This window comes from Chenopodium quinoa, unplaced genomic scaffold, assembly GCF_001683475.1.
Source record: "Chenopodium quinoa cultivar QQ74 unplaced genomic scaffold, ASM168347v1, whole genome shotgun sequence".
In the NCBI taxonomy this organism is placed as follows: Eukaryota; Viridiplantae; Streptophyta; class Magnoliopsida; order Caryophyllales; family Amaranthaceae; genus Chenopodium; species Chenopodium quinoa.
Window position 1 is genome coordinate 946,061 of NW_018742861.1, and position 114,985 is coordinate 1,061,045.

The 114,985-nt window shown below is 34.8% G+C and overlaps 6 protein-coding genes and 3 long non-coding RNA genes across 13 annotated transcripts; 2 read left to right on the forward strand and 7 right to left on the reverse strand.

Moving 5' to 3' along the window:
* Positions 1-58,661: 58,661 nt before the first annotated feature.
* On the reverse strand, positions 58,662-59,566 carry LOC110726065. Its single transcript, XR_002512306.1, has 3 exons — positions 59,309-59,566; positions 59,109-59,229; positions 58,662-58,818 (listed from the first exon to the last, which is right to left on the reverse strand). It is a non-coding gene; the product is annotated as an uncharacterized LOC110726065 (long non-coding RNA).
* A 1,774-nt stretch (positions 59,567-61,340) lies between these two features.
* Positions 61,341-61,759, reverse strand: LOC110726067. The gene is made up of 2 exons (XR_002512308.1): positions 61,658-61,759; positions 61,341-61,472 (listed from the first exon to the last, which is right to left on the reverse strand). It is a non-coding gene; the product is annotated as an uncharacterized LOC110726067 (long non-coding RNA).
* A 478-nt stretch (positions 61,760-62,237) lies between these two features.
* On the reverse strand, positions 62,238-62,611 carry LOC110726066. The gene is made up of 3 exons (XR_002512307.1): positions 62,582-62,611; positions 62,399-62,485; positions 62,238-62,319 (listed from the first exon to the last, which is right to left on the reverse strand). It is a non-coding gene; the product is annotated as an uncharacterized LOC110726066 (long non-coding RNA).
* Positions 62,612-62,625: 14 nt separating this feature from the next.
* On the reverse strand, positions 62,626-65,397 carry LOC110726142 (ATP-dependent DNA helicase PIF1-like). Its single transcript, XM_021905608.1, has 4 exons — positions 65,148-65,397; positions 63,593-65,079; positions 62,718-63,532; positions 62,626-62,662 (listed from the first exon to the last, which is right to left on the reverse strand). The coding sequence occupies exons 1-4, from the start codon at positions 65,395-65,397 to the stop codon at positions 62,626-62,628; spliced, it is 2,589 nt and encodes an 862-aa protein (XP_021761300.1).
* A 52-nt stretch (positions 65,398-65,449) lies between these two features.
* On the reverse strand, positions 65,450-66,921 carry LOC110726143. The gene is made up of 2 exons (XM_021905609.1): positions 66,005-66,921; positions 65,450-65,927 (listed from the first exon to the last, which is right to left on the reverse strand). Exons 1-2 carry the CDS (start codon positions 66,919-66,921, stop codon positions 65,450-65,452), a joined length of 1,395 nt encoding a protein of 464 aa, XP_021761301.1.
* A 1,072-nt stretch (positions 66,922-67,993) lies between these two features.
* LOC110726110 lies at positions 67,994-70,723 on the reverse strand. 3 transcript variants are annotated; one of them, XR_002512318.1, is made up of 3 exons: positions 70,286-70,723; positions 69,379-69,431; positions 67,995-69,234 (listed from the first exon to the last, which is right to left on the reverse strand). XR_002512318.1 is itself a non-coding variant. In XM_021905570.1 (2 exons), exons 1-2 carry the CDS (start codon positions 70,346-70,348, stop codon positions 68,875-68,877), a joined length of 423 nt encoding a protein of 140 aa, XP_021761262.1. In that variant the 5' UTR covers positions 70,349-70,723; the 3' UTR covers positions 67,994-68,874. The 3 variants fall into 3 exon arrangements, 2 of the variants coding, with proteins under 2 accessions (XP_021761262.1, XP_021761263.1); XM_021905570.1 differs by lacking the exon at positions 69,379-69,431 and having other exon boundaries at positions 67,994-69,234; XM_021905571.1 differs by lacking the exon at positions 70,286-70,723 and having other exon boundaries at positions 69,379-69,510.
* Positions 70,724-70,822: 99 nt separating this feature from the next.
* On the forward strand, positions 70,823-80,645 carry LOC110726111 (DNA mismatch repair protein MSH2-like). The gene is made up of 13 exons (XM_021905572.1): positions 70,823-71,813; positions 71,977-72,026; positions 72,118-72,150; positions 73,067-74,140; positions 74,418-74,969; positions 75,046-75,156; positions 75,251-75,340; positions 75,423-75,494; positions 75,837-75,947; positions 76,856-76,982; positions 78,357-78,559; positions 78,805-78,957; positions 80,059-80,645. Exons 1-13 carry the CDS (start codon positions 71,759-71,761, stop codon positions 80,257-80,259), a joined length of 2,832 nt encoding a protein of 943 aa, XP_021761264.1. The 5' UTR covers positions 70,823-71,758; the 3' UTR covers positions 80,260-80,645.
* An 8,136-nt stretch (positions 80,646-88,781) lies between these two features.
* LOC110726112 lies at positions 88,782-100,113 on the forward strand. 3 transcript variants are annotated; one of them, XM_021905573.1, is made up of 15 exons: positions 88,782-89,194; positions 91,146-91,236; positions 91,356-91,440; positions 91,706-91,790; positions 93,158-93,227; positions 93,735-93,804; positions 95,330-95,374; positions 96,215-96,260; positions 96,850-97,057; positions 97,192-97,397; positions 97,504-97,578; positions 98,650-98,719; positions 98,854-98,934; positions 99,551-99,630; positions 99,745-100,113. In XM_021905573.1, the coding sequence occupies exons 1-15, from the start codon at positions 89,058-89,060 to the stop codon at positions 99,821-99,823; spliced, it is 1,428 nt and encodes a 475-aa protein (XP_021761265.1). In that variant the 5' UTR covers positions 88,782-89,057; the 3' UTR covers positions 99,824-100,113. The 3 variants fall into 3 exon arrangements, 2 of the variants coding, with proteins under 2 accessions (XP_021761265.1, XP_021761266.1); XM_021905574.1 differs by lacking the exon at positions 95,330-95,374; XR_002512319.1 differs by lacking the exons at positions 98,854-98,934; positions 99,551-99,630; positions 99,745-100,113 and adding an exon at positions 97,888-98,074.
* Positions 100,114-107,206: 7,093 nt separating this feature from the next.
* Positions 107,207-111,642, reverse strand: LOC110726068 (leucoanthocyanidin reductase-like). Its single transcript, XM_021905527.1, has 5 exons — positions 111,181-111,642; positions 110,512-110,652; positions 109,930-110,167; positions 107,853-108,056; positions 107,207-107,756 (listed from the first exon to the last, which is right to left on the reverse strand). The coding sequence occupies exons 1-5, from the start codon at positions 111,394-111,396 to the stop codon at positions 107,479-107,481; spliced, it is 1,077 nt and encodes a 358-aa protein (XP_021761219.1). The 5' UTR covers positions 111,397-111,642; the 3' UTR covers positions 107,207-107,478.
* Positions 111,643-114,985: the final 3,343 nt, after the last annotated feature.

A 114,985-nucleotide genomic window follows, 5' to 3' on the forward strand; every position in this document is an offset into this window, starting at 1 on the left:
GATTTACCCTGCACAGAAACATTAGAAGGGTTAGTATCTGTTTGTAGCCCTGCAGGGTTAGCAGGATTAGCGTTTGGTATAGAGGAATCTAGATCAGGAACTGGTCCATCTTCCTTCGACATAGGAGGTCCATCATAATGTGAACCACTCCTTAGAGTGATTGCATTGGCATGATCTGTAGGATGGATAGGTTGTGATGGTAGAGCTCCCTGCTGACGGGATTGTAGGGTAGATGAAAGTTGTGCAATTTGATTATCCATAATTTTATTGTGAGCTAAAATAGAATCAATTTGCGCATCCCTACTCTCCATCTGCTTTTGCATATTAGTAAGCATTGCTCTAATTTCTGTCATGGCATGGTCAGAAGATGATGAGGATTGTACTTGGCTTTTCTGGCTAGAATTAGGATGGTAATAATCCTACTGTGGAGGGGGTTGCTGTTGTGGTTTTTGTGGAGGTGGAGGGTTTTGTAGATTGGTGCTCCGGTATGAAAGATATGGATGGTTCCGGTAGCCAGGATTAAAAGAGTTGGAATATGGGTTATTTTGCCTATAGGTTTGGAAGGTATTAACTTGTTCCATGGAATTCCTACAACCTTGCTCCCAATGCCCTACAATTCCACAAATTTCACAAAAAGCTTCATTGTTAGCAACAGCAGAAACATTAGCTACAGAGTTAGGAGTAGTAGTAAGATTTTCTAAATTTTGACAAATAGACGTTAATTGAGCTTACAAAAAGGATACAGAATCGACATTATGTTTTCCTTTATTTGCAAACCCTCTCGGATTCCCGTATTGGGAATTGTGTATTGCCCTATCTTCGATAACCTGTCCTGCATCGTCCACATTTAAATTCATGAATCTCCCACTGGCTACAGAATCTAGAATTGATCTAGATGAATTTTCAAGTCCATTGTAGAAAGCTTGGATCAATTGCCATTGTGCTAGATTGTGGTGGGGGCATTCTCTCTGTAGATCCTTGAACCTCTCCCAAGCCTCATATAAAGTTTCATCGGCCTCTTAAGCGAAGTTCTGAATAGCACTCCTTAGAACCGCTGTTCTCTCTACAGGATAATATTTATTATAGAAATTCAAAGCAAGAGTTTCCCAGTCAGTAATACCAAGTGCAGTTCTATTCAAAACATTAAACCATAATTTAGCTTTTCCACATAATGAAAAGGGAAAAAGAATCTCCCTGATTTGGTCCTGCGTAACCCTGGCTTGTCTAATGGTGTTACAATACTGGCAGAAATCTGCAATGTGAAGATTAGGATCTTCACCCTTAGCTCCACTGAATTGCTTCCTATCTATCATAGTGATAAATTGTGGCTTGATCTCAAATTGAACTCCATCTAGAGCCAGAGTGGGAGTAAGGTGCGGGAAATCTGTGAGCTTCGGTTGCGAGTAGTCACTGAGTTTCTTTTGGGTTGTTGTAGGGAATAAATTTCAAGCGTTAATCCCCTTGCTTGAACCCCACTGTGATCATACACTAAAGTACGGTGGCATCCAAAAGGGAAGAAGATAGAGAAAAAGAGTCGCCAACAAGTTTTAGGAACTTGTAAATCGTTCACAGGGTGAAGGTTACACCCCTTAACGATCCAAGAGATCGTCAACTCCATAAGGTCTAGAACCAAATAAGGGTTCGGGGATGAAGGTACAAATCCAACCTAAAAGAGATTGAACCTGCCCTAATAATAGGCCTCTACTTTATTCTGATCGTATTCATGTGCGCTTTTTAATTAACATACAATCAATAGGAATAACCCTAAACCTGTTTAATCTATGTTGGTTGAATATTAATGCACAAATAAATCTATTATTGGCGATCACTTGAAATTATAATCAAATTAACCCTAACAAGATTATTAAATATCTTATTAAGCGTGATTACAAGTACTAATTCCCTTTAAACATGAATAAAAGGTGTGATCAAGCAATAACAATATATATCAAGCAACATAATAATATTAAATATCATGACAATAAAATTATAATCATCATCAAGATAATAATAATCATAAAAATAATAATCATAATAATCGTCATAAATAAAATAATAATAATCAAAATAATAATAATAATATTCATAATCATCATAAATTATAACAATTATAATCATAATCATGCTCATGTTAATATTAAAGCATAATAATAGCAAGATCCTAGGCATGATACTAACAAGATTAATAACAAATCCTAGCATGTCACTAAGCAATAAAAATCAAATCTTTAGACCTAACATGATACTAACAACCATAAATATTAGGAAGAACATAGGAGGCAACATAGAAATCATATTTAATATTAAAATTACCCTAGACATGATACTAGGAATATCATAATAACAATCTAAACATGATTTCTACATCATAACATCAATAAAATCAATTAAAGTACTTACTTTGATGCCTCGTACGTCTTTCTAATAACAAAATACACACGTTAGTAACTTCAAGGAAAAAATAATAAACAAACAATCAAATTAAATAATTGAAAGAGAGATTTGGGACCAAACCCTCAAAAATTATGTTGGGGTTTGGTGAGACCCAAGGAACCACTCGTAATTAATAAAACCATAAAGCATAAATAAATAAACACAAGAAAAGGAAGAAAGAATCATACCCTTGAAGCGAGCTTCGGCCTCTCAAAACGGGCTCTTACTTGAAAGTCTTGAGCACCGCAAATGTCGTGCCTCCAATGGTATCCACCCACAAAGGACGAACACGACTTTTTAGTTCCGCTACCTTGGAGTTAGCAAGGTCCGACCAAAACCCAAGTGTTAATGGAGTTTAAGAGTTTTTCCCAAAATATGGAATGCTCTATCTAACTCCCACTCAAGCACTTTACTCCAAATCCCAAAGTTGGTATTTATAGAGGAAAGTATGAGTGGGAATTTCTATCCCATCAATGTGAAATCATGAAATTCCACAAATTAATTTAAAGCTAAATTAAATTAAAATTGCAAACTAATAATAAATATACAAGTCACATTACCATGTGAAATGGGTTGGTGAGGACCACATGGAGAGTAGGGGACCATACTTGCTCCCCACTCAATACTCTCCTTGTGCCACATGTCCTTACCCACTTGCTCCCATATTCCTCAAGCTTCCCCATAATGACCGGCCCTATGACCCAGCCACAAGCCCAGCCACGAGCCTAGCCCGAGCACAGCCCCGCACCAAGATGCGGGTTGCTGCTGTGCGCGCAAGCCACGCACTTGGAGCGGGCTTGCTGCTGTGCGTGGCTGCTAGTGCGTGCGCTGCTAGCACGCCTAGCTTGCGGCAGCTAGCTGCTGCACGCACCACGTGCACCCGGCTGCTAGCTGCTTCTGTGCGTGGCTGCTAGCACGGTGCGCTAGCACACACCTAGCCAGCCATGCTAGGCTCGGCTTGGTGCGCTTGCTAGCCACCTATGCTTGGACATTTTTGCCCCTAGCATTCGGATGCTCGGGGCACTCCGATGCTAGGGGTATTTTGGGAATATGGTCTATTTATTATTATTTTGCGCGTCACGTCTTTTTATTATTTTTGACTCGACTTCCGACGATCGGTTTTGACGCTCCAAGCTCGAATTACCGATGTCTATATATTTAACACTCGGGCGACGAATTAATTTCTTCTGAATTAATTCGTTGAGTCGGTTCGTATATTTTGCTTGGGTGTGACCCGAAGGGTTCAGTCAAGATTAAGCTGTAATATTAATTATATTAATATTACTGATCGGAAGCGGCCTCCACCCAGGTATTCCGATCACTTGACCTTACCGAATATATTAGCTTTCTAATAATTCTGAACCCGCTATCAGAATAATACACTTGTTCGAAGGACACCATTCCTTTCAAAATCCCACTTGTCCTTCCGGACAAGTGTGCATTTAGTGTATAGCCCCTTTCCTATGTCTCTTCATGTCTCTTCATGAACTACAGAGTAAGATTATCGTCATCACTGTTACGTCCAGAAGTGTTTCTCGTAATCCGAGTTTGACTGTCAATAAGCAGATGATTTCTAAAATCCATCTGAGTACGGCCATGCATTTTCACAGTCTCGCTCTTCGAGAGGCCTTGTAAACAACAAGACATGTTCCCTATTGTTAGTAGGGGGACATTTCCATTCTTGTAATGTAGCTTTTCTTACTAAGAGGACCTAGCCGCCCGATATCTGTCGTTATAATCCCCAGTTACGGCAGACGTTTGGCGGATATCAAAGCGGACTAGTACTTAAAAAAGAGACCTCCCACTACTCATGGTCAAGGATAAGAGTTCTAATAGTAATAATGAGAAAAATACTTATGACGATTTTAAATCTCTTAAAGTATTCTCATGGGTCGATCCAGTATGGTTCTAAACCAATACCTGTGCAAATGATTGATATCCTCATAGCACAAGAAACGGTGCTATAAATCATACTACACACTAATCTCTAATGGTCATTAATCGACCATAAAAAATATGACCTAATTAGGGATAATTTTCGATTAAAATATTCAATGTTCACTTAATAGGTGTTTCTTTATCCAAGCCATTGACTTGATACCCTATTTTGAATATTTATTAAAATTAAATGGACTCATTATTTAATTCTAAACCACAATTAAATAGAGACGGAGTGAATTTAATTGCATGAAAAATCTAATTACTCCAAAAACTGAATGGTTCATCATAGTTCTTTACATTAACATTGTCCAAAATTTAATTAAAACACTATAATATGGAAATCAAAGCCAGTTCGCGACATGCTTGATTCCCATTGCCTCAATGTGTTTGTTGTGCTTCACTTGATACAAATGTTTAGTAAGTGGATCGGCTATAATGTCATTCGTTCCCACTTTGCAAATTCTGATTTCACCCTCTGTCTTCCATTCTCGAATCATGTGAAATTGCCTCTTGACATGTTTGACCTTCTGATGTTCTCGTGGCTCTCTAGCCTGAGCAATAGCTCCATTGTTGTCACAATGGAGGTTTATTGGACCCTTGATGGAGGGTACAACACCAAGTTCATCAATGAAATTGCGAATCCAAACTGCCTCCTTGGCTGCCTCAGACGCTGCCAAGTACTCGACTTCAGTTGTAGAATCAGCGGTTGTGCTTTGCTTTTCACTCTTCCAACTAAACGCTCCTCCATTGAGACAGAATATGTATCCGGATTGTGACTTGGAGTCATCTCTGTCTGTCTGGAAGCTTGCGTCGGTATATCCCTCAACAACCAATTCATCTTTACCGCCATAGACCAGGAATTTATCCTTGTTCCTTTTCAGGTACTTCAAAATATTCTTGGCCGCAGTCTAATGCGCCTCTCCTGAGTTTGATTGGTATCGGCTCGTAGCACTCAAGGCATACGATACATCCGGCCTAGTACATATCATGGCATACATGATCGATCCAATAAGCGAAGCATATGGAATACGACTCATCCTTTCTCGCTCATCAGGTGTCTTTGGACACTGCTTCTTGCTTAAGGTTATGCCATGTGACATGGGTAGGTGCCCTCTCTTGGCTCCTTCCATTTGGAATCGAGCTAGTACCTTATCGATGTAAGTACTTTGACTCATTCCTATCATCCTCTTTGATCTATCCCTATAGATCTTGATGCCTAGTATGTACTGAGCCTCTCCCAAGTCTTTCATTGAAAAACATTTCCCGAGCCAAGCCTTTACAGACTCTAACAACGGAATGCTATTTCCAATGAGCAACATGTCATCGACATATAAGACTAGAAAGGCGATGTCACTCCCACTGACCTTCTTGTAAACACAAGACTCATCTGGATTCTTGATAAAACCAAACTTACTGATGGCTTCATCAAATCGCAGATTCCAACTTCTGCTTGCTTGCTTTAATCCATAAATGGACTTCTTAAGCTTGCATACCTTCTTAGGATTGTTCTGGTCGACAAAACCTTCAGGCTGTGTCATGTCCACAGTTTCTTACAAAATTCCATTGAGGAAGGCGATTTTGACGTCCATCTTCCATATTTCATAATTGTAATATGCAGCAATCGCTATAAGAATTCGAACGGGCTTAAGCATAGCTACTGGAGAAAAGGTTTCATCATAATCAACGCCGTGAATTTGCCTGTAACCTTTTGCTACCAGCCTTGCTTTGTAAATGAATACATTTCCATCTTTGTCGGTATTCATCTTGAAAATCCATTTACATCCGATAGGTGTGTAACCTACGGGTAAATCAACCAAGTCCCATACTTGATTTTCAAACATGGAGTCCATTTCGGATTTCATGGCCTCTTGCCATTTTGCAGAGTCGGGGCTCGTCATAGCTTGCTTGTAGGTTTCCGGCTCATCTCCATCCACTATTAGGATGTCCTGATCTTCGGTTAATACAACACCGAGATATCTGTCAGGTTAAGATCTTGGTCGAGTTGACCTACGTTGGGTAATGGACTGAGCATTTGCATTATCGGTTTGACTTTGCATATTTTGACTTTGACCAATGTCAACAGATGCTTCGTGAGCACTTTGATTGTCAACTTGTCCTTGTTGCACGTCCTCTCGAACTTCGTCGAGTTCGATTTTCCTCCCACTTGTCATTTTGGAGAGATTCTCCTTCTCCTAAAAGACACCATCACAAGCAACAAACACTTTGTTCTCGAATTTGTTGTAGAAGTAATACCCTTTGGTTTCTTTTGGATAACCCACAAAGTAAACCTTGTCAGATTTCGGATGAATTTTGTCAGAAATGAGTTTCTTGACATATGCTTCGCATCCCCAAATCTTGAGAAAAGACAACCTTGGAAGTTTATTTGTCCATAATTCATATGGAGTCTTTTCCACTGCTTTTGACGGAGCACGATTCAGTGTAAGTGCCGCAGTTAAAAGTGCATGTCCCCAAAAAGAGATTGGAAGTTCACTAAGACCCATAGTCGATCGGACCATGTCTAACAGGGTTCGATTCCTCCTTTCAGATACTCCATTCCATTGAGGAGTTCCCGGAGGTGTCAACTCTGAAAGTATTCCATGTTCTTTCAGAATGGTCATCGAATTCTTGGCTCAAATATTCGCCACCTCGATCCGATCGAAGAGCTTTGATTTTCTTGCCGAGTTGGTTTTCAACTTCGTTCTGAAATTCCTTGAATTTATCAAACAATTTAGATTTGTGCGACATTAGATAGACATAACCATATCTACTATAGTCGTCCGTTAAGGTTATGAGATACCGATAACCACTCCTTGCGGGTGTACTCATTGGCCCACATACATCGGTGTGTATTAGTCCCGACAAGTCACCGACCCTTTCTCCCAACTTGGAGAATGATTGCTTTATCATCTTGCCTAATAAACATCCTTCGCAATTTTTCAAAGGATTCTAAATCAAATGAGTCAAGAATACCTTCTTGAAGAAGCTTCTTGATGCGTTTGATGTTAATGTGGCCAAGACGACAATGCCACAAGTAAGTTTGACTAGACGGCGTAGTCTTAGCTTTCTTTTCATTGGTATCAAAAATTTTGTCTAAAAACACGTGAAAGTGTCATTCCATAAATATATTCAAGACATCAAAACAAAAGTCTTGGTTGATGAAAACGACGTCCAACGTCGGAAATACATCAAAAGTATGGTTCATAAAACTAAATAAGTTCTACTTCTTTAGATAAAACATGAGATTACAAGTTTTCTTGGATAGATCACCTTCATCCTACTTGTGTACTCATTTCCACATGAAAAAGCACCGCTCACTTGGTTCCTGAAAAAGGAGTGTATTGTGAGTCAATTTTCCGGTATCTTATACCTTTTAAAATTGCTTATATTCAAGTGTTTAAGATGATACCTGAGGTTGAGGTTACTTTTCCTTTCGCCTCATCATCCAGATACTTGCTGCATTCTCTTTTGTAGTGTCCGGGGTTACCACAATAGAAGCAGCGCATCTTCCTCTTGTCTTTGAACTCCTTCTTCCTTGGTCTAAGGGCAAAGTTAGCCTTCTTGCAAGAATAGGTCTTTTGGAGCTCTTGGATGACTTCGTAATTCCCTTAAGGACAGTGTATCCCTATTGGCGGTGAGACGCATTTTAAGCCCCACATATCCCGAGTGAAGAAAGCTAAGAAGCATGTGAGTCGCTTGCTCGTCTTCCACTGGCTTGCCAATTAGCTTCAGATGGTTGAATAACCTTGTCATGTTAATTACATGAGCTTGAATTGGCATTCCGGGCCTAAGTCTCGCATTGTAGACTTTTCCCCACACCTCTTGTCTTTCTTTCAAGAGACAACCATCTTGCGATGGCTTGATCCTCATTTTGGAGAGTGACCTAGTCACATCCTCCACGTGACCATCATAATTGCCCCTAGCACTTTTGACGAGCCTCAAATTGACTACATCCTCAAGAGCTTTGAGCATCATGTCCGGAAAATAGCCGGAGAAAATCTCCTTCCATTGAACCGGGATGGAGTTTGCCATGAGTTTCGAAACTCTTTTGCAATCCATGCTCCATTCTTCATGAGCTTCATCACTCATGATCCCTTTCGAGTAGAAACTGGGGATCGGAGTGTCCAAGATATGCTCTAGGTAGCAATTTCTGAGTGTCTTTCGGATTTCATCTACCCATTCCTTAAAGTTCACCAAATTGAGCAAAAATGGTAACTTTTCGGGAAGTTCCGGGTACATAAGGTCGCTGTCATTAGTTGAAGACATGATTCTACAATTGAAAGAATTTTAATGAAATACCATTCAAAATTACTTAAATAATATTGAATTTTATTCATGCAAATTTTCAATACTTACTTAGCGTCTTATTTACACGTAAAATTATCCCTATTTTGTGAAAATAAGGCGATTCCAAGATCCGAAGAAACAAAGAGTGGTTAAGCATGCTTTGACTTGTCTTAACACTCAATCTTCTAGGGTAAGCATTTCCTTGCTAATGGCTCTAAGCCACTCTTGGTTAGACAATCGTCGCATCTAATGCATCTTTGACGATGTATCTCTTTTGCCACGGTATGTGAGGACTCCTCACTCATACTGATGAGTTAAACCAAAACCAGCGTGCACACCCGGTGTGCCTTATGAGCCTTGGAGAAGTGATGGCACCTCGCTTTGGCGTAGCCTACCATCACCCTCGTTCGGTTGGTAAGTGTTGTTTTGGAAAGGCAAGTTTGACTCAATATTATTAGGGACCTAGGATTTCTATGTTGGTTGATTTAAGTGAACTTAACTAATCATCGCAACATAAAGAAAACCTAAACATGCATCTAACGAATAATTCACATGTATATAAGCATAAAATATAAAGCGAAATTATAGATGCATATTGGCAACTAGCATGACCCCTTGAATTATTCAAATCTTCAAAAGGTCTTCATTTGCAATTCAAGGCTTTGTCTTCCAAGATACGTCGTCTTCAAGACTTAACCAAACTATGCAAATACTAGTGTCTACGACTAGGAATAATCTAAATATTAAGGTACAAAAATACTTAACGGTGCGTAGACCGTATTTAGATTTACAAAAATACATAACGGCACGTAGTCCGTATTTTCTATCCTAATCGGGTCCCACTAGTTGCCATTTCATAAAACCTGTGAGAGAGAATATATATTCCATTCATCCATTCACTATTTGTGAATGGTCCATGCAATTTACAATATCAAACAAGTAAAATGCATTTAAACAACGTGCGCACTAGTAACTAATCTAGGTGGTTAATCCGATTAACACGCCTAATTAAAACTAGTCAAAGTTGTTTAACCGATTATGTAATTTGACGTCATTAATTAATGAAGCTCCCACTAAATTCCGCATTTCCCTTAATTAATCCAATTAATTAAGTCGGTAGCACCCAATCTTGTCAAAATAAAATTTTGCCAATGCCGCTCAAAACCGAGGCCTAGCCTCCCAAAATTTTAATTAAAATAAACAAAATTAATTAAAATAAATAAAACGGAAAAATAAGCAATATTAAGCCAACCGCATTTCAAGTGGCTTTCGCTTTAAGCGTTTTGCCAAGGAAACTCGAATAATCGCGGCTCATGCAAACCAAGCATACTACGACTATTCACCTCACCCCGCCAAGCATATGCACACACAAAAAAACTCCGCACACGGCCCGCGGCAAGCAGCCATGGGCTACTGCCACTGCCGCACGCACGCGCACGCACAACCATGGCTGCTGGTGCGTGGCTGCTGCCGCGCGTGTGGCCGTACGCAAGGCGGGGCAGCCACATGCGGGCTGCTATGCAGCCCGACTAGAAAGGGTGGTTCTTTGCCTCGTTTTGCGTGCCATGGCCTCGGGATTTGATCCCATTTCGCGAGACATAATTTATTAATTCTAAATTAATTTTAGAACTAACTCAATGAGCAAAAAAAAATAAAATTTTAAACAAGTCTAACTTAATAAAATTTCAAAGTGCAAATAACAAAAATAATTCCAAGAACCATTCTTAATTAAATTGGTTTAGCTTGGTGAAATAACAAAGTTGAGGCAATTTCTCACTTTTAACTTAATCAATTTAAATTAAACTTGAGAATTTGACAAAGTAAGGGGAAGTTGGAAAAATATGAACTTTAATGTTCAAATGAAATTCCAACATCTAAATTTTGTGAATCCTTGAAAATTATATCTTCCAACATGAGGATAACAAAATTTCTATCACAAAAATTGAAACTTTATGTTTCAAATCAACTCTAAATGATTAAAACAACAAAGTTTAACACAAAATAACATGGAACTTAGTAGTTTTTAAAGTTTTAATCACTTATCACAAATAAAGATTGAATCTTTAACACTTAGGAAGCCTCAAAACAATAAATTTCACACTAAAAAGCAATTAGTTTGCAATTATGTGAAAATAAATCAACCTTTAAGCATCAAATACTACCAAGTAAGTGTGCTTTAAGGGGACTTAAAAATGCAGAAAATAATGCAAATAATCAACCACATAATCAACAAGTTATGCCATTAATTTCAAGGTTAGAAAAGACTTAAAATTTTTCGTCAAAAACGAAAAATCCCTCGAAAAAGGCATTTCTGGTAAGAATTTGGCTAAAATCACAGCCTCATAGGGATAAAAACCTTTCCAGAACACCTTTTCCACCCAAAATTCACTATTTTTGGGCGAAAATCTGGGTTTTGGGCCAAATTCGACATTAAAAACGGGATTAAAATAAATATAACCGAGCTACTAATCTAATTAGCAACTTAAACCAGAAAAATAAGCCAAAACAAACCTTGAAAAACATGATTATAAAAATAAACGAGCAGGGCTCCGATACCGCTGTTGGGGTTTGGTGAGTCCGACTCACCGCGGAAACAACCCCGACCCAAGGAACCAGTCGTAATTAATAAAACCATAAAGCATAAATAAATAAACACAAGAAAAGGAAGAACGAATCATACCCTTGAAGCGAGCTTCGCCCTCTCAAAACGGGCTCTTACTTGAAAGCCTTGAGCACCGCAAATGCCATGCCTCCAACGGTATCCACCCACAAAGGACGAACACGACTTTTTAGGTCCGCTACCTTGGAGTTAGCAAGGTGTGACCAAAACCCAAGTGTTAATGGAGTTTAAGAGTTTTTTCCCAAAATATGGAATGCTCTTTCTAACTCCCACTCAAGCACTTTACTCCAAATCCCAAGGTTGGTAGTTATAGAGGAAAGTATGAGTGGGAATTTCTATCCCATCAATGTGGAATCATGAAATTCCACAAATTAATTTAAAGCTAAATTAAATTAAAATTGCAAACTAATAATAAATATACAAGTGACATTACCATGTGAAATGGGTTGGTGAGGACCACATGGAGAGTAGGGGACCATACTTGCTCCCCACTCAATACTCTCCTTGTGCCACATGTCCTTACCCACTTGCTCCCATATTCCTCAAGCTTCCCCATAATGACCAGCCCTACGGCCCAGCCACGAGCCCAGCCCGAGCCCATCCCCGCACCAAGATGCGGGCTGCTGCTGTGCGCGCAACCACGCACTTGGTGCGGGCTTGCTGCTAGTGCGTGCGCTGCTAGCACGCCTAGCTTGCAGCAGCTAGCTGCTGCACGCACCACGTGCACGCGTCTGCTAGCTGCTGCTGTGCGTGGCTGCTAGCACGGTGCGCTAGCACGCACCTAGCCAGCCATGCTAGGCTCGGCTTGGTGCGCTTGCTAGCCACCTATGCTTGGACATTTTTGCCCCTAGCATTCGGATGCTCGGGGCACTCCGATGCTAGGGGTATTTTGGGAATATGGTCGATTTATTATTATTTTGCGCATCTCATATTTTTATTATTTTTTACTCGACTTCCAACGATCGGTTTCGATGCTCCAAGCTCGAATTATCGACGTCTAAATATTTAACACTCGGGCAACGAATTAATTTCTTCCAAATTAATTAATCGAGTCGGTTCATATATTTTGCTTGGGTGTGACCCGAGGGGTTCAGTCAAGATTAAGCTGTAATATTAATTTCATTAATATTACTGATCGGAAGCGGCCTCCACCCAGGCATTCCGATCACTTGACCTTACTGAATATATTAGCTTTCTAATAATTCTGAACCCGCTATCAGAATAATACACTTGTTCGAAGGAAACCATTCCTTTCAAATTAAACCTTTCACGTCTAGGGCCAAGGAAACTTCGAATATGGCTAGGTGTTTTTAAATCTTGCGAATGCGGAATTTTGTATGTAAAAGCAAGTTTAAAGAAAGAAAGAGAAAGATGAATGAATGAATTAGATGAGAATGAGAGTTGAAAACTGATTGTAAGTGAATATAATTGAAAACTGATTGTTAATGAGAATTGGTGAATGAAAACGGAGTTTTTAATACGTTATTTATAGAGAAAATCAGCCAAAAAGATAAAATTAACAAAACAGAGTCTGGCGCACGCAAAAAAGAGCTGGCGCCAGGCGCCAGGTCCTAGTGCCTGGCGTCAGGCGCTAGTCCTGTTTTTGACGCATTTTCGAAAATCAGATAAATTTGCCGTACTGGAGGATAAAATCGTATATTTTCCTCGAAAATGCTCTTTGATTTTAATTAAAACTCTGAAAAGTCAACAAAAGTCAATTTATCAATGCTAATTGAATTAGGAATGAAAAGAACCTTCTAGAAGAATCTAGAAGACTAAAACCATTCCTAATTGCATTAGGAATGATAAAACATATTAGGCCCTCCTCTAGATCATTGGGTCGTATATAAGGCTCAAACCGGGCCTAGTTTAGTAAATTGGCCATAACTTCCTCAATATTCATCGGAATTGGGCTTATAATATATCGTTGGAAAGCTCTTGTCAAGCCCCATCCAACTACACCACTATTGGACCTATATCATGAAACAACCAAACTGGATTGGCTCTTTTCTTAAAATAAGTTTTCAAAAACAGAGAGAAGAGAAAATAAATTAAAACTATCTGCAACACTAGACTTTCCACACTTTCGGTTCATTTGATTATGATTCGACGTGAAAGGTACTCATCACTGGGTTTTGTTTTGGGGAGACACAAATGGGTGTCTACAGAAGTCCCCACTTTGACTGAGTTTGGAGAAACGCGAGTTTTGAAAACAAAAGTCAAAGTATCGATAGGGACGGAGAATGATTCAGAACGTTCTGCGATCCTAAACCACTCTTGTAACGCCGATACCTGCAAAACTAGCGTTAGTTAAACAGATAAAAGAGTTAAGAAACGCGTATCTTGCACCGTCGAGCACACGTCTCTGAAAGTAACCAATTGTTTTGATGACCTCCTGTAAGCTAGAGAATGACATCCCGCCTGAAAAACGCTAAGCCCGTAACTGCTTCCAAATTAGGAGATTGCTTCGCCTGAAACGATCCTCCTCCGCTTTGATAATATTTCACGTCCAAGGGAATACCATCGAAGATTGCTTCTCTTGAAACAATCCTCAGTTGTTTGTGACAACTCTCCACAATCTAGGGAACGCCACCTTGTTATTTCGATGTTCACTCGTCTCTGAACAAAGAGATTCTTTTTGATATGTTCACGCGCCTCTGAACAAAAGAGCTTTGATAATATGCCCACGCGTCTCTGGAGCAAAGAGCTTTGATGGAGATGTTCACGCGTCTTTGAACAAAAGAGCTTGAATAATATGCCCACGCGTCTCTGGAGCAAAGAGCTTGAAAGAAATGTTCACGCGTCTCTGAAAAAGAGCTTTGATGATATGTCCACGCGTCTCCAAACAAAAGAGCTTTTAAATGATATGCCCACGCGTCTCTGAAGCAAAAGAGCTTGCTGAAAATGTTCGCGCGTCTCTGAAAAAGAGCTTTGATGATATGTCCACGTGTCTCTGAACAATAGAGCTTGAATGCTATGCCCACGCGTCTCTGAACAAAAGAGCTTGATGGAAATGTTCACACGTCTCTGAACAAAAGAGCTTTGATGATATGCCCATGCGTCTCTGGACAATAGAGCTTCGGTACTTGAACGTTTGTTGCGATAATATTCTGCAGAAGAATTTCCGAAGACCAACGTTTGTCGATCTCTAAAGCTCGTCTGAACTTTGTTTCCGCTAAAACTAGTATGTCGGTGTTTTCGTGATGATCCAATTCTTAGGCGCTTTGAGCTAAGTGAGACGATCTTTCATCAGGTCGACCACTTATTGTGATTGTAATCAAACAGACTACTTAATCATGTCAAATTGCTTATAGAGGCTAACTGGCGTACCAAGGAACCCGAAATTGTTGTATGAGGTTGAAATCACCTTTCGGAGAGGCTTCGAGCTCTGTCGCTGCTGAAATATCTCTGGCGCCAAGAATTGACTCTGTCGCTAGACGCTGTGATCTAGCACCAAGCGCTGAAAGCTATTGCCAGACGCTAAATGTTTTCGTCCGGCGCTGGAGTAGGGTCTTCCCTATTCTGCTGCAACTGTATTTATTTTTTACAATAGAACTTTGCCAATCTCTTTAATTATCTTAGGGTTGACCTAAGGTTTAACGTTGCTTGACTTATTGACTTGACACGACTCAAGGCATAAACTTGACTCGCTGTGATCGACTGACTCGAGGTTGACTCGACTCGAAGTGAAATAACACATGTGACTCATGACCCGTGTGTGCATGTAATGTGATCGTGCGACTCAAAAATGCAAAAAAGCAAAAATGCAAAATTTTTTTGTCATTTTGTGGAGGGTACCGACTTTCTCCCAAAAAAGAAAGACGCGAAAAAAGAACCGAAGTTTTCGAATGCATGTGTGAATGAGCTTAGTCAAATGTTGTGCAAAGATTAATTCATCCTAGGCTTTCTCAATTGTTGACTCCATGATGAAAGTATTTGGGTAACTTAGGCACGGAGGCTAAGTACTTCATACTTCGATGTAGTGATGAGTGATGTGACAAGGCATGCTTCAGCGTTATGTTAAGATTTCATGACAAAAGGGTTCCTAAGGGAAGTATATTTGGTCATGTATCTGTGCAGTGTGTGAAAGTGACACTAAAGCTAGTCCACAAGAGCTAAGTGTGTGGAAAGAATGTTATTTGTTAAAAGAGTCAAATGGTGATGGCTCTTAGGCTAGGTAAGCTAATGATGTAGGGATCAAGCCCCCAAGTCTAGCTCTAAGTGAAAAGGGATGAGCATAGGAGATCCCTTGATATGATCATGGTGTAAGTGTGTGAATGTGAATATGAATGCATGTTTATTACGGCCGCACCTCGATGTGAGGTTGCCTACATATCCGTTAGGAATCAGGCCGAACGTTGCTCTAGCCGAACCTCGCACAAGTGTGTATACCTCAAAAAGGTCTTTTAAGGTTTGTAACGTGGTTAGGCTAAAGGCTGAAAAAGGGATAAAGGCTCAAGACCCTTGATAAGCCCCCAAGGTGTGCAACCTCGCTTTTGAATCTTTATACCTTTATGCTTGAGTTTCTACTCTTTTTTTTAGCTCTTTCTTTTTTGCTTTATCATTTATTTTATTTTTGCAATTAAGTGTGGGAAATCCCGATCATGCGGTCTATCACTCACTTGGCATTCATGTTTCTCAGGCACGGTACCGAGCACTCGATAAGAGACGCAATCTGAGACGTGTTCTTATCGAAGATATTTTCATATCAAAGACATTGGAACACTTGCTCTTTTGTACACTTATTTTCATTTTTTATTTTTGCTTATTTTTGCTATTTTAATCTTTTGAATTTGCTCAAGCTTTCTTTAGAATTTCATAAGTTGCACACTGTCCCATCCCAAGGTTAGGTAGATGTAGGTTGAAAAAATAAAGGTTTATCGTTAGACGAGGCTCAAAGTGGTTTATGACGAAAGGATTGTAAATTTGAAAGGTGAAAGGTAATATGATGTGGCTACAAGGGGTGCCTCAAATCATTGGTATACCTTGTGCTTAATTCAACATGGATTTTTTTTTTTAATGCAATATAATGAAATGATCATATGTAAGGAAATAAATGCTCATTTTTATTAAAAGAAAAAATAATGATCCTACAAAATAAATCTAAGGAGAATAAAAATGTGCCCATGCTAGAGTTATTGGGGAAAGGGTAAATAAAATAGAAATAGAAAAAAGAGGTCACAAAATCTTGTCGTTGAAGCTCGCCTCTTGTCTTGCGTTGTTTCCTTTATCATCACTCGCTCTTCTTGTTAACTGGAGGCATGGAAAGCTTGTTGTTATCAATCAAATGTTAGATAGCCTCATTTAGCTTCCAACAACTCTCAGTAGCATGACCCCTACCTTGATGGTACTTGCAGTGTTCGTCTGGATTCTAAATAGGCGATCTCTTCTCAAGTGGGGGATCTAAAATAGGTCCAATGGGAGTAATGAGTCCTTTGGCATGGAGTCGATCGAAAGCATTATCGTAGCTAATTCCAATAGGGGTGAAATCCTTTCTCAGTTGCTTTCGATTACCCATGGCTAGGATCTCACTAAGGTCGAAAGTACCAACACTGTTGCTAGAGTAGGTGTTTTCGGAAGAAGAAGGATAGTCGTTCTTCTTCCCTTTACAGCCACTGTTACTATTGTTACTAATCTTGGCCTTCTTGTCGCGCGGAGGAACATGAAGGAGATTTGGATCATTGAGATCTTGAACACGATCCTTGAGAGCGAGGCACTTTTCAGTAGTGTGAACGCGACCTCTATGGTATCGACAATAGGAATTTGGATCCCAATTGGGAAAACGTTTTTCAGATGGAGGGTCTTGATTGGGACCAATGGAGCGAATATGACCTTGATCGTGTAAACAGTCAAAAGCTTCATTGTAAGTCATTCCTATTGGTACGGTGTGTATTCTTCAATGGTCCGTTTTGCCTGTAGCTTAGGAGCATTGAGTTCTTCATTAAACTCTTGGTGAGAATTTTGTTCGATGGCCATCACCTGATTTGGTAATCCTTCTACCACATTCAAGAGCATGGCAATGACATCTTGCAGTTTTCGAACGTCCTTTTTTAGACTTGACGGGTCTTCCCTGGTATTATCTAAGAAAAGACTTTCATCTTCTTCAATCATGGCCACTTCATCGAGAGAGGTTATATAAGCTGTCTCGATCACGGGTTCTCCTACAGGTGTGATAAGAAGTGATGGATCGAAGGATGCTTGGTCATCTTCGATGGCTAGAATCTCGAAAGTTTCATTGTTATCGATCATATCTTGAATAGCTTCTTTGAGTTTCCAACACTCCTTAGTGTCATGACCCTTTCCTTGGTGATATTTGCAGTGCTTATTAGGGTCCCACTTAGGTGGCTTGGCTTCTGGAACTGGATCTTTGATGGGCACTATGGGCATGACTAGTCCTTTGTGGTGTAACTTCTCGAAAGTTGTTTCATAACTCATGAAAAGTGGAGTGAACACCCTTTTTGATCTTTGGATTCGTGGTTTAGAGGCGTTCGTGGCATGTATCTTATTAATGGGAGAGGAAGAAGAAGGATGGTCGTTCTTCTTTCCTCTTGCAACATTATCTTTCAGAAGGTCGTCTTCAATATTAATGCCTATATTATAGACAGCCTTGAAAGTATTTAAATTGTGTTTGTACTTTAAGTGCTTTGAATACTTCCCTTGGAGATTCTTGATAAACATCCTCACAGATTCTTTTTCGGTAGGAGCCTTGACCATATTAGCGGAATTTTCCCTCTATTTATTGAAGAAAGACGTGAACCCTTCGTTTTCTTTTTGTTTTAACATCTCAAGTTGTCTACAGTCTGTTTTTGTCTTAGATGTTGCACTTATATCTATCTATGAAAGCGTTTGTTATCGACTCCCAAGAAGAGGTTTTCTCTTTCTCGAGGGAAAAGAACCATTGTTGACAAACAATTTCGAGAGATAGTGGGAACAGAGAGGGGAAAACCTTCTTATTGATACCCTTAATACTCATTATAGTTTCAAAAGCTCTTAGATGGAAGTAAGGGTTATCTGTTGCCTTGAATTTAGGGATGTTAGTGGAGTTGAACTTATGCGAAAGAAGTTCCTTGTCCAGTGAGACCCCTTGCGAACTCATGCCCTGAAATTTATAGTCACTAGATAGCTTGCTCAAGCTTTCTTGCATGAGGTTCATTTGTTGTTGCTTCACGGGATCATCGATCTTGAGTGTGAGTAGCTTCAGTGTCTCAGTCACGGTAACCAATTGGTTCCTAAGCTCATTGACTTCCTCTTCAGTTGCCATTATCTTCTTAGCCTTCCTCCTTTGTCGAATCAATTTATCAAAAAGTGAGACCTGAATAAATAGGTTGTCCTTGATTAATCGCCCTTCTCTCCTCGACCAAGTACTGTGGAAAAGGAATTTGGGGATACTCATTATTAATTATTTGACTCAAACTTTATTCAACACGCAATGGATGGAGGAAATGAAGAAAGATTGGAATAGGATGTGAAAGAAGAATGATGTATATGGAGGGATATGAAGAATTAGGAGTAGAATGTACTCCCCAACTCAAATGATAGAAAAAACCGACTAATGCATGAACCTAAAACATGGTCATGGTGATAGGTGTACTCAAAGTGTGTGCTAAGACTAGTGAGTGTAGGTGGTATGTTAAGACTCGTGTCATGACCATGTGGCTAGACTATGTGACTAGACTCAATTAATGACTCGACAAGGTGTTATAGACAGCGAAAATTAACAAAATTAATTAGCAAACTGGTTAATTAGACTCTGGGTGATGACTCAATCAATAATCCGAATTGTCGGCTAAACGACAGGACTGGCGTCACACTGTGTAGCTTGGCGCCAGACGACAGAGCTGTCGCCAGGCGCCACACTCCATAGTGTGGCGCTACAGCTCAGACTTTGGCGCCAACATTGGAGCTTCGGTCTGGTACTGTTTTCGGTGTTATTAATCAACTGGGGTATGCCTAAAGTCGTACTAGGTCAATTTCGATTAAAATATTAGACTTTATTGACTCAAATTAATTAATTAATTAGGAAAAGTTCTTTAAGTCATTAATTTATTTAATCTCAACACAAGTCAAACAAACGGTTAAGAAAACATAGAAAATATGCACAACAAATAATGCACAATTAGTCAAGTAGGCACAATATGATGCAATGAGTTTGCAACCTAACCATGGCTCTAGTTCTCTAAAGTTCGGGATATGGTTTAGTCAATAGAGGGTCCATGGTTAATTGTCCAGATGCACCGCGCGAAAGCCTAACCGTGAAGGGCTGGCGCGAGTGGATGGGACACCGCGAGCTTTAGAAAAAACTCGCTTCCATGGTTTGGTGAATTCAACATTTTGAATGTACCCTTTGTTGCACAGAGCGTTCAATCAGGTAGATGGAGCATAAATTCCTAGAGGGTTATTTCCATATGTAGAACACATATGGGTTTCAGAAAAGTGAGAAAAAATTCAATCAGGAAGTAGGATCGAGCAAACAATACGAAAAACCGGTCGAAATTAGAACGCATATTTCTGGCTCGGTATTGGGGGAAGTTGGCGCCAGCAATCAGAGACTGGCGCCATTTTATAACTGTAGCGCTTGGCACCAATGCTGGCGTCTGGCGCTACGGCTAAAAGTCTGGCGCCAAGCTCTGGCCCTTAGCGCTACTTCCCACATGCCTCAGCAGCTTTCTATGCTCGATAAAATTTTCCAGTTTTGCGCGGTGTTATTTCGGTCCTAGTTGTGAAAGATATTTCTCAGATTTCCTACGTGTAAAATCCTATGTTTTTAACTCATTACTGATGGTCTTTCCAATGAGATCTTTTTATGCATATGACAATAATGTTAATCAAAATTACGCACATGAAATACTTAGAATGTTTCGAGTCTCATCCACTCATTCTAAATCATTGCCGAAATAAATTTCAGGAATTAAAATAGAAATCCTCCCCAGTGGAGTCGCCAAAAACTGTAGGGAATAAATTTCAAGCGTTAATCCCCTTGCTTGAACCCCACTGTGATCATACACTAAAGTACGGTGGCGTCCAAAAGGGAAGAATATAGCAAAAGATTTGCCAACAAGTTTTAGGAACTTGTAAACCGTTCACAGGGTGAAGGTTACACCCCTTAACGATCCAAGAGATCGTTAACTCCATAAGGTCTAGAACCAAATAAGGGTTCGGGGATGAAGGTACAAATCCAACCTAAAAGAGATTGAACCTGCCCTAATAATAGGCCTCTACTTTATTCTGATCGTATTCATGTGCGCTTTTTAATTAACATACAATCAATAGGATTAACCCTAAACCTGTATAATCTATGTTGGTTGAATATTAATGCACAAATAAATTTATTATTGGCGATCACTTGAAATTATAATCAAATTAACCCTAACAAGATTATTAAATATCTTATTAAGCGTGATTACAAGTACTAATTCCCTTTAAACATGAATAAAAGGTGTGATCAAGCAATAACAATAAATATCAAGCAACATAATAATAATAAATATCATGACAATAAAATTATAATCATCATCAAGATAATAATAATCATAATAATAATCGTCATAAATAAAATAATAATAATCAAAATAATAATAATAATATTCATAATCATCATAAATTATAACAATTATAATCATAATCGTGTTCATGTTAATATTAAAGCATAATAATAGCAAGATCCTAGGCATGATACTAACAAGATTAATAACAAATCCTAACATGTCACTAAGCAATAAAAATCAAATCTTTAGCCCTAACATGATACTAACAACCATAAATATTAGGAAGAACATAGGAGGCATCATAGCAATCATATTTAATATTAAAATTACCCTAGACATGATACTAGGAATATCATAATAACAATCTAAACATGATTTCTACATCATAACATCAATAAAATCAATTAAAGTACTTACTTTGATGCCTCGTACCTCTTTCTAATAACAAAATACACACGTTAGTAACTTCAAGGAAAATAATAAATAAACAATCAAATTAAATAATTGAAAGAGAGATTTGGGACCAAACCCTCAGAAATTAAACCTTTCACGTCTAGCGCGAAGGCAACTTCGAATATGGCTAGGTGTTTCTAAATCTTGCGAATGCGGAATTTTGTATGTAAAAGCAAGTTTAAAGAAAGAAAGAAAAAAATGAATGAGTGAATTAGAAGTGAATGAGAGTTGAAAACTGATTGTAGGTGAATATAATTGAAAACTGATTGTTGATGAGAATTGGTGAATGAAAACGGAGTTTTTAATACGTTATTTATAGAGAAAATCAGCTAAAAAGATAAAATTAACAAAACAGAGTTTGGCGCACGCAAAACAGAGCTGGCGCCAGGCGCCAACACTAGCGCCAGGCGCCAATGCCAGCGCCAGGCGCTAGTCCTGTTTTTGACGCGTTTTCGAAAATCAGATAAATTTGCCGTACTGGAGGATAAAATCGTATATTTTCCTCGAAAATGCTCTTTGATTTTAATTAAAACTCTAAAAAGTCAACAAAAGTCAATTTATCAATGCTAATTGAATTAGGAATGAAAAGAACCTTCTAGAAGAATCTAGAAGACTAAAACCATTCCTAATTGCATTAGGAATGATAAATCATATTAGGCCCCCCCTAGATCATTGGGTCGTATATAAGGCTCAAACCGGGCCCAGTTTAGTAAATTGGCCATAACTTCCTCAATATTCATCGGAATTGGACTTATAATATATCGTTGGAAAGCTCTTGTCAAGCTTCATCCAACTACACCACTATTGGACCCATATCATAGACCAACCAAACTGGATTGGCTGTTTTCTTAAAATAAGTTTTCAAAAACAGAGAGAAGAGAAAAGAAATTAAAACTATCCGCAACACTAGACTTTCCACACTTTCGCTTCATTCGATTATGATTCGACGTGAAAGGTACTCATCACTGGGTTTGGTTTTGGGGAGACACAAATGGGTGTCTTTAGCCGTCATCTCTGATTCTGAGTCTGAAGGAATTTCTGCATCGCTAGAATTAGAGGGAGGGTCTCTTCGATTGTTATCTTCCTCAGAACCCGCCAGAATTTGTCTATAAATTTTCCTTTGCCTATGGAACGAGCGCTCGATCTCAGGATCGAATGGAATGTAACCTGATCTGGAACACCTGGGCATAAAGAAGGAACTAAAAGACAAATATGAGAATTGCCTCAAAGAACTAACGTTCTCTGAGACTAGAGGGGATAATCTAGACTATAAAAAATAATTAGAAAATAAAAATAAAACCGTTTCCCCGGCAACGGCGCCAAAATTTTGACAGGCTCAAGTCGTATTCACCTAATAAAAAATAAACCTAAATCCACTAACTATGTAGATAGGGAAGAAGGGTTGAACCACACGGAAACAAGTCAATTTATTCCTAATTAATTAAATGCAATCTAAATTATCAAGTAACAATTTATTGTAAAAAGGTAATTAAATACTAAAAGTAAGAGTAGGGGAGGAATAAAAAGCGTATAAATCAACGAAGGAAAACCTAGGGCATAGGTTCACTAATAAACAATATTCCAAGGCAAATCATATTAAACAATCATCAAGCATCAATTAATCAGATTATAAAGGGATTTCGCTACGTATTATAATCACAGAGTTAAGTTACAGGTATTAAATCTCATCTGTCAAATCTCGACTTAACCATTTATAAAGTAGTCCGCCTATTTAAACTAAGCCTAAACATCAATTCTCATCTGTCGAATCTCGAATTAATATTGCTAAACTCATACAATTAAATCTAGCCAAACCTAATTGCATAGCATTAAATCAATCAATAGGAAATTAATCAAGCATTGATAATCAACAATCACAAATTTACCCCTTCATATTATTTATTAGATCTCCATAAACCCTAGAAATAAAACTACTCAAGCATAATTAAATCTAAACTAATCAAATCAATAAAGCAAGACATAATGAAGGAATTAAATAAAATAACTAAAATTAAAAGAGAAGAAATTGTTACCAAAAGAAATCTGGATTAAGGAATGGAATTAAGAACAAAGTTGAGAAAATTTAAGAGAGAGAAAATATTCTAAGTAGAGAGAGAAAATCTAAAAAAGAAGGTAATCCAAAATTACGTACAAAAATCGTACTTAAACATCCCTAAAACAAATCCTTAAACGAAAACTAATCAGGTCTCTAAAAAACACGCGCCCGATCGGGCGAAGGGCCACCCGATCGGGCCCGCCTTTTTTTCTATGCCCTTGATGGTGCGCCGCGCCCGATCGAGCCTAAGATCACCCGATCGAGCGTGCCTTTCTTCTTGGTGCTGCTTTGTGCGCGCCCGCCCGATCGGGCGTATGCTTGCCCGATCGGGCCCGGCTTCTTCTTCGAGGCTTGAATTTCGATTGGGCTCGATTCTTTGGCCCAATCCGCATTTCCTCTTCGGGTCTTGAATATTCGATCCATATGCCTTGGTATCACATACCGAGCCCTTAGTCACCAGCTCTCACCGGTTCTGGGCTTCAAAAACGGTCATGTCCTCCTAATGCTCGTAGTTGCTTCGTGGAAAACCCGAAAAACGCTCCAAGTGTGTAATTTCCTATAAAACCCAAGAAAAACTACAAAAACACTAGAAAACACAAATTAGTAATAAAAGTGGCTCTAAAGAGCCAAAAAAACCACTAATTATGACCATGGGACAAAGGTAAAACACTATATAAATTGGACATATCAGAAGACGTTCTTGACTCTTTCGATTTAGAATCGTTTGAGAATTGTGAAGGATGTTTATTAGGCAAGATGATTAAACAACTATTCTCCAAGTTGGGAAAAAGGGCGGGAGACTTGTTGGCTTTAATACAAACCGATGTATGTGGACCAATGAGCTCCGCCACAAGGAATGAACATCGATATTTTATCACCTTCAAAGACGACTATAGTAGATATGGCTATGTCTACCTCATGTCGCATAAATCTGAATCATTTGAAAAGTTCAAAGAATTTCAGAGTGAAGTTGAAAATCAGCTTGGCAAGAAAATCAAAGCCCTTCCATCGGATCGAGGTGGTGAATACTTGAGCCAAGAATTCGATGACCATCTGAAAGAAAAGGGTATACTTTCAAAATTGACACCTCCATGAACTCCACAATGGAACGGAGTATCCGAAAGGAGAAATCGAACCTTGTTAGACATGGTACGATCTACAATGGGTCTTAGTGATCTTCCTATAGTTTTTTTAGGACACGCACTTCTAACTACGACACTAACATTGAACCGTGCTCCGTCAAAAGCTGTAGAAAAGAATTTATACAAGTTATGGACGAAGAAACCTCCTAGGTAGTCTTTTCTAAAGATATAGAGATGCAAAGCATATGTCAAGAAATTTATTTCTGACAAACTTCATCCCAAATCTGACAAGGTTTACTTTGTGGGCTACCTAAACGAAACCAAAGGGTATTACTTATGCAATAAATTCGAGAACAAAGTGTTTGTTGCTCGTGATGGTGTCTTTTTGGAGAAGGAGCACCTTTCCAAAATGACAAGTGGGAGGAAAATCAAACTCGACAAAGTTTGAGAGGATGAGAAACAAAATCAAAATGATGCATTTGTTGACGCAAGTCAAAATGATGAAAATGTGCAAAGTCAAACCGAAAATGCAAATGCTCATCCATTACCTTACGTAGGTCTCAAAGGCCGAGATCTCAACCTAATAGATATCTTGGTATAGTATTAACCGAGAATCAGGACATCCTGATTATGGATGGAGATAAACCGGCAACCTACAAGCAAGTGATGGCAAGCACCGACTCTGCTAAATGGCAAGAGGCCATGAGATTCGAAATGGATTCCATGTTTGAAAATCAATTCTAGGACTTGGTTGACTAACTCGAAGTTTACACACCTATCAAATGTAAGTGGATTTTCAAGTTGAAAACCGACAAAGATGGAAATGTATTCATTTACAAAGCTAGATTGGTAACAAAAGGTTACACGCAAGTTCATGGTATTGATTACGATGAAACCTTTTCTCCAATCGCAATGCATAAATTTGTTCGGATCCTCCTAGTGATTGCTGCATATTACAATTATGAAATATGGCAGATGGACGTCAAAACCGTCTTCCTCAATGGTATTTTGGAAGAAATTGTGTATGACATAGCCTGAAGGTTTTATCAACAAAACAATGCTGGGAAAGTTTGTAAGCTTAAAAAGTCCATTTATGGGTTAAAGCAAGCTAGCAGGAGTTGGAATCTGCGATTCAATAAATCCATCTGTAAGTTTAGTTTTATCAAAAATCCAGATGAATCTTATGTTTACAAGAAGGTCAGTGGGAGTGACATCGTGCAGGGAATATTTTAAGCATTACCCCAATCTTGAACCCCAATGTGATCATACACTAAAGCATGGTGGCGTCCAAAGGGAAAGAAGCTAGAGCAAAAGAGTCGCCAACAAGTTTTAGAAACTTGTAAACCGTTCACAGGGTGAAGGTTACACCCCTTAACTATTCAGGAGATCGTTAACTCCAATAGGTCTGGAACCAAGACTAGAAGTTAGGGGATGAAGGTACAAATCCAACCTAAAAGAGATTGAACCTGCCCTAATAATAGGCCTCTACTTTATTCTGATCGTATCCACATGCGCTTTCTGACTAACATGCAATCAATATGTTTACCCTAAACCTGTTTAATCTATGTCGGTTGAATATTAATGCACAAATAAAACTATTATTGGCGATCACTTGAATTATAATCATATTAACCCTAAACAAGATTATTAATTATCTTATTAAGCGTGATTACAAGTACCAATTCCCTTTAAACATGCATAAAAGATGTGATCAAGCAATAACAATAAATATAATCAAGCAACATAATAATCATCATAACAATAATAATAAATCATAATAACAATCATAAGCATAATCATGTTAAAGCATAATGTTAATCTCAAGATCCTAGGCATGATACCAACAAGATTAATAACTAACCCTAGCATGTCACTAAGCAATAAAAATTAAAGCTTTAGCCATAACATGATACTAACATGATATTAGGAAAGAAAATAGGAAGCATTCTTTTAATCATACTTGATATTAGGAATTTTTAGTTGTTACCCTAAACATGATACTAGGAAGCAATAAAACATCCTAACATGATACTAGGAATCAAAATAACAATCTAAGCATGATTTCTATATCATAATATCAATAAAGCAATTAAAGCACTTACTTGGATGCCTTGTACCTCTTTCTAATAACAAAATACACACCTTTGTAACTTTAAGGAAAATAATAAAATGAAACAATTAAATTAAATAATTGAAAGAGAGATTTGGGACCAAACCCTCAGAAATATCAAACCTTTCAAGTCTAGGGCGAAGGCAACTTCGAATTTGGCTAGGTGTTTCTAGATCTTGTGAATGCAGAATTTTGTTTGCAAAAGGCTAGTTTAGAAAAGAGATAGAGAGAGAATAAGCTTTAGCTTAGAGAGATAAGGGAATTAGAGAATTGTTGATGATAATTCGTGATTGAAAACGGAGGTTTTAGGAGGCTATTTATAGAAAAACATCAGCCGGATATGATAAAAAACGAATCAGAGTTTCGAAAAGAATAAAACACGATCGCAGCGCCAACCATGCGCCTGTCGCCAAACGCTGGAGTGTAGCGCCAAACGCCAGGTCTGGCGTCAGACGCTGGTCCTGTCGCCAGATGCTGGAAATAAATTTCCACGCGTTTTCTTATTTTGATAAAATTTAACCGTACGAGAGGGTAAAATCATATTTTCCTTAAAAACACTTCTTTTATTCTGATTAAAACTCTTAAAAGTCAATTAAAGTCAATTTATCAATGCTAATTAAATTAGGATTCAAAAGAACCTTCTAGAAAAATCTAGAAGACTATAATCAATTCTAATTGCATTAGGAATGATAAATCAATATAGGCCCTCCTTTAGATCATTGGGCCGCACATAAAGATCAAACCGGGCCCAGTTTAGTAATTTGGTCATAACTTCCTCATTATTCATCGGAATTGGGCGTATAATATATCGTTGGAAAGCTCTCTTTTCGAACCCGACCCAACTACACCATTATTGGACCCTTGCCATGGACCAAACTAAACTGGACTGGCTGTTTTCTTAAAATAGGTTTTCAAAAACAAAGAGAAAGAAAAGAAATAAAAACTATCCGCAACACTAGCCTTTCCACTCTCACTTCATTCGATTATAATTTGACGTGAAAGGTACTCATCACTGGGTTTGGTTTTGGGGAGACACACATGGGTGTCTACACATCGCGTTCTGATATGTCCATTTTATATAGTGTTTTACCCCCTTCCCTTGGTCGTTATTAGTAGTGTTTTTGGCTCTTTCGGGCCACTTTTATTACTAATTTATGTGTTTTAGTGTTTTCGTAGTTTTAGTTATATTTTACAGGAAATTGCACTCTTAGAGCATTTTCCCGGGCTTTATTGACCAACTACGGAAGCTAGAAGGACACGACCACTTTAGGAGCCCAGGATCGGTGAGAGCCGATGATTAAGGGCTCGGTAATCGGGATCCCGAGGCATTTGGACCGAGTGATCGAGACCCTAAGTGGACATCCTGATTGTGCCGAAGAAATAAGCCCAATCGAAGTTCCAAGCCTCGAGGTGAAGCAAGGGCCCGATCAGGCAAGCTTAGCTCGATCGGGAAAGGCGCACAAGAATATGCTGGTGCGTGGCCAAAGGCGCGCCCGATCGGGTGAGCTGCTAGCTCGATCGGGCGCGGCTGTTGAGAAGAGCAGTGCGAGCTAAAGGCGCGCCCGATCGGGCGGCCTCTAGCCCGATCGGGCACGTGTTTCTGGAAGAGCTCTTTTGTCGAGAAATTAGTTTCTAATTAGGAAGTTGTTTTAGTTTTGTTTAAGTACGCGGGAGGACGGTGAATTTCACTTATCTTCTTCCTTAGATTTTCTCTCTCTACTTAGGATCTTTTCTCTCTCTTAACTCTTCTCTCAACTCTTGTTCTTGATTATTTCCATTAATACAGATTAGTTTGGTAACGATTTCTTTTCTCTTAATCTTATTTCCCTTCATCATGACTTATTTTATTGCTTTGATTTGTTTAGTTTTTAATATGTGTGAGTAGTTTTATTTCTAGGGTTTATGGGGATCCATAAATAATATGAAGGGGTAATTTGTTGTTGTTCATTATCAATGCTAGATTAATTTCCTATTGATTGATTTAATGCTCTGTGACTAGATTTGCGCAGATCTTTTATGCATGAGTTTGACAACATTGATTCGAGATTCGACATATGAGAATTAATGTTTAGGCCTAGTTTTAATAGGCAGATTAATTTATAAATGGTTAAGTTAAGATTCGACAGATGAGATTTAATACCGGTAAATTAATTGTGTGATTGTAATATGTAGCAAAAGCCCTTTACAATCTGGTCAATTAATGCATTGATGATTGACTATTATTGATTATTGGTATTGCATGATAATTTTTTATTGAATTGTTTTAACGTTTTACAATTGCGGCTTGTAAAAGTATAGCAATATTGAATTGATGAATTGAGCAGATGTTAATTTGATATTAAAGGCTATTTTCAATAAGAACTTAGATCTAGTAAATTGCGAGAGCCTGTTAGATCTATGGTGATTAGTAAACTGCGAGAGCCTATTAATCATTTTATTTATGCAATGTCAATGATTGATTACTATGTTTTACCCTGGAGTATTATTTATTGGTGAACCTATACCCTAGATCCTTTCATATATTGTTTTCTCTCTATTCTCAATCTTAGTAGTTTAGTTTCTTATTCGAATATAAATATTGGTTACTTAGCCTATTAATCTCACATTTGCTTCTAGTTTTTGTTTATACCCAGGTGTTCCAGATCAGGTTACATCCCATTCGATCCTGAGATCGAACGTTCCTTCCATAGACAGAAAAATCTCTACAAGCAAATCCTGGCGGATTCTGGTGATAATAACAATAATCACCGAAATCCTCCATCTGGTTCTAGCGATTCAGAGACATCATTAGACGCGGAATCAGATATGACGGCTCTAAAGAAGCTTAGTGATTATTCACAACCAAAGCTTACGGATTTTCCACATCTCACCCCTACTCCGGCTCTTGATGGGGTTCAATTTGAAATTAAACCTCAATTTATAACGATGATAGAGAGGAAGCAATTCAGTGGAGCCAAGGGTGAAGACCCGAATCTTCACATTGCCGACTACTGTCAATAATGCAACACCATCAGGCAAGCCGGGGTCACTCAAGACCAAATCAGGGAGATTCTCTTTCCTTTCTCTTTAACTGAAAAAGCTAAATTGTGGTTTAATGTCTTAAATAGAATTACACTTGGTATAACTGACTGGGAAACTCTTGTTTTGAATTTCTATAACAAGTATTATCCTGCAGAGAGAACAGCAGTACTACAGAGTGCGATCCAGAACTTTGCCCAAGAAGCCGATGAATCTTTATATGAGGCTTGGGAAAGGTTCAAGGACTTACAAAGAGAATTCCCTCACCATAATTTAGCGCAATGGAATTTAATCCAAGCCTTTTATAACGGCATTGGAAATTCCTCTAGAATAATTTTAGACTCTGCAGCTAGTGGGAATTTATGAATCTTAATGTTGATGATGTAGGTCAGGTTATTGAAGATATGGCGATACACAATTCCCAATATGGGAATCCCAGAGGATTTGCTAACAAGGGGAAGCATAGTGTCGACTCTGTATCCTTTTTGCAAGCTCAACTAACCTCTATTTGCCAAAAATTAGATAATCTGAGCACTGCTAATGTAGCCAATGTTTCTGCGATTAATAATAATTCTAATGAGGCCTTCTGTGAAAATTGTGGTATTGTAGGTCATTGGGAGCAAGATTGCAGGAGTTCCATGGAGCAAGTTAATGCCTTCCAATCTTATAGGCAGAACAACCCATACTCCAACACCTACAATCCTGGGTATCGGAATCATCCGTACCTTTCCTACCGGAGCACTAATGTTCAAAATCCACTACCACAAGAACCACAGGCGCCACAGCAGCAGAAATATTATCATCCCAATGCTAGCCAGAAGAACCAACCACAACAAACCCCCTCATCTTCCGACCCTTCTCTGGCAGAAATTAGAGCAATGATGGTTAATATGCAAAAGCACATGGAGAGTAGGGATGCGACAATTGATCAAATTCTAGCGCATGACAAAATTGTAGATAATCAAATTGCGCAACTCTCCGCTACTCTACAAGCCCGCCAACAGGGAGCTTTGCCGGCGCAGCCAACCTGACCTACAGATCAAGCATTTGCAATTACTCTAAGGAGTGGTTCAAACTATGAAGGGCCCTCTATGCCCAGAGTTGATGAACCTGTTTTATTAAATAATGCTAATCTTGATTCCGTTAACCAAATAATGTAGTTGATAGCCCTGCAGGGCTAAAGGATAGTACTAACATATCTAATTCTAGATTGCAGGGTACAACTCCAGAGAAGGTGGCTACTCCAGACAAGAGTAATAATGCTCCAAAGCCAATTATCAAACTTCCATTCCCCAATCGTCAATTGAAGACAAACTTGGATAAGCAGTTTGGTAAGTTCCTGGAGGTGGTAAAAGATTTGAAGGTAACAGTTCCCTTTACTAAATTGATCACACAAATCCCCTCATATGAAAAATTTATGAAAGAAATATTGACGAGAAAAAGGTCTATTAGTGAGGTAGAGACGGTAGCTTTCACTGCAGAATGTAGTGCCGTACTTCAAAATAAGTCTCCACCTAAATTAAAATATCCGGGTAGTTTTTCTATCCCTTGTCATATTGGCAATCTCCTGATTGATAATGCATTATGTGATTTGGGTGCTAGTGTTAGCGTCATGCCATTATCTGTGTGTTCTAAGTTGAATATGGGTAAATTAAAAGCTACCAATATAACTCTACAAATGGCCGACCGTTCTTTCAAATACCCCTTAGGTGTTTTAGAGGATGTCCCCGTTAGAGTAGGTAAATTTTATATACTATAGATTTTGTTATCCTTGATATGGCTGAGGATATGCAAACCCCAATTATTTTGGGTAGACCATTACTTAACACTGCGGGAGCAGTCATAGATGTAAGAAGTGGTAATTTAACACTATCAGTAGGGGATGATAAAGTTGTTTTTAATCTGAATAATTCCCCTAAAAGCTCCATGACTGAGGAGAAATGTTTCAGTGTTAATGTGGTTGAAGATTATTCTAACATGCCCCAAGCTCTTGAAAAAGATCCCTTGGAGGCGGTATCTTGTGTTGCATCCTTTTCAGATGAGATAGACAAATGGCAGAAGGAAGTCGATGCAATAGAAAGAGCACTCTACAATGTTGGTCTTGGTTTCAAGGATGAACAGGTGGAACCGATCGAGCAAGTTGTGCGAATCGAGCCTACGGTAAGTGTTCTGCCAGATCGAGTTGCAAGTGTTGAACGCAATGACAATTTGAAGCAACCTTCGATCGAAGAAGGATTTTTAGTGCGTAGCATTGAGGATCCCCCAGTCCAAGTCAAGGAGGATCCACCAGATAAGGTGATTTGGCGTCCTACAGGGTATGTCAGGAAGCCGCATCGCAACCAGAACACCGCTAGACCGGGTGAGAAACCACCCGATCAAGTGTTAGGCCAAGGGGCCTAGACATTGTACTTGGTAAGAGGGCCGTGCGGGACCTAGATAAACCAGCGCTTTGCGGGAGGCAACCCGTATTTCTTGCTTTCTAGACTAGTTTTCCTTTTTATTTATTTTTATTTTTATTTTAGAGAGGCGAGGAGAGTGAAATTTTACCGTTTATAAGTGTTTTTGTACAGGTATAGGTTAAGAGGTCAAAAGACTTAGAAGAATTTGAAGACGAAGAAAAGCAAAGGAAACCGACTGGGCACGGGCCCGATCGAGCAGAGCTCGCCCGATCGGGCACGAAAGGAAGGTGCAATTTCAGCCTTAAATTCGCCCGATCGGGCGAGGTTGCCCGATCGGGCGCGAAAGGAGAGTTAGAAACTCGAGCGAATTTTGCCCGATCGGGCGCAAATCGAGTGAAGAAAAAGATATGTCGTGCGAAGCTCGCCCGATCGGGCGAGCCATAGGGCAAAATTTTCGTTCGTATTCGCGCCCGATCAGGCGGAGCTCGCCCGATCAGGCGGAGCTCGCCCGATCAGGGCGCACAACTATGATTCTGGAATTTGAGATTATCCGCCCGATCGGGCGAGGCTTGCCCGATCGGGCGCGCCTATTTTTGGCCGTCCCCTTATATTTTTCCTCTTCTTTCTTTCCTCATTTTCTTATTATTTCATCTTCTTCTCCATTATTTTCTCTCTCTAAAACCTCCATTTTTACACCTTCAAACTCACTTATTTTTCAAGATCTTCTCCGATCCTTCCATCAAAACTCAAAATTTTTTACATATTTCTAATCCTTTCATCTTTCTCTACAATCTACACCCAATTTCTACCATTTTCTCTCAACTTTCTCTAAACCCTAAGAGAGAGAAACCATTCAATTCCTACACTTTCTAATCTCAATGACTTTCAAGAGATCAAGAACGGTAAGGGGGGAAGGCTCAAGGCAACAAGAGGCGAGAATCGACCCGGATTTGCAAATTCCGGGATGGGAGAGGGTGGTCATCACCACCCAAGAGCAAAAACAGAGGATGCTTAACCTCATCACGAGGCAGGTAATTCCCACTTGTTTCATTCATCACCCTACCCTTATTAGACTAGGAATTGATAAGCATGTAGAAAAATTATTCAAAGGAGTTGGCATGAGCGGTTTCTTTAACATGAATTACGATACTTATGATTATTTAACCTTAGAATTTGTTTCTAGTTTTAATGTCATAAAATCAAATGCTATAATTTCTCATGTTCAATTTCGATTATTCAATAATGATATTAGATTGACATTGAAAGAATTTGGTAAAATTTTTGAGTTGAAATCGGATAGGCCCCTTGAACCGCCCCAAGAAAATATTGTCATTGTCTATCAATCCCTTACGGGGGATCCCAATTTGAACCTCCAACATGCTAAAGGCACTTGGATACAACATCACGTGCCAAAGATTTGGCAACGGTTTGTTGGCCTTACCATATTTGGAAGGCATGAACCCGCCAATGTTAGGCAGGATGAGCTTGAATTACTAGGGTCATACATGATCCCTAGGAGTGAAAATCTCACTATAGTCCATAAAATGGCCAACCACTTCCAAAGGGTGGCCAATGCGGCCGAGGCGGGTAGGTCTAGGGTACCCATTTATCACGGTCAAACACCTTAGTTTTGTCCCTAACGATGACGGTAAGGTAGCCGGCCCAACTATTATGGACCTACCCTATCTAGGTGGCCTTACTTGGGTTAATGTCATGGGAGGGGAGACTTGGTGGGTGATTCAACGGGAATCGGGTAGGAGGGATAATGCTTTCACTTTACCCTACCCCACCTTGACCAAATTTGAGAAGGGGAAGCCTTCTTACACTTTCGAGCTTAACGGTCAAGGTGAGGTGAAACCACCTCACCCTTCACCTCAACCCCATCACTCTCCCATTGACCACTCACCTCCTCACCATTCACCACATTATCCACCACCTCAACCCTTTACATACGATATTCCCACTTCCTCTACCAACTATAACATAGACCCCAACGCCCCTTATGACTTCTCGGCTTTTAGGAGCCAATTAGATAGGATTGAGATGGGCCAAGGGAGAGTTGAGGGATTGGTTAGAGATTTAGATACTAGAGTAGGGTCTCTAGATCGAAGGGTAGGTTATGAGGAGAGGAACCTAGGGAGGGGTTTATACCCCATGTATGATGACTACGCCCGTCGGGGGGCTATTCCCCCCGATTCACTTGTCCCTGATTAGTTCCAATGTCCGCAAGGTGGATATACGAACCCAAGTGCCTTTGGTACCTACGTTGACTACTCATCGGTCCATGGTTATGGGACCGATGTACCTTTTGGTGGGCTTGGGGGAATGTGGACCCTAACTACTTTGCAGGTGGTTCGGGTTATGGGGGTGGTGGCTCTAGCCAAAGAGGTGGTGGTTCTAGCCACGGAGGGGGTTATTCGAGGATGGATGAGGAGTAGGCTACTCTCCCAAGTCAATGAGGGCATTGCTTGATTTGGCTTGGGGGGTGTTCTTTCGCTTGGTAATTCTCTTCCTTTTCTCTCTTTATTTTCTTTCTAGTATAGTTTTTATTTGCTTTCTAGTGTAGTTTTTATTGCTTTCTTATATATGAAAAATACAAAAAAAAATTAAAAAATAAAAAAATTCAAAAATACGTTCCAATGAATCATGAATCATACTTCCCTGTGCCCCATACTTGAGAAAATTGTTTTGATTCTTGGTATTTGATGATAGGCATTGTGGATTAGTTGATCATAATTTGATGTTTGATTGCCTTGAAACCTTTACATGCGTCAATTTTGTCCAACTACTTGTGGATATAGTGCTTGACTAGTTGATTTGGTAAGGAATGTGTGATAGTTCTATAGTTCCTGGTATGTCAATGAATTTGAGTATTGGTTTGCAACTATTAGTAATGTTTATATGATTCATTATTATGCACATTGTGGAGGACGAAGGCATTTGTTCTTTTAGGTAGCCTCCAGACATTGTAGATACATTTGTTCCCTTCTTGCTACCCATGTTGTTGCCTTGACCTTTCATTGTTCATTAGCCGCATTACAAGCCTATTTTGCCCCATTGGTTACTAGTCCCAAGCTTGGCTTGGGGGAGCTATTAGTGAGTGAGGTGAGGGAGTTTGTAGTGTGCTTATTATTTGCACAATTTGGGTGGGTTTTGAGAAGTTATTTTGTTGTTGATCATGTTTATTTTTGATGAGTTGGAGAGTTATATTTTCTAGAAAAAATAAAGCATGATATTATGAAAAAAAAAAAAGTTCAAGAAAAAAAAATGTGAAAAAAAAAAGTGAACTTCAAAAGAAAAAAAAAAAGTGTTCAAATGTTCTAGTTTGAGGTTGATCAAAGAAAAATAATTTAGAGCTTCAATGAAAATTCAAGTTTGGAAAACAAAGTTTGTTTATTCACTCTACTTCTTCATTAATATATCTTATAAGTGAAAATGTAAGTGTTGGGATTGTTTATGTTGTTTGGAGTATATTTGGTTGATGTTAGAATTGGTTATGTAGGAGATGTTGGTCATTATTTTGATCATGGGTTTTGATAGGATTTAGCTCCCTTAAGCATAGCTTTTCTCTCACTTGTTCCCAAATGATTCCTACCCTTTACCCTAGCCTTACATTATAAGCTTTGAAGACCTTCCGACCTTTGTGCGTAGAATTGTATGAATGTGAAAGTGTTGTTTATCAATGCAAGTTATGATTTGGCATATTTCGAGTCGACTAGTAGGATTGAGCGTTCATTGTTTTATACACACGAGAGTGTGAGTTGGGAGGGCATTGTTCACATAAAGGGGTTGGATGGAGAGCGATCGAGTACATCTTTTACTCGCCACAAAAATGAGGGTAGAGTGCGTGAGCACTAGTCTTGAATTCTATATGCTCTTGTGGTTTGCTCTATTTGACAATTGTTAGGGAAGATTGGTAATTAGATGGATTTGATTGGTTGATTTTGAAACATGTTTATTTGATTTACCCTGGATCGTTATGATTGATTTTTATTATTGGGGTGAAGTATGTTTTATATGTTCATTGATGAGCTCTTTGCTTAGGGACAAGCAAAGGCTTGGCTTGGGCGAGTTTGATATGTCCATTTTATAGTGTTTACCCCCGTCCCTTGGTCGTTATTAGTAGTGTTTTTGGCTCTTTCGGGCCACTTTTATTACTAATTTGTGTGTTCTAGTGTTTTCGTAGTTTTAGTTATATTTTACAGGAAATTGCACTCTCAGAGCATTTTCCCGCGCTTTATGGACCAACTACGGAAGCTAGAAGGACACGACCACTTTAGGAGCCCAGGATCGGTGAGAGCCGATGATTAAGGGCTCGGTAATCGGGATCCCGAGGCATTTGGACCGAGTGATCGAGACCCTAAGTAGACATCCGGATTGGGCCGAAGAAATAAGCCCAATCGAAGTTCCAAGCCTCGAGGTGAAGCAAGGGCCCGATCAGGCAAGCTTAGCTCGATCGGGCAAGGCGCGCACGAATATGCTGGTGCGTGGCCAAAGGCGCGCCCGATTGGGTGAGCTGCTAGCTCGATCGGGCGCGGATGTTGAGAAGAGCAGTGCGAGCTAAAGGCGCGCCCGATCGGGCGGCCTCTAGCCCGATCGGGCACGTGTTTCTGGAAGAGCTCTTTTGACGAGCAATTAGTTTCTAATTAGGAAGTTGTTTTAGTTTTGTTTAAGTACGCGGGAGGACGATGAATTTCACTTCTCTTCTTCCTTAGATTTTCTCTCTCTACTTAGGATCTTTTTTCTCTCTTAACTCTTCTCTCAACTCTTGTTCTTGATTATTTCCATTATACAGATTAGTTTGGTAACGATTTCTCTTCTCTTAATCTTATTTCCCTTCATCATGACTTATTTTATTGCTTTGATTTGTTTAGTTTTTAATATGTGTGAGTAGTTTTACTTCTAGGGTTTATGGGGATCCATAATTAATATGAAGGGGTAATTTGTTGTTGTTAATTATCAATGCTAGATTAATTTCCTATTGATTGATTTAATACTCTGTGACTATATTTGCGCAGATCTTTTATGCATGAGTTTGACAACATTGATTCGAGATTCGACAGATGAGAATTAATGTTTAGGTCTAGTTTCAATAGGCAGATTAATTTATAAATGGTTAAGTTGAGATTCGACAGATGAGATTTAATACCGGTAAATTAATTGTGTGATTGTAATACGTAGCGAAAACCCTTTACAATCTGGTTAATTGATGCATTGATGATTGACTATTATTGATTATTGGTATTGCATGATAATTTCTTATTGAATTGTTTTAACGTTTTACAATTGCGGCTTGTAAAAGTATAGCCATATTGAATTGATGAATCGAGAAGATGTTAATTTGATATTAAAGGCTATTTTCAATAAGAACTTAGATCTAGTAAATTGCGAGAGCCTGTTAGATCTATGGTGATTAGTAAATTACGAGAGCCTGTTAATCATGTTATTTATGCAATGTCAATGATTGATTACTATGTTTTACCCTGGAGTATTATTTATTGGTGAACCTATACCCTAGATCCTTTCATATATTGTTTTCTCTCTATTCTCAATCTTAGTAGTTTAGTTTCTTATTCGAATATAAATATTGGTTACTTAGATAATTTAGATTATAATAATTAATTAGGAGTAAAAAGACTTGTTTCCCTGTGGAGATCGACCCTACTTCCCTATCTACTTTAGTTAGAGGACTTAGGTATTTACTTTTGATTAGGGGATAGGACTTTACCCTGTCACCTTCCTACTCTTATATGTCAATGACATATTGCTCATTGGAAACAGCATTCCATTGTTAGAGTATGTAAAGTCCTGGCTCGGAAATTGTTTTTCAATTAAAGACTTGGGAAAGGCTTAGTACATACTAGGCAACAAGATCTATAGGGATAGATCGAAAAGGATGATTGGATTGAGCCAAGGTACTTATATTGATAAGGTACTAGCTCGATTCGGCATGGAGGAGGCCAAGAGTGGTCACCTACCCATGTCACATGGCATAACCCTAAGCAAGAAGCAGTGTCTACAGACACCTGATGAGCGAGAAAGGATGAATCAGATTCCATATGCTTCGCTTATTGGATCGATCATGTATGCCATGATATGTACTAGGCTAGATGAATCGTATGCCTTGAGTGCTACAAGTCGTTACCAATCAGACCCAGGAGAGGCCCATTGGAGTTTTGGACTGTGGCCAAGAATATCCTAAAGTATGTACCTGAAGAGGAATAAGGATAAATTCCTGGTGTATGGTGGTTTAGAGGAATTAGTTGTTAAAGGTTAGATCGACGCGAGCTTCCATACAAACATAGAGGATTTCAAATTGCAATATGATATGTGTTTTGTCTAAATGAAGGAGCGTTTAGTTGGAAGAGTGTCAAGTAGAGCACAATTGCAGATTCTAAAACTGAAGCCGAATACTTGGCAGCTGCTGAAGCGGCTAAGGAGGCTATTTGGATTCGTAAGTTCGTTAGTGAACTTGATGTTGTACCCTCAATCAAGGGTCTAATAGCCCTCTATTGTGACAACTATGGAGCTATTTCTCAGACCAGAAAGCCAAGGGAACATCAGAAGGTCAAACATGTTAAACGGTGATTTCACATGATTCGAGAATGGAAATCAGAAGGTGAAATCAAAATTTGCAAAGTTGGAACGGATGATAAAGTAGCTGATCCACTTACTAAACCTTTGCCTCAAGTGAAGCATAACAAGCACGTTGAGGCAATGGAAATTAGGCATGTTGGAGACTGACTTTGATTTCCTTGTTTAGTGTTTTAGTTAATTTTTGAACATTTAATGTAAGATACTAAGAAAAACCATTCAAGTTTTGGAGTAATTTAAATTTCATGCAATATTTTATCACTCCGTTTGCTATTTAATTGTGGTTTAGGATTAAATAATGAGTCAATTCGATTATGAGAATATTCGAAATAAGGTATCAAGACCAGTCTTAATAAGGAAACACCTATTAAGTGAACATTGAATATTATAATCGAGAATTATCCCTAATCAAGGTCATTTAAACGATAGATGATTAATGACCACTCCAGATTAGTGTGTAGTTTGATTTATAGCACCGTTTCTTGTGCTACAAGGACGTGATTGTTATAAATCATTTGTACAGGTATTGGTTTGGAACCATATAGGATCGACCTATGAGAATATCTTAAGAGATTAAAAATCGTCATAAGTATACTTCTCATTATGGCTATCGGAACCTATTTCCTCGACCATGGGTATTGTGAGTTCTCTTATTTGAGTACTAGTCCGCTTTGATATTGACAAAAAATTGTCGTAAAAGGGGATTATAACGGCAACACTCGGGCGGCTAGGTCCTCTCAGTAAGAAAAGCTACATTACAAGACTGGGAATGTCCCCCTACTAAAAATAGGGAAGATGTCTTTGTTGTTTACAAGGCCTCTCGAAGAAGGAGACTGTAAAATGCATGGTCATGCTCGGATGGATTTTAGAAATCATTTGTTTATTGAAAATCGAACTCGGGATCGAGAAACACTTCAGGACGTAATAAGGATGACGAACAAATCTTACCTTATAGTTCATGAAAAGACAATAAGTGACATAGGAAAAAGGCTATACACTAAATGCACAAGTTTATTATTCTGATAGAGGGTTTGGAATTATTCAAAAACTAATTATTCAGTGAGGTGAAGTGATCCGAATGCATGGGTGGAGGCCGCTTCCGATTAGTAATATCATGTATAATTAATATTACAGCTTAATCTTGACTGAACCCTTCGGGTCACACCTAAGCAACTAACGAATCGACGTGATGAATTAATTAGATTGGAAGGAATTAATGAGTCACCCAAGTAATTAATATTTAGACGTCAGAAATTCGATCTTGGAGCGTCAAAATCGAGCGTCAGAAGTCGAGTCGAAAATAATAAAAGACGAGACGAAAAAATTACTAATAAATCAACAAAATTACCAAAATACCCCTAGCATCGGAATGCCCCGAGCAAACCGAGTGCTAGGGGCATATGGCCTAGAAAGGTGGCTAGCAATGCGTGATAGCGCACCTTGGCTAGCAAGGCCAGCTAGCAGCCCGCACCATGTACGAGGCATGCTAGCAGCTGGCCAAGGCTGGCAGCCCGCACCAAGTGCATGTCATGCTAGTAAGTCGAGGCTAGCAACCCGCACCAAGTGCGAGGCCTGCTAGCAAGCTACATCTAGCAGCCGGCACCAAGTGCGAGGCATGCTAGCAGGCTACAACTAGAAGCTCGCACAAGGTGTGTGGCATGCTAGTAGCAGGCCTTGGCCAAGCAGCTCGCACACTTGGTGCGTGGCCTGCTGAGCCAAAGGGCATAGCACCGGCTGGCAGCCCACAATTGGGTGCCTTGGTGCCTAAGTGTGGGGGTTCCACATGGCACGCTTTGATTGGCTTAAGGAAATGTGTTAGCCTGCTATGGGAGAGGAGTAAGGAGCAAGTTTGGTCCCCCCCCCCCTCCTTCTCCAAATGGTCCTCACCAAACCTCTCTTATGAGCATGCCACTTGTTGATTTATTTGTAGCTTGATCATTAATTTTATTTTTCATTTAAAATAAAATGGAAAAATAAAATCTCCCACATTGATGGGAGAGCTTTTCTCACTCTTGCCTTTCCCTATAAATACCTAACTTGAGATATTGGGAAAAGCACTCGAGTAAGTGTTGAAAAAGGCATCACCGTTGTGAAAAACTTTTAACACAATTAATTACTCGAATTTAGGTCGAGCTTAGATAACTCCTGAGCAATAGACCATTTTTGGTGCTCGGGTCGCGGGTGGACTTCGTTGGAGGTCCTCGTGTGAGCGAGGCTTAGTGTTTTCAAATTAAGATCTCTATTAGTGAGCGAAGCACGCGCTAAAGGTATTAATCTCTTTCTTAATCTAGCTTGTTGTTGGTTATAATTATTGTGAGTGTGGTCTTGGCTCAGGTTTCCTTCCGCGGCGAGTCGGATTCACAGAAATCCAACAAATGGTCCTAAACCTCAAATGACAAGGCTAACCAGTTACTGAAATGATGTGCTGCAATAATGTTGATTTTTTTTAATAAAAAAATGAGACAAAATCTTATCCCATATTGGCGGTTGGCGTGGCGAGAAAGAAAAAAAATAAGAGAATGTGATTCTCGTGGTTGAGAAAGAAAGAAGGAAATAAAAGGCGGTGGTCATGGTAGCTTTACAAGCTAGGGTGGTGGATGGTTTAAGATCATGAGAGAAAAGGATAGAATGAGATGATTTGATTGTGGTCAAGGGGTGTATGGGAGGCAATTGGAATTGAGGGTGGCTTAGTAGGCTTAGTGGTGAAAAAGGGTGAAGGTGGGTAGACATAAGGTACGTACTCTTTTTAGAAAAGGGAAAATTCAGGAAACTTTTCAACATTTCACCTTACTCGATAATCAATGACGTGAAAAGTACTCATCACTAGGTTTGGTTTTTGGGGAGACACAATTAGGTGTCTACAATCACCATTTCAGTGTTACAGAAGTTGTGGGTCAACGTTGAGAATTTCCCTTATTTAAAATACCAGTTTGCTTTGATTGACTCTATCATATGGTATTCTATATTTCATTTTCGCAAATACGTAAAGTAACAAAAAAACATATTTCACTTCAATTGTCCACATTAAATTTAAACAATTTTTTTATTTTAATAATTAAATATAGATAAAAAAAATTTATATGGTGCGTGGTACAAAACTTAAACTAGTTTTGAACAATGTTGATGATAGAAATACATGGCTAAGTCATGCTCATCAAGAGTATATCCGATTCTATATTCATCTCCCTCATTAGATTGTTACCAAATATATTCAAATTAAATTTTGCTCTAGCATATCCTAAGCAAATTAATTCCATTTTTGTAGATGAAATCCAAAAATGATAAAAGATCAGATAAATCCTTGTAGAGTAGTTAAACTGGAAAGCAATGCAACATTAATAACCTCATCCAAACTAAAAATTCACTTAGTTATAGCAAAGCTCATTATCGTTCCGTCGTTGTCAAGGAAGAAATTTTTTATAAATACACAACCGCGTCTATCAACAATAGAGATAGATTAGTCAAAGATGTTCCGGTGTCAAACACCATATATAGTCGTAGGGAGACTTTATTATGTACCACCAAAAGTCGTTTATTTGACACATATATGTTAGTTAGGATACCTCGTAGTTTGTTGATCTCTTATTTTAGGTGAAGATAGGGAGGGTTTGAGAATGTGACAAAGTAGCTCTAGAAAAGGTAAGGAAGATGAGGAAGGGGAGAGAGGGCGAAGTCGTGAGTTACATTTGAGATTATTTTTATGTGTATATATATAATTTGGAGCAATAAATGTTTGGTATATAGATTACAAAGCTAAGTATACAATATTGCAAACAACATATAGGACCACTTCACACACACACACACACACAAAAACCCTCTTTCTGCATAGTATCATGTATCTTATTATACACACTAAGAGTCCTATATATATTTTTAATCATAAAATGTTAAACAAATTTATATTATATATTAAATTCATATGTCATATATTATATATTATATTACATATAAATATTAAGTGTAAATATATCTGACATATATAAGTATGTGTAATTTAAAGTGGTAGTTTTATTTTTTATTTTTAATTATGCAATGCAACAGGGTTCTACAACCGCGCTTGAAGCCTTCTACTCCGACGAAGATTCAAAGAAAGAGTTGGGGACGTACCTACATCAAGGGGTACTAACTCCATGAATTCTAACCCAAACAAAGACGATGATAAGTTAAAGAAAAAAAAATTCATTGATCCTTATAAATATGACACCGCTCATGCTACATTGATCAAGATATTCTATATAGTAGGAACAAGGAGGCCAATTTAACTCTTATAAAAACCATGACTTGGCACAACATCGAGTAGAAACATCACTTAGTGTTGTTCCAAATGTCACTTCTTTGGCAATAAACATGATTAAAGGATTGGGAAGCAAAGCGATTATAGTATGGGATGGAAGTCACCTAGATCAAATCAAGAGTTACAAGGAAGAGCTTTGGAGCTAAGGAAGGCTACTACTGGTGTCAACTAAGAGTTTAGTTGTGAGCATGTATGGGTGAAAATGTGTTGTTTCTACCTACTCCTACCACCATCACTAGTGAGTGATGGGAGATTGGGTATACATCAAGATGGATTTTTGGGGAAAAATATGTTGAAATTTATACATATAATTTGGAACCATAAATGGTTGATACTTAGATTACAAAGCTAAGTATACAATATTTCAAAAAACATCTAGGACCACTTCACACAAAAAAAAAAGAAGACTTTTGGTGTGGTGTGTATAATATCGCGTAACTTATACACACCAGGAGTCTTGTATATTTTTAATCATAGAATAATTTATATTATATATTATATAACATGTAAATATTATGTCTATATATATTTGACACATATAGATGTGTGTAATTCAAACCGATACATTTTTTTGAATCATGCAGCGCAACGAGGTTACATAACCGCGCTTGAAGCCTGCTACTCTAGGAGGAGATCCAATGAAGGAGTTGGAGACATACCTACACCAAAGGGTATGAGCTCTATGAATTCTAACCCAAACAAAGACATTGACGAGTCAGAGAAATAAAACTTCATTAATTCTATATAGGAAATTTTGATTTTTAACACCATAAAAAAACGCAAAAATGGTTTTTAACACTACAAAAAAAAAATGTTTAAACACCACCAAAAACCTCCAAATTTTGTTTTTACCACCACTTAACAGATTTTAGGATGAAATTCGTTAAGTGGGGCCACAATGCCACGTGTCTCAATATAGTTGGCTAAAAAAGAAAAGAAAATAGAAAAAATAATAATTAAAAAAAAGGCCCAGCCACCCCATCACCCCCATAGGAAGCCTTTCCCCCACCCAACCAGCGCAGCCCCCACCCCCGACCCCACCTCCGGCGAACCCCCTTCCTAGGTCGACCTCCGATAACCTTCCCCCGACCCTTTTCCCGCAACCCTAGCCTGACCGACACCCCTATAACCCATCCAAACGGCCGGCCTTCAACTCCCTAAAAGAGGCCACGAAATCAACCACTAATGACCGAAATCGGCCAGTTTAGGGTTGAAAACAACCACTCAACCCCCAAATTGGCTGATTTCGGCCGTTAGTGGCCGATTTCATAGCCGGTTTGGGTAGTGCGACCGTTTTGGGGATATAATGGGTGTCGGCCTGGTTGCGGGAGGTGGTTCACGGTACGCCGGAGGTAAGGTTGGGGGCGGGGCTGCGCAGATAGCGTGGGGAAGAGGGTGCCTGTGGTAGTGAGTGTTGGTGGTGGTGGGGTGTCGGTGGTGGACTTGGTGGTGGTAGGGTGGTTGTATTAGTTTTAGGGTTTGTTTTATTTTTAAAAAAATATTCTTTTTTTAGCTAACACAATTGTGACAAGTGTACTTTATGAGACCTACCTAATGGATTTCATCCAAAGATGGGTTAATTGGTGGTAATTTCCAATTTTGTGATTTTTTTTGTGGTGTTAAAATAAAAACTTTTTTTTGTAGTGTTAAAAATCATTTTTGTGTTTTTTTTTTTGTGGTGTTAAAAATCAAAATTTCCTTTGTATATATGATACCTCTCATGCTACATTGATCAAGATATTCAACATAATAGGAACAAGTAGGTCAGGTTAACTCTCATGAAAACCATGACTTGGAACCACATTGAGCAGAAGCATTAGCTATAAAATAACAAATATGCAAAGTAATAGAAAAATAATTTTATTTTAGTAAAAATAAAATGAAGAGAACAAGCACTAACTATAGTACTTCTTCTGTTTTTTTAGTTTCATCCCTTTACAAATTATAGACATTTAGGCCGTTTTTGGAAATGAGAGAGATTTTTTTTTTAATTATAGAGATAATGAGAGTTTATCAATATATACTAAAAGACACACCAGCAATGACATATGTCAATTTCTAGTGTGTCCTTAATATATTTTTTAATAATTAATTACTATGTTTTTTTAAGTAAGTTATGTACAAAAAAGTTTTTTTTATCAACTATATAAACAGTATAAAAATTTTATATTGTACACGCGTACCCTTCTCTTAGCTTGTGTAATATAAAGTGGGAGTAGAAAAATTATTTATACATATCGGTTTATTTTGAAGAACCATTTTCATCCATATTTTCCTTTATCATTTTTGGCAGGTTGAATATCATACAATCTAATCATTCTAAGATTTCTAACATTTATTTGAAGCAGGATTTAAATAATGGAAAGGAGCATGTGAATCTGACATTCTGCAATATAAAATAAATAATTTATATTAGTTTACATAAATTAGGAATGAGGTTTATCCTAAAACATTATCCTAATTGTAATCACAAAATATAATATCAGGCTTTTAGAAATTTAAAATCATCATTTTTTTAATTATCATCAAACAAACCATAAAACCCGTGGATTAATGTCAGATAAATTTATTTTTAAAATTAGAAGTAAAAAAAGATTATTCACATTTTTGAAGATAATGTCACTCGAAAAATAATCGAATGTTCGTGATTTTGTATTATTTGTTGAGTCTGATTTAGTCAACCAACCAAAAAGTCAATAATTCCTTAAAATTCAACTAATTTACCTTTTTGAAAATAATGTCACTCGAAAAAAAAAGCAAATGTTCGTGATTTTGTGTTCTTGGTTGAGTCTGATGTAGTCAACCAATCAATAATTCCTACAAATTCAACTAATACCATCATCATCATAATCGAAATAGTAAAAATAATCAAATTAACCTAATATAAATGTATACTTGAAAAAAAAGATGGTTTCTTGAAAGTGACAATTGACTTATATGGTTTATAATTAAACGAAATAATGAATTTTGGGGTTAACCTAAGGTTTTTCTAGAAACGTTAATGAGGCCAATATAATTAAGAAGTACATATGATATTATAGATTTTGAGGATTGAAGCTTATGAGATTTGTTTAGAGGAAAAAAAAATTGGGTAACATGCATATTTTAGCAGTTAGCATATAAGCTTGATGAGATTTTTCTTTTTTTTTTTAAAAAAAAAAAATTGAAAAGAATAACGGATTGTTTAACGTGGAAGAGTATATGATAGAGCAGTTTTTTTTAATAGAGCAGTATTTTTCTGTTTGATGTGGAATAGAGCAGTTTTTTCTTTTTTTTAAAAAAAAAAACCAGTGATAGAATAGTTTTTCTTATTTAAAATAAAATTTAATTTTTTATTTATAAATTGAAAAAATGAAAGGTAATTTTGTAAATTGAGAAGGGCAATTTGGGGATAGTGAAATTTATCACCTAAGATGCCATTTGTCTTTATATATATTATTACTATAGATGAGCAATAATATTTACCAATTTATTTAATGTAAATATGAAATTAATTATGGAATAATAAGGAAATATATAATCTTTTTCAAAAATATGTAATTTTGGTGGAATATTTTTTAAGAATTTGTTCTATCTTTATCAAATATTCCATGTTACTTCAATTTTGTTCAAGATATTTAACAATCTTTATAATTTACGCTATAAATAACTTAATTTGTCAAATGAAAATATGGGTAATTAAAACAATCGTGCATAGCACGGGATCTAATGATCTAATATTCTAATCTAGTTAACTAAAAAGTAAAGTGATGCAAATAATTTAAAACTTCCGTCATATGAATCTAATATACTCCTTCTGTGTTTTAATAAGTGTTACACTTACTTTTTTTGGCAAAGAGCTACCTTTAAATAATACTTCGTACTTCATATATCCTTCTCCTCTCATGGTCCTCACCCAAACCCACTACTACTTTATTATTATTATTATTATTATTATTATTATTATTATTATTATTATAATTATTATTATTATTATTATTATTATTATTATTATTAATATTATTGTTATTATTAGGAAATTTTGATTTTTACCACCTTCAAATAACGACTTTATTGAATATACCACTTCAAAAAAAAAAAAGATTTACTTAATTACCACCTCATAAAAAAATAAAACATTAGTTTTACCACCTAAGCCTAACTCCGGTGACGGAAACCGCCAGTGGGGCCCACCGTAACAGCTAGTTTTTTAAATTATCCCCATATTCTCTCGATTTCCCTTTGATTTAAACCTAACGTCTTCATTTCTACATCTATTTTGTGAAGATTGAAGTTTTTTTTTTTTGCCATTTTCTTTTCAAATTCTGATTTTGGGTGATCCTTAACTATCCCACATCCTCAAACTATCAAATTATTGAAGATTGTACTCGGCCCTGAATCAATCGACTATTCGACGACCAATAGCGAAAAGGTAAGCAATTTTCATGAATTCTGTTGTAATTTTTTGCAATTGTTTGCGTGATTATGTTGCAATTGCTAAGTATAATTGAAATTGCATGTTTTCTGTTATTAATTCAACCCCAATTTCATATTGTAAATAATTAGGGTTCATGTAAGTGTAAATTAATTTGGGGGTTTTTGATATTTCAATTAGGCAGTAAAATTAGGGTTAGATTATGGTAATTGTGTTCAAATACAATTAGTTTCAATGAAAAATTGGCAGTAGAAATGACAATACTACCTCTGAATTACGAGTACAAATTTTTTCTAGAAGTCGGATCTATTCTTCGTCGCCGTCTGTTTTCTGAAACCTCTGTCATATAACATTCAGGTTTAGGAAACAGAAATTGAAGCAGCTTAGGTATGAGTAATTGTTGTTGCTCATCCATTCGGTATTTATAAGATCAAACATGTTTTTTGTTTGCAATCCTTAAGCCATTAAGGATACAAATCAGACCAAAAACCAAGCTACAAGCAAATTATAACTTTATAAGATGAACTTTGGCTCATTTACTACCCAAATTAAGGATTTGTGAAGAAAATCGCAAAAAAAAAAAAAAAAAAAAAAAAAAAAAAAAAAACTTCAATCTTCAACAATTTGATGTAGAAATGAAGAAGGTTAGTTTAAATAGAAGGGAAATCGAAAGAATTTGGGGATAATTTCAAAGGCTAGCTATTATGGTGGCCCCACTGGCAGTTTTCGCCACCGGAGTAAGGCTTAGGTGGTAAAACTGATGTTTTATTTTTTTATGAGGTGGTAAAGTAAATCTTTTTTTTTTTGGAGGTGGTAAATTCAATGAAGTCGTTATTTGAAGGTGGTAAAAATCAAAATTTCCTTATTATTATTATTATTATTATTATTATTATTATTATTATTATTATTATTTTATTATTATTATTATTATTATTATTATTATTATTATATATTTCCTCTCATTCATTACTTTTCAGTAAACTATTAACCCCACTATCTTTCTTTTACAATTTTTAATACTAAAACTACTCCACTTACCTAAAACTATGTGCCGATCAAACTGTAACACTTATTAAGGGCCTGTTCACATTTAATTAACTAGTTGTTGGCCCGCGCGCTACGCGCGCGGTCCCCCAACGCTATTTTGCCGTCGTGATTAGTGTGTAATTAGTAGTAGTTTTTGTGTTAATGTAATTTAATTTTATTAATTGATAGGTTAGGTGTATGTTAAATTTTAAAAGGGTAGGAGTTAGTAATATTTTGTCAATGTCTATAAATATTTTTGTTGCTTAATACGAACGTCTTCTATAATAGATTAATTTGGTATAATAAAAACTCCCGTAGTTTAGTGTTGTTAATTTGTTATAAGTGTCGTCTATCCTCTAATGTAATTTGCTATATTTTGATTGGTTGTGATATGTTTTGATTGATTATTTAAATTTGGTTATGCTATATGAGATGACTTTAGTTTTTTTTATACTAATGTAAATTGGAAAGTAATCATTAAAATATCTTGATGTTTAATATAATTTTTTATTGTAGGAGTTGAATTTTTAGGATATTTTAGATTTTAACACCACACAAAAACCCGAAAATGGTTTTTAACACCTCCAAAAAACAAAAAATTGATTTTAACACCACACAAACTAACAAAAAATTGGTATTACCACCACTTAACGGATTCCGTCCAAAATTTCAGTTAAGTGGGGTGCTCAGTGACACGTGTCATCATTTTAGTTGTTTAAAAAAATTTTAAAAAATTAAAAAAAAATAATAATAAACCCTAAAACTACCCCAGCCACCCCAGCCCCACCACCGCGCAACCACCGCCAACCACAAACCTACTCCTTCCCTCCCCCAAACCACCACCGGCCGCGACGCCTTCACACCCCCAATCCAGATGAACCCTCCCCCTCCCTTTCCCGCAACCGCTTTGCCCCCAAAAACGACCAAATCCAAAATCTCCTTCCCCAATACGGTCGCGATTCCGGCCATAATTGGACAAAATCGGCTGGTTTTGGGGTTGAGTTGCCTTAATCGGCCGATTTCGACCATTTTTGGCCGGAATCGTGACCGTATTAGGGTAGGAGGGTTTTGGGTTAGGTGGTTTTTGGGGGCGAAGCGGTTGCGGGAAAGGGAAGGGGAGGTTTCAGCTAGGTTGGATGAGCGAAGGCGTCGCTGGTGGTGGTTTTTGGGAGGGCAGGGGTCGGTGGGTGGTTAGGCGGTGGTGGCGCGGTGGCTGGGTAGTTTTAGGTCTTTTGATTTTTTTTTAATTTTTTTTTATTTTTTTGGCCAATAAGAAAGCGACACGTGGCACTTAACTGATTCCGTTTAGGAATCCGTTTAGTGGTGGTAATACCAATTTTTTGTTAGTTTGTGTGGTGTTAAAATCAATTATTTTTTTTGAGGTGTTAAAAACCATTTTCGAGTTTTTGTGTGGTGTTAAAATCTAAAATATCCGAATTTTTATGGTATGACTAATATTTGACCTTTTGTGATAAGGCCAATACATTAGGTCTAAACTATTAGACTTAAACTTAGAAACTAAATTGCAACACATAGTTTGATTGCATGGGAATTCAATATCATAATTTATAGTATTTCTTAAATGGAAACTGATAACATAAAACTAAATTACAAGCATACAACAATACGGCTTAAGAATAAATTTTTGTGCAAGTGGATGGAGGTATGTAGTTGTGTTAGTACTAAATTATTTGTATAAAATTTCCACTACTAAATACTAAGTAGGTTGCTTTTGTACAACAATAAGAATTAAGAATTGTCTACAAGTGTGTTTAGATGATCATTGATTAAGATACCAAATCAAAAAAAGCCTAGGAATATATATTTATTGGCTATTATTTGTTGATTATTGTTGTGCAGGTGATCCCAAATATGAGCATTTGAAACAGCTGGACAAAGCATCAGAGAAGTTGAAGCTTTTTAAGGCAGATTTACTTTATTATGATTTGGTTGCTGCTGAGAAGATCCCTTCAACTTTACTATAGTACTATGTAGTGATAAAATAGACAACATTACTCTTAAGCCGTATTCTTAATCTAGCAACCATTATAACCAACATATTTGTGCATATTGTATATCATTTAAAGAATCAATTAGAGTCTTTGTATGATCCTAGCATTAGAATCAATTTAAGTTCGGTAACTTGCAAAATACGATAATTGAATGTAAAGAATTGTCTTTGTAAAAAGAATTACAAGGTAATATTGTAATTTTACACTATTTAATCTTAAGATACAATTTCTTCTAATGATATGTAAAACTTTTTTCGCTATTAGCCATCCAACGTGCAAAATCCTCCAAAATTAAGTTGGTCGGTAGGAGATGATCTACTTTTATGGAATATTATTCCATTTCTTTGATGTAGACACCAACACCATTGGCTTTACCGGCCAATTTGGTTTTTATTTAGGTGTTTAGTTGTCAATTTTTAAGTTATTTTATTTATTGACAACCCACCTAAATAAATATATATGTGTGTACGTATTATGGAAAATCTCTAAAATTATAGATTTTCTCATATTCGCACACTTCTCCCAAGTTTATTTGTTGGAGTTGGATTCATCTGATGAAAATTAATTCCATTTCTTTCATATAAACACCCACTTCATTTGCTTCAATGCATAACTTGGGATTTATTTATACACTTTAATATTAATATGTTACTTCTGCAGTGAATTTAACCACCGGTAACATAATTATATTAAAGTGCATTTTAAGGGAATACATTACCACCAACTTTGGTGTTGATTCCCTGTTTTACCACGAACTTTGCTGCTGATTGTGTTTTTATGTATAGATGGAATGGTATTTTTATGAATGCTGAAATTGTTTTTTGGTTTATAATAGGAAGGTGAAGTTGATATTTTTTGGTAATTATTGTTTGAGGCATTTTGTAAGTTAGGATGATAAGGAATTTGTGTTTTTCTTTTTGTAGAGAAGTTTTGGTTTCTATTTGTTTTTCAATGTGTCGGAATGAAGTATTTTGCATTTTTTCATTCACATGTTGAGTCCTAGTAAGAAAATGCTTTTTTTAAAAAATAATAATAATAATTTTTGTTTTTGTTTTGTAGTGCTTTTATTTGTGCTTTTTCAAATGCTCTTTATTAGATTGTATTTATGGTGGTTAAGTAGTTTTGTCTATCTGATTTTGATATGAACTAAAGAAGACTTTTTATTCTAATTATTATTTTAATTTAAGCTATATTAGTTTAATTAGAATTATAATTAGAACTTCCTTTATTACTTGTTGATTTTTTAAACTAAATATTGTAACCTTTTTTATGATTTAAAAGGAAAAATAAATAAAACTATTTGTTAAGCATAATTAATATTTTTTAGACTAAATATTGTCCGTATTCAACTTCAAGTTCCATGAGATATATATGTGTTATTAGGATTAGTTAGATTTAAGCTCGCTAATGATTAAGTGTATATTATGTTAAAATAATGTTTTATTATTGTCTTGCTTGGTAAATTAAGGTGAAAAAAATTAGTAATCTGGCAGTAATGGCACTTGTTATCTAAATTAGTGATGGCGCTTGTTACTAAATTAGTAATGGCACTTGTTACTCTAACTATTAAAAGGTATTGGTTGTTTGAAATCAAATGCTTGGTATTGTTGCTTTGATTTTTTCTGTTTAAGGTGCACATGGCAACAACTTTAAATGTATGGTGGAAGATAAATTGCAATGGTTGTCTTCTCTGAATAAGTGCCATGCATGCTTCTTTCTTGCGCTGCAGCATGTGTTTAAAGCAATGAAATGGAATCTTTGTTGTAGCTTTGTTGATAAAATTCTGTAAAGTTGATCCTTATCAACAAATTAACAATAATAATTCATTCTCTATTGTAGCAGGACATTCATAATCGGATTAGATGATGTTCATTGCAATCATTCACCTAAGTAGGTTGTCCAACATATGAAAACTAATTAGTGTTACAATAGATGATAATTAGTGCTACAATAGATGATAATTAGATGATGTAGCATTAACCTGTAGCACTAAATTCAGCTTATAATCTATAGTAGGTTAGTAGCTTGACAGACTACTGTTGAATTTATTTACAGTTACTGCTGAATTTGCTTGCTTTATCCATATGCTGGAACGCTTTATATATTGCTGATGATGCTGCTTTGATATGTCAGCTACTTTTGTAGTGGCTGAATTTATATTGCTTGGCTTTATATAGAGTGGTAGATCTATGTTATAGTAAAATTGGTTAAGTAACATCAATGTTTTAATTTGAGTATTTATCTTGTATTTATTTTTCAGTTTGTACTTTGACAAATTCCAAAGGAGTTATTGTATTTGTGTTTTGATTAATAAGTATATAAGTTTGAAATTGACTGAGCAATTTTCATATATGTTACATGAATAGTTAAGTTTTCTATTATCTATCTTCAATGCATTCAATTTATAGTCATTATGAAAGTCTTATTCTTGATGTAGTTATACATGTGTTTAATATATAGTTAATAAGCTATTATAAATGTGGTCAATATTTATCAATATTATCTTTAATTGGAATTACTGTCAATGAGATGTTTTTCATACACAATTTACTAACTGATGTACTATATATGTTCAGAATTATTTAGTTCTGTATTAGTTTTTATGCAGTTTCTATTGTAATGTGCAAGTAATTGAAGGAAAGTTTTGTGATAAGGTGTTTGAAAGGCTTGATTATTTTATATTTTTTGTATTTTACTATGTTTTTTGATGCAAATTTTTACAAAGTAATTCATTGAGATTGAAATTGGCTGAAATTTCTTAGATTTTGTTTCTGTAAATGTTAAATAACAACTTCATTCTATTTGATATATATGCTTGCATTCTAATTATGAATTAATTCTTTTGATTACAGGAATTATGATTCTATACACAAATTTACCTTCTCATTTGCTGTTTTTCAAAGATGAATATCGTAAAGAGTTGGTATGAAAAAAACGATTTGTTTAAAATGTTTTTGTTTCCTGTTCTTGGATATTTATCAACGATAATTTTGTTTTTCCTAGGTGTTTTTATTTCTTGGATTTAGATTTCAATAGAATTTTTAAAATTTATTTTAAAATTTATTTTGTAGGAGTTAGCGGAGAGTTGGACATCTATGTTAACTGGTGTATCTAGTCCAGTGGAAGTCATTCGTGGCAGCAATAGTCGTGTATGGACTGTTCAGTTGCTGAAAGTGACAGAGCATAGTAAGGAATTTATGCTATTAGACTTTGGCTGGGAAGGGTTTGTCAATGATAATCGAATTTGTGAAGGTGAAATCCTTATCGTATATTATGGTGGGAATAGGAGATTTTATGTAAGAATATTTTCATCGTCGATGGTGGAAAGGTTTGGTTCTCTGGAACCTTTACATAGGTCTATGTCAAGTGGTGGAATTGGTTCTTCTAATGTTGATTTTCTTGCTGCCCTAGGAATTGGGAATCAGCCACGGTTCCCTTGGGTGAATACACCAACATGCTATGAAGAAGATACTTTGGTTAGTATCTTTTTATATTTATTTAAGTTATGATTATAAAATTTTAAATAAGTGATTTTATTGTACATAATGCATTTTATGTGTTACATGTGCAGGAAATTCCAGTAGCCTTTGGTAATCTGATCATGTCAATATGCGGACTGAAATTCAAATGCGATTTGGAGATAGAAGATGGGATTCTGTCGTCGAAATTTGTTCCCGATTGAATGGAAACATTCATAGTAGGATAATGAGTGGAATTTCGCAAGTGATTGCAGATGGTCAGTTAGAATATGGGAAAATCGGAATTGTATTTTTGCAGAGCAATGATCCGATTGTGCTTGAGATTATGTTTCTTTAGATGTTGATTTAGTGATAGGTTATTGTAATGCTTGAGAAATGGGGCTGTAATAATAAATGAAGATTCGAGATCTTCTACAATGTAATGTTTTTTATGATAATAATCTATGCAGAGGGTTATTTTGAGCTCCCTAATTAACTTAATCTGTGAAATCAGTTTTATTCAAATATCATTATTTATGTTCTACATTTGTTGAAGATTTGTGAATAATAATTTATACTACTGTTAAACAGATTTGTCCTCTTATTGCATTATGTTTGTTGTTTTAGCTTTTATCATGCCATTAAAACTTTTACAGCATATCAACTCTTATTTATTTTTATTTTTTTTAACAATTTCACATGGCTACAGGTTTATAAGATGTTGACACTTTAATGACATACTGAATTTGGCAGAATTGGTAATTTGTGTAATTGAACCGTGTCGTAAGTTTTCACTTTAAAAATCAATCAATGTAAGCAAATCTGATTCAATTACAGTAGTTGCTAATTTGTAAAGGTAGAAGAAGTGGAATTTTTAATATAGCTTTATAAAATAGCTAATGGCATCTTGTTTATTAGTTGAATGTAATTAAAATGTAACTTTTTTATTGTTTTCTTTTATATGTTATATGTATAGTACTCAAGGTACAAAGTTGGATTCTATAAGTAATCACTGTTTTTTACTTTTATTTTTGTGTTGCCTATAAGATGGTTATGTTTAGTTATTTATTTATTATATATAGAGGTGCAATATGCTTGGAAATTTTAGCCTAGTTGTTGTCGTAGAATTCCCGAGCTAGGAATAATGGTATTGGATCTAAAGGTTTCTATATCTTCTAAATTAGGTTTATATTTATTTATGTTTGTTGTATTTAATTGGAATTTATTTTTGGTTTTAGGATTGATATTATCCCTTAATAGAGTGGGTTTTAAAAGTGGAAGAAGAACATCTAGTAGTTGCGGTATAATTCTACTTTTTAAGAGATGAATGATAGAAGAATATTTATTTCTTAGACTTGTTTACAGCTGCTGATTGTTTGTTTTTGTATATGAGATTCCCTCTTTGTTTTATCATATTTTAGCACATCGGTGTAGAGGCTTTCGAATTTATCGGGGCAATAATGGAGTCTCATGGAACATAGTTATTTATAAAACTAGCATTGACAATCAGATTATTGGTATGTATATTGATGCAGGGTGGAAGGAATTTATGTCAGATAATGATATCGTAGTAGGAGATATTTTGGTAATCTATTTTATGAGTGATTTTGTTTTTCACTCTAAAATTTATACTTGTGATGGAGTGGAGAAGACTCATGTAAACATCCCCTACTGCTGTTACTATTCCTATTCGAAGAAGGCTTCCCCTTACTATTGGGCAAATGGATGCACATTTAACTCAAATGCAGGCAGAATGTCCTGAACCATCGTTTAAGTATGTATTTGATCGTCAATCTATTCAGCAAGGCATAATTATAAGTACTGTGTTGATTTTTAAGTTTGTTGAGAGTATTTTGTGCTTAAAAAGTATGACATTCTTATTTATTTGTGCAGCTTGTTCCTGTGCCTTTTTCTAGGGTTCATTTTCATGATATGGATTCGTGTATTATGGCTTTATTATGCCATAGAAAGAAACAGTGGCATGTTGAGCTTCAGTTAATGAAGGAGAACAATTTGATTACTTATAGTTTATTGAAGAACGGTGTAAATTGGTTCTATGAAGACCAGGCTATTGTTGATGGAGTTGGGGCCATAATTGTTTATCGACATGGGAACCCTATTTTGTTTGATTTGATGCTTGGACCAGTTTAGGCATTGATGTATCTATTTTATATAGTATTTTACTCCCGTCCCTTGGTCATAATTAGTAGTGTTTTTGGCTCTTTAGAGCCACTTTTATTACTAATTGGTGTTTTCTAGTGTTTTCGTAGATTTGGTTGACTTTTGCAGGGATTTATATTTTTGGAGTATTTTCCCGAGATATTTTGGACCAATCACGAACATTGGAGAAGCACGACCAGATTTTATAGCCCAGGGCCGGTTAGAGCCATCGAACCGGTGATTAAGGGCTCGGTATAGGTGATACTGGGGCATTTGGACCGAGTATTCAAGACCGGAAGAAGAAAACCAGATTGGCCCGAAGAATTGGAGCCCAATCATAGTCCAAATAGTGGCCCAAGTGAGCCGCCCGGCCAAAGAGGCTGGCGCCCGGAGGCGCGCCCAGCCGGGCGGGAGAAGCTAAGGTTGGCGCCCGGTGAAGCGCCCAGCCAGGCGCGAGATTAGTATTAAGGATAAAAAGGCGTGCCCGATCGGGCGGTGCCTCGCCCGATCGGGCGCGTGTATTTATTAGTTGACGATTAGAGTCGTTTTAGTTTGTTTTAGTTTAGGATTTATACGGAGTATAAATACTCCTCCATAATACGATTTTAGGGGTTCTCTTTCCTCTCTCTCTTTTTACTCTTTCTTTTACTCTCTTAATTGTTCTCTTAGATTTCTTTCTCCTAAACCTTTGTTCTTAATTCTACTCTTAACTCCAGCTTTATTTTGGTAACGATTTCTCTTCTCTTAATCTTAGTTGTTTATTTTATTCCTTTAATCATGTTTTACTTTATTGCTTTGATTAGTTTAGTTTTTAATATGTGTGAGTAGTTTTAATTCTAGGGTTTAAGGGGATCCATAAATAATATGAAGGGGTAATTTGTTGTTGTTGATTGATTTAATGCTCTGTGACTAGATTAGGCCTATCTTTTATGCATGAGTTTGACAACATTGATTCGAGATTCGAGAGATGAGAGTTGATGTCTAGGTCTAGTTTCAATAGGCAAATTAATTTATAAATGGTTAAGTCGAGATTCGAGAGATGAGATTTAATACCGGTAAATTAATTGTGTGATTGTAATACGTAGCGAAAGCCCTTTACAATCTGGTTAATTGATGCATTGATGATTGACTATTATTGGTTCTTGATATTGCATGATAATGTCTTATTGAATTGTTTTAACGCTTTACAATTACGGCTTGTAAAAGTATAGCAATACTGAATTGATGAATCGAGCAGATGTTAATTCGATATTAAAGGCTATTTTCAATAGGAACTTAGATCTAGTAAATTGCGAGAGCCTGTTAGATCTATGTTGATTAATAAATTGCGAGAGCCTATTAATCATGTTATTTATGCAATGTCAATGATTGATTACTATGTTTTACCCTGGAGTATTATTTATTGGTGAACCTATGCCCTAGATCCTTTTATATATTGTTTTCTCCCTATTCTCAATCTTAGTAGTTTAGTTTCTTATTCAAATATAAATATTGGTTACTTCATAATCTAGTTTATTTTAGTTAATTAGGAATAGAAAGACTTGTTTCCCTGTGGAGATCGACCCTACTTCCCTATCTGCTTTAGTTAGAGGACTTAGGAATTATTTTTGATTAGGGGATACGACTTTACCCTGTCAGGCATTTAGGTTTAATATGTTTATTTAGGATGTAAAATATCTAATAATTTTCTAATGTTAATGGCTTCTCTTTATCCGTTGTTTTGACTTATTATATAAAAAGTTCTTTGATTGAATGTGAAAGTTAAAAGTTTTAATATATTTTGAGATTCCTTTTGTGTTCTTTGTAGCTTTTGTATTTTATATCTTGAGCAGGATAATATCATGAAGGTAAAATGTATATGAATAGCAATACATTTCTACATTTTCTAATAGATTTATTATAAATATTTTCATATATATATATATATATATATATATATATATATATATATATAAATGTACATATTAGCACAGCAGTACATAATAACATAATTTAAGTTGGGTGTTTGCCTGGAACACTTACTATTGTTAGTGTTCCTGGGAAAACCCTCAAAATATATTTGTCTGCAGCATCTAATTCCTATATACATGAGATTCTAGACATAAAGCAGAGATTTAATTTTATGCGATGCTGGAGTTCTACATAAGATATTTGGGCAACTATGTGTTGTACTGATAAATATTTTTATACGCAGTCTCAACAGAAGCAAAATGTTAATAGCTGCCCATATACTTATAGCCAAGCAAAAGGTTTAATATTCAAAAGAGGTGCAGATAGTGCACCTTAGGTAGATGATGTTCAATGCTTCAGTAATTTACTACATATTTCTTTAGTCTTTGAACTACTAAGTCTCCTTGGTTGAAGTGTCTGATGGTGTTTTCTTCACCTTCTCTGTCTTCACTATCACAGGTGTGTCTAGCTTTTGTTGAGGCTGCGGAATCTGAAGTACATCATCGATACCTTCTTTTCCTAGAGAAATTCCAGGGTTTTGACCTCTGGTGTGCTTTTTCTGGGTCATTCCTCCAAAGCAAAGTTTTTTCTTGGCACCGGTTTGTGATGTCTGCAGTTCCAAATCGGTTTCCTGATCTCCGGATTCCGTAGGGCTTTTCCCTAATGACTTTTTGCGCTTAAGAGTTTCAGCACTTTCCTGAGGTGATGTAGCTATTTCAGTGTAAATGCTTCCCTCAGTTTGTTCCTCTGAAGATTTCTTCATTTTTGGAGTTGGAATAAATGGCTCAGATGGCCAGATACAATGGTATTTTATGAATGCTTCTCCATTGAATCTTTTCCTTGATCAAAATTGGTTACAGTGTCTTGAATGTTCTGTTCTATGTCAAGACTTTCTTTGAGCTCAATTGTTTTAAGAGTCCACTCTAGCACATTATTTTGACCTAAGTGTTGAGTAGGCCCTACTTTAATATAGAATGGAGTGCTGCTCAACATGTCTTGAATAGCTCTGAAAGCGTCTTGATCATCCTGTATTGATATTTTAGAATGGTTAGTAACAGAATGTACTCAAAATAGTATTCTTTTTCTTCTTTCTATTTTCTGTTCTTGTTTTTTTTTCCCTTTTTATTCTGGTTCATCTATAAAGTTTTGATGCACAAATTTGTTTTGTATCAAAATCATTATAATCGATTAATGTATGGTTTAATTGGTTTAAGAATATGTTTATTTTGAATTATAATTAGTGTGAATCTTATGTTCTGGTGCAGTAGTTGTAAGTTATAGTGCATGTGTAAGTTTGACTAAAAGATTCAACTCACCGCTTCTTTTATGGCGTAGATTGTAGCTGCTGTTTTTCTGAACAACCTTTCTGTGTCATCATTGAATGTTGTGAAGGCCATTGTTCCTGTGTCATCTCTAGCTTCAAATTTGAAAGTTATCCTGATATAATTTTAAATAATATCTGTTAGTAGTAGCAGCTAGAAATGAAGCTCGATGTAAATGTTTGCTAATATTATACCTCTCAGTACTGATGCATTCCTTATTTGAACATGCAGCACAAGAATAGCGTTTCTGCAAAGGAAGGTTGGTGCGTTTCCAGCAGTTTGAACATCCAGTATAAGCATTCACCTTTTCTAGTTCTGCGTTTTCAATGGTTACTTCGATCCAGAGGACTTCTTCTTGTAAGGTGTTGCTAGGCTACATTTACAATATAATTGATGATGGTTTTGGTAGTGTCACAATATTAGATTAACTGTGAAGTTATTGAAATAGATTATAGTGCATGAATTTTTACCTTTTTCTGCTTGAGTTCAGCAATGGATAGTATTTTCCTGTTTTCACTTGGATATCTGATTTCTAATACCCTTGCTTGTCTATCCACTACCCTTTGATAGAAAAGGTTAGCCCTTGCAAAATAGTAGTAGCAAAGAAGAAAAGATTAGGCTTGGTAAAATAGTAGTAGTAAAGAAGATTATTTATGTATAGAGCAGTTTTTTTAATAGGTTTAGTTTAAGAAATTACCAGTCAGACAGAACAGTTGCTCGATTTCCCTTTGGTTCATATACTATTCGAGTGGACATACCAGAATTCATTGAAAAGCCTATTTGCAGCATACAGTAGTTAATTATTGATAGCAATGAATCATTTACGTAGCTAAACTATAATAATTATTGTCTTACCGCGGCGAGTATTTGGCTTCAGAGCCCTGAAACCAATAACCTTAAATGTTTCTGCCCAATTTGATAGCTTATCAAAATATTTTGGATCTGTAAGGTCATTCCACATTGAGATGGTAAGTGGTTGATCACAGCTGTTACAAAAACATGTATTTGATAAGGACTCTAATATACAGCTTTTATAAAGAAATGTATATGGTGTTTACTCCTAAACAATTAGTTTAATGAGAATGAACCTTTCATCAGTGATTACTATTTCGCGGACCAAGCTCTCTCACTTTCCCTCCCTGGGTTCAATTTTTCTTGGTTCTTCTTCTACAAATAATACGACACCCACTACACCTGCCATTTACAAAAAATTCTATTAGTGGTTCTATTTTTTATTTCTAAAAGCACATTGTTAATTTAGAATATTATACCGTATTTTTCATCAGGATCTATTGCACGAGGTATACTTGCTAGTGGCTTATAGTCAGGTAGAACTGGTCCAAGTTCTGGATGAATAGGCTGAATAACAGTTCTACTACCAAAAGTCATTTGGTAAGGAAACTGATCGATCTCAGTTCTCCATTTTTCATCTATGAACCTAATTGGTGCAGCAGAAATGTCGTATTCTCCTATATATTGTAATGCATCTTCAAAAGCTTCAATTTGATCACCAAATAAAGTACCACGCATCCTATTACCCTACAATATGCATAACATTAAACAATTTCAATGTGCACATTTCTGATAATACAATGGTAGGTCGAAGGTGGTAAGTATATATACCCTAATTTTAAGTAAGGAGAATAAAATCTGTTATTTTTTCCGTCTAAGGTAGTGTTAATTTTGCGAGGCAATGTCTGTACTTGTAAACAATAAAGTGATAAAAAGATTGTTTGTAAAGATTCTAACACTATTAATTCATGATTATCATCATTGTAAGAAGAAGTCTTTAACAAGATGCTTATAATTAATTTCTGTTTTTTTTCTTGTATCATCAGTACCTATTTATTTTCTATTTAAAAAAAACCTTGCTTGAAGATGTTTGAAATATAGCATGAAATATATTATGGGCTGTAAAATTCTAATTATGCATGCAGATGTATTTTTGTTTTAATTATAATATTCAACTATTTAAATGACTTAAACAGAATTAAGTTGCTTTATAGTATTTCTAAGTAATTTACTATACAGTTCATAATTTTTTTTATATAGGTTAGATTACAGCTAGTCATGCTTTAAAATATAAATAATGTAACAATATGAATCTTTTTTACAGTAAATTCTTTCAATTTCAATATGAAAATTGCAGATCTAGGATACAATGATATCTAAAGCAATAAATATATACCTTTTCATCTTTAAGAAGTAAAGTTTGGAATCAAGCTGTTTTTTTGGAAGATAGTATGTCCCTTCCCTTCTCAGCAACAACCACTCTTACTATATAAGCTTTGCTTGCTGCATTTAATTGATTCAAGTACACATATTCTGGCTTTTGTCTGACTGCTTTGTATTTGTGTTCTGTTGAAATAAATGTTTCCAGAGAAATTTGTTTAGAACTAACAGGTAATGTAAGTGTATAATTTTAGAACAAACAATAGTTAGTCTAAATAGAAAATCATATTTCAAAGAATTTCAGTTAGAAAAAAAGGCAACAAGCTAATAAAAATATAAAGCAGACAACAATTTGACATAAAGAACTATACCTTCCATGGCTAATGTGCTTGCTGTAAGTTTGATCTTTTGAGTGAAAAAAACGAATGTTAGGATTGCATTTAGTTTGACATTACTTAGGACAGAATATAAGAATAAAAATGCAAAACAGTGATGCAAATAATCAGCAGACTAAGGAAAAGCTTTTTTTTCAACTTTACTGTTTACACTGTGCAACCCATACTTGTGAAAAAGAAGTGCAACCCATACCTTTAAGGTACTCTATGTACCTGAAATAATTTTTAAAACCTTGTAGAAAGTAATTTTTCATTTAAATAATAGAGTAATGGTAGATATATTTTTTTTATGCAGTACATATGAATTTATCACAGCCACAATCAGGCAAAAGAATGGGGAACAATATTGCTATTTTAAGGAATTGGATTTTATACATTGGTAAAAGCTAAAATCGAATTACAGATATTGCATAGGTTTTAACAATTTCTTATCTTTTTTATTTTTGAAAAAGAAAAAAAGTCATACAAGTCATTTTAATATTCTGATTTTTAAGTATAATACATATAACTTACAAAAATTTGAAAAAGCATACTGTTTTTTTTTTTTTTGTTTGTTTTAACTTAAACCTAAACAATTTGTTGCTTTGGCCACATCTAATATTTGCCAAATACATGTTTTTGTCTTCATTAAATGCTACCTGAAATATTAATGAAATGAATTTTCAGCATAAAGACAATTTCAAATTCTACTTAGTGCATATAAGATATGTAATTTACCTTAATAAAGTCATGTCTTGGTATGTGCTTTTTATAGGTGGCTTCCTAATAAGGCAGAAACGTAACTTCATCTCCAAAAGTTGTTTTCTGCATCATAAAAACGATAAACTACCAATTAAATTATCAACTGACTACGAATAAGTAATGTAATGAAAATTGATATATAATAAGAGCTGAACTTACTTATTCTAGCTACTGCGTAGTAATCTAAAGTACTCCTGCCAATTTTAGCACGGTATAGGAGACAATGTTTTTAACATAGTTCTTTGGACATTGGCCAATAGGAGCAACTGATATAACTTTCACTTTGCTGGCTGACCGTGCTCGTGATAGAGCAACATACAATTGACCATGTGAGAAACATGATCGAGGGAGATAAATTAACACTTGATCTAAGGTCTGCCCTTGTGACTTGTTAATGGTCATTGCAAAGCTTAGTTTGATTGGAAATTGGCTTCTTTGAAACTGAAAAGGATACTTCTGGGAACTTGATGGCCTGAGTTTAATTCTTGGTATAAAAACATGCTCTCCTTGATGTTGGCCAATGGAAATGACACACTCAATTAAATTAGGAAAAAAACGCTTGCATATAAGGCGTGTTCCATTGCATAGACCAGAAGAAGGCAAAAGGTTTCTGAGCAATATTACTAGGCAGTTTTCTTTTAACACAAGGTTGTGAGGACTGAGTCCTCCTTGGCACAATTTATTTAGAAATTCTGTAGGATATACACTGCCAGTATCATCCAAAATACTATCATAGCTTGTATAAGTTACAGCTTGTCCCGGGAATCTTTCAATCATGAAAGAATTGATGTTATCAACATCTTCATTTATCGGTGTCAAAACAGCTCTTCTAGAAAAGATTTGATGATCTAAAGCACTTGAATCAAGCTCTGGAAAAGAATGCTCAAGCACCAGAAGCATTGGATTATCATCAGGCTCAAAAGTATACACTATCTGCGCTGGTAACTCAACAAAGTCACTTTCTTTATTTTGCATTTCACCATTTCCTAATGCAAGTAAAAACTGAGAAAATGAAGGATCTTCTCTAGGTCTTAAGTTTTCTGTTAACCTGAATCTTCTCAAGTGGTGCCATATATGAGAACTGACAACGCTTGCTTCAACTGCTTCTTTCTGAGTCTTATTAGGAACAACGGGCAACAGTTGTCAGAAGTCTCCACCAAAAACAATTACTTTCCAACCAAACAAAACATCATTATCACATATATCCCGTAAGAGAAGGTCTAGAGACTCTATATTCTGTTTGTTAGCCATTGATGCTTCGTCCCATATTATAAGAGTTGTTTCTTGTATCAATGCAGCCAGGCTACTTTGCTTAGAAACACTACATGCCAATGAATCATCACTATCTACCGGAATTTTAAATCTCGAATGTGCTGTTCTGCCAGATGGAATATTTGCAGCCGCTATTCCAGATGTAGCTGTTGGCAAAACAATTTTATTCATAATACGGATCTCAGCATACAACGCATTATATAGGAATGTTTTACCCGTTCCACCAGGACCATCTACAAAGAAGGCCCCTGGTTTTCCTTCGACAATATGCTTCATTATAGAAGTAAATATTTCCCTTTGTGCTGAATTTAATAAGCTGCAACAGTCTATGCATGCTTGAGGAATTGCAGCATCCAATGCGTTCAGAATATCTTTTTTTATATCTATTTCTGTATCATTGTTGTTTATTAAAACATCTAGACCACACTCACCTAACGATTTCCCCATGGCCTCTAGATGTTGCTCCACTGACCTGACTGTTAGTTTCTTAATTTTTCTTTCTGCACCAGAATACTTTCTTGCTAAATCTTCTGACAATGCAAAATAGTACTTGTACCATAATTTTTCAGCATTGCTCGGTTGACAAAATATGAGAACAGTTGCAAATAAACGACGCAAGGCCACCGGTAGCTGAATTTCAGTAGGTTTAGCTAAACAAATACTTGCAGCATCATCTTTTTCCAGAATACCCGCTGCAAGACAAGCTTCTTTGAAACGTGCATACACATAACCTTTAACTATACGAAGATCTGGAAAAGACTTTGGACTGTTCACATGTAACAGGAGCAATCGAAGGTAAAAGCGCTCACCTTCAGAAGGGGCCACAAAAGCTAATCGGCCAATCATTGGCTTTTTAGACTGTCGCTTATACCATGCTTTTTTAGAGGCATACCACTTGTAGTGCTCTGGAAATTCCCCGTATAAGTATCTTAACCCATTCTCAGTAGCTGCATTCATACGAAAGAACTCTGTTAAAGGAGTCTTAGCATACGCACCACTTGCAATGCCAACATCTAAACGTTCATAGGGGCGTACACAAACTGTGTTCATGTCTGAAATATGAACAGAAAGAGGCAAGATCGGTGGATACATCTCAAATAAATCAAACCCAAAAATTCTCCAGGCTGCTTCACAAGGTGAGACCCATCTTCCTGACTGAAATTGAGCAATTTCATCACCACAATTTGCATCCTCAGCTGACACGTTAAAGGCCCCCTGATCATGTCCCTTGTAAACATATTTATAAAGATACTTTACTGCTTTTATAGTTGAACATACTTCGACATTTAGATGACAGTCAAAGAGAGTTGTGAGATAAGGATTATATGGCACAACCCATCGGTTTTCTAATTGAGCATTTCTGACCTTCACTTTTTCTCCAGTATCTGTTCTTTGATAACAAGGATTACCATCCTTATTTGTCGTAGTCTGTGCAGTGTATTGCTTCGGATACCCATTTTTACAAGAAATGACATTGTCTCTCTTTCCATACAAGGGTACTCTGGATTTATCTCGCCACATGGTCCATGCATCATATGCCTTAAAACAATTGCACGTAATTCAGGCTGAGTCACAGGAGGTATCTCTGCACAAACATACTTGTCATAATCAGCAGGACACTTCATCTTATATTGCTGCTGCAAAATCAACAGGAAATGAGCATGTGGCAATCCTCTCTTCTGAAACTCTACAACATATATCATTGCTGCCACTTCACCGAAGACCTTGTCTTTCTTGATTTTTTTTTTAGAGTAATCAACTTTGTTCGGAAAATTCGAGAACTAAATCTGGTCGATCTTGTGCAGTCTCACCAAGCTCTAATTCCGCTTTTATTTCTGCCCAATTAGCCTTACATGTCATGGTGACAAAGAGATCAGGCTTCCCATACTTCTGCACAAGGGCCATTGTATTTAAGTATCTCCTTTTCATATCATGAGGCCCTCCAATAAAAGATGGTGGCAAAATGAACTTATGTCCAACATTGGCTGCACTTGTCTCTCCACTTTGTACAGTGTCAAGAATACCTTTGTAGAGATCATCTCTTATTGTATCCTGATTTTGTCGGAAAAAATCTAATCTTGTGTTTTCAACTTTGATGTACTTATCTGTTATATATTGCAAAAATGCACGACTTGCTCTTAAAAGCATGTTTCCTACTCTAATCTGCAGCTTATAAGCATAATATTCTCTAGCAGAGATATATCTATCAGCTTTTGTTTTTCTTCTACGAGCTCTTACAAACATTAACAGAGATAAATAACTAAGAGGCACCATATATATAAAAAACAACGGTTATAAAATAAATTGCACGATACATCAGAAAGTTGCAAGTATTTACGAGTTTCTTCTGCATCAAGAAAATCTTCCGTGATGTGCACCGCACATGATTGAATAGGATCAAGTTCACTTGCTATTTGTCTGTCTCCACCATGAGAGATTTTCTTTAAACCCTGATTCCATCCACATTCGCCTTTAGGAAATAGCAAAGGGTACTGTAAAGGGTCATAGCACCCATAATAATGGGCAATGCGATGCGACTTTGCAGATTTTGCCGTCACAAGAATGTGTGGCCATGAACTATGACTTGATGAAACACTATCAGGCCAAATGACAGCAACTTCAACTGATATAGGAGCGTTGTACACTCTCTGATCTGGAACAGTGTTTGAATTAATTATGATATTAGTAGTTTCATTGACATTTACTTCTTTCAAAGATCGAAAAAATCTAGCATATGGATTATTCTCAGTTACTCGCATCAATATGTCAATAACATCTTGTCTTAACTCAGAGAAACAGTTTATTCTATGTTCAAGTTCAATTTGACCATCATAAAAATATAATTGCAAATATTTCGGGCCATTTTCATCAGGTAATAAATCTGGCACAGAGTGATATATTTGGCCATGTAATTTAAAAACATATATGCCTTTGTAAGTTTCTCTATCAGTTTTACCACCAATTGAACTAAATGCAAATAAGTTATTGTACAATCTAGCGTATTTTCTAAAATTCACTGCATCTTCATCTTTTGCAGTAAAAAGTCTTACTAATTCAGGAGGATATTCATTAGCAACAATGCTAATATCACCATTATCGCAACAAAAATGTAAAGATTCGAAGGAGAATTTCTTCGCCCCACATTCATTACAATAAGTAGGTGGAGATAATAGCAGTGGTTGTGTAGGCATTGGCTTTCCTATAGTGGCTGCTAGTATTTCTGTCATATATTACAAAAGAAAATCTAAGGAATTTCTAATTTGTAAAATCACATACATGTATATGACTTTTATGAACTGAAATTACACTGTGATATAGCTTTTGCTGCATTTCTAAGCTGTTTAGAAGTTTGTGCAGCTGCTGATGGAACTCTAGCAGTCACAAATTTATCTGTAACAGAGCATCCCAAAAATGAAGGCAGACTATAAATCACCTAAAAGCACATCTACAGATTGAATATAAACTTAAATCGAGAGAAAATATTTACTTGGAATCACAGAATATTTTGAAGGTCTTGATCTAGGCTTTTTAGATTTGGATTGTTCTCCTTTGCTGCGGGGAAAAACAAACAATTTACAGGCTTCTTTGACAAGGATAAAAAATCACCATATAAAATTACTCATTCTACCTAATGCAATCACCCGTAGATAATACACTTCTTGTTCTCTTTGATTTCCATCTCTGAGTTGATGGTCTTTTAAAATTATCTCAGCTATAAAAAAACATATAGAACAATGGATCAGTAACTTGATTTTCATATAATATAATACATCATCATAGCAATTAGTATAAATACCAAAATCCATCTCTAATAACATATCATTTATATAGCTCACCCATATAATGTTGCTGCAGTCAAAGCTAGTTCAACAACCTGCAACACGTATCAACTATATCTCTTTGTACCTGATTAAAAATAACTATGCATTACTAACAATACATGTAGTTTAATATGTAATAGAGTTATTAAAGCACTCATACTGCCATACTACTATCTCCCGTGATTCTAATCGTATTCTGTAACACTCTGTTACCTTTTTTTTATTCATCACACTAATATATATTATAAATAATTGTATTTAGGTGCCTAATTCTATTGCCTAATCCCATAGTCACACCACATTTAAAATTTTTCACATTCCAAAATTCTTTTTAATTAAAGATTTCTCTTCCACACTACTAAGAAAGCAATACCCCAAGAAGAATCCAAGAACAGTAGGCTACTATAAGTATATATCATTTCTCTAATTACAACACTGATACAAGCACACCCAAAAATCTAAAAACATTGTTTAAATGAAAAAATAAACAATCAATGACCAAGTTATAAGATTTTCCTGAATAATTATATTCAAAATAGAATTACATTACATTATATTGAAAATACGCATTACAATGTATTTCAGCTCAACATACAAGGATAGTTTGTTGCTGAAATACTTCTACAAGCACTACAAACAGACCTAACTTAAAAACCAAAAGAAGAAATAACATCCTAGATAATAACAGGCATTTGTCCATAGTAAACCTAGATCAGGTAATTCAATAAAGGTCATGCCGTCCAAAATATTAGATGAAGACTACAAACAAGCTAAACAAACTTTGCACGCTTCCAAACAGTCTCTAATTCAGGTATCCCATAAACCAAAGGCTCAGTGCGAGAAGAAGATGCAGCACTTAATGGTGTTGTTGAGCGTCTTCTGATTGGAGCAGCTGGAGGCAAACTAATCTTGGGTATCTGATTTCTTTTAGAATTAGGAGTCAAACATTCATCATCAGCAAACATTTCTTCCCTCGCAGCTAAGCACCTCTTTAATTGATAAAATCTTTCTTTTAAAGCACTACAAGCAGCGCTCTTCTCCAAAGAAACACCGTAATTAGCATCAACAATTTCTAGGTTGTATCTAGTCACCAAGTAATGTATAGCTCTCTTAGCAGCCTTCTGCATAGCACTATTTATTTCAGGACAAGCATCACTATATATGCACTCCAATTCACCTCTACTATGCAGACAAGTCACTGTTAACCAAGCTACAAAGCCCAAGCCTTTCACCCAAATAGTCTCTAATGGACTTACATCTGCACCTGTTTGTGTAACAATAACACCTAAGAAACCTACAAAGTCAATCGTTACATGAAGAACTTCATCAGAAGATTTCTTGCCTAAATTGCTCTGTGAATTAGCTAGGCACTTCTAATCCTTTCTCAGAACATAACTCAGCAACCTTATGTTTATAAAGCTTGCTGCATAGCTGATACATTCTTGCTCTATCAGAGGTAAAATCACTCACTCGCACCCCAAAATGGCTCATCAATTTCTGCACAGCTTTTTGAGCTGCCCTTTCTTGTGACTCATGAACTGCATTGGCTTCCCCACCAAAGAACACAAATTCAGATTTGCCATTCTCAGTCTTAACACGAACACAGGCATTGTTCCTAGCCTTGTCTATGAAATCATAAACAGGTTCAGAAAAATCAACCATTTGACCTAAAAGAGGTCGAAATGGAATGGCAATTCTGTTGGACTGAATAGCCATAACCTGTAACCGGCAAAAATAAAATTAAACAAACAAACATATCCTCTAAACTAAAACAACTATTAAACTATAACAGCTAGCATAACATATTTAAAAAAACTCAAGCATTATATTAATTCTAATCCAAATTTTACTAAATATACTTACCAATAATAGAAGTAAGTAATTGTAACAGCACAAATAGCTCCAGTTGCAAAAACCTACAATTTTTTATTATAATACATTTTTTTCCCCCACAACCCCAAAACAAAAAACAAAAACAAAAACAAAAAAAAAAAAAAAAACAAACCCCCACATAAAAAAAAAAAAAAACACAGAAAATGAAGATGTTAGCTAGCTGACTAAATCCAAAATAGCACAAAGATATTAAGGTAAGGAAAAATAGAGCCAACAGTCCATCAATGAAAAACTGTAAACTATTTAAGTAATGTAGAACTGCAAGTTTAGTAATCTCAGATCTACTATAGTTCCGGTAAGTTTAAGCAATACTGTATTTCATAAATCATTAAGCCAGTATTCATTTCTGTCTGTACAATTCCACCATTATTAGAAAAATACATATTCATAGAACCAACCTTTACAGTGACAGGATAATAAGGAGAGGAAGAAACTAAAAATAAACCACACTAAAGGCAAGATACAATATATATATACATACATTATTTAATTATATATTATTATTATCAAAAAAGAAAAAATAAATTAAAGGACATATCCAGCATATCTTAACCATCTAAAAAATCTACACCACATAAAAGGACACATTCTACATATTTTATTTAGAGAAAAACATATGCCATATAAATTATTCCAATTTGAAGATTGAATTTTAAAACTGACCAAATGAAAGGACAAAGAGTACACATTTCATCAATTTTAAAATTCATCCCACACTATGCTTCAACAGTGTAAATTACTAACCCACTTTTGCATATTAACAATGAATTAATTGCCTAATTAATTTGTTAAATCACACAATTCACACTGTTACTCATCAAACACAACAATAACTAAAATAATTTTCAATAACAAGCAAAGTAATAATTAGACAAACCTCACACTGTGAAACAACCAAATCCAAAGCTGCGACCAAAGAAACTCCATCAAACCACTCCATGAATAACAGCTGCAAAAACCAAAGAAGTTATAAGGAAAACAACAACAACAAAAAAAGGAAAGAAAAAAAAGCCTAAAGCAAAGACAATACCTAACAAAGAACGAAAGGAAGAAGATTAAAATGAAATGAAGAAGATGAAAGGCAAAGATGCTAATAGCAGGGGAGACAAGGACACGCGTCAGCCGACATATGACAGATAGCATGCTAATACACAAAGACTAAAATAGCCCTGGAAATTTAGGCAATCCAGTTCAGGGGCTAAGGGCAAGGGCGTCAATCCGTTGTTCCTAAGGAACAATAAAACTCACTACAGTCCTGGTGCTTGGGACTTTTTAAGGGGTAAAGATTTCATTTCAGTTCAGTTCAGCTCTTAATTTTCCCCTCTCATAAAATATTCAGTTCAGCTCCAATCAGTTCAGTTCAGTTCAACTCAGTTCAGTAAATGTGAACAGAACCTAAAACACGGAGGGAGTAACTAAAAAATGTGATTTATAAAAAAAGAATCCATAAAGAAAGAATCCATGAGGTGGTAGTGAGTACACTAGCCTCTCTTTACTCTCTTCTCAATCTAAAACCCTAGTCTTCATTGTTGAATTTTGGAGGGGCTTCCATTGATTTTTATCGGTGGAAAGCCCCAATTGTTTGTTTTTGTGTGCTTTTTATATTGTTTTAGGTTTATAATAATTCTTCCTCTTCTAGGAGGAATATTTCTCACTCGAAAGACAGGGTTTTTTTTTTCTTTAGGAAGATTTAGGTTTATAATAATTCTTCCTTTTCAATTGTTTTAGGTTACTAATAAATCTTCCTTTTCTATTGTTTTAGGAAGAATTGGCTCCTTTGAAAGACCGGGTTTTTTTCTCTCTTTTGAGGGAGGATTTGCTTTTTTATTTTATGGATTGCTATAGAGTTGTTTCATGGATAAAATTTTGTGCGAGATCGAAAAAGAGGTAAATATTTCAATTACAATTTAGCGAATCAGACGGAAATTTTCTGCACGGCTACAACAAATCGATAGACCCCCTCGCCAATGAAAGGTATAAATCATAACGATATGAAAGAGGGTATGAAGAATGTACAATTTGCAACAACGATCGTAGCTTTGCTTACGGAATGTTTTTATTTGATTCGATTATTATGTATTTATTAGATCCGAATCTCTTTGTAAATGTCGTATGAATTTATTTATGAATCAATTTTATTTCAAAAAAAAAAAAACCATTTGGTAGTGTGTTACGCTCCCGCCCGCGAAAACACACCGTTTCTTTTCCCGCCAATACGAAAAAAGACCCATTTCTCCATAAAAACTTTTGCTTCTTCCACTAAAATCAATTTCCAAAATTCAACCCTCCATTTTCAGACTTTTTTCGCCATTTTCTCCCTTCTGCTAAATTAACCTACTGAGAACCATCAATGGACGACGATTTGCATTTTCTCGATCAAAATAAACTCCCTGAACTTAAGCTCGGTAAAACCCTAATTCTGTTTTTGTTCTTCCCCTTTTTTTAAAATTGTTTTACATTCTTAATTTTCTGGGTTTTGTACTGTGTAATATATGCTATTTTGATTTTTAATTGAATGATTTCTGAATGAATTATTTCACTTGATGTAATTTTTTATATCAATTTTAGATGCAAAGCAGGCTCAAGGGTTTCTATCATTTTTCAAAACCCTACCTCAGGTGAGCCTTATTTTGTCTAATTATTTCGATTTCTTCTAAATTATGTATTTTTTTTAGTGTTTTTATGAAGGTTAATCTGTTTTGCTTCCAGGATTCTCGAGCTGTTCGGTTTTTTGATCGTCGGGTTAGTTCTATGTTTTTACTATCTCCAGAATTGTTAGGGTTTTACACTGATTGTCACTAGTTTGTGCTATTTTAGGTTTTCCATAAAGAATATAGGTGTTATTATTATTCATTTGATTATTTTTACTCCTTGTACATTATTTTTTTTTTAGTAAGATGATCCTTATGACTTTTGAACACAATCAAACTCATTATAACCCAATTGCAAAAATTCCCAATTTCACTTAAATGGCCGTTATAGAAATGCCGATTAAGTATTGTTTTTTCGTTGATTGTTGGTGACTTAGTTATCTAACAACAGATTTGAGTGCAAACTAACGACATTCTCAATTATCATCTTTTGTATAATTGGTCCTTCACTTAATGGTTTCGATTTTAGTCATAATAAGTGGGGTTTCTAATTATCAGTTAGTCATTGAATCTATTCTTTATAAATTATCAAGGGATACTTATTTATTTAGTCGAAGTGCTTTGTGTTCTACAAAATTTAGACGGATACTTATTTCAAGTGCTGATTTTTCCAAAACTTCTATCTAAAGCTGTGAAGGAAAAATATTCAAGCTGTATTTCCTGTATACTCTTGCAAAGTCTGGGATCATAATTAGAGCAAAATCCATCCTTACACACCATTATGCTTTTAACAGTGCTTGCATTTTGGATGTAGGAACTTGTAGATGCATTTACCTCTACCTTGCTTGGTCATGCATGTAAAGTAAATAGTATTAAATGATAAGCATGTTAAATTTGTAATCCGTGAACATTAAAAGCATGACCCTCTCATCTTTGCTTCATACACCAATACTCCTGAAGTTGATTTTCATTCTTAAAGTCTTTTTTTTTTTCTTGGTACATTGTAAATGACTGTTAGGATTGGTCTATTATCAACCTTGGACTAAGAAATTCTGCACTTGAAACAGGATTATTTTACTGCCCATGGAGAAAATGCAGCTTTTGTCGCAAAAACTTATTACCACACTACCACTGCCCTTAGACAATTAGGTAATGGTTCTGATAGCTTATCCAGCGTAACTGTAAGTAAAAGCATGTTCGAAACAATTGCTCGTGATTTACTCTTAGAAAGGACAGACCGCACAATTGAGCTTTATGAGGGTAGTGGCTCTAACTGTAGGCTTGTGAAGAGTGGGAGTCCAGGAAACTTAGGAAGTTTTGAAGACATTCTATTTGCAAATAATGAAATGCAAGATTCTCCTGCAACTGTTGCATTGTTACCGAACTTCAGGGAAAATGGTTGTACTATTGGATTGGGTTACATTGACCTTACCAAGAGAGTGGTTGGTTTGGCTGAATTTCTTGATGATAGCCAATTCACAAATGTGGAATCAGCTCTGGTAGGGCTTGGTTGCAGAGAATGCCTTCTCCCAGTGGATGTTGCGAAGTCTACTGAAGGAAGGGGGTTGCTTGATGCATTATCAAGATGTGGTGTGATGGTAACTGAAAGGAAAAAAAATGAGTTCAAGGCAAGGGATTTGGTGCCAGATCTTGGAAGGCTTGTAAAAGGTTCGATTGAGCCTGTTCGTGATCTAGTTTCAGGACTTGAAATTGCTCCTGCTGCTTTGGAAGCCTTATTATCTTATGCAGAAATGCTTTCAGATGAAACCAATTATGGAAATTTTACTATTAAGCCGTATAATCTTGACAGTTGCATGAGGTTAGACTCTGCTGCTATGAGAGCATTAAATGTTATGGAGAGCAAAAATGATGCTAACAAAAATTTTAGCTTATTTGGTCTGATGAATAGAACCTGTACTGCCGGAATGGGAAAACGATTGCTTCACATGTGGCTGAAACAGCCTTTATTGGATGTTAATGAAATAAATGATCGGCTGAACTTGGTACAAGCTTTTGTGGAGGATATAGAACTTTGTCAGGAGCTTAGACAACATCTAAAAAGAATATCTGATATAGATAGATTAACACGCAATCTTCAGAAGAAAAAAGCTGGTTTACATCATGTTGTAAAACTTTATCAGGTTGGCAAATTCTTATTTTATTTTCATTGTCTTGCAATATTTGTTGGCACAGTTCATTACTTTTATTTGAACATTTTAACTTTTGCTTGTTTTGTATTTAAATTATTAAAATTTAACATCATTGTATTGAAAGAGCCTAAAATTTGTTTAGATTAGATTACTGCTATTTGTAATTTATGAGGGCCTTTTTCATTTATATTTATACTTGCAATTCCTATAATTGCTTTCTTGCATATAGATCTTTGTATTTATATGTCTTTTTGTTTGTGCTTTCCAGTCAAGCATAAGACTTCCATACATAAAAAGTGCTCTTGAGAAATATGAAGGGCAATTCTCCCCCCTGATCAAGGAAAGGTTTTTCGAGCCCCTTGGAATATGTAGTGATGATGATCACCTAAACAAGTTTGTGGCCCTTGTTGAGACTTCTGTTGACCTTGATCAACTTGAGAATGGTGAATATATGATCTCATCTGGTTATGATTCAAGGCTTCTTGAACTGAAAGAGGAACAAGAGTCACTTGAGAGCAATATAGATAGTCTTCATAAAAAAGCTGCTGATGATCTTGATCTCACTGATAAAGTTCTAAAGCTAGAAAAGGGTACACAATTTGGACATGTATTTAGGATAACAAAGAAGGAGGAACCAAAAATTAGAAAAAAGCTTACTACACAGTTTATTGTACTAGAAACACGAAAGGATGGTGTCAAATTTACAAATTCAAAACTCAAAAAATTAGGGGATCAGTATCAAAGGATACTTGAAGAGTACAAAAATTGCCAAAAGGAACTAGTACAGCGAGTGGTTCAGACTGCCGCTACATTTTCTGAGGTATGGCATGATCTATTTATCTGTTTTCCTCTTTCTTAGGATAGATCTATGCATTAAAGATGTTTTGAATATGCAGGTATTTGAGTCTTTAGCCGCATTGCTAGCTGAACTCGATGTTTTGCTTGGTTTTGCTGACTTGGCTACAAGCTGTCCTACTCCCTATACTAGGCCAGACATAACTCCATCAGTAAGCGTGCATTCATTTTTTTTTTTTTTTTTTTTGTGATGTTTAGAAAGTGTAGGAGCAATTCATTATGCTTTTTTCATGTTGGCTACCACAGGATGTTGGAGATATTATATTAGAAGGAAGTAGACACCCCTGTGTTGAGGCACAAGATTGGGTGAATTTCATACCAAATGACTGTAAACTTGTGAGTGTTGTTCTTGCCAGTCTGCTAGTTTAAGTTATGAAGCATATGTTTAGCTAATGTATTAAATTTCCTTATGTAACAGGTCAGAGGACAAAGCTGGTTCCAAATCATCACTGGGCCGAATATGGGTGGAAAGTCCACTTTCATTAGACAGGTGATCATGATTTTGCAGGCTGATTGATTCTTACAACTTTATTACTTCTATATAGTGTCCACCTGTACAATACAGCTTTGAAAAAGTAAATTGATACTCTTGTTTTTTAAGGCAAGTAAATTGGTACTTCTACACAAGTTTAGATCCTGTCAATTCTCAAGTTTTCATGAATTTCATATTTTTTTTTTCTTTTTTTTTTTTTCCTTTTTTTTCCCTTTCCTGTATTGCCTAATGAATGTCACTTGGTTTCTCTTGGAATTTGAAACTTTTTCAGTTGATTGTGATATTATGTCTCTGAGCTCAGGTGTTGATCTTTTATTTTATTATATATATTTGCTTCAGGTTGGTGTAAATATTTTAATGGCACAAGTGGGATCATTTGTTCCTTGTGACAGAGCCACCATTTCTGTTCGTGATTGCATATTTGCTCGTGTTGGTGCTGGCGATTGTCAAGTGAGTTTTATACGAGTTTAAATTATATGCATTTTATCATCCAGAATGTTGGGAGTACTTGAATTATATAGTTTATAGTTTATTGTACTTGAAACACGAAAGGATGAGTTTAAATTATATGAAACAAAGGATAGCACTTAAAGTTTACTTGCTCACATTAGTCCCATGACTGAATGTCTTTGTGTTCTGAAATGTCAAAGTTAATACTTTCTCCCTTCACTCCATGTTATTTACCACTAAACTAATTTCTTTTATATCTCAGCTTTTAGTTATTTTATATATCAGTGGAGTATGAATTGTCTGTTCCAAATACAAACTTTCTAACTAACAGCACCTTAATCTGACTTAACTGGCGTATAGACTAATGTTGTATAATAGGTTCATCCCTTTCCCCACCTACCCTCGCTGCCTTCTCTTCCAAACAACCATTTGGAACATGTGAATTGGTAACATGGTGTATTATACACTGGTAAACTAGTGGACTTGTCTAACAAAGCTAGATTGTGAACAATGTCCTTAACATGTTCCATGTACTAGAACATAGCGCACTCTTGGTAATTCTGGCATAACCTTTTAAGACACTTAATTTTGAATGAACAATCATAAATATTAAAATTTCCTTTTTGTCATAATTGTTTCAGTTTGACAAGAATAAATGAAATACTTTGTCAGAAAGAACAAAAATACAAAATCAATCAATATTGTGGAAGAAATAAATCTCGATGTAAAGACATCTTGTGGGAATGAGTCTAAGTGAAACTGGAACATTCATGTGTTTGGAAAGAGGAAAAACAATGCAATGCACGCCAATATGTAGTGTTGGACCATTAATTTAGGGCAAATAGCAGAAGATAAAGTGTTTTAATGCCATGCCGGACATCGTAATCTTATTCTCTTCTTTCTTTTAGTTGCGAGGAGTGTCCACTTTTATGCAAGAAATGCTTGAGACAGCATCAATTTTGAAGGGAGCCACTGACAAGTCCCTGATAATTATTGATGAGCTGGGCCGAGGGACATCTACTTATGATGGATTTGGTTAGTCTTATCTATTTGTGATTCATTTTATCATGATAAAGTTTATATTGCATATTGTTGATAGATTTGCTTGATCTTATTTTGTGCATTTTGATCTCACCAACCATATCACTAAGCCAATGTTTTGTAACTTGATAGGTTTGTATGTGGAATGCTTCTTTCACAGCTTGCACACCTGTAAACTAGTAATTGTTAATTTTGTCATAAAAACTGGTGTAGTTAATTTTCACAGTACTTGCTTGCAGAAAAAAATTGGCTGTAAATTGCTGCGGTTCTAGATCTGCTGAATTTCAGCATGATTTTGCTGTGAAATTATGTGAGGGGGAGGGGCATGTTAAGTAGACTAATATACTTTAGTTAGTAGTGTCTTGAAGAGGAAGATAAGTGAGTTTGATAGAGTGTTACTATAAAAAAGAGAAGGATTGCCATGTTGACTATAGTGATGAGTGATTAACTGTGATGAGTTATTAGTTTGTAGCTTTGGGAGAGTGCCATTCCTCTCGAAAGATTGGCAAGGCTGCATCTAGCTTATTCACAGTCATCTTTTTTCCCTCGATGCATCACTTTTATTCAAAAGTCCTCTGTTTTGATGCTTAAGTCAATGAATTCATTACAAGACTACAGATGTTAGTGAATAGGTTGCGGATTGGGAGTTCCCTATGAGGCCATGATGTTGCATGGATGACTTTGAATGATAGAGATACATGATTGCTGTAGTATGATTTTCTCTTTTTAACCAGTTCACTTTTTGCCTTTGTAATATGATAGAATGTTGTTTGCAATCTTTTTTGTTTTTGTTTTTTTTTTTTTTGAGGCCTGGGGGGTTACACTTTTGTGTAATGTTCCCTCCTGCCAGTTGTAATTCTAGACTCTAGACCAGGCTCTTGGCAGTTTGCATAATTGATTCTTCATTCTGGCAGGAAAATTGGAGAAGAGTAAAGAAAATTGAATTCTTAATTTATGATTCTTTGTTTATGAGCTTGGTAGGCCATAATTTGTACTCCCTTCGTCCCTTAATACAATGCTTCTTTCTCTTTATTATGTGAGGAATAAATGCTCAAAAGAGGCATTGTATTAAGGGACGGAGGGAGTAGTTATGAAGTATTCCTGAGTTATTTTGTTTTTCCTCTGTATCTTCTAAAATATTATACAAATTATGTGTTGTAAATACAATTATAATTGATTGTTAAACAGCAATCAGATATTCTAGCTTTTAAACCAATGCTCGTGGTTGTTTTCTTATCTTTTGGATCTTTACCCAGTCACAGTCACATATCATTCTCAATCGCTGAACTCTACACTTATCTTGCTCTATGAGCCAACTTGAGCAGATATATGCTGTGTCATTTGAACATAATTATTTTGCTTGTGCAGGCCTAGCTTGGGCAATTTGTGAGCACATTGTTGATGTCATCAAGGCACCTACTTTGTTTGCTACCCACTTCCATGAACTCACAGCATTAGCACATGATAACAGAGAGGGTGAACCTTCAAATAAAAAGATTATTGGTGTAGCAAATTACCATGTTAGTGCACACATAGATTCTTCAAGTCGTAAGCTGACCATGCTCTACAAGGTATTGCTCTATTGTTTTGCCTTTGTTCATTGTTCTATTTTGATTTCCCGTGTGTTGTTATTTTCACTATCACTGTAAATATATTGACTCAAATTGTGTTTGAATTGGTATTAATAAAATTAAAATGCCTATTTTTTTGTAGTTCATTTCAAATTTTCAACTATAAGTTTGTCATTAGTCTATTACTTATTTATTTTAAATGACATGAACTCAGAGCCATATATTTCATCTTTTGCTATCATCAGGTTGAACCAGGGGCTTGTGATCAAAGTTTTGGCATTCATGTTGCTGAATTTGCCAATTTTCCTGAATCGGTTGTATCCCTAGCAAGAGAAAAGGCTGCTGAGCTGGAAGACTTCTCCCCTGCCACAATAAATGCTGTTGATCTTTCGAAACAGGTTGAGTATAAAAATTTCTCAGTTTTCTTCACAATTAAAATTATTGTCTTAATCAACAAATGAGTCAATCTCCTTCGTTATTCCTTACATGAAAATCATTTGTTTCTTTATGACGATATACAGAACATTTGGTTAATCTTCCTTCTTTTGACTAGTAACGACCATGCATGAATTCAAAAACACTAAATTATGAAGAATGTGTATTGTTCACATGGAAAATAAAAGTTGTTCATTCTCCAACAATGAAGTTATTTGAACATGAGAAGATTCAAGTAATTCTATGATATAGAGAGATATAGATCATAAAGACAATGTACAAATTGAAAATTTGGAGATACAAGGGAGAAGACGTGGAAAATCAAAAGTTTGAGATGCCGAAGACATAAAGAGTGTTTGACATTCTGGGTTTGTGGATTGAAATAATTTGTAGTTAGAGGAAGATTTACGAGGTTCTATATTATATTAATTGGGTAGAATATGTAGAAGTGAGAATTTGGAAATAATAGGCAGAAATTGCGAAATATCTAAAGTTTGAGATGCCAAAGAGAAATAAAGTGTTTGAGATTCTGGATTAAAATAATTTATTAGTTAGAGGAAGATTCATGAGGTTTTCTCTATTAAAGTAATTGTGCAAGATATGTCGAAGTTGAGTAGATTGAGTAGATAACTTTGGTCTGATGAGATTTTGGAATGTGTGGGAGATTTATGAATTCGAGGTGTATGCATCAACCAAACACGACCAAGGCACCAAGATATGGTGAAGAAGTGGAGGGAGGAGGTTTGTTAGGATTATATGTGCAGTTTGCAAGTAAAGATTTTGTAATGTTTTTTTTATTTGTAATGTTGAGTTGGTGGAGCATACAACTAAATAAGTAAATATTAGAAATAGGCAATATTTGAGCATGTACATTTAATATATATATTTCAATTATCATTGGATTATTTCTGTGGCGTAGTCTTATGATTTATGTACCACGTGTCTTGAAGTTTACTCGGACATACCAGATAGTGGTCACTTCAAGTATTTCTGTGATGATGTTTGACATTACCCAGTATCTGTTAAAAAAGTATGTTATTCAACTTGTTTGATGCACATTTCAGGCGGGACAAAAACGGAAAAGGGAATTTGATCCCGATGCTGTCTCTCAGGGTGCAGCAAGGGCTCACCAGTTTTTGAAAGAGTTTGCTGAGCTTCCATTAGAACAGATGGATATGAAGCAAGCATTGGATCATGTCAACAAAATGAAGAGTGACTTAGAGAAGGATTCAGAGAACTGTCATTGGTTGAAGCAGTTTCTTTAGTTTTCTCAACTCAGACAGTCACAGCATCTCCAGAATTTTGTTCATATCTGGAAGCTGCATATTAGGATTAGTTGGCGATCTTGGATTAGGAAGCCTAGGTGAACCTATCACACTTTTCCCATCTTTGAAGCATTAAATTCAGCCCAGTCAAGCTAGAAAATGCAGGTTCTTCGAGATGCTCCTATTTTCCTGTTAATAGAGGTGGGTGGGAATATGAGGTGTAATGAGGATAATGAAATGGATATATGTTTCATGATCTTTTGCCTTTGTAGATGATAAGGGTGGCGTAATGAATCTTTAAGTTCCGAAGATGTAAATGATGCAAATACTGTTATGTTGTAAGAAAGGAGTTCATTGATCTACAAGAGTTCCTTGTTTTGTATGTGCATGAAATGAGTACTTATATTATTTTGGTTGAAGTTGTTGAAATGTGGATCCTCAGATAGCGGAACTGGAAGAACTGCTGATTAGTGCTTCCATAATCTTTACTTTGAAACTCTGTAAATACTTAGGTTAAAACAATTAAAAGTAGGGTTTCTAACTCACATAATCTTAACAAAAAGTAATATCAGATTGATATTTTCTGTAATCAACCTTCTAACTGAGGAATTCTTGGACTCTAACTGTTAGAGTCATGGTTGACTCTAAGGGCATAATCGTCCTTTTATTGTGTACCCACTTGTAAAAAAAAAAAAAAAAAAAAAAAAAAAAAAAAAAAAAAAAAAAAAAAAAAAAACTAAGGTTGGGAAAAGGACAACTCATGGTATTAAAGAAATCAAAAAGGGGGAAATGACAGCAGTAAAAAAAAATTCATAACTCATTTTTCTCTCTAAAATTATACCCTCCTCTCTAAGTTTTTGCAAGCTCTATCTCTAAATTGGTTAATTATATCCAACGACTTTCCTATTAAAGACAATCGTTTTCCGGCCAAAATTAAAGCTCAATTCCATACATTACAGCCTACAGGTAACAACTCGTCAAGCTTTGATATCTTTGCAAATTCGGTCCAAATTTCGAACAACCATAGAAGGAAATGGCGAAATGGACTTGGTAATTTAAAAATACAACAAAATACCAACTTCATCATCATTTCATCAAATACTATTGAATTTAACTGTTAATGGCGGCGTTGTTGGATTTGAACATCGCGATTCCGGACTGCAATGATGGTGAAATCCCAATTCTACACTTGATGGTATTCTCCATAATTTTTTATGGTGTTCTTTCAAATACCAACGGTCCTTGATGGTATTTGGTGTTGTTCTTGTTCTATCTTTTGCTGTTGGTGGTACTTTTTACGATACCAACAACTTCTTGATGATATTTTTTTATTTACCAACAATCCTTGTTGGTATTCTCCAACAATTTTTGATGGCATTCTTTTAGATACTAACAACCCTGGATGGTATTCCTTTTTTCAATTTGCCATTGATGGTATTCTTTAGATATTAAGTATAATAACCTTTGATTTTGATTTGTTGGATATATAAATTAGGGAACCTCTGTTTATTCGTCAATACTCAATAGCAATGTTGTAATTAATGTGGTAATTTGCTATGTTCTTCAATTACCCATAAAATTCTAACACTTGCATGGAGAAGAAAGACTTGTCCTTTTCAACTCATTTCCCCGGCCTTACTTTACGTCCTATTCTACTTTACTGTCTTTTTCCTTTTTTTTTTTTTTTCTAAGTGGATACACAGTAAAAGGATGATTATGCCCTTATTAGAGTCCAAGAGTTCCTCCTTCTGACAATAAACTTTGGTTGCAATCTATGAGATTACTATGTTTTACATGATAACATTGGATTTAATAACACTAATTGAGTTTGTACTATAAGTTGGATATGCTTTGCGTCATTGTTAATTTTACTGAATTTCGGTTCATAGAGCAACATAGGATTGTGGACTTGTGGTGGTGCAGCCATGCAGGTGGTCTGTTGGCTGAGTTTAGGCCCCTATTTTCTAAGAAGAAAAAATTGAAGCAAGCTAATAACGACTAAGAACTAAGAAATGAAAAGGGTTGCTTTCAGCCAATATTAGTCCACTTTACAAAAGTCATATCAATTGGTTTTGATTTAGTTAAAAAAAAAAAAAGGCTTCAATCCGTAAAATTAAATTGGCAAAAGTTAGTATCTCCATATTGTAAAAAGTACAATTGAATTACTAAAAATCACTCTAGATCATGTAATAGTATGTCAATTTGTAAAAATAGATCAATTATAATTGTACAACCAAGCCAAATTTTTAATGTTACTTGTTTTTTTTGGAAGAGGTTTAGGGCATGTTCTCATTGACTGAACTAGATTGAAAATGAAATAAACTGAATTGAACTGAACTTATTAGATCTAAACTGAACGGAATTGAATATCTTATGAGAGAAGGAAATTAGGAGATGAATTGAACTGAAATGAAAATAACCTGATGAGAACAAGGCCTTAAGCACGGCAAATGAGTAAAGAAAACGAGTGAGGTTATATCATGTACATTGTACAACATAGAACTAATTATATAATGAATATCATAAAGTTAGCAAAATTCGTTTTTATCATTTTTTTTATTTGACAAATTCTTTAATATTTTTAAGACGTTTATTAAATAGGTTGGTGAAATATTTAGGTTTGGGTGCTGATAAAATGTACTTTAAATCTTGCATTTATATGTTTTTCTATTTTGAGCTTTACAATTGTTAGGCCTACCGTCTATCCGAAATAAAAATTGTAAAACAATAACATTATATTACAAGATTTGATTCCTTGGACAAGATTTGCATAAAAGTATAATACCAAAAACAAAACAAAAAATCAAATAATTCATCCTACCCACTACTCAAAATTGTTAGGCCAAATTCACAAACGAAAAGATTAAAAAATATATATATGAAGTATGTCAACTTCCATGTATTAACTACATATAGGAGTAATAGGACTAAACCAACATTATACTTTTTCATTGAGATTCGTTAATCAAGTTAAAGTGTTACGCATCTATCAAATAATATTTAATAAGATTCCTATACAGTTGAAATTCTCTGGTGGGTTTTGATAATTAGTCGAGTTATGTTTTTAAATCATATTTTTTCATAATAAAAAATAAAGAAATTTTTAGTTTAGAATCAATTTTTACTTATTGAAAATATCTTTTACTATATTCAAGTAAAATTTTAGGTTTCCTTCTGTTTTTTCTATTAGTAGTGTGTGCGGTCTTTGGGTCTTTTTTTTCTTTGTTTGTGTGTGTGGTTTATTTGGGTTTGTTATTTTTTCTTTTTGTGTGGTGCGTTTGTGTGCTATGGGGAGTGCAGATCGGTGTGCCGATCTTCTGGTGCAGGATTTGAGCCGGGTTTTTTGGCTTTGGGCTTTGGTTTGATCTTCTTTTGGTTTGGGCTGAAGGGTTATGCTTCCAAGCCGAAATCCGTGTTTGAATCGGAGATTGTTTTGTCAATGATAAATTGTACGACACCAAATTTGAATTCAGGTCGAGGAGTACAGGCTTCTGAGTCAATTAAGGTTCACGTCAGAAACTACAACTTATTGCCAGACCCCCTTGCAAGAGGCTGCATAGAACAGCGTTATATGAGACAAGGGTATTTCAGGAAGTCGATTTACGCGTGCAATTGTAGTTTATTTTATTTCAAACTTGTAATTGGTTCAATTGTCTTAGTAATGTTCGATTACGATTTCTTATGTAAGTGCCGTATGGCTTATTATTAATGATTTTTAATCTTGCCCCTCAAAAAAAAAATATTCAAGTAATAATTTTGTATTTTAATGATTTCCTAGTGCCCTTAGTAGTTGTTTTATAAGGTTACTTTCGTTGATTAAAACTTATTTTCATTACATAAAATAATTTCACTATATTATACTTCTTTCGTTTCTTTTTAGTTGACATGCTTCTTTAGTCACTATTGTCAATGCGCAATTTTTAGGCATGTTCTGATTTACCAAACTGAGTTGAACTGAATTGTTTATGAGAAAAGGAAATTAGGAACTGAAGTAATCTAAACTAAACTGATTGGAACTGAACTGAACTGAAATTAAGCTGAAGAGAACATACCCTTAACCATTATATCTGTAATTACCCATAAGCAAAAATTATTAAAATTTGATATATTAAAAATATATATCGTGAAGAATCTAATAAGATCTCACATAGTCACATGAATATATTTTTCACTACGTATAAAGTATAAAACACAGTTAAAGGAGATGTATAAATAGTGCTAAAATCAAAACATGTCAATAGGGATGTCAGTGGGGCGGGTCAAGTAAGAGACCCGCAACATCCCCGCCCCAGTAGGGCGGGGATGGCGGGATGGGTCTTGGTTTGGTGGGTGGTGGGACGGGGATGGGGATAAAAATCATACTCACCGTGGGTGATGGGGCGAGGGTGGATTTTACATTGTACCCAAAAATCATACCCACCATGGGTGATGGGGCGGGGGTGGATTTTACATTGTACCCGTCCCATCCCCGCCCCGCTCCACCCGCCCCACTTCGTACCCGCCTTATCCCCACCTCACACCCACTTCTATATATTTTATAAAACAAAATTATATACTTTTATACTATTTTATATATAAAAAAATATGTAAAGTAAAATAGTAGATATAATAATTTGTAATACACTAATTTTATAACTAAAAAAAGTGCGTAATAATATAATAATAATTTTATTTGTTGTAATTTATACGTAGTATTAAATATGTTGGATTGTGTACTGGGAGGTGGAGATTAGGCGGGTCTTAGGTCGGTAGGGATTAAGTGGGGATGGATATCCAAGTAGGGGGTGGGGTGAGGATGGTTTTGGAATTGTACTCGCCGGAGCGGGGATGGGGATGAATTTTGGACCCACCGTGGGGATGGGGACAAGGATGGGGATGAAAATTTTAGATGGGGATGGGAAGGCCAACATCCGCCCCGACCCGCCCCATTGACATCCCTACGTGTCAACTAAAAAATAAAAAAAACGGAGGTAGTAACCTTTTTTTTTCGAGAAAAGGTAGTAACTTCCTTTCAATGAAAAATGTGAATATTATTTTTGTAAGGTGAATATGGTCTAATAAGTATTCTAATTAATTTTTTTATTTTTATTTTTTTATTTTTGAGAATTTGCCTTTTTCTTATTGCAAAGAAACTTATTATTGCTAAAAAAATCAAATATGTTAACTTAATTCTGCTTAAATCTTATTCTCTACACCTTCAAACAATATTCAAGAAAAATTATTTAAGCTTAGAAAATATAACTATATTTTAGAGAAAATATGTTAAGTTTAACAAAAAAAAGCTAAATTTAGTAAATAAAGTTATCATCTTATAAAAATCAATAGATTCAAAGAAAAACATATGATACTATGTAGTGAATAAAAAAAAAAAAACAAAAATAAGTTATATTCAGCGAATTTAGTTTTAGCAAAAATCTAAATAAAGTATATATAAAACACAGTTAAAGGGGAGTAAGATACATGGATTTTTAACAAATGAAATTATTTCTTGCAATGGTCAATTATTTTATCTTCTCTTTCTCACATATTTAAGTTGAATAAAAATATTTGATTATTCATTAAAATTAAAGGAAGGTAGAAGCTTTAAAATTATGGTATATAATATGAAATGTATATTTAAATTCTAACTAAGAAGTGGTGGAACATGAATAATGGATTTTCTGGCCGTTTTTAATACGCGTCGCTTTTGCCGGGGAGTACAAAATCGTAACTAGTCTTGAGACCATCTAATACTAATTGATTTTTAGGCCGAACCAAAATAATACTCCACTAAAAAGGAAATTTTAGGTTGCCTAAAATGAAAAAATAGAATCGGACCAGGACGAATCGACCTTGGATTTTGGGCTCAAAATTTTTGCCTTGCCCCAAACAATTTTCAGATTGGGTTAGCTAGCAGGTCAGTTTTGATAAACTCTTTGTTAACTTACATATCATATCTAAATGGAAAATTTAACATCTGTGGACTAACCTTTAGCCGGTTCTCCAATAATAGACTAACCTTTAAATCTTCCAGTTTTGGACACAAGTTTGCATAATTTCGCCAAAAATAGACTGAGGTAACCTGGAACCGGTTAACGAAGTCAACCTTAGACTTCTTGACCCTTGGAAGTTCGTTTCCCTCCAACTGAGAGTGAAGCGCCATTAACTATCAACTAACAATTTCTTGTCCGCCATTAATGCTGGTAAATACGGTCATCTCCTCCCCTATTACCCATAGTACTCTGCTTCCCCTTTCATTTACAATCCGTACACTGCAAATTGTTGGTCCCAAAGATTTTTTTTCCCTAAATTGCTTTTGCGATTGAACTGGTTTGTTAGAAGCGTTGAAGCGAAATTAAAGCTACTGGGAAAACCATTGAAGTCTGAAAATTGGCGCAGTAGAGGTATGCACTTCTTAGAACCCTAAAGCGTAGTTTTTTCGATGTAAATTGCAAAATTGTTATCGTAATTTGTTGATTTTATGGTCTGAAATTGCCCAGTAAAATTGCGAATTGTTGCTATGTTAAGTTGTTAATTGAGTTGAAGTTAATTGAATTGTAGTTAAATTTATGGGGAGATTTCAGGTAGGTGAGGGTGGATTTATTGGGGTCAGGGTGGATTTTTGTTGGGTGGAGGTGGCTAATCAATGGTAAGGGTTTTTCGAGAAGGTGGAGCCGTGGAGGTGAATTTAAGGGGGCGAGTAGATCTTTCAGGAGGGTGGAGGTGAACTTATGAGGGGTGGGTGGGGTTTCCGGTTGGGTAGGTGAATGTCATGGTGATGGTGGTTTTTGGGTGAGTTTTGAAGTTAAGGGCAGTGAGGCGGTGATGATTTGGGTGGAGGTGGTGGCAGTGCAATGGTGGTGTGGTGTGTCTTTGGTGAGTCTTCGGCGGTTTCGGGTCAGGGAAAGGGTTAAACCCAACGGTAAGTTCCACGTCACCAAGTAAACTGGTTACAACAGGTAACGTAACCTGCTCAGTCTATTTTTGGCGAAATTATGCAAACTTGTGTCCAAAACTGGAAGATTTAAAGGTTAGTTTATTATTGGAGAACCGGCTAAAGGTTAGTCCAATGATGTTAAATTTTCCTATCTAAATTTATTTACAATTTGGAAAAAGGCGCATGATGAATTTTAATGTAAATGATTATTGCGTAAGTTATTCATTTTTATATTTCCCTTTCTCTTATGTAAGCTCAAGAAATAATTGTCATTTGTCAATGAGAAGGGTAAGAACTCTGTAATTAGGTTATGTAAAATAGTTAAATATCAACTAAAGAAATTGTTGAAAATTGAATGGATGTTATGGAGCTGCCGTAAATTTTCACCTTCTTAGACAAAAAATAATTCAAATAAAAGGAGATAATTTTGTTTGGTTAGTATATTGAAAATAAAGTAATAAGTTATATGTAGTGTATAAATTCTCAATTTACGTGCTAAGTGACATGCCAAATTAAATTATTTAAGCTACGACTTGTTGATAGCTCTGAAATTAAAGTATGAATAAAACTAAAAATCCATACGTTTTATTAATTGCAATGGTCATTTTTTTAATCTTTCTTTCTCACGTAAAAGAGGGTAAATGCAATAATAACCTTGACATGCCACATTAACTTTTAAGCTGATTGTCATTTTAGCTAGTTTAAACTTCAATGGCTAGCTAATTAACTCAGAGTTGATAAAAACTAGCATGGCCCGTTGGCCCAACCTGATTTTGGGCAGGTTTGAGCAGCATTTCTCTGTCCAAAATCAGGTCGAGCCCAGCTCGGCCCGATTTTAAATTTTTTTAGACGGCCTTTGGAATACATTTTTACGCTATTTAAGTTCTTTTTTTGGTCCATCCAGAAAAGCCCACACGACCCGGCCATTTTGGGCAGGTTTTGGCATGGGAAATTTGGCCCAAAGCTAGGCCCGACTCAAGAAATGGACAAATTTTTTATGCCATGGTACGGCCTGTCCATTGATTAGGTTGAAAAAGTGAGAAGATTATTTTGAAACAAAAGGAGTTTATTTATCTGCTCAGTTTTTTGTTTGTTCTAGTTGCTTTTTGCACATGTACCAACAATGCAATATATATTATAAAATATGAAAACTACTCATCTAAAAGTCATTGAAAAATCTAAAAAGAACCTATATGATCAGTTTTTAAACAGAAAAACATTTAAAAACCGATGAGCTAATAATGATATTTTATATAAATTTAACATTGTCCATGTCCAAATATTATCTTGATAAGCAAGTAGGCCAAGATTCAATTGATGACCCTATTTTATAAACATTAAAAAAAATATCATTTGATGATGTTACATTTACTGTACTCATTCAATATAGAATTGGATGTCATAATCATAAAATATCAACTAGTACTAATTATTATATTTTCACAAGAGATTTCCATCAATTGGTACTCAATTTTCCTTTTCTTTTTTACCAGATTTTTATTTTTTTCTAAATTAAAAAATATTGTTTTTTTTCCATGAAATTATTGGGTCACTTTTTAATGAAAGAAGCAACAAACTTTTCAAGATACTTTCAAAATTAAAAATAAATAAATAAATAAATTTTTACAAGAAGGCACAAAATTCGTCTGGTTTAATTTATGGCAATCAATTTTCTCAAACATCTGCTCACTCATCAATGGCGCCTACTGTAACTCCCCTCATTCTCTCTCTAAAAACTCTCGATTTCTCTCTCAAAAACCCACAAATTCCCTTTCTCCCCTAAAAAAATCCATGCAAAATTCTCAAAAATTAAAACCCCAACTTTTTTTTAGTGAATTTCCTGAATTTTCAGTGAAATTTCTGAAATTAAAATAGTGAAAATATGAGAGGAAGAAGGCATGCGATGAGCTGGAGAAAAGTGGCGCAGTCTTCACAAGGGTTGGCTGCGCATGGCTTGCTTTTCACTTTCACCCTTTTGCTTGTTCTCAAGCTTGATCATCCTTCCTCTTTTTCTTGGTGGTTCGTTTTTTTTTTTTTTTTTGTTTAATTTTATGTTTTTACCACTTTTATGATATGATAATTGGGAAAGTTCGTATTTTTTTTGGTTTAATTGTTTGCAATAGTATTTTTTTTAGACTATAAGATGTCAATTTGCAATCATGCTTTGATTTTTGTGGGGTTTTCTTGTTCAATATGTAATTGAACCAATCATTTTTGTTTGAATTTTGCTGTTTTTTCCCTGAAATGGGTATTTTCTGTTGTTTAGAATGCTTTATAGTATGATGAATCCAAATGGGATTTTTGAATTTCCATTTAAAGGGTTTGAATTTTTGGTATAAGTTTTATTCAGGTAGCTTTATTTATGATGTCATACTTGTCAAGTTGTCAAAGAATTTTGTGGGTCTGCAGAAAGTTGGCAACTTGAAACAAAATAATGTTTGAATTTTGCCAAATTTAGAGAATCCTTCATTATGAGACAAGGAATTGATTTCTATTGTTGTGGAGTGTGGGCAGAAGTCTTAGAGTTGACCACAGTTTCTACATTTGTTTTCCTTCGCTTATAATTGCACTAGGTTGGGAGGGTGAAAAGGGGTTGGTGCTGGTGGCGGCCAAGTTTTTCTTTAGTTGATGTTAAAAATTTCTTGGCATCACTTATTTTGTGTGGTCGATTGGTCGAACATTGAAGACGGGTACATACTCGATAGTAATATGAAAAAATTGTTTGAGGAATGAGTATTAATTGTTTTTTGACTGAATTCCTTGCATGTATGAATGTATTGCTTATACTTTTTTAAGTTGACTTGAAGGAAAGATGGGAACTTGTCCAAGTGATTTTTCTAGTAATTGAAATAGGGGAATCAAATGGTTGTGAATTTCTAGATAGGCTACAAACAAGTAGCTCAATGTCCTCAGATATAACATTTTTTCATCATTGAAGTATTCTACTGGTTTGCACTTTTGAATCGTGTGTTTGGGTTCAAAAGCAGGATAGAGATATCATGGATTCATGAGGTACATACCAGAAAAATCTAAAGTTGAAGCCTTGAAGGTTTGGTCTTCATTGTTATAACTAAATTAGGAGAACAGCCAAAAGAAATCAGATCTCTTTTCAGAGGATAGGTAGATTACAGAAACCTCTTTAGGTGGTGCTATATAAGTTTTGAGACCGTCATGCTCCTCTTTAAAGAAATTAGATCTCAGTTGCATTAACACATTGCAACTGCATTGTAAAGGTTTAGAGTGTACTGTAATTGTGATTATATTAGGCTGCGACAGCTGCAAATCATCTGTAATTTCAAAAGCAGTTCCGCAACATCTGAACTATATAACCTTGTAGTAAAGATTTTGCATTATCAGAGTATGGTAAGCAATCAATGATAAAGACAAAAAAATAGAAGAGAAATGGGCTTTTGGCCTACCTCCCTAGTATAAGGAAATAACTGAAGTTATACTCATTGCTCAAAATTGCAATGCATGCTGCATGTAAGAGTGCTACTTTGCTTTTGTTGATTTTAAGAATGATGAGATTCTAGTTCTCATGATCTTAGGTCTTATAGAGGCCAAATTACTTTGTTTGGATATGAAAGGCATTGTAATAGTGTAGATAGTAAAGGCAGAAGACATCAGTGGTAGTGGAGTCACATAAGGTAGGCTAACAGCATGTCATATCATTTGAGCTGAAAATTATTTATACATGATTTTCTTCTATTTATGATGAGGTATTAGGATTTTGTAAGAATGTCATATGGTTTGTATCAAGGGCACCCTTTCTCCTATGACTCTTGTGGGGTAGGGTTTTATTCCTTGCAAATTTCCTGTGAACTTGCCCTTTTGTGAGTACAATGATTTAGGATTTACTAGGAGAGGAAAGTGATGTCAATTTTATCTTTGTTCTTTAAGTTGTTTCATTCATAGGCTTAGCTGCATTTAAGTATTTTTGAATTCTAAATATGTGAGCACTATGTTGCAGGACTGTCTTTTTGCCCATATGGCTGTTCCATGCTGTTGTTGCCCGTGGAAGGTTCTCTTTACCTGCCCCTTCAGTTCCACATGATCGTCATGTATATAATAACTCCCAAATCTCAAGATTCAAATACTTTGAAAAGCTGCTGGTGCTTTCATTTTCTATGAAATTGATGCTTATGTTAACATATAGCTAATGTATGCCTTTCAATAACAGTGGGCACCTTGTCATGCTGTTGTGGCCGCACCATTGATCATTGCATTTGAATTGCTCCTATGCGTATATCTTGAGAGCCTTTCTGGTATGTTTGTTAGCATCAATTTTGCTGTGTCTTTGCATTATTTTGATTATTTTCTTTCAAAGGAAGGAGGTTTATAGCACGACATGTCATACGTAGGTGTTATTGTGTAGGCAGTTAGTTTGATCTATTTTTTTTATTTTTGTTTTTATTTTTTCTATTAGATTGCAGTTATCACCAATGGTTGGTAATGTAGTATTTACACTATTTAGTACCTCAACTAATTTAGGGATTTTGCTTGTAACTCTTTATATTGACTCCGTGACAGTTAATGGTGCTGCTGCTGTGAGCCTGAAGATTGTTTTCTTTCCTTTGTTGGCTTTTGAAACAATTATTCTAATTGACAATTTCAGGTATTTACTCTAATAATCCCTACCTTTTAAATGTATGAGAAAACACTTATGAATAGTTTGAGGACAATTATATCCTTAATATGTTTGTTTATCTATGTGCCCCTATTATGTTAATTGTATCTAAGTTTTTCCTTGTGTGATTACCTCTTATAAATAGTGTTTAGACAATTATACCCTCTAAAATGTTTATGTACTTATTTGCTCTCATTAAATGTTTCTTACCTTTTTTTGGAACTCATAAGAACAGTATGCGAACATTTATACCCCTAAAAATATTTGTTTACATATTATTTTCCCTCATTAATGTTGTCAACGAAAGGGCTCTCTAAGCATGGCTAGCTATGACGAAAGCATCGCGTGCGTTAGCCACCCTAGTATTAGAAGTTTTACATGTCACCACTTCTGGCATCTAAAAACTTTAAGGTCTAAATCACTTATTATTCTAAGTCATGTGTTTTTCAACAATATTAAGCCCATCTAAGCAAAATCTATGCTGGAAAAAACAGTTATCATGTTTGAAAATAATTTGCTTATTGCTGATGAGGGGGTATGACTATCTAAGGATCTGTTTTGAGGGACTTGTCAACTGTAAGGAGCAGCTTTTATGGAAGAGTTGAGAAGAATTCTTTATAGCAGTTTAATATATCTTCTACGTAGATCTCGATGTGAAAATGGTATTTGAATTGTTTATGTATAGGTGTCTATGATACATCTTTGGAGAAAGGAGTATTGGATAAAGATTCTGAATTCTGAAATGTCTGCTCCTTATTTCAACTGATGTATGTTGATGGCTGAGATACCACTCAACATTGTAGTAAATCTGTCTGTTGTCTTTAACAATATTATGTGCCAGTTGTCTTCAACCTGAACACTGATTACCTTGAGTTGATTCATGGTGCCTCATACCTAGTTTTGATATTGTATTTACTTTGAACATAGTACATATTAATATTGCTCCTGTCACATAATAAGAGACAAGGAGGGCTTTACTACCATTCATGGAAAAAGATGAAAAATAACTTAATGATTATGATGTCATAATGATTCAGTTGTTTCTGGAGCTGAATTTTTCTTACCTTGGTCTCTAAGAAGTCGTTCTAACTTCCCTAAGATGCACCTAGTTGATTTATTTCTGTACTTGTGATAAAAAAGCAAAATAATTACTTGCCTTTATTGGATTGTAGTGTATTTTCTTTTCTTTTTATTGATCTTTTACATCTTGAATAAGAATCACTTAATACCACTTACATATTTGGCTAATGTGTATAGACAGTCTGATTGCTCCTTATGCTTATGTACTTTTGTTGTTGACTATTCCACATTTCCACCTGATGCATTATATCTGAGGTGTGAAAGGGTTTTTACAGAATGTGCAGGGCTTTAATGCCAGTAGATGACGAAAGCTTAAATGACGACGCAATATGGGAGACACTTCCAGTAAGTTTTGTTCTCTCTGTACCAATTTTCAACATCTCCTTGGGCAATGGACATATAATCTTTTAATGTAGCTATTTTGGTTATATTCGACAAGCTTTCTGACTTGCCCTTTATGCCAAGGAAACTAATTATGGGACATCCTGAACAAAGTATTTGAACAATATCTAGGAATGGCAAAAGCATAATTGTTACTAGAACATTAGTAAGCAGGATTTTGGGAAATCTTTCGACGAAAATCCTAACTTATTTAGAACAAACGTAGTAATAAACATCAGTTTTAAATTTTAAAACAATATGTTATCACCTGTATAGCCCAACATTAGTTGATCTAAGTTGAATTGGTGGTCTTACAGTTGATTCAATTTCTCCTAACCATGAGATAGGATTTGCTGTATATAGATTTAGTTCTAATGATTTTTCAAGTGATATTGATTATCGAAAAATATTAGATCCTTTTTCTTTGCTTCTTAGTTGCTTAACGGTTCGACCTTAATATTTTGTGTGCAGCATTTCTGGGTTGCTATCTCCATGGTTTTCTTTCTTGCTGCAACATTTTTCACCGCCTTAAAAATATCTGGTACAATCTTTCTCCCTGCCCTTTTCTAATATTCTCTAACTGATATTCATATGAACTAAAAACATTGTAGTTACTACTTTGCCTAGGCTATATTTTAGTTTGTGCATCTAAGCTTTTCTGAAAATTTCAGTAGCCTTCAAAAGCAATAAGTTATGAGATGAACTCTCCTAGTTTGGGGAATGCAGTTATATATATGACAATAGGTCTATATGTGAGAACTCAACGTATATGAGAACTGATCTAAAATTTTAAACATATGAGTAAAAATTTAGAACATTTGAGTAAATATTTAGAACATATGATTTTAAATTTAGTACGTGTGAGTAAAAATTTTAAAAACCTGATTAAATTTAGAACGTATGAATAAAATTTAGAATATCTGATTTAGGACTCAAAACAATAGAGTAAAAATTAAGAACACTTGATTTAAAGTTTAGAACATAGATTGTTCTCACATATGAAAGAGTTCTCACATAAAGAAGGGGTTCTCATGAGAGCCTTCCCCTATTTATATATATATTTTTGAAGGAAATCATTCAATGGGTGATAAACTAATAGCCAATAGGGTCTTCATTGATGAGGTGGTGCTTGATAGACAATAAAGTAATGGGGGTAAATCAATTACCCTAGGGTAGGGGTTGGTAATTATTGCCCTCATTTGTCGGTAATATATACTACCTTGCCTCTCTCCTAATTTTTCTTTCACGAAATACTTGCAACCATCACCTTCTACACCCTTCCACAATGTAATACTCAATTCTTATTACCCCATTGATTGATTTCCTCCATTCCAATCATATGGTTTATGAAGAAGGGAAGAATCAAGTTGGTGTACTTGATTCTGTCTTTGACTTGATAGTTGCTGTTCAATTGATATCAAAGTCATTTTTATTTTTGACTTTGATGATATTCAATTTTTATCAATTTAGTGCAGTTGGTTTTTGGTTCTAATACAAGCTCAAAGCCAAAGCCAAGTCTTTTCAAAAACATTTGACGTAGCATGCAATTTAAGCACCTTCTTTGTTACTTTTATCTTTTCTAGTGTATAAGTTGGCTTGAATATGCCTAGTAGGTAGTTAACGAGCTGAACCAAGACTGAACCTAGAAAATTGAGCACTATTCGAGGTTTATGAGGCTGACCTTGCCTCGAAGCTGGGTTTGAAGCTCATATACTCGATTTGGTGCTCGAAGCCTAACTGCTATTGTATATAAAATTTGCTGGTTTATTGTAGCACTCAAGGCCTAACTGTATATAGTTAATTTTATGGTAATTTTTTTAAAAAAAAAAAAATAAATGAGTTTGCTCACAAGGTTTGAAGCCGAGTATAGATCAACCTTGTCTCATTAAAATCCCGAGTCGAGCCAGCTCAAACTGAAATTTTACCAAAGCCAAACCTCGTGTAGTTCACGAACAGGCTGGACTCCTTGATATCTTATAGAACTGCGTTACCTTGTACTACTTTACCATTGTTTTTGGACAAGCCATTCAGCCTATTTTGTTATTAACAGTATGTCTGGTTGACAGGATTTGATGAGAAAGGAAATCAAGTAAAAGATAAAAAGAGCCCAGGTTTGCTTTTAATCTATGTATAGAATTTGAATATAAAGGAGATAAGGCAAATCAACAATTCTTGAACAGAAAGAAGCTAATCAGTATATTTCCCTTTCATTTCTTTAATATTAGCTTAAAGACAAATAATGTCTCTCAATTCTACATTTCTGTTCAATGGACTAAATGACGATATTGCTAGTTTCCTCCTTTATACTAGTACATTTTTTTTACTTCACCTCTCATCCCATTCGTATTTTCTGCCTTCCTCTCCAATTACCTAAGACAATTAATATCTTGTATTTATCCATGTCAATTGTATATAAAGAATGACAAAAAATTATCTTGGACTGAACAATAATAGGCTAGGTTGTGTTGCTTGGCAGACTTGCCGTGACTATTAGGTAATTTTTACAGGGTTGGAAAAGAATATAATCATTTGGACAAAATGCATTTGAAATTTTCTTTGGTAAACCGTAATTAACCGCAAGGTGTTATTTTTTATCTAGTTTGTGTTGGAGTTTAATTATCTTTGTTGTCTAGATAGTAACTGTCTGACAGATTGCAGATTTTTATGGCATGCCTTTCTCACTCTTTCTAGTTCTCATAACGGTATTTTCTTCCATGTTACAAATGTTTTTGTTTGCTCACCACTTGCCTAGGTTATCGATTTGCATGGGGACATTTATGTGCAATTACTGTATGAATTCAAATGTTGTCCTGCTTGAAAATATGTACTCAATTTGCTTTTAGTTTCCATCATGTTTTGAATCTTTTGATTTCCGTCTGCAGTATGAATTACTTAGTTCTTCATATTTATGTCTTAGTATCTCTTAATTCATTCAAATTTAATTCTTGCAGGTGACATTGGTTCACTGGGATGGTGGGACTTATTTATCAATTTTGGGTAAAGTTTTTCTGCTCTCATGGTCGATCTTTTTGAATGAGCCAAACCCTTCCCCCCCCTTTTCACCGAAAGCTCTAACAAGAGGTTATTGAAGTTGGCCCTGTCCACTTTTGGGTCAGGTTCTTGCCAAGGGTTTCCTGTCTGACCTGATGCTGTTATTATTGAGCATTCTAACCCAGTGTATAAGAAAGTGTGCCTAGGTGCTGAGGTGCAAGCGCAAGGCGACCTGGGCCATTGGCTAGGTGGGGCGCTTTGATGAGGTTCACTGAGGTGCAGCTGGAAGCAAATTTTTTTTTTTTTTTTTTTTTTTTTTTTTTTTTTTGACTTTTTTTCAAGTGCGCCTCAGTGAGATGTACTGAAAATCCTTATCACCTTGGCGCGCCTTGAGCCTTATACATTGTTCTAGCCTTTGAAACCATGGGGGGCTGATCTTGGCCCATCCTGATGCATCAGGTCGTTTATTAGATTGGTGGCCCAGCCTGTATTTAACATTTTAATTACTTCTATTTTTCTTTCTACAAAAATTTTCCTATGATGATTAATTTTGGTTTCTCATTTTGTTATTTATGTTGCTACTTTTTTTGCGCAGTATTGCCGAGTGTTTTGCCTTTCTTGTTTGTACAAAATGGTCCAATCCTATGATACATACGAATTCATGCCCCATGGAGAATACTGCATCTGTATGTCCAGATCAGGATCAAAATCAGGAGAGCCTGTGTGGTTTGCCCGATATTGGTGGCCATTTTATGAAAATACCAATTATTGCTTTCCAAGTCCTCCTTTGCATGCGCTTAGAGGTAAACTTCTTTATGATTTGTTGTCTTTCTTGCTTGTGTAATTAAATAAACAACCTACTAATTTTTGGCACCTTGGCTTACGTATTAAACAATGTAATTTAGTTATTTTTAATTTTTAATTTTTAATTTTGCAGGGAACTCCTAGTGGTGCTAAAAATATCCCTTTTCCAGTTCTTTTTTCTCCGTTGTTCCTTTTACAAGGTGTTGGGGTTTTATTTGCTATGTCAAGACTGGTAGAGAAAATCTATCTCTTGCTGCGTAGTGATGCTGGGCAAGGGCCATATCTTAATTTGTCTGCAAAACTTGGTGATTGTCTTGCATTTATGCATCATGGCTCAAGGTGATGATAATTCTAATATAGTGCTCATTGTATCTGGTTACTGAACAATCATGCATATCTGGAAAATGAATTTTAATCTCTTTCTGCCATTTTGGTTGTAAAATAGGCTAATTGGCTGGTGGTCCATTGATGAGGGAAGTCATGAAGAACGGGCAAAACTTTTGCTTGAAGGGGCCTCTAGGTTAGTACCTTTCCTCCAATATATTGATGCAATGTGCTATTATTTTCCACTTGTTTGTTTTGTACACTTCATTTATCCTAACATATTAGACAGTTACACAGTCCTACTACTTCAGGATTTCTGGGAAAAAAAAATTATCATTTTTTTAGAAGGCAATGCATAATGTATCATGCTTGTAATTTCAATAGTACCCCAATTAGTAGATCTTGATTTACCTTATTCGAAGCTTCAAATTGGCTTGACTGAGTGTACTGGATGTGGCGCATAAGACCTAAAACAGATTTTTTGCATTAATGTGTTGATTGGAAGGTGGCAATGTGGCATTCTGCTAGTAGAATCCAAGCTTTGGGCTAATTGTGGGATGCTTGAGCCACCTGGAAGATCTCAAAGCAGGAAGTTGAAGGCCTAGGTCCAAGCGGTGTGCGTTCTAGGCTTTTTTATGTGATAATGAAGGGAAAAGGATAGTTCTACGGGTATTGTTTAATTTAATTGGATGGTACGATGTAACTATTGTTTCCATATGGTGTTCAATGAATAGATTGCCATATGAGATCATGTCATTTTATTTGAACATAAACTCGAAAGGAGCATCTGGGACTTGATTGTAGCTACTTCCAAAAATTTATGTTGATGCTTTACCTTGATTGGAGTACCCAAGTCTCACATTGCTCCTGTATCTAAATAACTTTCGCATCCAATCTTTAGGCTAAAATTTTGAAGTGTCTTACGTTCCATTTAAGTTGATTTTTAGTCGCTTCTCTTTTTGTGAAGAATATTTCCAAGGCTGCTGCCGCCGCTGTCCACAGGCATCAGAGGTTTGCTAGTTGCTACATTAATACATATAAATTCTGTATCAAATCCTCCATTCCATAGTGGATGTATTGGTGTATTGCCTTTTATTTGGGAGAGGGGTGGGGGTGCAAACAGTACCCATAGACTTGCGGATAGAGTCAAAAGGCCATTATCAATAAACTATAGCAGAAAATATAAAGATCAATTATTATGAGAATTTATTTTTTAAATAGTTTATTAGCTCTTCAATCAATCTTCTGTTTGTGTTGTTGTATTCAGGTACAATACCTTCTGCCAATTTCCACCTGAGATTGTGAAAAAAATGCCAAAGAAGGACTTGGCTGAGGAGGTGAGTTTTCTTTTAGGAAATGGACTGGCCATTTGACTTCAAAACTTTTGAGGAAACTGATGTGGATATATGACTTGATTTTATTTCTTCTGTTGAACTCGGTTATAATCTGGAATTCTGTTATCTGTATTCAGGTTTGGAAATTGCAGGCAGCTCTGGTTCAGCAGACTGAAATAACCAAAAATAGCCAACAAGAGTATGAAAGATTACAAAATGTATGATTCTCAAGCTTATATGAGCTGTCTTTGTACATGCATGATACGTTTGTGTTTTTATGTTTGTTTCGTAGAAAATCAAATAATGGGTCGTGTTTGTTCCTATTATTGATGCTTGTTTGCTTACATATTAAGTGCTTTGGTTTGAATGCTTGAAATAGATGCCTTTGGTACTTGTAGCTGTCATTTGACATTATTTGGTTGATGATTATATCCTGGCCTGTGGACCAGGATGCGTGTGATATAATTAATGAGTCATGGCTTAATTGACTTGTATCCCATTTAAATAACCTGACCCATACTCGGAATTTAAAATGACCCAAATTTGACCCGACCCTGCTTGAAAAATAACGCTACTGAATATATGGTTAAATTGATATACTAAGCTAATTGACTGAAAGCCTGAATTTTACCCAACTTTAATGATCCCAAAATAAATCCAATCCAAGCAACCCATATGCCACCTTTCTAAGAGATTGTCTACTCTATCATGTTTACTGATGTTCAAATTAGGTTAAACAATGTTGATTTTGCATTTTGTTCAACCATTATATACTTATCTTGTGAATCTAATTTCTTTCTCAGCATTGATAGCATTGTTTTCTGTTTGAATCAGGACAAAGTTCTCTGCCGAATATGCTTTGAGGGAGATATTAGTATTGTTCTGCTCCCCTGTAGGCATCGGATCCTCTGCAGGTGTATATTCTTTGCTTATGCCATGTTCTTGCTCTCTATTTTTTTGCTCAAATCTTTCATTCATTTAATTGATTTCTTTTCCTTCCCTTCTCCCCCCTCTTTTTCCTGGTGCAGTGTCTGCAGCGACAAGTGCAAAAGATGTCCAGTTTGCCGAGTCATTGTTGATGACCGATTAATTGTATATGATGTATAGTTGCAGCTTGCTATCGACGCTTTATCTATGACAAATTTGACATGTTTTAGGCAAAGAACAAGATAGTCTTTTTCTATTCTATTTTCATTTTTCAATCTTTCATACTAGTGACTGTAAAAATATGTCACTGATTAAGTTAAATTAGAGCAGCCTGTTGTAAGTGTTTTATACTCGGTGTTTTGCTTTCATTGATGTAAATATAACGGTAGCGAGGATCACAAGTTATTCACTGATCTTAAAGCTCTTTAAGGTGTTAATGTTAATACAACTAGGAGGATGTAATTCATCAAGTGCTATTTGTTGTACGATGATTGATGATTCAAAGAGGCGCAGTCAAAAATTACGGAGTACATAAGTAAGCACCTCATTAGGTACTTCAATCTTTATTAAAAAAAAAAAGGTACTGGGCTCACTGATCAAAAATCAGAACTAAATCTGAAACCCATAATTAAAAACCAAATCTGAAACCCATAACTAAAAACTAAATCTGAAACCCATAACTAAATTCCACCATTGAAACAAAATCCAAGATAAGGATTTTCACCTGAAGATAATGAGTCCGTTTGATGATATTTGACAAAAGAACTAATATGTATTTATGGAGGCGTGGATCCTGCAGGCAGATGCACTATCGAAACGACGCTTTAAAAAAAAAAGGCGGAATGTACATCATGTTGTATCCTGTAATCCTAATGTACATTACTATAGAAAAGAACATAGTGTTTACTTCTAAAGTACGCGAGTTTTTTGTGCATCAGTTTTGTAAAAAAAGGAATACATAAGTAGTAATTATTCTTTTACCATTCATTAATTACAACACATTAAAAGTTCAATTTCTCTCTATAAAAATTTCAAAGCCATTTAAGTTCCTCAAATCCTAAGCAGAACTTCAAAATTTTTGAAATGTTGAGCTTAAATTTGTTCAAGATGACGGACAAAAAATGAAAGGTAAGATAAGATTTGACATTCATACTTGTTTATTGTGAGTTGAAGTGTTTGTTTTTTTTATAAATTTGGTTGAAAATTGTAATTTTTGGTTATATATGTAACACCCCGACCCCAAACAAATTAAGGAGGGGCTTATTGCCACGAAATGCGCATTAAGGGCCAACAACTGTCCTCACAAACCATCCCAAGACTACTCCCAGCCAAGCACGCTTAACTGTGGAGTATCTTAGCAAATGAGCTCCTTAAAAGGAAGATGCATCTTGTTGATATGAGTAGTATATCAAATCCTTTTAAAGCAATCATGAGGGGTATTACAAATATATATATATATATATATATATTTTTTTTTTTTTTTTTTTTTTTATTATATATATATATATATATATATATATATATATATAAAAAAAAAAATATATATATATAGGGAAAGGCTCTCGTGAGAAATTTTCTTATGTGAGAATTTTTCTTATGTGAGAACACTCTTTATGTTCTAAATTTTTACTCGTATGTTCTAAATTTTAAATATGATGTTCTAAACTTTTCTTTAAGTGTTCTAAAATAAATTAAATATTCTAATTTAGTACTCACATGTTCTAAACCATAAATTAATTAAGTTTGATGTCATAAATTTTAAATAACTTGTTCCAAAATTTTAACTTATATGTTCTAAATTTTAAAACGTGTGTTCTATTTTTTTACTCGTATGTTCTAAATTCTTTACTCACACTTTCTATATTCTATATCAATTTGTTCTAAATTTTTATTCACATGTTCATAATCTTAAATCAGATGTCTAAATTTTACTCATATGTTTAAAATTTCATAAAGCAAATTTTATAAATTTTTAATCACTTGTTCTAATTCTTAAATCAGATGTTCTAAATATATTACTAACATAAATGTTCTAAATTATTACTCATATGTTCAAAATTTTAATTTAAGTCACATGTTCTAAATTTTAGCTCGCATGTTCTAAATTTTAACTCACATGTTCTAAAATTTTACTCACATGTTCTAAATTTAAAATCAGTTCTCATATAAGTATGAATTCTCACATATGGACCTATACTCACCGGATCCTCCCTATATATATATATATATATATATTATATATATATATATATATAGGGAGGATCGGTGAGTATAGGTCCATATGTGAGAATTCATACTTATATGAGAACTGATTTTAAATTTAGAACATGTGAGTAAAAGCTTAGAACATACGAATAAAAATTTAGAACATGTGTCTGAAATTAAAATTTAGAACATCTGAGTAATAATTTAGAACATCTATGTGAGTAATATGTTTAGAACATTTGATTTAAGAATTAGAACAAGTGATTAAAAATTTATAAAATATGCTTTATGAAATTTTAAACATATGAGTAAAATTTAGAACATCTGATTTAAGATTATGAATATGTGAATAAAAATTTAGAACAAACTGATATAGAATATAGAAAGTGTGAGTAAAAAATTTAGAACATATGAGTAAAAAAAATAGAACATACGCTTTAAAATCTGGAACATATAATTAAAAATCTTAGAACACACATTTTAAAATTTAGAACATATAAGTTAAAATTTTGGAACAAGTTATTTAAAATTTATGATATTAAACTTAACTAATTTATGGTTTAGAACATGTGAGTAATAAATTAGAACATTTGATTTAATTTAGAACACCTAAGGAAAAGTTTAGAACATTAGATTTAAAATTTAAAATATACGATTTAAAATTTAGAACATAAAGAGTGTTCTCACATAAGAAAAATTCTCACGAGAGCCTCCCCCCATATATATATATATATATATATATATATATATATATATATATATTTAGAATTAATTTGTGATTTATGTGGTTTTGGTGTTGCAATGAGAAACAATATAAAGTTTTTGAAGAAGACTGACCTATTATTACATTTTGTAGAAAGCAAGCAAATAAACAAATTCAGAAAAAGTTGTAGATCAAAATAATACAATGTTCATTAAAACATTATTTTTCATATTCTACAAAGCGGAATGAACATATTATAGAAATGTAATGAACATATATATAGTTACAATGAAAAGAACATCCTATTATAATGTAATGAACAAATATCTAGAGTGAAAAGAACATACTATTAAAATATAATAAACATATACCTAGAGTAAAAGGAACATGCTTATAAATAATGTTCTTTATCTCCATGTTGTTTGATTGTCAAAATGTCGTATTTATAATATTTACTCCGTTATATTATCATGTTTTTTATTAATATTACGGATGTTATTTAGATACATATATAAAGAACATAAAGCTGAATGGTTTTTTTTTTTTTTTTTTGTTTAGTGTTTTTTTTTTTTAAATAGCTATATGTTCTTTACAAAACAATAATATGTTCATTACAAAACAACTACATGTGATATTCTTTATAAAATAGCTATATGTACTTTACAAAACAACTATATGTTCATTACATTATAACTATATGTTCATTCCGCCTTTTTTAAAGAAAAATTCGGATGCACGGAGCATCATGCATCCGCCTTCAGGGCTAATAATGGAAAATAAAGATTTTTTTTAGGAACGGAAAATAAAGATTTGTGGGACCTGTATTTTAATAAATGTTGTTGACTTATTTACGAAAATGTCTTACTGGTATGTTTTGTTGATTTGTTTACGAAAATGCCACTAGATAAACGATTTTTATTTATCACGAAGATAAACTTGTATTTTCTCAAATAATCTCTGAAGATCAATAATTTGAAATCTAAAAGAATCACACAAACAAACACTAAAATTTATGGCTAAATGCAGAAAGATTTAATAACAAAATTGAAGCACAGAACAAACTAAGAATGAAACATGAGCATAAAAATGTATTGAAGGCCCAAATTCCATAGCCCAAATTATTACATCTCACGATTTCTAGAAAACTCTATATTTAGAAATTCATGGAGAATTATGGAAGAATCTACAAATGGTAATAAATGGTGAAGATTCTAGATTTACGTGGAGAATTTAAAGAGCACGTGTGTTAAATTTTCCACACACTTTTTCCACCTCCATACATCACTTATAAATAGTGGTGTTGTGCATTATTTGAGAGCATGTATCTACCTACATATCCTCCAATACTCCGATACGTGACACTTTATGAGTATTACTCCATACATTATGCTTAGAGAGAATTTATCTACAAGTGTCCGCTCTCATACATATTATGATCGGAGTTTCCACCTACACACAATCTCCCTAATCCATCACTATCCTTATATTATTAAATTTCTGACGTTTGTTAGTTTTTTTTTTTTGTTTTTTTTTTTTTATTTTATAATTTTTCCCACATTTAATTTTAAGTGTCCATTTTTTACAACTTATTTGAAGAATTTAAACGGATGCTAATGGTAAGAATTGCAAATTAAGAGTTAAATGCAACAAATCATAATCTAATCAAACAACGCGTCGAGAATCTCAACGAGGTGTAGATTATGCAAAACACCTGTCCAAACACAATATTTTACAAACAAAATGTTCAGTTGATGAAAAATCCCAATAACAAAATTAATCATTCCCAAGCTTACTTAAACAATTGAACAATATAAATCGCACCAAAACTTAGAACACTTGCATCAATTTACGCATTGAAGAAGTGAGCCCAGTTCTCCCTAATTTAAACCCCCAAAGACTCGCCTCAATCACATTAAATACTTGGTGGTACACTCGGAAAAAGTTAGAAAATCTGTTATGATTGCCGAGCTCCATGGTTGAACAAGAATCAACGAGAACTTTGGTGGACCGGTAACACTTAGTGTAAACCTCCATTGAGAAACAATTCCTTAATTACCCATTTGTTTGAAATATCACTGACTTTCTTTTTATAATAAAAGAGTTTGACCTTTATTATTATTATTGCCAAGTTGGATTAGTCCGTCATTGACATTAATCTTTATGTTTTTAAATAAAGGTGATAATTTTAATTTTATCTTCTTGGTACATGAAACAATAAAACACATTTGGATCGTGCAAATAAACGAATAAATCCAGTTATTTAGGTTATTGACCCACTTATTACTAAACACAAAACAATATGATACAAAAATCGAATAGTTTTATGGATCGAACCAAGGATTTGTGATGGAATAAAATTGTCTTCTTTAATTCAATTTTCCCGGCATAATCCATCATTATACCTATTGGCTAACTTTAATTATAGGTCAACAATCACGGATTTATCTTCATTTTATCAATCTAAGAATTCATATATATACTTGTTGTGAAATCGAATTGAAACCCTTATTGCAAAAAAATTTCGAAAAACCAAAGAACCATTAGATCTATGGTGAGCAGCAATTATACTACCTCAGTTTTTTATTAGTTGACACGTTTTGACTTTAGCACTATTCACATACCTCCCTTTGACCATGTTTTGTGATTTATATGTAAGGAAAAATATAGTCAAGGGGAATCTTGTTAGATTCGTCACAATGTATATTTTTAAAATATCAAATTTTTATAATGTTTGCTTATCGGTAATTAAAGATATTAATGATTTAATTTGTGCATTGGAAAACGTGACTAAAGAAACGTGTCAACTAAAAAGAAACGGAGGAAGTATAATAGAAGAAATACGTTGTAAATGTACGAAACGATTTAATGTGTATTATTGATTGATCGGTTGAACAATAATGAAGAACTAACTTGATAGACAAGTTTTTAATTTTGATTTTGGTTTAATGTTTATTTTGATTATTAATTAATACAAAGTAGTATTTAAATTAGAAAATAAAAAAAAAACCGAAATTATTAAGAAAATACATTCTGGAAATTACAAATATTTCAAAAATAATGAAAAATTTTCCTAAAAAAAATGAAAAATATATTTTTAATTAAAATTACTAATCTATTAACTATTATTAAAATAGAAAATTGTTGACATCATCCTATCTCCCAAACTGTATATATGTCGCTTTCTCATAAAAACTTTTCCCACCAAATGCAATTAATGATGTCATATATATTTATTTTTTTCTTGAGGAATTGGTTATTTTTTATTTTTAATAATTTTCATTTCAATTTTTTAACCGTTTCAATAAATAAATAAATAAATATTTTCTTTTGGTTGGAATAAATAAATTGATATCGAGCTTAAACCTTTTAGGAAACTATGAAGTTTTTTTTTAAAAGATTTTATTATTATTATAATAATAATAATAATTATTATTATTATTTTAAGAATGCTATAAAGTAAATGTTAACAATGTTTTGTTTTTTCAAGGTGCTTCTATTTATTTAAATTAGGATCTTTAAATTAAAAGTATTTTTATTTTGTATTTTGAACTCTTAGGTATGGAGTATATAAATTGGTATGCATATAGTTTGATTAGATCAGATTGACTTTTATTTTTATATTTTGTTACTCTTGTAATTTATTCTGATAGCTATGATCTAATTTATAAGTATATACGGGAAAATAAATGATAGAAATAAGCTATTTCATTTCAATAATTTTATTAATTCGTGCATTGCACGAGTCTAATCTACTTAAAAAATAAATGAAAAACAAATAATCTCAGCCGTCCATTTTTTTGTGGTAGTTAAAAATTAAGTCATATGACTACATTACAATCCCCCACCAACTGCACCTAGCTAATAAGGACGATTGTGTTTGTTATAGTAACGACACCCATACAGCCTAAGGATGTCAGTGGGGCGGGTCAAGTAGGAGACCCGCCCCATCCCCGCCCCAGTTGGATGGGCATAGGTCTTGGTTTGGCGGGTGGTGGGGCGGGGATGGGGATAAAAATCATACCCGCCATGGGTGATGGGACGGGAGTGGATTTTACATTGTACCCGCCCCATCCCCGGCTCCCCGCCTTGCCCTACCCGCCCCACTTCGTACTCGTCTCACCCCCATCTTACACACACATTTATATATTTTTAAAAACAAAATTATTTATTTTTATACTATTTTATATATAATAAAATGTAACTAATATTATGACTAAAAGAGTGTAATACTTCTTCAAACAGAAAAAAATGTGTAATATTAACAATAATTTTTTTTCTTGTAATCTATACTCTATTAATTATGTTGGATTGTGTATTAGGAGGTGGGGATTAGGTGAGTCTTAGGTGGGGATAAAGTGAGGATGGATACCAAGTGGGGGGTGGGGCAGGGATGGTTTTGAAATTGTACCTGCGAGACGGGGACAGAGATGAATTTTGGACTTGCTGCGGGGATGGGGATGGGGATGAAAATTTTTGGTGGGGATGGGATGGAAAGGCCAATATCCGCCCTGTCCCGTCCCGCCCCATTGACATCCCTAATATAGCCATATCAAGCCAAAATCATCAAACGCCCTAACAATCACCATAATTCAGCATCAATAATGAACCGAGATTTACCATCAATTGGATGAGCCTTGAATATTGCTTCCATGGTTTAGTTCAGAAAACAACGAAATCATACAGTTTAGTTTTATCATAATTACTACAACCAAATGTTCAATAAAATGTTTTCAAACTTCCAACAGAATCATACAATCTCTTGAACTTTAGTAGGCAATAATAACATCCCTCATTCTAACTTCCCTTTATTCTAATCCATTGTTCTGAAGAATCAAAACTTCACTAATAATAGACTTAACTTAAATCAACTCCTGATTATCTTATCGCGTTACACATACAATCATGCTTAGCTAGCTTAACTACGCGATTATGCAACAGACAAGGTGATAGCATACGCCTCAGACACAGGCAGTTTTATGCCTTCAGAACTTCCACTTGCTGGTTTTTCAGCAACCATTACATGCTCATCAATAACAGCTGATACAAAATCATCGAAACACTCATCAATGGACCGAAAGGGTGTATCAGGATACAGCGAAGTTGCTTCCAAATCTGTAGCTTTATCCAATGCAAAATTTATCTGACAGCCTTGGATGAAAATGTCATGAGTAAATGCTGCCACAATACTCTCAGGGATCCTCATTTCTAGCATTACAAACAATAAATCGCGGTATGAAATTAGTCACGGTCATATATGTTGTCCATGCCAAGTACTTAAGATAATAAGTCGCGTTATCTTACCATTAGCAGCATTGAGTAGATCGTCTTCTGTAATGGTGACTCGAGGAAGGTTGCGATTAATCTTCTTCTCCCATAAGGAAGCAAGCTCGTTAATGCTTAAGAGATTGTTAGGAGGTCGAAAATGAACAGCTTTGTTGATAGTCCGGTTATCGTTAATCACTTTCATTGTTAGTCTTCCTATATCAGTACCAGCCACAAAGTATGCTGAACACAACAACCAAAACAAAGATTATGTATGTTAACATAGATTTTGTAAACTACAAAATATATGAACCTAGAAAAAAATAATATATTTCATCATCAAGTAAAGATTAAATCAATGTAGGAAGTGTTATGATAAAGTTGGATTATATTGGTGTTTCAAAAAAAAAAAAAGTTGGATTATATTGGTTAGACCTTATTCTCTTCACCTAAAAATAGGGATGTCCATTATTCGGATAAAAATCGAAATTCAATCCAATCCAAACCGAATTATTAATTTGGATCGGATTGAAATTTTTTGAAAATTCGGATTTTCGTATTATATTGGATTGACCTTGTTTGTATAAAAAAAAAAAACCGAATTAACAGAAATATGAAACCATGTTTTTACCAATAAGGATTGTTTATATTAATCATATAAAATTATGTTGATAATTATATTAATATAAATTATGTAAAACAATGTTTTCAATACTTGTATTAATCATGTACAACTATGTTTTCAAGACTAAAGTTTTTATAATTGCATTTTTATTTTTATATAACTTTAGGCCCTAAAAATTTGTAGTGTATTTTAATTCGGATTTTTGAATTGGATCCAAATAACCGAATTTTAATTCGGATTGGATTGATGAGAAATTCGAATCGAATTGGGTTTGAAAATTAAAAATCGAATTTTATTTCGGATCGAATTAGATTTGGCCTAAATCCAAACCGAAAACCGAATATATACCCTACCTGAAAAGCTAGATGAATTACTTGTGCAGATTTTCAATTGAATTTTGATTATTTTTAAAAACTTATTTATGTAACTTTTTTTAAATTAAAGAGTATTATTTTAATTAAAAAAAAGTAGAAAAGTATTCACTAATTAGGAGGTAGTTGTAGTAATTTTTTTTGTCACATGTCGGCTACCTACCAGCTACCTATACCTCCAACAAAATCATTCTAGGGAACATTTTAATATTATATGATTAAATTCCTAGAAAACATTGGTTCTTAGCGTAGGAACCAAAGTAAGACTACTTACCAACAAAATTATAAATGCAGCTTAATTTTGACGCTTTGCAAAAATAGAATAAAAATAATACAAGAAGTTAAACCAGAGAATGCAAAATAATGTTATCCTTATTGTATTTATAGAAGGAAATTTTGTGAAAAACTACCTATTATAATCCAGAATTTGCGAGAAACTACCTATTAAAAAAAAATATTGTAATTAACTACCTAATATTTTTAAAATGTTGTAATTTACTACCTTTACGCCGGATTATGAAGAAGTTTGACCAAAATTCTCCGGCATTGACTTGGTCACGTGACACTTGATGAAAGAAAAGGGTTATTAAGTGTCACGTGACCAAGTCAACACTGGAGAGCTTTGGTCAAACTCCTTCATAATCCGGCGTAAGGTAGTAAATTACAACATTTTTCGAAAATTAGGTAGTCAATTACAACATTTTTGTAATAGGTAGTTTCTCGCAAATTCTAGACTATAATAGGTAGTTTTTCACAAAATTTCCTTTATAGAAACATAGTCTATAATTATTGGCCAAAATTTCTTTTATCCAGCTTCATTATATTTTGTGTAACTATAAGACTATTTACATGTCTTCCATAAAAAAAAAAAAAAAAAAAAAAAAAAAAAAAAAAAAAAAAAAAAAAAAAAAAAAAAAAAAAACAGAGAGAGAGAGACTATTTACATGTCTTTAATTACTTGAATTGAAATCCCGAAAACCAATAATGTATATTATGTACTCATTCTATTTTTAAAAGTTCTTATTTTGACTTTTTTTTGTGAGGCAATTACCAAAACTAGGAAAAACCCTTTAGAAACGAAGGGTGTACTAATTTATCTCATATGAATGATCGAGATTACCTTTGACATTGCCGTCACCATAAATATGGAAGCGATCCAAAGGAGGAAGAACATCAGCAGGGTGAGTATTGTCATGATAAGGCCAAGCAGCAATGGAGTTGCAACAAATGTAGGTGTAGGAAATCCCAGCCTCTTCAATTGCTCTTCTTACTTGTCTTTTTTCATTGTACATTTGTAGTCCTGGTTCTACTGGATATGCTCTTTCTATGTCATGCCCAAATTCTGATGGTAAGAACCTCTACAACATAATTTTTTTACACTTTTAATTACCTTTTGTTTTATACATATACAATAATAAATAACAATATAATAAAGATTAGTGATAAGAATAATATACGAACTAGTTTTTTTTTTTTTTTTTTTTTTTTTTTTTGACAATATATAGTGTGTTATGATGGTATTAAAAAGACCTACATATATACCTACCAAAGAAACTAATCGTTGAAAAAATATTATTATCTTTATTAAACTTGATATGGAGTATTGTAATTAATTTTTAATCAAATTAGTAAACTAACCAAAATCATTCCTTTATAAAAAATAAGTAAGATTGGCACAAAAAAAAGTACAGTAAATTATAACCTTGACAGTGCCAACAGCTTTGATGGCAGTAATAAGTTGGAGTTGGTCTAAAATGCTTTCTCCACCAACGGCTGAAATCACAACTTCAATCTTATATTCCTCCAATATCTTTTCCATCAACTTCTTGTCCGTTATAGTCCCCTGCATTTTTTATTTACTATTACAAATAATAATAATAATAATAATAATAATAATAATAATAATAATAATAATAATAATAATCTAATTGTTTTTTTTTTTTTTTTTTTTTGTGTTAAAAAAAAAAGACACCACATAGAAGACAGTGATGTAGACGAGATTTAATTTGAAGTTTTGACCCTCAAAACTTTAATCAATTAAACTAGTTAGAAATCCTTTGAGCAAATAATTGTTGTTTTGATTTACATAAATAACATACGGAGTAGTTTTTAAATTTTTTGTCAATTAAGGGGTATTTTTTTGGGGGTCAAAATTGCAAAATTCATTTAATTGTTTAATAGATTATTCTTGTATCAAATTTATAATTTTTAATCATACTCTTAATTGTATTAAGATCATGCATGTTTAATTTGTTTATAATAAATATACTACAAGTACGTGTTAATTAGCAAACTAGTACGTATTTATATATATAACTATATAGATAAATGTAATTAAATAAGTTGAGCTTGCATTAGAGTGAGAACATACGATAATAATGGTGGCACCCTTATTTTGAAGGGAATGAATGGTTTGAGCCTTGCTTGTGAAGGCCGATGAACCGGACCGAACAAGTAAATAAGTAGGGCGACCAGAGTCTAGACAAGCTTCGGCTATGAACCTACCGATGAACCCGGTTGAACCAACTATGAGGGCTCGACCCCCCATTTTTCCGTTAGCCAAAACCGGACCGGTAGAAGCCGTCATCTAGCTAGGTTTTCCTACGTTGCTTTCAAAGAGGAGAGAGTAGAGAAAGAGATAGATGTTGGAAGTTAGTATGAAATATTGTTGGAGGGGAGAATGATAATATATATATATAGAGAATGGAATATACTCCGTATTCGTTTGTGCATGTAGGATTTTAGGGCAAGGGGACGTAAAGGAAAAGGATTATGACTGTTGATACCAATTAATAGTAGTAATTAATTATTACGGTGTCAAACAAAAAAAAAAAAAATTATGTACACTATAATATTTTTAGAATATGATACAATAATACTTGAGGAATTGAAACAAAGACATGATAATTGATTAACATCAAATAGGTAAAAGGTAATACTTTTACTTATATTTTGATGATCATTTTGATAAATGGTTATTATAAATTACGAGAATTTGTAAGGAAAATTTTATCTTATAACAATGGTAATTTGATGAGTTCACCTAATTAAGTGTAATTTTGACGATTAAGGTTGATATAGTTTTGTATCCTTGATGGTTAGATTAGAAGAGTTAGATTGCTTAGTAAATAAAGAGGGGTAGGTTGAGCTAGAGAATTATAAGCATGCATGGAAGGGTAGATATGGGGCTAAGCTTTATTGGTCATTCGCAATACTAGTACGTCCGTCAATATGGGAATCTATATGGGTCCACTTTAGATTCATTTTTTTTTTGTTTGTTTATTTAATTAGTGTCCAATTATATATACATCAATTAATCAAATTGCGTACTAGGCAAGTTAAGAGCCAAATTAATAACTAATCTATGTCATTACTCATTAACTTTGTCCAACTATGAGGAAATGAGGTTTCATAAATGGTATTTCCCTCTAACAAAGGTTTCATATGTTATTTATGCGTCTTTACCAGGTCCACTTCAATGTAAGAGAAGGTGAATATGGTAAAGTTCAATAATAGGCCATGTCTTAAAAAGTTTAAGATTATATATTTATATAAAATATAATAATAATAAAAAAACGTTTATTGTAGACTTTCAACAATATGACGAAGATAAAACAATGGCAAGGAAAATGGAAATGTCACGACACATGCCAACAAGCTAAGAAATTATAGAGAGAGAAGGAGACCTCTCCTTAGGACTTGTTCTAATTGACTGAATTGAACTTATTAGAGCTGAACTGAACTGAACTGAAAATAATCGTATCAGAATACGCCTTTTGTCTACCTTGCTTACACTCTTACTTCACATGTTAAGGGAAGGAAATACATATTCAGGTAGCTTAGCTCGAATTCAATAAGTAAAGGTGCTTCATAGAGTAGACTACTTTACGATAACAAATGATCGTCCGTAGGAGTACAAGATTTAAAGATCCATTCTTAGGGGGACTGGGTGCCATGCATTCTACTGCTATATGGGTTCATTTATACAGGGGATTTAAGATAAAATTGAGCTCAAAAGCAACTTACCAACCCAAAAACTTTGCTTTTAACGACTAGCTATGCCCTTAAGCTTTAATTATTGTTGTAAAGCAATCCTTATACTAGAATAAAAAATAAAGACTCTAAAGAGAACTCACTAAGTCTAGCTTATTACAATTTATCAATGTAATTTAGGATCAAATAAATTATAATTTCTCAACAAGAGATCGAATTTAAATTTTTTTAGTTAGGGTTCAAGATTTTGGGTGATCTAGTTTGCATGTGAATTTGGGTGAACTGCTTATCTCAAAGCCACATGCACCCTATCCACTTGAAAACTCCTAAAGATTGGTCGATCTGCTCCAAAAAATTGGGCTTTTAGAAAATCCTCAAAATTAGTCTCACCATCTTAAATGGCCACTCTTATCCACCTAGAAACCCAAAATCTTAAAAATTTGAAAACAAATGTGATTATAATGAAAATATACATTTTCATATCATCAAATATGACTTTAGGTGGTTAAATTTAATCATTAAGATTCTAAATAATTGAATTTTTAGGGCGTGTTCGGCGCTAGTTTTTGAGTAGCTTTTATGTAGCTTTTAGTGGTTTGACCAAGTCAAATCACTACTTAATAAAAAATGTGAGTGTTTGGCAAAGTAATGGTTTAAGTAGCTTTTAGCGGTGGAGGTAGCTTTTATGAAAAGTTAGGATTATTAGCTTTTAAAGTTAGAGGTAGCTTTTGAGGTGGCTGTTGAAAATTTAATGTATAGTTTTAAAAATAAAATATTGATTCTTATATGTAACAGCTAGTCAACCACTACTTTACCGAATACTCATACCTAAATTATCTATTTTCACAGCTAACAGCTACGCACACAACTAACCTCTACATTCACAGCTAACATCTACCTACACAGCTATATTTTACCGAAACGACTTTTTTTGGTGATGGAAAAAATAATGGTAATAGATGGGAAAATTTTGATTTTTTTTGGTGATGGAAAAATAATGGTAATAGCTGGAAGAGAGAAAGTGTGGTTGCAAGACATCAAACAGAAGGTGATAATGGCAACATAAAGAGGGCAACAACAAACCACAAAAGTGAATATAAGGTGAATATGATGAAGTGAGGTTGAATAATCGAAACACACTTTATGTCAAAGATTACTATGAATAACTTTCTTTTTCCCTCCCCTTTTTTTTTTCAAGATTTCATGAAAAATTCTAAGGATCTCTCACGAGCACTACTTGGGATACAAACATCTTTTACATTTTTTTTTGGCTTGGAAGACGACATTAGACGGACGTTATCTCTCTTTTCAAAAATGGTGCTTGAATTTTTCAATGGAGGTCGAGCAAATCAATATAGAGGCAGGCCGACAAACACCTATCATTTGGGGGTTAACCATGTCCTTGTTTTATAGTTCCTTTTTTTTTTTTTTTTTTTTTTTTTTTTTGAAGTTGCAACACTTCTCTTTTCACGCTTGCCGATGCATGTTTTCAATCGTTAATTAATATATCTAATTACCAATATGTAAAACTTATAAAGATTATTACATAAATCAAGACGAATCTAACAGGATGTCACATTACTATATTTTTAATTATAAGTACTAGTATAAACCGTCAAATATAGTCAAACAAAGTGAAACGCATGAATAGTGTAAAAGTTAAGTTAAACTGTTGCAACTATAAAAAATGGAGGAAGTATTTTTTTTATATACCAAAAACGCAACGATGGTGTTGGGGTTGGGGTTTGTTGTGGTGTTGGTGGTGTTAGGCATGTTGTTTGTTGTGGTTGTTTGTGTTCGTTTGTCATTGATGATGAGAAAGGAAGAAAGGAGGTTAAAGAAGATGGAAGGAAACAGAAATTTATAATGAATTATCAGCTTGTAAAAACATTAAAAATTGAAAAATTGGTTAAAAAGGTCCTTTAATGTAGACCTTTTTGTTTGAAAGATCAATTTAAATTATTAAAAAGGTGGCACAAAAGGTCCTTTTACCACGTTTGGGTTGTGAGTTTGTGGCAAGGATCCTTTGACCATTTTCTAGCATTAGCTTTTATCCCGGTCATATACAGCCACATGCAATTACGTGACCAGTTAATTTCCTTTTTCCCCCCTTATTAAACCTTAATTTCTCAATACAATTAAACCCAAAACTTCAATTGCAATCCCTGAAATTAAATTGAAGG

Coding starts and splice junctions, on each gene's coding strand:
- LOC110726068 (XM_021905527.1), bottom strand. CDS start 111,396: ATGACGGCTTCTACCGGTCCGGTTTTGGCTAACGGAAAAATGGGGGGT. Junction 110,653..111,180: donor AGGGTGCCACCATTATTATC/GTATGTTCTCAC, acceptor TAAAAAATGCAG/GGGACTATAACGGACAAGAA. Junction 107,757..107,852: donor TCTACTCAATGCTGCTAATG/GTAAGATAACGC, acceptor TTGTAATGCTAG/AAATGAGGATCCCTGAGAGT.
- LOC110726111 (XM_021905572.1), top strand. CDS start 71,759: ATGGACGACGATTTGCATTTTCTCGATCAAAATAAACTCCCTGAACTT. Junction 74,970..75,045: donor CTGCCGCTACATTTTCTGAG/GTATGGCATGAT, acceptor TTGAATATGCAG/GTATTTGAGTCTTTAGCCGC. Junction 78,958..80,058: donor CTGTTGATCTTTCGAAACAG/GTTGAGTATAAA, acceptor TGCACATTTCAG/GCGGGACAAAAACGGAAAAG.
- LOC110726143 (XM_021905609.1), bottom strand. CDS start 66,921: ATGACAGAAATACTAGCAGCCACTATAGGAAAGCCAATGCCTACACAA. Junction 65,928..66,004: donor TTGCAACTTTCTGATGTATC/GTGCAATTTATT, acceptor AATGTTTGTAAG/AGCTCGTAGAAGAAAAACAA.
- LOC110726110 (XM_021905570.1), bottom strand. CDS start 70,348: ATGGAGTGGTTTGATGGAGTTTCTTTGGTCGCAGCTTTGGATTTGGTT. Junction 69,235..70,285: donor TGGTTGTTTCACAGTGTGAG/GTTTGTCTAATT, acceptor TGCCGGTTACAG/GTTATGGCTATTCAGTCCAA.
- LOC110726112 (XM_021905573.1), top strand. CDS start 89,058: ATGAGAGGAAGAAGGCATGCGATGAGCTGGAGAAAAGTGGCGCAGTCT. Junction 91,441..91,705: donor ATATCTTGAGAGCCTTTCTG/GTATGTTTGTTA, acceptor ACTCCGTGACAG/TTAATGGTGCTGCTGCTGTG. Junction 91,791..93,157: donor ATTCTAATTGACAATTTCAG/GTATTTACTCTA, acceptor GGGTTTTTACAG/AATGTGCAGGGCTTTAATGC.
- LOC110726142 (XM_021905608.1), bottom strand. CDS start 65,397: ATGATATATGTTGTAGAGTTTCAGAAGAGAGGATTGCCACATGCTCAT. Junction 65,080..65,147: donor GTCATTTCTTGTAAAAATGG/GTATCCGAAGCA, acceptor ATCAAAGAACAG/ATACTGGAGAAAAAGTGAAG. Junction 63,533..63,592: donor ATGTTTTGTTTGGTTGGAAA/GTAATTGTTTTT, acceptor AATAAGACTCAG/AAAGAAGCAGTTGAAGCAAG.